Raw genomic sequence first — 144,179 nt, forward strand, 5'->3', positions numbered from 1 at the left:
AATTGTAAATATGTATGCACTCAACAAAGGAGCGCCTCAACATACAAAGCAAGTATTAACAGACTTGAAGGAAGAAACAGACAGCAATACAATAACAGCAGACGATTTCAATACCCCACTTTCAGCAGTGGATAGATCATCCAAACAGAAAATCAATCAGGAAACATGGGGCTTAAATGACAAATTAGACCAGATGGACTTAATAGACACCTACAGAACATTCCATCCAACACCAGAAGAATCTAAGTTCTTCTCAGGCACACATGAACATTCTTCACGAGAAGTCATACGTTAGGCCACAAAACAAGTCTTAATAAATTTAAGGAGACTGAAATCGTATCACCTTTTCCAACCACACTGATATGAATCTAGAAATCAATCACAAGAAAATAGGAAAACTCATAAATATGTGGAGATTAAACAACATGCTACAGAACAATCAATGGGTCAAAGAAGAAATCAAAAGAGAAATCAAAAAATACCTGGAGACAAGTGAAAATGGAAACAAAACATACTAAAACTTATGGGCAGCAAAAGCAGTTCTAAGAGGGAAGTTCACAGGTACAAGCCTACCTCAAAAAACATGAAAAATCTCAAATGAACAATCTGACTTCATTCCTCAATAAAGTAGAAAAAGAAGAACAAACTAAGCCCAAAGTCAGTAGAAGGAAGGACATAAAGATCAGAAAAGACATAAATGAAATAGTGACTAAAAGGACAACAAAAAAGATAATGAAACTAAGAGCTGGTTTTTTGAAAAGATTAACAAAACAGACAATCTGTCTTATGCCAACTTAATTCTTCAACCAGCCAGAAGAACCTAGAAGGGTAGAGGAAAATTTCTTCCTGCCCTACAGCACTTACACAAACCTAGATAGTATAGCCTACTACACGCCTAGGCTAATGGTACTATTTATAGCTTATGTGGTCCACTGTTGACTGAAACATCATTAGGTAGCACATGACTATAGAAATCCTAAGGAATCTATAAAAAAAATTTACTAGACTGTGAATTTAGCACATTCTTAGCCTCTAAATTCAACATACAAAAGTAATTTTATTTCCATATATAAGCGATAAATCATTGAAAGATGAAAATTTTAAAAGTATCATTTACAATAGTATCAAAATATTAAATATTCAGGGAAAAATTTTAAACAGATGTGCAAGCCTCTACACTGAAACTACAAAACAATGCTCAAAGAAATTAAAGATCTAAGGAAATAAATAGATTTATTATATTCATGGATTAGAAGACAGAATATTTTTAAGGTGTCGATTGTTCCCACATCAAGTTTTAGATTCAGTATAATCCCGATTAAAATCTTAAACTTTTTTGATAGAAATTGACATGCTTCGAGGACTTATAGTACCTGACTTCAAGACTGACTAAACAGCTTCACTAACCCAAGACAGTGTGGTATGAGTGTAAAGATGGATCAACATGTTAATTTAACAGGACATAGCATAGAAAAAGACCAACCTCTATATGATTAAGTCATCTTCTACAAAGTTGCCAAGGTAATTTAATGAGGAAACAATAGTTCTTTCAACAAATGGTACTAGACTAGACACTCATAGGGGTAAGAAAATGGTGACCCATACTTCACACCATAGTCAGAAATCAGATCAGACATAAATATAAAAATATATAATGTTTATCAGAAAAAACAGAATATTTTTGAAATCTTGATATTGAATCAAATATTTAAGGATAATAAAACATCAAGAATAAAAGAAAAAACTGATAAATTTGACTTTATCAAAATTTAAAGCATCTGTTCATCAGAAGACATCACTATGAAAAACAGTGAAATATGAAAATAAAAAAATATGGGCTAGGAGAAATATTCTCAATACATACATCTGACAAAAGACTTGCATCCGTAATATATAAAGAACTTCTATAACTATAGTTATTAGGGTAATGCAAATTAAAACCAAAATGAGACATCGCCACACACCCATTATAATGGTTAAAAAGGACAAACACTCCCAGTACCAATGTTTGCAGACAGGAGCTACCAGAACTCTTGTACTGTTGTATGTATGGCAGTCTTCCTTAGAAAGGGAGTGTGCACATGACAGAGACCAATATTATTCTGTCCATTATATTCTTCACCTGAAAAATGGAGACCATACACATTCCACCAGTTTCACTGGCTAATTATTAAGCAAGACAATCAAGAGATTCAAATGATTCCATTTCACCCATCAATAAGCCCTGCCAACTCTACTTCTAAGGTGTCCATCTTCTCTCCAGTGTCACTGACCACTATCCTAATTCAAGTGTTCATAACCCCTTATACTATTTCAAGAATCTCTCAATCTTTTTCTTAATGTCTCTTAATTTTGATGCCTATTGTAGAAATTGCAGACTGGCTTACCCCATTCCTCTTCCTAGGGAGGCAGAGAATCTTAAAAACTACATTTCTCTGACTCCCTTGGCAGCTAGAATCCTGTTTACAAGTAAGCAGAACTTGCAAGTTGGTTAATTAGGTTCTGCCAAGTAGATACACTCTCCCAAGATGTGGAAGGTGAAAGTGAGGTAGAGGCTATCTTCCTATCCCTTTTCCTGTTTCTGCTTACAAGGGAAAGTCACAGAAAGATGTTTTCTCGACAGTGTTGTTCCATTCCTCGTTCTCCAGACAACTGAGCAGCTGCAGTTATCTCTTTTTTTTTGAGGAAGATCAGCCCTAAGCTAACATCTGCTACCAATCCTCCTCTTTTTGCTGAGGAAGACTGGCCCTGAGCTAACATCCATGCCCATCTTCCTCTACTTTATATGTGGGATGCCTACCACAGCATGGTTTGCCAAGTGGTGCCATGTCCGCACCCGGGATCCGAACCAGCGAACTCCGGACCACCGAAGCAGAATGTGCGCACTTAACCACTGCGCCACCAGGGCAGCCCCTGCAGTAACTCTTGACTTCAGCTTTCTGCTCTCTGGATCAGAGGTACATGGATGTATTCTTTAACAAATAGCTTCAGTGAGACCTCAGCGTCAGCAGCAGCCTGAGTAGGTCTGCTCTAAATTGTTCTGGGAGTTTTTCTTGAAGGCCCAGAGGAGAAGCTACTAGCCTAGTCACTTTAAGCATCTAATTCCCTGTATTAAATCCTTTCCTGGTTAAAATACATAGAGTTTACTCCAGTTAGAGTTCAGAATGGAAATGTCTCTAGCTTCTATTTCTTAATATATCTTACATGTAATTAACACACTGATTTAGAAATTCCCATTCAGAAATTGTCCACAGCTCTCCCACTGCCTACTGAATAAAATCCAGATCTCTTGGCCTGAGGGTTAAAGTTTTGCAATTTACTAACAAAACCAATGCTCCATTTTAAACAAGTTTTGTTCCCCTAGTTTGGGAGGCTAGCCCGTATAGTGACAGAGAGATGAGAGCGACATTCAATTCCATGGTTTAGAGCAGTAAAATACCTTCCAATAATTGTTCTCACCTCACATCATCCTCTTATAAAGGGAAGCAGAGTGATGCAAACTATTACGCTCATAAATTCATGGTTGACAGCCTCATAAAAAGGGCAAAAATGTTCAAAAGCAAGTTACACAGGCAGCCTTGTTAAACTTGAGGGAAGAGAAGACTTTACATAAGTCTCAACTTGCTTCAATGTTTTAGGAAAGAATTTGGATCACAATCAAATAGCAGATATCAACTCCCACTAGTGCGACCAACCACAAAGCTTCAGTTATGGAATTAGGAAGAAGTCTAGAAGGAATATACTCCTAAGTAGAAGAGGGAAGGGGGTATGCCATCCAAAAGTGCTGTTGGGGAATGAACAATTGTGAGATTGTGGCCAAAGGCCAGGCCACCTCCTCCCCTGCCATCAGAAAGCTGGGCTAATCCACATCTCCTAAAGCCCCGGGCTGGAAATGGGGGCACAGTTCCCATTCATCTGACTAAGGAAGAAAGGGAGGTGGGCAAGTTAAACCTCCCCCTCTTTCTCCTAAAACATGTAAAGGCTTAGAAAAAAGAGACCCCATCAGGGCCAGGTGAAAAGGTACACAACCTACTCAAGCAGGGAACGTTGTGAACTGAAGTTGTTCACAGCAGAGCTAACAGCCTTATGAAAATTGTGCAGCACTGAAGGATCTATGCAAAGTAATGGGAAACATCTTCCATCTATTTAACAATACTTTCTATGCTAAATAGAACTTAAAAGGGAATTTTAAAAACTCATACCATCACTTCCTAGAAAGCAGAGACTTTCAGTGTTGTGGAGGGCAATGTTTTGTATATAATACATATTTAATAATGTTTCCTAAACAAAGAATTTGAAAGGATAATGATAGAAAGAAACAAAGAAGAAAAAGCTATAACATTTACAAACTATCTCCTGAAAAGAAAGTCTTCTGAGGGCTGGTCAAGGGTGCAAAGTATCTTTGCCAGATACTTAAATGTGGTGACTTCCCCTGATGGAATACGGAGGAACACTAAATCTTCTGTGAAGATCTAGCAATAGTACAAATTAATTTATGATAGAATTTTTCACGCTATGTTATCTCTAACAACCTAAAAAGGAAAGGTAAGCTTATTAGGGTGGCAGAACCTATGTGAGACCAGGAATCTTTCAGTCAGTATAAAAACCCTGTTCCACTTCCTAGGACATGATGCATTAGTCCTGAGAGTTGATAAAAAGACTTTACCATAAAATACCCAGCCAAAGTTCTCTATATTACAAGATTTGAAAAAAGACACTCATTTTTTCTTACCACTTACCTTTAAGGTAGAAAGAAGACAATCTTACCATTTCTACTTCACAGGTATGAAAACTAAGACTGTAAGAAGCTCAAAACAGAGGTATACTCAGCTCAGTAAGACCACCAAATAGGTCTTCCCATTCTAGTGAGATCTATCCGCAAGCTTGATGAAGTCTTCCATATTGGTTTCTGGTAGTAGAATAATATGTGGGTGACATCTTCACCACTGAGATCCATTTCATTTGGGTCACTTCAGCTCAGGGAAAATTACAGCATAATGGAAAACAAAAAAATTGTGTTCTGATATGCCTATGATCTTCCAAACTATTCAGTGAAAAAGAGGAAGGTGTAGAGACTGTATATGTTATAATTTTTGTAGGAAATTACCGAAAAATGATAAGCACAGAAATTTGAATAGGCATTCAAAACCTCTGGAAAGACTCATAAGAAATGAGTATCATGGATTTTTTCTGAGGAAGGGAACCAAATAACTAGAACAGTGGTGGAAGAGAGACTTTTTAATCTTTCACACTTTTGTACTTTTAGAATTTTGAACTGTGACTACATTAAGTATTCAATAAATAAAAACCACATTTAAAAATGAAAAAAATTACCATAAGGGATGAGATGACAAAGACTGAAAACAGAACAAACAATACTAATTGTTGCACACAAAAGAAGTGGAGTTTTGTGCATTTTATTTAACAAATTTAGCCCATAAAATATTTGTAACTTAAATCTTTTCTATACACTATATATGCATGTGTCCCAGAGGAAACCTGAATTAAATGCTTGATAGGAAATGTTTCTCCATGGCTTCTTTATACAATCCTCACTTATCTTCTCCTTTTTACATTAGGATTGTATCTGCAAAGAAAGCAATGAGGTTAGATGATATCTAGATAAACGATGGCATTTCTTTCAGTTTCAAAGCTAAAGGGTTTTCAAAACATAGTCACACTTTGGCAAATAGAATGAGAATGCTAATTTTATCCTTAGGATCAGATATTAAGCACTGATATTTTTACTTTCATTTATCCTTTTGATGTTGCTTGGTTGAATATTTGGTAAAAATAACATACCACCAACAGAGAAAATTCTGTAAAAGCATTAAAATAATTCATGAAAACAACAGTTTAGAAATAAATGTTTATATATTCAGTACAGCTTCAAACAGACCCGTCATCCCCCACTAAATTAAAGTATACCATTTTCACAGAACATAATGAACCTAAAATAGAATTCCTTTACAAAATTTTCTTCCATAGCAGTTAAACAAATGTAGCTGGGCAACCAGATATTCTCATTTGACTATGAAAAAGCAGCATAGTTTGTCAACATTTTCACCAATGATTCATATTGTCAATAATGAAATTAAAGAATCAAATTGGCTACAAAGCAGACTCTACTGTATTGTACTTCTTGGTTCTGCCTTTAAGTTTGGGAAAACGTTATTCTCCCCTAGCCAGTATCCACCTATAACACAGTATTTCATGAGAATTTGAAAGCTAATTATTATAAGGTTTGTTGGGCCTGCAGGAATGCTGAAAATACGTTAAATCACCCATTCTATATAATCACCCATTCCTATCTAACTCCTCTAAACCTCCCTCAAAAACTTTCTTCAAAACTTTAATCTGGCCTCTTGTTTTTATGCATATGCCAATTAAAACTAAACAAATGGTCTGCTATTTTACTTGTCTTAATTTAAAACCCATTCATTCATAATTCTACTCAGAGCTGAAAATCTCATAAATTTATCAACCAAACTCACCCAGCACAGGAAACTTCTTTTGCCTGAAAGCCACCATACAAATTTTAAGTATCCTGTGATACAGTACAACTGAATCAACCTCAAAGCCTGAAGTATATCCAGTAAAATCAATTAAGAAGTGCTCAAGTAGTAAAAAGAAAAACATACATTAAAAAACAAAACAAAACATTTTTTAAGTGAAGGACTGTCTATTTCTAGAGACAGAAGAAACAAATATTTAATTTCTATTTCCAATGATTAGAAATTGAATTTTATATAATCTCAAAGATTCATGAGAAAGGTGAAATTAAACTTTACCTGAAAAGATCATCAGCAAGAGACTCTTCTTTTGCATGCTGATTTTGCACCTGTCAAAATTAACATAATTTCAAATATTTGCTCAATGATGAATATATATATAGTTAATGAACTGCTATACTGGATGGTCACAATCATGCGTTCTTACCTCTACAACATCTCTCCTATTTAACAAATCCTCCATTTTTACCTCATGCCAAGGTTATTGTAAAAGTCTTCCAATTAAACAACTTTCTCCAGCCAATCTCTTCTCAAAGGCAACCAAAACATAATACTGCTAGCTTACTGAGTTTTTAAATATTTTTTCCAGCAGAACACTTTTACTAAATGAAATTTCAGTGTTTTGAGGTCATACCACTGATGCAGGGGCTGAGAGGGCAATATTTACTACACCTTCAACCAGAGCAGCCCTATAAGGTAAAGTGGCTCTCCTTCCCCAGAGTCCCAAGTCAGGGCTCAGAAGCCGCTCAATTACCTCACCCACAAAGTAATTTTAAACACAAACTCCCCAAACTCCTAGAGCACCTTCAAGAGTTTGGACCGGAAAAACCCTGTACTGGGTGTGTCTTCCTAAAGTCGAGCTACAATCTTATCACGTGCCATTCATAACCTTTCAATGACTTCTCCCATCTACCAGAAATACCCACAAACTCTTGAGTTTGACCCTTAAAATGGGAAAGGCTCTTCATAACCTTGCTCCACTCTACTTTCTCAATCACTTTTCACCCTCCTCTTCATGAACTCTGTATGCAGTTAAAACTAAATGACAAAAAAAAGAAAAAACAAAACAAAAAACCAGACTTGCCTCCTAATAAATGTCCTACTAAATGACCCTCTCAGCTTTTGTTCATGTTTCTCCCTCTGTCCAGAAGATTACCTCCTTTTTTTCCTCTTCCCACATCTGACCATCTTTCAAGGTGCATTCATTCAATAATTATTTAGTGCCCACTATGAATCAAAGAACATATTTTTCACCTCTTTAACAATGGCTTTTTGATACTCTTCATTTAAAAATAATGTCTGCTATGAAGAACTCCCACAAAACTTCAGCCACACAATTCCTAAATGCTTATCAATTTTTACCTTCTGTTATAAGTATTTATATCCTCACTAAAAGACCACAAGTTCTTTGAACACAGATACTGTTTATTTTTACTGTTAATAATTTACATTTGTGTATTTCCAGATACTATCTTAAAACTCTTTCTCAAAAAATCTCATTTAATCTTCATTTAACTTCATTACTACTATTACACTATCATCCCAATTTGGACCAATAAGGAAACAGAGACTTAGGTTAAGTAACTTGCAGAAGATCAAAAAGTCATCATATGAAAGAAGTGGAATTTGACAAGGTCTACCTAAGTAAGAGCACTAGCTCTTAACCAGGCTGTTACACTGCTTCTTAGTCTTTGGAAAGGGCATAGAAGAATGACATGCAGGGATTCAAACTTACAGACTAATTTTCTACTTATACAGTGAAATGTCAAAATGAAATTAAATCTTTTCTTTTCATATTTTCTAATAGGTATAAAAGAACACAAATGGGAAGATTCATGATTTTCATAAAGCAGTTGTCAAAAAAGCTGCTGTATCATTAATCTAATTATTCTTAAAGGCTTCCTGGCAGGGGATGCTAATTTGAAAGAAAAACCAGTGAGGAAAAACAAGCTTTATTGTATATATCTTAGTGAAAACATTAAGTAAAATAGTATTAAGAAATAGAAATCCTCACATTACTGGCATTTTTCAAGGATTTGGGAGAACTACACTTCACAGTCTTTCAAAATTCAAATCAGGTTGAATATAGTTAGAGAATTACTACGTTTAATGTACAGAATGAAAACATCCTAAATTCAAGGAAACTTCAGGAACTGATTCTGTAATACTAAGATTGGCCTGCAGCAGCAATAAACGGCTGAAAAAGAACAAAGGGCTGGGAATAAAGAAAAGCAGCTGGGGCAAGCCTAGGGAAATGAGGTGTCAAGACAGTAGGACATTTATATATAGAAGCTGAGCAATGCAAAGAAAGTTCACTCTATTATTTACTTTAAACAGCTGCCAAGATGAAAGCAAACAGCAAAGCTACTCTATGTATCAGAAGGGGGAAAAAGAAACTGGAACAGAACATGCAAAAGACAAAGAACTTGGTCTGCAAGAAATAATAACCCAAGAATAAAAAATAAATAAAATTAATAAGAACATGAAAGCAATAAAATAAGAAAAAAAGTCAGATGATAGAAAAACCACAATGAAATAAAAAGGGGAATGAATGCTAAGTAAACAAACTGAGACCTATAACACCATTCAGAATTAAATAAATTAGAAATAGCTAACACTGTTTCCACTACTATAAACGCTTTATAAATAGTATCTTATTTAATCCTCACAAAAAATCTGTGAAATAGAGATACTATTATTGTTCCCCTTCTGCACAGAAGGCAAGAGAGGTATAAAGAAGTCAAGTCGGGGATGGCCCTGTGGCCGTGTGGTTGGGTTTGCACGCTCTGCTTCGGCAACCCAGTATTTCACCCGTTTGAATCCTGGGCGCGGAAATGGCACCGCTCATGGGCCATGCTGAGGCAGCGTCCCGCGTACCACAACTAGAAGGACCCACAACTAAAATACATATACAGCTATGTACTGGGAGGCTTTGGGGAGAAAAAGGAAAAAAATAAAATCTTCAAAAAAAAAGAAAAAGAAGTTAAGTCATTTGCCCAAGGTCACATGGCTGATGAGGAATAGAACAGACACAACTGAAATTTAAATTTGTGCCATAGTGAAAGAGCTTAAGAAAACCACAATGAATGCAGAAGAAATGGATGCAGAGGGCAAAGGTGATCTAATAAAAGGATAGTTATGTCTTAAATGTAGAGAACCCAAACAAATATAAAATGTTTTGAAAGATGTAATAGAAAAGTTCCTTGAAATAAAAAGGAACTGCATCTGCAAATCAAAAATGCACACTGTATTCTAGGAAAAACGAAGGGAGAATGATCAACATGGAGATATATTCTAATTGTTATTGACTTTCAAGCATAAGAAGGAATAATGCAGGTATGGAAAGTCACCTAAAAAGGGGAAGAAAAAGAACTGTCATAAAGTTGGGGAGGGGATGTGGAGGAAATACAAATAATTTCCTCACTAGCCACAGCAGGGAGCCAACAAATATTGTCTAAAATCAAAATATACAGTTTGAAACAAATACTGATTCTAACCTGATAGTTTTTTTCATATATTTCCTCATTAGTCTTAGAAAGATCTCAGGAAATAAAGTATCTTGGAGAGAGGAAACATTTACACAAAGTCAGCAATGCTTCAGTTTTACTTCCTTCTATCAATCTCTCTTCTTCCCTTCCCACTCTGTCCCTGCTTCTCATTCCTCCTCAATAAAGAGATGTTTAGAGTATTATTCACTTAATGCTTAAATAGGCAATTTTTGGGCTTTGTGATTTTAAGTTATTCATTCTTGTGTGTACTACCATAATTCTTAATATTTTATAAATGTACATTCCAAAGAATTCTGCACCTATGCATCACTCATCAAGCCATGCTGTAGTGGCATCCCACATACAAAAAAATAGAGGAAGATTAGCATGGATGATAGCTCAGGGACAATCTTCCTCAAGAAAAAAGAGGAAGATTGGCAAGAGATGTTAGCTCAGGGCCAATCTTCCTCATCAAAAAATAAATAAAATAAATAACTTTTTTAAACAAATTGCTGAAGACTACATTAAACCCATAATAAAGCAAAATACAAACCATAAGAGGTTACCAAGTATCACAGCCAGCTTCGGCCCTGCCCTGTTGGTATCTGCAAACCATAAACACCTGGGCTCTGCTTTGATGTCTGTATGGGGGCTGAGTGATAGGAAAGAAACGCAAGATGGGGAATCTATTGACTCCAGCAGTAAAGTGTGAAAAAGAAATAAACTCTACAACACAAAAGGAGATAGCAAACAAACATGCCTGTCTTGACCCTGGCACACGGTGAAGGAAAGAAATAAAAAATCTCACTTAAGTTTATAATGACAAGCTGGACTTCACTCAGGCTTCTCACCCAAATATATATTAACTACCTGAGTGATCTAAAAAAATCACAAGCAGAGTAAAGTGGTCTCACATTGGTAGATCAAGACTGGCAGACACAGACTTATCTTTTCTGGAGGAAATAAACCTGAATTTAGGACACAAGGAATTCCTACAGATCAAGTTATACGGAAATGAGCAGTTCACATTTGAAGACCACAAAACATATACACTTGGAAACAAGGTACCATAAGAGAACCAGCAGAAACAGATCGACGAACGCTTTAGGTATTGGTAGCATTAGGCAAAGAATACAAAAGAGGAGCTTAAAAATATCAGCAGAGAACAAGATTTAGAAATGATTGAATCAGACTTCCAGAAAAAAAAAAAAATACAATAGGCTGAATGAAAACTCAATGGATGGATGGAACACCAACCCAACAGAGCTGAAGATAGAAGTACTAAACTAGAAGACAATCTGAAGAAATTACCAAAAACACAATCCAGAGAAACAAAGAGATGAAATACACAGAAGAAAAGGTAAGATACATAGAGAAGAAAGTGAGATTTAACTTACGTCATACTGGAGTTCAAAAAAGAGATACTGCCCTCAAGTAGCAAACAGCCCTACTTCAAACAGCCTGCTGAGATGACATGTCTGTAGCCCACCTTTGAGTTCCAATAGCACTGGATAATCAGGCAATACAAAGACTAAGAAGAAAACTTTCTAACCTTGGATGAGGCCTCTGATTCTCTCTCAATTCAATGGTCATGTGTTTCTGAATTCTTAACCGCCATGTAGTACTTCTTCTATAGCAAAAAGTTTCCCACTTTACTGAATTTTATTAAATTCTCCAGTTAAATAAAAAGTAAAGGGCTGAAAGAATTATGGATCAGGTGTATGGTCTTGTTACATAATATCCACCAGGACTCAAAACACCAAGGGACAAAGTAAAATAGAAGCACATTCTTGTAATTTTTCCTGTGAGTTCTCACTATAGCAGTGTATATGTAGCTGACACATGCAAATGATGAGTCCTTGGAAACCGCATAACAACATGGAGAGCTGTAAGCAGTTCCTATTTTTCCAAAACAGCAATGTTATAACTGAGGCTTGGGTTTCTGAGGCTTAAGGCAGTATATTAATTGTAGATATGATCAAAGAAATGGAAAACTATAAAATTGTAAAGCAATTTCAAATATCAAAATTATACTGCTAGTTCTAGGGTTTAAAACAATATGAATTGCTTATAGAAGTATTCTACTATAAAAAACATAGACATATTAGTACATGCTGACATAATATATATTTGATCAGAAACCAATGTTTACATTAAACATATAAATATGAGTGAAATGATTAAATGGTTGAGATTTTCCTTAAAATACTCCAGGAAGAGAAAAAGTTGGAAAAGGGAATAGATGAAGCAAGATGTGCAAAATGCTGATATTTGTTGAAGGTGTGTGCTTGGGGGTTTGTTTTACTATTCTCTTTATATATGTCTGAAAACTTTTCATAACAATAAGTTTAAGAATCTAAACTAAATATTATAAATAATTACTACTTAATAATTAATATTATTTAACAATTTCTCTTCCCTTCTTAAAACTTAAAAAGTCTCTGTGGGGAAAAATGAGACAGATCAGTAACAAGTGCCCAGAGAAGGAGCCAAGTTTCCCACAGTAAGCTGTTGTCAATTGCATAACTGACTTTAAAGCTCTTCCCCTGACCTTTGAGATGGTGCTCATGCATCATTAAACCAAAGTGTAAATATGTAACCACCGATTATGAAGTCAGACTCTAATCTTATACTACATACAAAAATTAACTCAAAAGAGATCAAAGATCTAAATGTAAGAGGTAAAATTATGAAATCCTTACAAGAAAACATAGGAGAAAAGCTTCCTGACATTAGATTTGGCAATGATTTCTTGGATATGACATCAAAAGCACAGGCAACAGAAAAAATAATTGGACTACATCAAAATTTAAAACTTCTGTGTATCAAAGTACATGATCAATAGAGTGAAAAGGCAACCCAGAGAATGGGAGAAAATATCTGCAAATCATATATCTGATAAGGAGTCAATATCCAGAATATATAAAGAAAGAAAAAAAGAGATACCAGAGGGGCTGGCCCCGTGGCTGAGTGGTTAAGTTCACATGCTTTGCTTTGGTGGCCCAGGTTTTCCCTGGTTCAGATCCTGGGTGCGGACAGGGCACACTCGTAAGGTCACGCTGAGGCAGCGTCCCACATGCCACAACTAGAAGGACCCACAACTAAATATACAACTAAGTACCAGGGGGTTTGGGAAGAAAAAATAAAACAAATAAAATCTTAAAAAAAAAAGAAAGAAAAAAAGAGATACTAGAGAAAACGGGGAAAAATATTCACGAAAATAATGAACGAGAAACTCTGAAATGAATGAGAACGGCTGAAACACAATTTTCAGATTTAGAAAGCCCAGTCCATTGACATAATATATAACTGATATATCTGTAATATCCTCCATATGACTGTATGACCATCCTTTTGTTATCCTTTAGTTTTGTTTTTTTAAAAGATTGGCACCTGAGCTAACATCTGTTGTCAGTCTTTTTTTTTTTTTCTTCTTTTCCCCAAAGCCCCATAGTACATAGTTGTATATTCTAGTTGTAGGTCCTTCTGGTTGTTCTATGTGGGATGCCACCTCAGCATGGCCCGAGTACTATGTCTGCACCCAGGATCCAAACCGTGAAACCCTGGGCTGCCGAAGCAGTGTGTGTGAACTTAAGCACTCAGGCACAGGGCCGGCCCCAGTTTTGTTTTGTTTTGTTTTTTTGGTGAGGAAGATTGGCCCTGAGCTAACTTCAGTGCCAGTCTTTCTCTATTTTCTATGTGGGATGCTGCCACAGCATGGCTTGATGAGTGGTGTGTAGGTCCATGCCTGGGATATGAAGCCATGAATCCCAAGCTGCCAAAGTGGAGTGTGTGAAGTGGCACTTCACACATAGTGGCATAATCACTATGCCACTGGGCTGGCCCTTCCTTCAGTTTTCTTTTAAATTTCTGTGGATTAAGTCTCTTTTTTCCCCTTTACATCAGGATGTAAACTTAATTAATTTGTTTAGGTCTCTTTTTTCTTAACTAACAAAATAAATTTAGAAGTCCCTTAAAGAAGTGTTACGGAAAGATATAAACTAATCTTAATGCTCTGTAACTCAACAATTTTCCTGAATGAATGACCTTAAGTTTAGTTTTAAGAAGAATGTGCTCTAAGGAAACCACAGGGACCAAAATGCAAACCAAAGAAGTTACCAGGCCTCACTTCCTACTAACCTCCATTTCCTGCCTTAACCATTCTTCTAATTCTGTACTCGTTCGAGCATGATGAGCTATTAGATCTGATCCTCCAATGATGTGTGGAAGTTTTCCTGCTCCAGGAAATGTGACCTGTTAAATAGTAAAAGCATTAAGGTTAAACGCACTAACAAATTAAGACAATCATTTTTTTAAAAGCTCATAAAAAAAGCAAAGATTGTAAATCACGTATAACCTAAGTGCCAATGATGTTTATATTCTATAAATGAAAATGAGAGACAGGTAATTGTGCTAGACGCATATATTTTTGCCTTTTACTACACCCAGATTTAGATACGTCTCTGGGATTTATCTATTAAGAAGATTTTAGGATTTTTAATTTGGAGTTTTAATTCAAAAATGGCCTTAGCTCATCATCTACCAATTAAAGCAACGCAAGGTGAACACGCACACACTACAATTTAAAGTATTATACTTTGTTCTAAAGATTTCAAAGTTTAAGCCCTTTCTAGTACCCATGAAAATTTAAGTCTTAAAAACTTTACAATTTATAGATCCCTAGCAAGAGATGTTAACAGTTTATACTTTTAATTGAAATTTTAATTGTTTACAAATAAAGGGGTGCTAATAAAAAGAAAATATGTGAAAATGCATATTAATCACATTGCTAATATTGTATTTACAGAGTAATAAATCCTTAATATTTATGTGACATATCTTTAAAATTTCAATATATGAAGTGGGAAGGGAATTTTAAATTAGTTTTCATCATCAAGTAGTATTTTAAAAGTACAAATAGAGTCATGTCATTGACTTGGGTATATAAAGAAAAAACTCAAGATAAATTCTTTCATTAGAGGCAATCCAGTTAAACATCTTTCCACACAAATTTTGGCTTGAATTTCTTTTAAAGTCTCAAAAAAAAATTCCTGAGGTAAGGATACTAATATTTTTAAGGGTTTTAAATTTTCCCAATCTACTCTCCAGAAGTTTGTACTACTTTATACCTCTTCACCATTCCTGGCCCTATAGTGAATATTACTGCCTTTGTCTTTGGTGACTTCATTAATTAAAAAAAAAGCTTTTTTTTTTAATTCAATGATCTTTTTTAAATTAAATGATTTTTTTAACCAAAAAAAGTATGTTTTTTGAATTTTGACTTAACAATGAGATTTTGTAACACAACAATGAACATGAAGAACCCAGGCAGTAAGCGTGCCCCTGTGCTATTCATGAGCCACAGCTGTGGGGTGGGAAAGAGTAAGTGGGTGCTATGTAAGTGGGAGATATTTCCATCTTTCCCTCTGAGTACAGGAGATTCTTACTGTTAAACAGAGTTTAGAACCCTTTAGACATTGTCATAGTAGGCAGAAAACTAATTTAACTGAGAAATGTTTAACAGTCGTTCACATTAGAGAGAAAAAACTGGAACACCTGACAGTGACAGCAGAATCACAGAGATCATGTTCTAGAGGAAAGCAGTCTTCCACAGAAATTACTTTTGAAAAAATTACTGAATTCTGATCAAATGAATAAGCAAGAGCTAGCAGTCAGTAGTAGGTATGGGGCAAGAAGCAAATATCCCAGAACAGACAACAAAAGAATACAGACTGGATCAAAAATATTCTTTTAACCATACTGATAAAATAAATATCTTATTAGTTCCTAAAGGAAGAGGAACTCAGGCCTGATGGTAATACTCAGTGTACGTTTATATTTTGTTTTATATATACATGTAATAATAAAATGTCTAGCTTTCATGATTGAATGTACTCATTTATTTTCAACAAATCTGTTATTTTTATGAAGTCCTGAGTTAAAGAACCCCTTCAGGGGCTGGTTGGGTGGCGCAGCGGTTAAGTGCACATGTTCCGCTTCGGTGGCCTGGGGTTTGCTGGTTCGGATCCTGGGTGCGGACATAGCACCACTTGGCATGCCATGCTGTGGTAGGTGTCCCACATATAAAGTAGAGGAGGATGGGCATGGATATTAGCTCAGGGCCAGTCTTCCTCAGCAAAAAGAGGAGGATTGGCAGGAGATGTTAGATCAGGGCTAATCTTCCTCAAAAAAAAAAACCGAAATAAAAGAACCCCTTTCTCATAGTCACAGATCAATACTAGAACTGGGAGAACCCTAACAATATAGCCAAAAGCCTGCTGCTTAAGGTGAGGAGAACCAGGTAAACAGCACCCTTTTGTTTTTTTCCCTTAAAGATTGGCACCTGAGCTAACAACTGTTGCCAATCTTTTTTTTTTTTTCCTGCTTTTTTCTCCCCAAATCCCCCCAGTATATAGTTGTATATTCTTCTTCAGTTGTGGGTCCTTCTAGTTGTGGCATGTGGGACGCTGCCTCACCGTGGCCTGATGAGCAGTGCCATGTCCACGCCCAGGATCCAAACGGGCGAAACCCTGGGGCACCGAAGCAGAGCGCACAAACAACCACTCAGCCACGGGGCTGGCTCCAAACAGCACCCTTTAAAGAATTCAGTCTTACTGAAGTTTTCTTCATTCTAGGTGTTCCATATATTAACTGCTAGTTCACGTCCTTCCTAGAGTCATTTTTTAAATTGTTTTAAGCACAAGAAATAGCATCAGTTTTCAACATGAACTGCTTTTATTACTATTATGCATTAACAGTATTTCTAAAAACATTTCAAACGCTGCTCTCTTGTGATACTTTAAAGGAATACATACCTTTTTGAATTTCTTGAAATTCTTTAGTTGACCATAATCATCATTTACTCTGGATGCATCTCTGGAGGTAGAGTTACTAACCACCAGTGATCTAAATTCAATCAGTAACACCTTCCTTGGAAGCATCTCACCATGATCCTGAAGCTCGTCATTGTTCTTAAACCAGGTTAAGATGGATAGGTAAGAAGAAATAAGAAGGAAAAGGAAAATTACTTGTCATTTAGGGGTCTATAGAAAGAAGCTCAAATACTTGAAAAAACAGCAGAAAAGGTTTATTTCTGGCACCTGAACTTTTCATCTGGAATTAAATCATATCTACTTCAAAACTAGAAAATTACTTACTCAAGTACTCTATAATTTTAGAAACGTTTACAATATATTTACCTATGACAGAAGGCTAATAACCACATAGTATTTTTAATTTGGTATCCTATTCTAACAAATACCATCTCAATAAACAATTTATCTTCTTGCATATAAAATCTCAGTGTTATCTGCTTTTCATTAAAACCATACAAGATTATTATACAATCCTTTCTACAAGTTTTCATCTACTATATTTAGGATTTCTTGGATTTTCAATAATTTATATTTTTTATTATTTTTGACACTTCTGGACACACTAGCTCATTAACTGAAAGCCACTTTTTAATTCCAGATGAACAGCTATTAAATCAGCCTGAAGATTCCTTCCTGTTGCTGGATAAGATTCAAGTCATTTATTATTAACCAACTAGTTAGTTAGATATCAACATTGTTACAGCTGCTCAAGGCTGACCATCTTAGTTTTTTAAACTGCTTTACTATATATTCATATAAAAGATGCTAATAGGACTAAGATGACAGTCAAGGAGAGAAGAAAAAAGGGAAAAGTCAAAAGAAAAGGTTTATTAACAAAATGTAATCAGGAACTCTAATAACAATAGCCTAATACTTTTGCATTGTGTTTTAGAGTATACAATATTTCACATTCATTACTCTATTTGACATAAACAACAACTCTGTTGAAAAACTATCAATCTGATTTTATAAACAAAAGACTTGAGGGGGCCGGCCCTGTGGCCGAGTGGTTAAGTTCGCACTCTCTGCTTCAGCGGCCCAGGGTTTCGCCAGTTCAAATCCTGGGCGTGGACATGGCACCACTCATGAAGCCATGCTGAGGCAGCGTGCCACATGACACAAACTAGAAGGACCCACAACTACAAATACATAACCATGTGCTGGGGGGTTTGGGGAGAAAAAGGAAAAATAAAATCTTTAACAAAAGACTTGAGGTTCATAAATGTGGAAATGCCTTGTTCAAGGTCACATATCTATGAAGTAGAGAGCAAGGAAATACACTCAGGCTTTTCTCCATACTCTTTTTGCCATACCACGGTTGTAATATGCTATCCATTTCCAGAGGACGCATTATTATGAAATAGACCAAAATTATAGAAAGGGAATTAATCCTAAGAATGTAAACTGACAGAAATTGATGAAGTGATGGTCCATAAGTCAAATCTTTATAATAGTTAAATAAAATAAATAAAAATTTCCTCACAAATAGTTCTTCTTTAGTTGACCAGAGTGATTCTTTCTTGAGTTCACATTTCTTCCCAGTTTCACTTTCTTGCTAAAGAAATAAAAAATAGAGTTCACAGGAGTTTAAAATGGTATCTTTCTGAAAACCATGAAATTCATGGTTTCTGAAATTCATGCTCTTGACCCAGGTAGTTGACTTTCAAGTCATCTTTCCCAGAGAAACTATGAGATAAGAATAGAAATATATGTAGGAAAAGACACTGTAGTATGAGTTACAAGAGCAAACAACTGGAAGCAATCTAAGTTCATATAGGTTATATACGTAAAGAATATTTAATTATTTGAGATAGGATCATAAGTGAATAAAAAATGGCTAAAAAATTGCATTAACACTTGATTCCAAGTTTGCAAGATAAGATTTAAAAAAGAAAATACCAAAATATTAACTATAGCTATCTCTAGCTGGTAGGAGTATCAACTGTCACTATGTTTTTATTTTCTGTATTTCTACAGGAGTATGTATTATTTTCACAGTCAAAAATAAAAAGAATCACTTTTAAAAGATTCTATCTAAATCTATATTTAGAATTGAATTTTAAATCCCCCTTAATTCAACAAGAAAGTTACTCTAATTGTCCAAGACATTCATCTGTAATAAACTGAAGACAGCCTTGTATACAATCATACTATCCTTCACATTCATATATGTAGACCATGTTCTAGACAAAATCCTATTACGAAGATGGCTTAAGTAAAAATTACAATCCCTTTGGATAGAACGGGGGGGGGGCATATCATTTTACATCAAATCTGCAGTGATTCAGTAATAAAAATTCAGAAAAATTTTAATAGGAAAGTTGGAAAGGGCAGAAAAAGAAACGTACTCTGTGCTTGCTTAGAGACTAAAGAGAATTAATGTTTTCATTTACCAGTATTAAGATTAAAAATTTATATTCCAAGCCTACCATGTGCCCTTTTACTGAGTACTTTCGTAGACATCACCAAGTGGAAGGCGCAATCAGAACATTTTACTCCCCACACCTTTTCCACATCCTGCTCTACTACCTCAAACTTGCTCATCCTCTTGAGCAAGTTTTTATTTCCTATCTCACAGAACCTACCCAGACACTCGGACTACAAGCTTGGGAAATATCCTATATTCTTTCCCCTCTCCTCATTTCTCATACTGAGTCAATCACCAAGGCCTGGAGATTCTACCACCTAAAGGCCTATCAAACGTTTCCTCTCTGACTGCATTTCATGTTAGCATGCCCAGTGCCTAGAATAACTAAATGAATAAATGAATTAGATTCTGAGAAAGCTAACAGAAAAAAGCAGGGTAGACCTGTGTTTCAAATTGCTATTCACTGTGCCAAAGTCTAATATGACATTTATTTTGTACTGTATTTTTATTTAGAATGTCATGAATTCTGAAACAGTAAAATAAGGACAAAGAAAACTATGCTACAGAATCAAGAGTAAAATAAAATAATTATATTCCCTGAGATCATTATATAGCAAGTATACCTTGGCTATTAAATGACAAGTGTTTTCAGGTTCACAAAGACTGTTTAATGTTTCCCGTATCACTGGTGTATGATGCTCACTTCTCATCTCTCCCAGTCTGGGATCTAATGAAATATAGCTTGGGTGACACGAGCCCTGGGAGAATGTGCGGTCAAAGTAGGTATTTAAGAAGATTAATTAGCAGCCATAGAGGACGGACCAAAGAATTCTGTGACTTAAACCATAACAATTTCCAGACTGTGAGCAATGGGCCAATATGGGATAGAATTTAAGGAAAAGAAAAAAAAGGGCTATAAAAAAAGATTAAAGTACTTAATAGGACAAGAAGACTAGGGAAAGAATTAAGAACATATCAGAAAAAATTAAAAATAAATACAGGAGGAAAGGGTACCACAAGGGAAATGCATATCCAAAGGTGTGGCCAAAATAACAGAGCCTAACTTTCTAAAGACTAAATGCTTATAATATTATGTAACCTGAATACAGATTCTGAAAGAGTCTGGAGCTAAAGTGACAATGTAAATTCATAATGCAAGTAGAATAAACCTATCTTTATAAAGAGATGTAAAGTTATTAAACTTAGGAAATCATCCCTTGGATTTCACCAAATGCCATATTAAACTAACTTACCTAACTCTTCACTATAGTGGAAATTGATGCAGAAGTGACTTCTAGGATATATAAACCACTTGGTCCAATTAATGTCTTCTGTAAAGTGTCAGCTAATATTAAATCTTTGGTAATAAAGACCCCTCTGTCTCTAAAGTTCTCAATCTGGCTAGAGGATACCTCAGTATCCATTCCCCTTCTTCCTCTTAAGTTCATTAAGGATAGCAATGTACCAAACTGAAAACATTTCCCAGAACCCTGTTGTAAGTTGAGGGGGAGGGATGGGAAGTGGCACAACCATGACTAAATTCCAGCCAATAACAAAAGTTATCAGGTGGGGTTTCTGAAAAAGCTCCTTAGAAAGTAGGGAGGAACTCACGTGGAAAGACCTTTACCCTGTTCTCTCTCCACCTTCTTCTTCCTCCCTGGAAAGTGGACATGATGGCTAGAGGTGCCATCTCATAGATTAGAAAGACAGACACCCAGGAAATTAATATTATGGAACTGCCAAGCAGCTTTGGTTACCTGCTTCTGGGTTTCTTTCATAAGAAAAAAATAACTCTATCATCTTTAAGCTACTGACTTTAGACTTTTTAAAGACAGCAAAAGGTATTCTTAATCAATAAAGGGAGAGAACTTTTTCTGGGAAGTAAACTGGATGTACTGAATCGGGATCTCTGGGGCTTTGGTCTGGGAATCCATATTTTTAAAAAGCTCGCCAAGTAATTCTGATGCAGCTGGTCCACAGAGGGCATTTAGGATTCACTTATAAGAAATAAGAAATGATTCTCTCCTTTTATATGAAAATGCCAATATATAGGCTAAATAGGACACACACTTTGTTTTTTCAGTAGTAGCTATAAATTTACATAGTGCCTGACACACACTAAGTTTTCATCAAATGCTTAATTGCTGTACCTTCCAATCACTTAATTCTTATCCTCTTACTCAGTCCTATCTTTATCCAGTAGCTGTTTACAGGAGGGGACAACCATAGACATGACTGAGAGTGGAGCTAACGGACCTATGTGGGAGATTAGAATATTAAATTTTGATTTCATGAGGTCAGTGTTCTCACCTAAAAAGCTAACTAGTCTACAAACAATATCCAACTTACTGATCTAAAAAATAGGAAATACTCTGAAGAATTTTCTTAGACCAAAGTGGGTAAGACAAATTATCAACATTCTACGAAAATAGGATAGGACATTAAAGATCAAAAGGAAAATAAAAATTTCTAGTGATATTATACATGTTTTATCCTAAAAAATTACTTAGTAGATATTTTGTTTTACTAACTTTATCTTTCTGTGCCTGTTTACTAAGGCATCTCCTACACTTACCGGCATGGCCAAATGTCTGATATAATAGTACAGCCTGGAAATCTATTAAAACAATCAGGAATAACAGTTTTATTTGTTGTCATTTATTATATACTGTCAAAGAATAACTGTATTTTTAACATTTACCTTATTGACCAACAAATTCCTATACTTAATACTGGGTGTTGAAGATAATTTTTTGGATGCTCATAGTGTCAATACAAATATCTAAAGTACTTTTTAACATTCTAAGTTTCTATTTGCAATACTTATTTAAAAAATGTTACTTACAGGTATTTTGTTACTTTCTGATATTGCTTCATCATTAAAAGTGCCATTTGTTTCTATATCAAATCTTGGCCTTTTTCTAATATCGATGGCTTCCTCTTGTTTGTGAACTTTCACTTTGATTTCCAACTCTGGTCTTGTGTTCTTGAATAACTGTTCTAATACTTCATCTTCTATGGCTAAATCATCAATTTCTTGTCTTTTTTCTGATCTTAGCTTTTCTGTAGAAAGAAATTTACTGGCAGAATTTTTCACAGTGGATTTTAAATCTGTATCTGTAAGTAAGTTATCTGTTTTTTCCCCTTCAGGCTCATTCTGAGACAGATGTTGCTCTCTATTTTTCCATATTGAGGGTGTAGCAGGTTGTGTTTGTTCTAAAAGAGAACAAGACATTTCTATTCTTGCTGATTTAGATGAAGAAATTTCTTGATTTTCTTCATCCCTTTCCCTTAGATTTAAAAAAAGAGAGAAGAAAACAAAAAAAGAAAATGAACATAGCTAAGTAATTTTTTGGTTTGGCAATATTCACTCCCTCCCCCATTTATTTCATAATATTCTTGATTTTATTAATTAACAACATCACTGGAAATCAAAAAATAGACATCTGAAAACAGTACATCATTCACATACACTCTGTTTTGATGCGACTGATCAACCCCACGGCTAAAACAATTTGGAGATGTGTATCTTCTTTGCTGAAGTAGCAGTAGCTGATAAAGCAATGTGGAGGAAAAGGTAGAAAAACATAAAAATACAAAGGACTTGTTGCCAGGAAACAATAGCTTACTCTATAATTGAGGGAACTTGTAGGCAGGGAAAAATTACCCTGGAAACAAAACCTGACAGGTTAATGAGAACTTGATTCAAGACAGTAAGTCAGAGTGGCTAAATCCAGAATATAGTACACACTATACACTGCAAGCAATATGTAAATAGTTGACTAAGAGTTTTCTATTCAACACTACATCATTCATTCACATAAGAGTGGTTAAGATTTGTCGATCTCAATGTCATGGCCCGGGGTTCATTTGCCAGTCTGGGAACCACACCACCCGTCTGTTGGTTGTCACATTGTGGCAGCTGCCATTGCTGTGATGTTGAAAGCCATGCCACCGGTATTTCAAATACCAGCAGGGTCACCCATGGCGGACTGGTTTCAGCAGAGCTTCCAAACTAAGGCTAAGAAGAAGGACCTCACCATCTACTTGCAAAAAAATTGGTCATGAGAACCCTGTGAATAGCAGTAGAACACTGATATAGCACTGGAAAGTGAGAGAATGGCACAAAAAGACTGGGCAGGGTTCTGCTCTCACAGTACACAGGGCCGTTAGGAGTCGGAATTGACTCACTGGCACTAAGAACAACAAGGCCCACAGAGGACATAAAAACTTGGGTCTCTGCTTTACAGGATTCATGTTGAACTGGAACAGTCAAAGTGATATTTTAATAAAGCTAATCTAATGTCAGGGTACTGGACAGACTGATCAAGAGGTTTCTGTAATAATTTAGGTGCTGAGAGTTTGAACCAGAGAGCTGGCAACACAAACAGAAGAAAAGGGAGGAATTTACAAGACACTGAAAACAAGAATCAACACTACTAGTTTGGGGAGGCAGAGGAGAAAGAGTCAAAGATCTTGACAAAGTGAACTACTAACAAAAACACAGATTCAGTGACAGGGGAGAAAAAGCTGTAGGCCTATTAGTCGGGAAAACAGCAGGAAACTCCTGTGGAAAAGTAGAAGTGAAACTTACAGGATGTTAGGGCCAAATATATTGATCATCTGCAATAAAATCATGAAACCATGAAAGTATAGTACAGAGTATATAAAAAGCAGGAGAAGGAAAAGGAGTCTTCCAAGGGGGTGAAGGGGAAAGTAAGAGAGGCAAAAGAATGAGGATGGGCCACCAACACAAAAACTGAGATGAGACTAGAAGAGGACAAAGGTTCAAGATTCAAGAGTTGAATGTTACCAAAAGGCTACTAGAGCTGGCAACTGTGTCAATGGTTACTTTCAAGGATGTCATGTCAAGATGAAATATTGCTGGTTAAGAACTATTTCATACAGAAATGGGAACAATAACAATAATCTCCTTTTTTGAGAAGTTTAACAGTGATTGTAAAAGACAAAAGGCAGTAGCTAACAGAAGAAACCAAGTCAAGGAAAGGTTTTAAAAAACAAAAGTCAGATAGAGCTTTTGAATACAGAAAAAAAGGACCTAGATGATATTAAAGGTGCTAGAAATTGAGAGAATAATTAATGGAGCATGGTCTTAAAAGAAGTGAGAGGTGACCAAGGGAAAAAGGTAGGTCAAAAGAACTAAGGTGTGCGAAAGCACTCCTTCAAGAGAAATGCAGCAAATGAAACAACAGAAGAAAAAAGATCAGGGAGAATCTAACTTATGTGCTTTCTAAGAGGGAATAGGTCAAAGGGCATACTTAAGCAGAATAAGACTACCATTCTACAATCATATAACAAATACTAATATTTTTCAGAGACACAGGGAAGTATTAGTAAAAATATACCTTTTCCTGGTAGATGGCTGAAAGTAGTTTTTGATGGAGTTAGTCTGCTGCTGCTGAGAAGCCCGATCTCTACTTTTATTTACACTCGGGAATTTCGTTGGTGAAAGCTGATAGTTAGGGATTTTCATCCTAACCAGAGTATTTGATACTGTATTATTATTATTAGAGCTTATCTTGGGGGGTTCCTTCACAGTGAATGTTTCTTGTGAAGGCCCTCTGAATTTTTGTTTCATTCTGGAGATTTTGATTTCTTTTGGCCTTTCACTCAAATCCATACTGGAGCAAAAGAACAGAAGGTAAACAGTCACATTTACAGCAATTTTTATCTAGAAACAAAGTCCTTTAAGTAGTACTAATGTAATACAGCTTTAGAACATAATTATCTTCAGACAATATTTCTGCGAGTATATTTTACTAACCCAAGAAAGTAGCTCCTTTGTCATCAAAGCTCCCTGAAGACAGATGATACCTTTTCTCTTCTTCATCCTCTACAGCACATATTGTCAGGCATGGTCTGCTATAAAAAACTGCCAGGGCCAGCCCTAGTGGCCTAGTGGTTTAAGTTCGGTTCCTGGGTGCCGGCCTACAGTACTCATCTATCAGTGGCCATGCTGTAGCAGCAGCTCACATACAAAATAGAGGAAGACCGGCAACAGATGTTAGCTCAGGGTGAATCTTCCTAAGCAAAAATAACAAAAACAAAAAAACCCTGCCAAATACACATGGAATACCAACCTAGTATCTTATGATAAATTAAACTAGGTGATAATCCTAGGTAATTTTTGCTTTAGGGGCCGGTCCTGTGGCCGAGTGGTTAAGTTCGCCTGCTCCGCTTCGGCGGCCCAGGGTTTCACCAGTTTGGATCCTGGGTGTGGACATGGCACCGCTCATCAAGCCATGCTGAGGCGGCATCCCACATGCTGCAACTAGAAGGATCCACAACTAAAAATATATACAACTATGTACTGGGGGGCTTTGGAGAGAAAAAGGAAAAATAAAATCTTAAAAAAAAAAAGTTTAGGGGCCGGCCCCGGGGCCGAGTGGTTAAGTTCGCATGCTCTGCTGTGGCAGCCCAGGGTTCGGATCTTGGGTGCGGACATGGCACTGCTCATTAGGCCACGTTGAGGCGGCGTCCCATATGCCACAACTATAAGGACCTGCAACTAGGATATACAACTATGTACCAAGGGGATTAGGGGAGAGAAAGCAGAAAAAAAAAGTTTAAATTATTGCCAGGCATAAAAATTATTAAAAGACGGAAAGTCAGAAAAAGAATAACCTATCATTCCAGCATCATATATAATGGGGTATTTAGATCACTTTAGATGAACTGATATGGTTATATTCCAGCCAGATGGCAGTCTCTAGAGTAGAACTCTAGATGACCAGAAAAATTCTTTAAACACAAACACACAGTTCTATTATGTATGGTTGAATATACACTGCCTCTGTTATTCTTATTTCACAATTTCAAAACATGAGTTTCTCTTAAAAAGTTCTACTTGGTCTTAATATAAAGCATGGTGTAGTAAAAATTTAAATATGGTCTAATACAGTGATATAATAAGTATCTTTCAATATGAACAGTTGACTATGGATTATTTAAAATAAAATATACTGTCTTAAATGAAAAATATCATAGAATATAAATGAACTAGCTTTGCTCTTCAAAAAAACTCCAAAAACCAAAAAAAAACCTTTTCAAATAGAGAACCACTAAAAAACTATCTTTATGAACAAATACGAATTATTTAGATAGCCAGACAGACACATATAAAGTATCTCCAAAATTGTAAGTAATGTTCTTTTTCTCTTTTTTTTGAGGAAGATTAGCCCTGAGCTAACTGCTGCCAATCCTCCTCTTTTTGCCGAGGAAGACTGGCCCTGAGCTAACATCCATGCCCATCTTCCTCTACTTTCTATGTGGGATGCCTACCACAGCATGGCGTGCCAAGCGTTGCCATGTCCACACCTGGGATCCAAACCAGTGAACCCAGGGCCGCCAAGAAGTGGAACATGTGAACTCAGCCACTGCACCACTGGGCCGACCCTGTAAGTAATGTTCAAATACAGGCAACATCATATAATGCAAACAAATTTATTTAAAACTTATTTTACCAGTCACAAATAAAGTAGTATAATTCTTTATAGTCTTCCCTGTACATTTGCAAGGAACAAAAAAAAATTATCATAAGACAAAGGTTGGTAAACTATGGACTGCAGACCATATCTGGCCTGCCACTTGCTTTTGTAAATTAAGTTTTATTGGAACACAGCCATACTCATTCACTTACATGTTGTCTAGGGCTGCTTTCATGCTACAATGGCAGAGATGAGGAGCTGTGACAGAAATCGACGGCCCACAAAGCCAAAAATATTTACTCTCTGGTCCTTTATAGAAAGTTTGCTGATCCCTGTCCTAAAATATTATTTTCCCTGGCATCCCACTCTCCCATGCTTATCTCCTAAGAGATGACCTGATAAGGCACTGACTTTATTTCTTGAATACACTATTAATTTATTGATAGAAAAATAACAATAGTTCATTAACAATGAAGTTGTACCATGTATCTGCTTGTTCTGATTCTGTGTCAGCTACATATGTTGTAGTATTCACTGGGGCGCTTGGCATCAGTTTTTCATTGACTGACAAGCCTTGAAAAAAGCTTGACCCTGGAGTCGTTGTCTTCAATCCTGAAAATCACACAAGTGAAAGAATCACAACTGCTAGACACGAGATGAACATTTGGTCACTTAAAATTGTTAGACTGCCATGCTGAGGGAATTAACTAGGCAATACAGCACACGGTTGTCTCCAGTCAGTAGAGCCAACAAATACTTAACAAAATCACCTATAGCAGCCTGTTGGCATCTGTGATGGGCTTATCTAAATCAAATCATTTTAAAGATACATCACATCCTTCGTGGTGAAGTATTATTAACTTAAATAAAAATAGAACCAACTTAAATTCTAATTCAAATTATGCTTTAAGTCAGCAGACCCAAAAATCACATTTCTTCCTCACAGAAAGTATAACTACCCTATCATCTACACAAATCAAAATCAATGTGAGTTTTATTTTTAGAAGGAACACAATATCTGAAAAGAAGACATAAACAGTTTTAGACAAATTTTGTGGCTACTCCAGAAAACCAGGATTATTTCATCATTTTATTTACTAGAACAGCGATTTAATTCAAGTGCAAGCAATTTAATTCAATTTAATTCTTCTGGCATACTTTTCTTCAACCTCCTGCACTGAATTAGGTGCCCCTCCTTTTAGCTCCCATCCCACCATTTACATCACTCCATAAACTTTTAACACACTATCACTAATTGCGTGACACGTGTTACGTTACTTAACTTCTCTTAGTTTCCTCATCTATAAAATGGGGATAAATATAATACTTTCCTCACAAGTTCTGAGGGAAAAATGAATTGATATAAAGATAGCACTTAGAAAAATGCTTGGAACACAGTAAGCACTATGCAAGTGTAGCGTTACCATTATCATCACTTTATACTACACTGGCTTACTTGTTAACTTTCCCTTATTAGACTTGGAATCTTCTTGACAAGAGGGACCAAGTCTTGCTCATTTCTATATCTTCAGTCCCTGAGCAATGTGTGGTATATAGTGGATAAAAATAAGTTAATGGAATTAAATTGTTAGCTGAAAATGTTAAAAGTTGACATTTCTCAAGTCTCTAAGCTAAATTATCAATCTGTTAGGCCCTCATGACATAGGATGTGTTTAATAAATGCTTATTACTGATTCTAAATTCAAGTATTTAAATGACTTCTGCCGTTTTCCTTACATGACCACCCCAGAAGCTCATTGGCATTTCCTTAAACACATATATCCCTAAAATTTATTTTGGCTTCCACAGAAGTTTGTAAAAGATGATAATTACAAAAGCTTACATAATCACTAAAAGAAACAATTTATAAATCAAATCTAACAACCCAGAAAAACTGAGGTTTGTCAACAATAAGATTATTTACAATGTTCTCCTAGCCAAAAATATCATGAGGGCAGAGATCTGCTCTGATCTGCTCACTTCTTTATTCCAAATGTTTAGAATAATTACAAGTATATAACAAATATTCAATAAATACTTGTGGAATAAATAAATGAATGAATATGAACAGAAAGGACAAAAGAAAGGAAAGGAAAAAGGGAAGGAAGGAGGCATGCATTCACTCTGCTCCCCCAAAACTGGTTGTGTTCTAAAATTTTTTTAAGTTGGATGTCTATGACTTAGAATCCACACATCTACCCATGAATATGTGCAAGAAGTAATACTACTCAAGACAGTGTAGATTTTTACCAATTCCTTATGATTTTGTTTCTTTATGAAATAATACAATAGAAAACGCACTGGTCTAGTAGTCAGAAAACCCAGATTTTAAGATTGGCTTGGCCATGAACTATCTATGGGACCTTAATGTTTCTCAGCCTTGAGATCTCCTACATTTTAATAGAAAGATAGATCAGATGATCTCTAAGCTCTTTCAGCCATAAATACACTTCCAACAGTGGATGATAAAATTTTGTTGCTCCACAGTGGCAAAAAGAATCTTGTGTACCAATGACTTAGTTCAATTAAGCAAAGAGTCATACTACAAACGAACACTGTGCTTGGTGCTGTGAGGGAATCCAAAATTATTAAGCGCTTATAATCAATCTATTGGCTGAAAGAGGCATGAAAACAACTGGTTATATTTCAAAGTAGGAAGAAACTCTAACTGGAATGCAAAAACAAAAAACAAAAACAAAAACAAAAATCAACCAATACTGGGGTATAGAAGACAGAATAATCCTGACTTGGAGGAAAGTTATGGGAGACAAAACAACAAAGAAAAACTTCATGAAAGAGGTGAGCATTTGCAGAGTGAGTCAGATTTTGAAGAGTAGTATTGGCATTCTAGGAACAGGGACCATGATGAGCAAGGTGAAGGAGTGCAGGAACTATACATAATAAGGCACATGTTAAAAAAAAGATGAGGATGGGAAGAGATAGGCTGTAGCTAACCAATTGATGGCTTGGAAGTTGAGACAAAGGGCTTAGGGGTTTATTCTATAGATAATGAGAGCTAGTAAAACCTTTTAAGAAAAGGGAAGGTGAGTCTAGAGGCAAAGTGAAATATTAACTGTAGAGATGAATATGGAGGCAGGACCATTACTCGGGGCAATTATAACAGCCCTCAGGAAAGAAAGACATGCAGGGTTCAAATAGGGCAGCGGCTGTGAGAGGGAAAATTTCAGGTCTACTAAGAATAAAAAATGACTGAATTGTGTACTCTGAGTGCCTGCTCCACATTTATAAAAGAGGACTCCTCTCTAGTTCAGTCTTTCCCTAGATATTCTAAGTCAGTGGTTCTTGGGGTTTGTATGAGAAACACGAGCTAAACATTAATCAAACCAAACCAAAAACACCCAAAAAACAAAACCCAGATGACTTGGCTGCACCCCAGAATATTCTGAACTACAGAGAACGTGAATTTGCCTTAAAAAATGTTTCTGAAGCATATATATATAGTTGAGAACTAGTTTTCTAAAACAGAAACAAAGGCCAATTCTCCCAAATTGGGGCTGAGACAAGGGGAGCTACTCTCTTAGACCCAACAATTCTGTTTTTTTAATACATTTTTTGTAATATTGTTAAAATCTGAAATTACTAATAGGTTTTTTTTTTTCTGTAACAGAAAAGAAATCCACTGTCAACAAAATAATATCTTTGGCACATGCCATTTCTAAAGGTTGTGCAGGTCTCTAACAGACAGCTTCTCCAAGAATATGGCTCTCCTTTGGTATCCACATTAAAGTAATTCTCTAAGAAAGGCTGAAGAGTTGGTCTTTAGCTTTTCACTTTAAGGACAAATTCTGGGAATGCTAGTCGTAAATTTTGGGGAAATATTCATTATATCACAATTCTACCAAAACAAGTTATTTGAACATGGTGGAAACTTCCCCATCACTTAAAACTGTATTTGAAGGTTACCTATGTACAGACAGAAACATACTTAGTGTACTCAGTGGGAAATGGAAGAGCTATCAGATGAATAAACATTCTTATGCAAATATTAAAATACTAACCTGTCAAATTTACGAGACATCAATCCTGTTACATCTGCTCCCATTACCTCTACACCATCACTTCCCAAAACTTAACACATCAAAATATGCACTGCAGTGTAATATCCTAACAGCTTTGACTTACGAGCCAATCTGAATCCAATTATTTGCTATGTGACCTTTGGCTAATCTTAACCTTTCTGTATGTTAGTTCCCTTATCTATAAAATGTACATGATATCATTTATCTTAAAAGGATTGTTTTGCAGATTAAATTTTGATGACATATGTAAAGTCTCTGCAAACTCAAGAAAGAGCAGTTATTATTAGCAATCATTATTACTAATGACCTACACATCTAATCAATTCCTGGTCATTAGGCTCTAAGGGCTTACTCCTTCCAAAATCTAGCTAAGCACTTACCTAATTTGTAAAACCTGTGTTGCAGAGTATAGCTAGTCAAGAGGTACACTGTCCAACTCCACAGATGCCATTCAGTAGGCCATAATGTGAATGATACCTGCTGGAGTGTATAACGACGTAGTGCTGTCCTAACTTGTATTTTTTAGCCGAAGTCCAATAACTGCTGACAACTAACTATAGATAGAAGCCAGGAGGCAAATAAATGTATACAAAGTATAGAATGGATACTCTGACAGCCAGGCAAAGAAGAGAAAAGTTACTGGAGAGAACAAATATAAAAATATCTAAGGTAAAAAAGAATAAATAAACCATCTTCACGATGGCAACATCAGCTTACTTTCAAGAAAAGTAGGGGAAAATAACAAGCGGGTAATAGTTGCTGCCTCTGAGTACAATGGCTTTTGTGATAGTCAACACTGAGATGACTATAATATGCATTCTTCATCTCAGTAAATGGCATCATCACCCAACCAGTTACTCATGCCAAAAAACTAGAAGTTGTTTCTAATTCTTCCACAGACAAGTTCTGCTGGGTCCAATTCCAAAATACATCCTGAATCTGTTTATTTTTCTGCATCTCCATCCACTATTACCACTCCGGTCTAAGACACCAGGCTCTCTCTCACCTGGACCTCCACAATAACTTTCTACTCATAGAAAGCTCACTTCCATTTTGGAACCCTGGAATCCATGCTCCAGGCAGATGCCATTGTGACCTGTTCCTTTCACTTGGAATTCTGCTACCCAGATCCTCCCATGGCTGCCTTTTCTTGTCATTCAGCATGCATGGGGTCAAATATTACATCCTCAGTGAGACCTTCTCTGAGCACCAATCTAAAATAGCCTGCTCCCAGTCACTATTGCATCACCCTGTTTTAGCTTTCTCTTAGTACTTGGCCCTAAGAGAACTTATAAGATGTGTGTGTTTGGTTGTTAACTGTCTGAATCCTGACCTTTAGAATAATAGGTATCTTGTGTACTTTGTCTCACTGTACCTTCAGCACTTAGAACAGTGCCTAGTACAAGGCAGCCACAAATATTTATCAAATAAATGAATGAATGAATGGACAAATAGATGAGTTTTAAAATATGGTGAAAATGGTTACCCCTGGCAAGTATCGAGCAATGTGCATACAGCCTATCATCAATTTACATAACAAATAAAGCTGCTAAAGAATCAATAAAATAATGCTTTAATTACCTGTACTGGGCTGGCCCTGAGGATCACAGTAATTCTCTGTAGTCATGAAAATAACTGCCAATCCAAGCTCTGCTTCAGGAATAGGTCTGAGACCCTGCCTATTAGAATAAAATAGTTTAAGTATGATAATGTATTAAAACTAACAACTTTTATTAAGATGATGTCAAAATGAATATATCTTTTTTTTTTCCTCTAAAGAGATACTGCCATTTTATGGTATGGAGAGAATTTCAAAAACAGAGTACTAGCTTACTCACTGGAGCAACATTACATTGAGCAAGTTCACCACCTTCTAGTAACTCAGGGATTTCATTTGTAAAATAAAGGTCTAGAGAAAAGGATACAGACCCTTCCAGTATTAAAAGTCTATAATTTTCAGAATAAGAAGAAAACACTAATACCCAAACGAAACAATAAAACAGATTTTTATAAGCAAATCTATGATTACTGGAATCCTAAGATAAAACTTAAGAGAAAGAAGAGGGGAGAAGGGGAAGGTGAGAAAAAAGTCCGAAGAACCGTATATAAGCTACATCTATACATGTGCTATAATTTTAAGTTTAGTAAATCAAATGATTTTACCAAATTTACACGTATTAAGGAATTTTATTAAAGGAATCTTATGGTGAACTTATGTCATTTTATAATGTGACTAATGACTTATCTTATAAAACAAAGATAATTAATACAATTTAATAATAACACAGTATAGAAACTACACCTCAAATTTTAAGAGCTAGAAAACTTAACGTTTATTATAAAGGTATCTTAACTGGTTGCAGTAGTCTAAAAGGTGTTTCAAATGCTTAACATTTGTTTTCTGTATGCATTGGGTTAACTTAAATAAAGCTCAACTATGTGCAATTATAATAATATTATGCTAAGAAAAGACTTGAAATATTACAACCAAGTGATCACATATACCTACTTAAAATTCACGCAACTCAAAATTGATATTGTATTACCCTACTGTTCTTGAAATTGTAATTATACTATGAAAATTAATTATAAAGATGAGCTATATAAAATAAAAACATTTTAAATACATATTTAATAATGTTATACAGACATTACATCATCTTAAATGGGGAAACATTGGGAGCATTCCTTCTAAAGTCAATAATGAGATGAATGTGGCTACTAACACCACTTCCATTCCACACTGCTCTAGAGCTCCCAGCTGGTACAAAACAAAGAAAGAGAGACAGAAAAAGAAAGAGAGGGGTATCAAAGGCATAGGATTAAAAAGGAGGATAGAGGGGGCCGACCCGGTGGCGCAGCAGTTAAGTGCGCACGTTCCGCTTCTGGGCGGCCCGGGGTTCGCCAGTTCGGATCCTGGGTGCGGACATGGCACTGCTTGGCAAAAGCCATGCTGTGGTAGGCGTCCCACATATAAAGTAGAGGAAGATGGGCACGGATGTTAGCTCAGGGCCAGTCTTCCTCAGCAAAAAGGGGAGGATTGGCAGTAGTTAGCTCAGGGCTAATCTTCCTTAAAATAAAAAAAGGAGATAGAAACATTATTTACAGATGATATGATTTATACAAAAAAAGACTACAGATAAATTAGAAATAAAAGGTAAGTCTAGGAAAGTGGCAGGATATAAGATTAATATTTAAATGTCAGCTAAATTTGTATATTATCAATAGTAAACCACTAGAAAATACAATTAAACAGACAATATCATATGTTTATATTATACCTATCAGAAGTACAATATCTACCAGAGAATATGTAGTAACCTAGGAATACGTCTAATAAAAGGTATTCAAGATCTCTACAGAGAAATTATAAATACTGTTAATTCTCTCCAAATTGATTTGTAGACTCAATGGAATTCCTAATCAAAATCCCAACAAGGTTTGTGAAAAGATGATTCTAAAATGTATATGGAAAAATAAAGAGCCAACAATAGCCAGGATGCGTCTGAAGAAGAGCAGAAAGAGATTTGTCCTATTAGATATAAGGACTTAAAGTTATAGTAATGAAGGAAGACAAAGTGGTAAATCTGGTGTTGGTACAAGGATAGACATATTGATCAATGTAACAGAATAAAGCCAAAAACATTCTTATGCATGTATGGAACTCTGGTATAAAACAGAATCAATTCTAGATAGACTAAAAACAAATTTCAAAAACAAACATTAAATACTAGTAAAAAGTTAGTAAAAAAATACAGGTGAATATCTTTTTGATTTGGGAACAGAAAAAGATTTCTTAAACAAAATACAAAAGCACTGACTGAAATAAAAGACTTAATATTTAGTCTACTAAAATTAAGTGTTTTCATTCAACACAGTAAAAAGTTACAAAGTGGTAACAGATTCCGCAATACATATAACTGACAAAAGGATTAACATCAAGGATATAAAAAGAATACTTAACAAATCAAAAAGAAGAACACACAAATATGCAATTACCATAGAATCCAGGAACTGTACTCTTGGGCATTTAACCCAGAGAAATAAAAACTTATGTTCACATAGAAACCTGTACATGAATGTTCACAGTAGCTTTATCTGTAACAAAAACTGGAAAAACGCAGACGTCCTTCAATAGGCAAATGACTCAACAAACTGTAGTACAGTCATACCATGGAATACTACTCAGCAATAAAAAAAGATGAACTATTGATACACACAACTTAGACGAATCTCCAAGGCATTATACTGAGTGAAAAAGACAATCCTAAAAGGTTATATGCTTATGATTTCATTTATATAACATTTTTTTTAAATGATAAAATTTTTAGAAATGGAGAACAAATTAGCGGTTGCCAGGGACAGGGAGTGGGAGGTGGGTGTGGTTATAAAATTACAACATGAGAGATCCTTGTGGTGATGGAACTGCTCTGTATCTTGACCACAGTGGTGAATACATGAACCTACACATGTGATAAAACTGTATAGAACTAAATATAAACACACACATGAGGATAACACATAAAACTGTAGAAATCTGTATCAAAAAAAAAGAATACAATTATCCCAATAGAAAATTGAGCAGGAGACATGAACAGCTATTTTACAAAAGAGGAAAAACGTTCAACAAATGTTTGAAGAAATGTTAAGCATCACTGGTGATCAAGGAAATACAAATCAAAATGACAAGATATGATTATATATCCATTCATTTGGCAAAAATGATAAAGTGCTGAAAATGATGTGCATCTAACTTGATCTCTCATATTAATGTGGGTGGGAGTATAAAATGGAAAACAGTTTGATACTACCTCCTAAAGTTGAGCATTCACATAACCTATGATCCAGCAGGTCTAACTCTGGTAATATACCCTAAATAAAATCCTGCACAAGTACCAACAGGAAACATACAAAAATAATCTTGCTAGCAGTGTTTACAATAATAAAAATCTGGAAACAAGATTTTTTTTCAATGGGGAGCGAACGAACAAAGTGTCATATATTCACACAATGAAACCATCAAAACAAACAAATTACAGCAACATGCAACAAAACAGATGAATTCATATTGGCAATATAACATTGAGAAAAATCTCCAAAGATTACATGTAGCATGATGACCATAATATAAAGTTAAATCAACTAAAAAGTACACACGCACACACACAAACACACACACGCATTTTAGGAATACATAAACAAGCAATAAAACTATATATAAAAGAAAGCAAGTAAATGATAAGCACAGGAATCAGGATGATAGTTATCCCATGTAGGGGGAAACTGGGCTAGGGGATACAATACAGTAAGGTAGGTTGTTTTTAAGGATCTAGCTTGTATTTTGGGGGGGCAGATTCTCAGACACATTACAAAATTAAAAAGAACTAATTACATAATTAGTGAACAAAATGAATGTGTGCTATTTACTATAGTTCAGGGATGTACTGACTTCTATCCTTCTTCAGAAGATATTTAATCTTAACCACTGACATCCTATACCCACTTCTGACATCTAATCAATACAGCACCAATCCCAGTGTTGCCCTGTTGTCTGAAATTCAATCAATAGCTGGTTTTACTGGCCACTTGCTTGATATAAACTGCACCTTCAATGGCCATCAAGGGCTTGGACTAAGTGGAGAGTTGTTATTTTAAGTGACAGTCTTTCCCAAACCGAAAAATTTTCCTCCCTCCAAAACCAAACTGTAACAGGGGCCAAAGACCACAGACCCAAATGTCCCCTCATGATCAAGGCACAGCCTCTGAGCAATCTCCCACTCTAGCTATTTTCTTACCTTGGGATCTCTGTATATGAAAGGCAGTGAGACGTAATGGTGAAGAGCACAGACTCTGGAACTACACTCCCTGGGTTCACATCCTGGCTCCCATGCTCACTCCCTGTGTTCTACTGAAACCCCCTTGTGCCCTATCTGCACAATGGCGATCTTAACAGTAAATAATACATAGGGTTGTGTGAGGATTAAATGTCTTTACATACGTAAAACTCTCAGAACAGGACCTACTATATGGTATTACATAAGTGTAGCTATTATTGCTGCTGTTCTGCCTGGCTCTCTGAAAAACTAGCCTTAGGTAAAATGTTGCCTCGAAGAGGCCTTTTCTATTTAGAATAAACTTCTCCCGTCTACCCTGTTATTCTGCTTCCTTTATACACATTTGTAATTATCTGTTTACCTTTCTTTATCTGTCTTTCCCTCTAGAAGTAAGCTCCAATAGTAGCAGGGACCATGGCTATCTTGTTTACCATTGTACTCCCAGTGCCTAAAACATACTAGAACCACAGTAAATTTTGGCTGTAGTAGTAAAATGGTTTTTGTTACACAGGGATTTTCTTTTCATAGCAGCTAATACATCTCCATTTAAGTAAAAGATACATGGGACAGATGACTGAAATTTTACTTTTTACTTCAGCAAAAAAGGAAAAAAGAAAAGGAAAAAAAAATCTCCCTGGTCAGAACTCCTGGGACAGGAAAAATGAATATTGTGGGGAGCTAGCTACGGACTTTTTCGGCATATAAATGCCCTAGGCCCTCACTTTTTGTTAGGTGAAAGAAATTTAGTCAAATGACTGCCAAGCTTGATATTTTTACAATACATTTTGGTTTCAACATTGCTAAGACTATTAACACCAACAAAGAGTCTGGGAAAAAATCCCTTGATTTAGCACTCTCACACTCTCCCTCTCCACTACAAATACTATTCTGAGATAGCTGATATTTTTTCCCACTTTCCCATAATGGCCTATATAAGATAGATAAAAAATTTTATATGCATTTTTAATGGCTAATAATCATCAAAAGACAAATACATTTCAGCTCTAGGCAGTTTCAGAAAAAATTTTACATTTGAGTTTTAACTTTCTCAACCGTTACATGTTCTACAGAAAAACAAATACTACTTTATTAATTTAGAGGTAAATTCTACAAATTCTATTAAAGTAACAAAAAAGCAGCAAAAAATAAATATTGAGGTAAAATTGTCATGAATAAAGATATTCTATTTCTAACATACTAAGTCATAATAAATTTTCAAGTACCAGACATTATAAAATCTTTATAATTCTTATATATACTTTTACATTGCTATGTGGAGTGCAACAACTTAGATATAAAATCACCTACTTGCTTATTTTTTTACTAACAAAGAATAATTCTATACCTTCGGAGCATATCCATAATTGAATGAATCCATTTTTTCTGAGAGTCAGGAATTAAGTTCTGTGAATCTGTTATTCCTACATCAACAACACAAGTTCCCGGAGCTGAAAAGAAACTATCTTCTTCTTCATTTTTTTCTGTTATCAACCTAGCATCTCCTCCTCCAAAAACAACTGCTGAACTTAATTTTTTATGCTAAAATGGAAAGAAAAAGAAATAAAATAGCCACAATTAATTTTTTCTTTTCTTTTTTTTTTGAGGAAGATCAGCCCTGAGCTAACATCCACTGCCAATCCTCCTCTTTTTTGCTGAGGAAGACTGGCCCTGAGCTAACCTCTGTGCCCATCTTCCTCTATTTTATGTGGGATGCCTGCCACAGCGTGGCTTGACAAGCAGTGTGTAGGTCTGCACCCAGGATCCGAACCAGCCACCAAATCCGAACGTGGCCCACCAAATTAGAATGTGCGAACTTAACTGCTGCACCACCAGGCCGGCCCCCACAATTAGTTTCTTGAGTACATTTTTTAAATTCTAAGAATCTGATCTGGGAAGCAACATAAAAGTAGAATTGGTTCTACTTCTTGAGAGGACAACCTGAGCCTCTACTCTGAGAAAATGCCTAGTTTACCAGGTATTTCTGCAGCCCTGGAATCATTACATTGTCTGCAGCTCCTCATCACACAGTATTCTAACTTTGGGCTTACTTGCATGATTTTTCCAACTACAACATAAACTTCTGGAATTCTCATTTCAGCACACAGGAGACAATCAACAGTTGTTTACTATCAGAACAAGTAAGGACTTAAACATTTTCTGTGCCCCCCCCACCCACTTACACATTTATATATACTTAAGTAATAGGCCAATTAACAGACATTAGAAATAACACAATCATATACTTGAACACTGGGCAGGTTCTGATGCCTGGGCAGTTTTTTATTCCACTTCACACTTCTCCACAAAATCCTGAAAGAAACTGCATTAACAACTATTGATAACAGTAATAATTTATCCTAGCTTATAATGTTTACTTTAGGAAAATTTAGCTTATAACATTACCTGCTTGGCATTTAGAAATACAAATGTTTTCCCTTTGAAGATTTGTTTTCTTTCCTGTCGTCCTGACAGATCAATATTTTTACTTCCAATAGCTGGTTCATCAATAGGTGGGTAAAAACTGTAAAAAAAAAATTAAGGTATATTCCAATTATATATTACTCTGCATGTATACTACTAGATTTCTAAATGGACCAGCTATCTAGACACTAAAGAGGCTTAATTTCCATAATACCATTAAACTATGTCAAAACTTCTTTTGTTTTTGTTTTTTTGTTTTGTTTTGTTTTGCTTTTGAGGAAGATTAGCCCTGAGCTAACGTGCTGCCAATTCTCCTCTTTTTGCTGAGGAGGACTGGCCCTGAGCTAACATCTGAGTGCCTCTTACTCTACTTTCTATGTGGGACGCCTACCACAGCATGGCTTGCCAAGCAGTGCCATGTCCATACCCGGGAACCGGCAAACCCTGGGCCGCTGAAGTGGAACGTGTACACTTAACTGCTGCGCCACTGGGCTGGCCCCAGGATAAATTTTTAATCTCTCTTCAAACACACTTCATCCTTTCTCCCTTTTAACAAAAAATCTCCCATATCTTACACTTCTTTTAGTGTAAAAGGCAACTAACACTCCACTTACATACAAATGGCTAGTTTACAAATTAGTCTACATACCAATGTAACAACACTAGATTACAGACCCAGTCTCAGACAAAAGTGGTATGTAAATGTTTAACACATACATATGACTGAGTAGATGTAAGATTCTTACTGCTTTCTACTGACACTAAAATATGATTTTTAAATTATCTACAGCTCTGCGTTATTCGCATGATCATTCTCAATTTTTCCACAGATGATAGTTTACTGTGTCCAGAGAGCAGTTAATTGTAGTTTAGTTCAATGAAGACTGAACATTTGTTATATCCTGAGCCAGGTTCCTAAAGAATTCCCTTAGCTCTCCTTAATGGCACTACAAGAGTTCCAGCTTTCACTTGTGTGATCCTTTAATGTTTGATTCCTCCACTAAGTGCCATGAAGGCAGAAAATGTAATGCTTTTCAGCTCATCATTATATCCTCAAGTCTATCTTGCCTGGTTCATGGTAGGCATTCAATAAATATTTGATAGTAAATAAATTGGTAGTATAAAATACAAATAAAAATTTCACCTAATGAATTAAAATTAGACAAAAAGTAGAAACATCTCTCAATTCCCTCAATATAGATTTTTTTTTTTTTTTTTAAAGATTTTATTTTTTCCTTTTTCTCCCCAAAGCCCCCCGGTACATAGTTGTGTATTCTTCGTTGTGTGTTCTTCTAGTTGTGGCATGTGGGATGCTGCCTCAGTGTGGTCTGATGAGCAGTGCCATGTCCGCGCCCAGGATTCGAACCAACGAAACACTGGGCCGCCTGCAGCGGAGCGCGCGAACTTAACCACTCGGCCACGGGGCCAGCCCCCCTCAATATAGATTTTGAATATTAAAATTCTGGGGTTGGAAAAATGTAGTTTGGTTTTCTTTGAGCCCCAATACTCAGTAAGACTGATCCTGAAAAAAAAAATACATTACTATATTAACAAGAATCTAACCAAATGTTAGAGCTGTGTATAGATACATTTACATATATATGATATAATAGATGATTGATAATACAGTGATAAATAATAAACTATGTTCTGGAACTTCATATACCTAGACAAGCCTTTTTCTTATTAACAATGTAAGCATGAGAACAAGAAAGACGAGACTAGTGACAAATGTGAAGAAAATACAATTAAAAATCAATTATTTCTGAAGCATTACATTCTAGAAGTTGCAAAGCATTTCTGAGGCTCTAGTGATTTGACAGCTAGTAAGAAAATTGGAAAACAGTAAATTAACTCAGCAACGACCTACATTGGAAGGACACTGTCTGAATACAAGGCTACCACAAATATAAAGTGATCTCCAATTTCTGTAATGAAAAAATTAAAACATCTTTTGGCACACTTACATAGAAACTTCAAGAGCTACAAATAAAATACTTATGTTTTATTATGCTATAACTGGTATATATTATTCACAAAATCTATAAAATATTAATATAGAAATAATCATTTTTTTCTATATATTTTACAGCTTTTAAAGTCTTTACATGATCTTCAATAAATTTCATCTAACCTTTACTTCTGTCCCAAGATTTTCCAAATACAGAATTTTTCTGAATTCATGTATAATTCTGGCCCTGAAAACTGTATTCAGAGACACAATATTTATTTGCCCAACATCTGGACAGCTGTTTATTTCATTAGTCCTGTAGGCATAATGTTCATGATTTCTAGTACTCACGATACTGCATTGTTTTGGTGATCTCTAAAAGGCTTGAATTATATTGATACCCACAACTTGCAAATGCGACGTTATATCTTCAGGAAAAAATTTCTACTATGTGCTAAATTTCTTTGCCTTGAATTTTAATTGATTACATAAGGTCAACTCTATAAGCTTCCTAAACTTTCATTTACTGTGACTGTTTCAGGGTAATGTGTCTTTTGGGTCTGAGATTTGAATACAAGCTACATAAGTTACCCTGTTCCTGTTTCATGGATGCTAGCTAATGACACAAGACTCCTGGGTCGGAGAAAAAGCAGCAAGCCAGTATGTTTAAAGCAGGTCTCCTCCCCAACCAAGTTCCAGGGGATTACAGAAAAGGTACATCCAGAGTTGTGTTCCAGGAGAGTTATACACAGTGAGTTGTGTTACACTGAACTTGGGAATCCACCAGTTTTATAACAAGCTATAAGCAGGCCTGCTCTTTGTCCTAGTCAGGGGAAGATTATTACCTCATCCCTCAAAGTTTCTCACGGCAAACATAACTCTGAGAAATGGCCTGGGTATAGGACGGTCAGGCCCTGCATACTTGGCATATCCCGCAAGTTTTGTATGAATGCAAAGACTCTCTCTCCCAACAATGTTTTCCAAAAAAAATGCTAGCTGTTTAAAATAAAGTAATTGAGAGAGCACTTTGTAAAAATTCAAATAAAAAGTAACTCCTTCTCTTTTCTAAGTGATCATTTCCTTATATTCAGACATGCGCAGTAGTTTAATGAACTTCCTTTATCAGAGTATAGATTATAAAAATTAAATACTCCTCTTAAACAGAATCTTCTAAAGATGACTTCATCCACATTGGTATTTTGGTGACAGTATAGGAAAATGAGATATCACAAACCATATCAGGCAATGAACCTTGAACTCCGTCTTACCTTATCTCTTGGTAACAGTGCAGACATGTAGACATAACTGCACTTAAAAGGACTAACTTTTTGTTAGGTAAAAACATTCTAGTATGCCTAATTTAAATTCAGGACTAGTGATAATGCTTTTACAGAACTAAAGGAAGAGGTAGTTATGTAATAAAACAGCCACCACAATTTATTTCATATGCTTTTTGTAACCCATCCTACTACTATTTAATATTTTAAATTTAATCCTTTTTCAATTTAGTAGTTGAGCACATAGTGAAATAAATCTTCAACAAGCATATCAAAATGGATCCCAATAGGTAGAGGAATCTATTAAGGCAAAAAACTACATATTTTAAAATAATATTAAAAATTTGGTTACAGCTGCCATCATCAAACATGGGCTAATGTAATTGTCTTTCCTGGTTAATACCGAATTAGGAGTTACTGAACAATCTTATAGTAGAGATGTTTTATTGCAGCTATCTAAGTTAATACAGTCACAAATTGAAGAAACAGAAAAAAATTATGCCAAACCTAAAGTCAAAAACAGATCTGGGTTAAACACACCTGAGAATCTCAACAATCAGTAGGAATCAATGACTAATTCTAAAAACTCCAAGACCACAAACCATACCATCAGAAGTAAAACCTATCAGACCCCTGCATTCCCAAATAATCTAGAATTAACAATGGTTTATCATCTGTAAACAGGGTCATTATTTATAGAATTTATCAACTCCCCTAGGGAAGTTTATAAATAGGCTTTAAGGGCAAATGTGATTCTCTTGAAAGATGACGCAAGTTGGTTGTACGTAATTGAAGTTTCTGGAGGAGAGACCAGTGCTTTCATGTTCTCACAGGGCTCTAGGACTCAAAAGGTTAAGATTAATCTATTTTAAAATCTGAGGATCTCTTTCCAGAGAGTCCAAAAACATTACATTATCTGTTAACCAGATTATAAAATACAATAAACTTCCCAAGTAAAAATTAAAAACAAAGAGAAATATCTGATTTTCAGTTACTTGTATGTGTATGTATTATCAGGTGTAAAAAGTCCCTTAGAAATCCTGTATTGGGCAAAACAGCTTGGAATACCTAGTAATATTTTAAAATTAGTGACAAAATACTTAACCTGCATAATATTTTAGATTTTTTAAACCTCCTCAAATATTCAAAGTTGTCCTACAGAGATAAGACGATATACATATATAGTCAATCCATTATGCCATATAAACTATAATCTACTGACATATATTTTAAGCAAGCATGCTCTTGTGCTAAGTTGACCAAAAACATCCACCATTTTATAGTTGCCAGCATTTTAACTTGCAATCTGGGAAAAAAAAATTTCAAACATCTTCCTCTTCAACTATACTTTACTACTTCAAACAACATTAATACAATATATACAGTAGATAGATCCTTTAGTCTGGTGGTTCACAAATTTAGCTGAATATCCAAAAAAATAAATAAAGCTATCATGAATCTTCACAGACACTGCAATTAGCAACATTTCTTTTAACAAGCACCTATTATGATGCCAGGCAATGTGCTCAGACTTTGTATATACTGTCACTTAAAATAACTAATACTTATATTAATACTAATAATGCTATATACTTAAATACTCAGCAGTACAGGTATTAGTCTCATTTTTCAAAGGAGGTAACTGACACTCAGAAGAAATAAGCTCCATTCCCAAGGCCACAGTGCTGTTAATATTCTGGCCTGGAACTACGTGGCTCCAGAATAGGGTTGCTGCCCCACACAATTCCAGGGGTCCCGTGTGCATGATGCTTGGCACTGGAACATGTGCTCTATTGATTATCCCTCTGTGCCATTTACTGTCCTTCAGTTTTTTTCTTTAAAGATTGGCACATATGTAACATTTGTTTCACTAAGATAAGAAACAACCAGCAAAGAATTTGGGGGACTTTTCTTCACATACTAACAAAAAGTCATTAATAAAAGTGAACTATAGCATTACATCCTGAAACAGTCATTAAAGAGGGAAGTAACCTAAATAAAATCAGTGCCATCACAATACATCACATATATTTTGTACGTCATATTTTATTATATTTAAAATACACAACATACCTTTCAATTTGTGGAGGCTGTTTCTTGGACTGAACTGCTTTAAGAAATTCAGTAAAGTATTCTGGCTTTACAATTGGACGTCCACAAATGAGTGCACATATTGTCTAAAAAGAAGAAAATGTGAATACACACATACTAGCTTCTTTTAAAGAAAAGTTTTAAGTTATACACTACAAAGGGGCTCTTATATCCTGTCTTTCCTCTCACCTCTTTAAATTTATAAGGTTGCCACAATCTATAAAATAGAAGTCAGTATTCAGTCACTGCTTAGTTTTAGTATACAAATCCCTATATAATCCTGAATATAAGAAGCCACTAATTACAATATTAATTTAAAAACTGCTTTGGGGAGACAGATAATACAACATAAAATATAAGTCAATTTTAAAGTGCATTCCAATTTTAAAAACATTAAAATGTTAAAAAGTGTTCTCTTAGAATTGAGGAACTACAACAACTGCCCTAGAGAAGACATGAGATAAACATGAAAGATAAGATGTTTTCAGCCTTTCAAATAGACTGTAAATACGGAAAAAGTCTCTTCAAGAAAGTAAATAAATGAATAACTGGGTTGGGTAAAAGCTCAAAATAAGTATATAAGGGGAGTGGTAAGAAACTTCAAATAGCAAGTGAATTAAGCTATAAGCCTCAAACAAGATATATCCATAAAATTTGAGAAAGATTAGAAAATACCACCACTGGCAATGAAAATAAAGATTCAGCATAATTCTAGGAAATAATCCAACTAAAAAATTAAGTATGCTTCTAATAACGGGGTACTACCTAAATATGAGCAAGCTTTTTAGAGTGTCTCTCAAGAATGGAATCTGAAAGACACCAACCTCGAATGTGAACAAAATAACTGACTTCTTGCATGAAGCAGTAATGTGCAATTCAACAACCGACTGAGTAAGCCCCAATGCATGTGATGCTGGGCAAAGGATACAACTAACTGCTCTACACCTCAGTTTCTTTTCCAGAAAATGAAAATTGAACTGAATGCTCTTTAAGTTCCCTTTTACTTCTAACACTCAATGATTTCAAAAACATAAAACTAACCTGTACTTTTGGAAAATTTACCAAAAAAATAATATGACAAGGTTTCCTTTTTTGGCACGATTTGTCAGAAATATTGAAAAAGGAGGACTGCTCTGCAGGCCTGTGATGGTCTATATCAGTACTCACTAATACACTGGGCCATTAGCATCCTAGTCACTGAGACAGGGTGTACTCTGGTGAATGGAGGCTAGTTTCCAGGTCTGTCACAGACTCGGTAAAACATCTCTCAAGACCATCTAACTGCCTTTGCTCTCATTTCACAGCCACCAAGCAAGGGCAAGATTACCTACTCCATTTCTCAAAGACCCTGATATCCTTAAGGGGACCACGATGGAGTCTACAGACAAATATTCTGAAAAGGTGCATCTCTACTGTAAACTAATAAATGGACATTTTGATTTATGACTCTAGTATCTGTGGGTTTATTAGGATAAATTAGTACTCAGGATGCAAATCACTGCTGAATTTATAAATCAATTTCATAAATTTGCAAAGATGAAAAGATCCTTGATCACAGATAACCCCTGCAAGATAAAAGCTTAACTTGAGGTTCAATCTGAGCAGTAAGCCTTTCTTTATGACGCCTTTTTAGCTATAATATAAATATTCTAATTAATTAAATTAGATATGAAAGGATTTCGTATCACCTAATAAAGGAATCTAAATATGTGCTGCTTTTCACTATAGATATCAACCCAAAACAACTCCACATATCTATAGTCAACCCACTTAAAAGGAGACACATCACCTCCCAATGCCATTCTTTAATTAGCTTTGGATATAACCAAATCTGATGAAGATGCAAAATCTGAAAACATACCAAACCATATTACTGTTTTAATGAATAGCCAGCATCTTCTAAAGATACATATCTACCAGCTGTTTATTGTGAAGATACGTTAAAGTAATATTAAACTACGATAACTTAAAAAGTCTTTGTGATTAGGGCTTTAAAGCAAATAAAAAAAACTAAATAAGAGAGCATGAAATCATGAGGGGATCTGGAGGAAGACAACTTGATAGAAGAGACTAGAGATGCTAACTTTGAAGACTGGCAGCTGATCTCAGTCACTTGGCTTTTAGCCTGAAGACAAACTATGCACTGTAATAAACTTCTTGGTGAAAGGATAACATAAATCATTTTCTTAAATGCTATATCAAAATCCAAAATATAATTTTATGTGCTTTTGCTTGTATCAGATAATAAACAGTTATCTGAAAAGCCATTCTAGACTAAATGGTATACAAAGGCATGGAGCTGGCATATATAAATCTACAAGATAGTTTTAAAGTAAATGAATTTAAAAATGTCTGTGTATACTAGGGTGAGTACACTTAACTTCACAGAACTTATGTTAACATAATAACAAGGCATTCAACCTACTTTAATGGTAACTTTAACTGATATCATGACAAGGTGAGTGCATTCTTCTGTCCAATTATTTACTGTAAGTCCTCCAAGTTGCAATACAGCTTGATTTAAAGCAGTTTTCCCAGCGACATCTAAACAAGAAGAGCATGCAACCAAAGGCTCATACTCTACTCTGTAAATGAGAATAAGTTACACAAAGTTATATTATCATAGTTATGGAGATGGCAACTTATAGAACTTTAAACTTTAAGTTCGCATCACATGCTGTTATTTTAATTAATATGTATTATTAAACTTTCTAACATGAAATTTTCACATTCTAGGTCTTGAGTTGAAATTAAGAAAAAGCAAGGATCAAAGCTAACATTATACTTTCACCTATGGTGAATCAAACAAACGTACCTCAAGGTTCTCGGGGGCCACTCAACTCAAACTCATTCACTCTCGTCACTATCTATGATTAACAAAATGCACTAACCACATGTGGTACAAAGTTCACTACTGCGCTAAGAAGAAACTAAATTACACTGTTTTCAATTCAAGATCCATAAATATCCTTGTCCTTGAGGATATGATTAATGCGAATAAAGCTGTCCATTTCTAATGCCAATTAAAAAAAACTCTTACCTGAATTTACTTTCAAACACTCCAAAAGTAATTCTATCCCTTGTCTTCAAAGTTAAGGAAAGGCCATTCTGCATTTTTTCCTCATTAACAAAGGTACCATACTTAGAATTATCTTTTATTGTCAATGTAGGGATTTCATCCGTTTGACTCTGAAAAAGAAAATCAGTAAATAATTGAAAGTCTTTTACCACTCAGCAAATACAATTCCCAGGAGACAAAGTTTCAAAAGAAAAGGCTGACAACTGTTTGAATAGGCAACAGATAGATGGCTAACCTCCCAACACAGCAGGTAATACAGTTATTGTTTTGGTTGCCTGCAGAGAACAATCACTCAACTAGCAATTAATGGAAAATTTCCTAACTCCAGGATCACTCCCCTTAGAACATACATTTTCCTTATTTTTTTAAGTCAGTGGAGATTTTCCTGACCCCTCAATTTCACACATTTGCTAATTCTTGCTTTTGTACAGTTTGTTTCATGTATAACATAACAGCTTCTCCTTAGGTTTTTTTTTTTAATTATCAAAATTACATAGTAAAAATTGGTCCAATGAGAAAAGGCTAGTATGTGTGACTTGCAGTAACAGCTTTGTTGTTTTTTAAGGAATTTCAACAGTGTTTTTCTGTACCTAAAAGAATAAGACACACAAAGCCTAAATATTACTCAAGAGATCCAGCATTTGCTGATCTGCAGTCTTTGCTTAAAATAATGGCTTTTCTTTCCTATTACCACCAGCACCATAATGAGCACAGCTACTTCTATATATTTGTATTACTTTTTCATCACCCAAAGTTGTGACCAAAACAAACCCAATGTCATTCAAAGAAGCTGTGAGGCATAAGCAACATCTGTTTTCCCTAATAAAACAAATCAATTCTCATTATGAAAACCTACCTTATACAGGAAATACCTGTGTTCAGAGGGCTACACAAACTCTTTAAAGCAGAAGTCGTGACAGTTTATTCTCTGCTCTATTCCCAGTCTTGCCACAGTGACTGACACACACAGTAAGCACTCAATAAATGTTTAAGTAAATAAATGTAAATATGCTCTGCTTCCTCTGAGTTTCTAAATCACTGAAACAAACAGTAAAATACTGGAAAAGAAACTTCAAATTTCAAAATAAATACATACCACTGGAACCACAACCAAAATTTAAGTATTTAATTGTGTTAACATTAAAAATAAACTTAACAGCTTTATGAAGTAAAAAGTCCTAGGAACTCCCCTTACAGATGCACCAAAGTAATCATTTGTGATTTCAACCCCCTTACAGTAAGCTAGTGACATAAAATTAGTAACATACCAGGTTGGTTACAGAAAAGTTAGCAGTTAACACAGCATGATTTCGACTGATTGACTGATCATCTTCAATTAGAATGCCACAGTTTTTCCTTCCAACAATGTACTCAACACCAGTCAAAAGTCTGTATGGTTCTAAGAGAATAAAAAAAAAAGTAAATTAGTAAATACACACATAAGTGTATATGTATACATGCATATATGATACAGATATGGCAAATATTTAAATATTTCTATTTTGCTATTTAAATGTTAATAATCAACTTTATGTAAATCAAACTTGTGTTTTCTAATAAAGCCTCAGTGAAGGATGCAAAAGATTATCTAAATAGATGGAAAATTCTACCATTTTTCTGAAGAGAAAACAATATTGAAAAGTGTTACTGCTCGCCCAAATTAACTTATAAACAATGCATTACCAAACAAAATCACAATACTACGTTTGAAATTGATAAATGGATTAGAAAACCCATCAGGAAAAATATAATGTAAAAACTGATCAAGAAAAACTTGAATATTACAGGAACTACCCCTACTAGACTGTAAAATATGCCATAAAGCTATTGTAACTAAAAACTATGGTATTGGATCAGGAGTAAACAACATAGATCGATGCAAGAAAAATTCAGACGACATTCAAGTGTATATTTGGGAAATTTTGTTTTTATGTTAAAGGTAGCATTTCAAATCAGTGGGAAAGGATTTTTAGTTAAAAAAAAGTTGGAAATCACAAACCGTTGGAGTAAAAGCATATATGTTCTAGACTTGTAGAGCTTAGTTTGGGTACACACGATTCCATTACAGGAGTGGTAGAACGATTAAGGGCAGATAAACTAGACAAGTTGGAAGGAGTCCAGGTAAGCTTTGACTAGGTTGGGATTATATTTTGTTAATCAGAGATTCTTAACTCACAGGGAACTGTTTCAAGTAAAAACTTTTGTATGGTTTACTTACTGTTTTTCTAGAGGAATGGGCCCAAAACTTCCATTAGATTCTGAAAAGAGTAGCACTGTCACTAGAGGCAGTCTTCTGCTACCACCCTACCGGAACTCTGAGAGCCAGCCACAGGCTACTACAACTGTTCTTTGAAAGGAACTGAATCCTGCTGGCCGACCAACAGTGTATGCTCTATTTCTGCATTGCTCCAAATACACGGTAACGCCTTGATCTTTGTCTTCACGGTATTATTTAGTATTTATAATATTGTAGTATTTATTTTCCTTACCATTCGTTTGGCCATCTTCGTCTCCCTTACACTGTCAGTCAATTCAGCCTCTACATAGACCTTTTTTCCAATTATAATGTAAACTTCCTGAGGGCAAGACCGAAACACAGGCTACCTCTGCTTATCCGTCTATCAACTAAATACGGACTCACACATACTAGGCAACCAAGTAACACGAGATAACCATTTCCACTGCTGGAAATGCAGAAAAGAAAAAAAATCTACTTTTTCAGTTGTGCTGATGACAAAATGGAAAAAGGCTCTGAAACATAACTGAAATTATGCTTTCCCGTGGTTGCCATTTCCCAAAGTCATTTCTGTGGTTCTTCACAAAAATAAACAATGAGCTCAAGACCTGTTGCCATCGTGCGGTCTAGCCTGTGATAACTTATTCCGGGTGTTTCCTCAAAAGCATAAAACACTAGAGGTCACAATAGGTACCCCGCCTCAGGCTCGCTTCGCCAGGCCATCTAGGCCGGGATCAGGGCCGGTCTCGCCGGTGGAGTGGGTCTCCACCACAGACAACATGGCGGCAGATAGAGGAGGGGCGGCGGCCTTCACTGAAGGGCCGGGCGCCTCACGCCTACACCACCCGCCAGGCCAACGCCTGGTTCGAAAGCTCTGCGCCGCTCGGAGGACCCCGCGGCCCCCACATCAAATGCGCGGCTTTCGTACTTCGCTCCCCGAGCCTCCCGGAGCGGGAACGAAGACGGCGCCGGAAGGCTGCGAGGGGAAGCAGAACGGACCGGAAGCATCGCTCGGCCAACCCTCTGCCCACCGCGGCTGTTCCCGGGGAAGCAGCCCCCGTACACCTCCCTTCAGCCCTTACCTCGGGCGGGGCCCGCGACGGGTACCAGTTTCCACATGGGTCCAGACCCTCAGGATCGAGGCCAACCTGCAGCCCTGAAACGGCAGCAAGTGACCAACGTGCGCGACCGCAGCGCCTGCGATCGGCGCGGGCTCCAGAACGTGCGCGCTCCCGGAAGCCGCGCCTGCCTAGAAAACCGAGGTATGGACGGGAAGGCGACGTGGGCACCTTGGTCGTCGCCTGGTGGTTAGGACCGGAATAGCGCAGTCTGCATTAACATATGGTGTATTAAATGGCTACGAAGGGGCCAGCCCGGTGCCCGAGTGGTTGGCTTCTCAGTGGACTTTGGCGGCCCGAGATTCGCCGGTTTGGGATCCTGGGCGCAGACCGAGCACCGCTCATCAAGCCATGTTGAGGCGGAGTCCCAAACAGCACATAACTAGAAGGATCTACTAGTTGAATACATACAACTATGTACTGGGGGGCTTTGGAGAGAAGAAGGTAAAACAAAACAAAAAGGCTATGACGTACTGATCTCATTTTAAGGTGTTCAATGGATACTGGATTATCTACTTTTTATGATTGTGAATGAAAATTATTTTAAAAATTAGCTCCAAAGCAACGTAAGGAAACTTTCTCCTTAAAGACGTCAACATAGTGACTAGTTATGTAATTCCACGCCTTTACAGTTTCTTAAATTGCAGTCATTCATATGTATGGATCCTAATGATGGGGATAATTATCATGAAGACAAGAATTTCACCCCAAGTCAACTCATTATTTTTACTCAAAGCTCAAATCAACTTCTCCTAACTAGTCTCTTTTTTTTTTTAAGATTTTTAATTTTTTTTTTCCCCAAAGCCCCCCAGTACGTAGTTGTGTTTTTTTTTTTTAAGCTGTGGGTCCTAGTTGTGGCATGTTGGACGCCGCGTCAGCGTGGCCTGATGAGCGGTGCCATGTCCAGGCCCAAAATTGGAGCGAAACCCTGGGCCAGGGAAGCGGAGCCCCCGAACTTAACCACTTGGCCACGGGGCGGCCCTAACTTGTCTGTTTCATAATGTTGCACTTTCACAATTAATTAATTAGTAGCTTAATACTGAGAGGGTTTCTCCTTCCTTTTCATTTCCGTTTGTACCAAACTGGTCCAAGCTCCTTTCTTAATATTCCAGTAACCTCCTAATCATTCACCGCCCACCTCCTGCAGTGACCCATTCTACATCCTGCATACTACAAACTATAAACACCCAGAACACAGTTCTGATCATGTAATTCGTTGTTTTCAAAAGCATTCTGTAATGAGAAGAAGGAAATGTGACTTTAAAAGTCTGGTTTACCAAGCTCTGTTATAAACATAGATGCAAAAATCCTAAACACAAAATTAGCAAGTTGAATCAGGCGGTATATAAAAAGGATAATTACGACTAAGTGGGGCTTATTTCAGAAATGGAAGGGTGGGTGTTTACTGAGGAAAGAAAATCAATGCAATTCACCAGAATAATGGGAAAGATGGAGGAAAATCATGCTCATTTTGGTAGTTGCAGAAAAAGCATTCAATAAAAATTAAGCATCCGTTCATCTATCCATTAATTCTCAGGAAAATAGGAATAGAGGGAACATCCTTGATCTGATAAAGGGCAGCTACAAAAAAATGCACTTTACATTATACTTAAGGTAGATTTTTGAGTGTTTCCCTTGATATCAGGAATGAAATAAGGACATATTTGCTCTTAGAATTTATTTTCAACATGGTATTCGGTGTTTAACCAATGCAATGAAGGAGGAAAAGAAAAGGCATATAGATTGAAAAGGAAGAAATAACACTGTCATTATTCACAATGACACAATTATGTACATTGAAAATCTAAAAGAATTTATCGGCAAACTATTTAAATTAATAAGTCAACTTAAATGGTGACCAAATACAATGTCTATATACAAAATTTAATTACCTTTATTCCAGAAAATAAATAGAAAATGACGTATATAAGATAATTATAATAGCACCAAAAGTCATCAAATATCTATTAAGAAATCTATCAAAAGATGTGATACAAAACATTATCGATTATAAAACATTATTGACAGATATTAAAATAAGTCCTAAATAAATGTAGGGATAATATACCATGTTCATGGATTAAGATGTCATTTTTCCCAAAATTGGTTCAATGCAATTTCAAGAAGGTTTTTTTTAAAGATTTTATTTTTCCTTTTTCTCCCCAAAGCCCCCAGGTACATAGTTGTATATTTTTAGTTGTGGGTCCTTCTAGTTGTGCTATGTGGGACACTGCCTCAGCGTGGCTTGATGAGTGGTGCCATGTCCGTGGCCAGGATCCAAACCAGTGAAACCCTGGGCCGCCACAGCAGAGTGCAGGAACTTAACCACTTGGCCACAGGGCCGGACCCTCAAGAATATTTTTTTTTTTTTAAAGCTTGGCACGTAGGCTAACAACTGTTGCCAATCTTCCTTTTTTTTTTTAAGGATTGGCACCTGGGCTAACAACTGTTGCCAATCTTTTTTTTTTTTCTGCTTTATTTCCCAACCCTGCCTCCCCATACATAGTTGTATATCTTAGTTGCAGGTCCTTCTAGTTGTGGGATGTGGGACGCTGCCTCAATGTGGCCTGACGAGCGGTACCGTGTCCGCACCCAGGATCCGAACCCTGGGCCGCCACAGCGGAGTGCGCAAACTTAACCACTCAGCAACGGAGCCGGCCCCCTCAAGAATATTTTTTGAGTGTAAGTTGATAAGCAGATTCTAAAATCTATGTGCAAATACAAAGACTGAGAATAGCCAAGGAAATTTTGAAGATGACCAAAGTTGGAGTACTTATAGTTACCCAATGTCAAGATGTATTATAAAGTTATTGTTACTAAGTCAGTGTTCTATTGGTGCAAGGATAGAAATTAGGCAAATGTGTCAAAATTGAGAGGCCTAAAAAAGATCTACACATATAAGATAATTTGATTTTCACAAGAGATACTACAGAGCAATGGAGGAAAGTTTTTTTTTTTTCAATAAATGATCCTGGGGACATTGGCGAAGGGGAGGAAGAAATTTTCTTGGTTTTTCTGGCTGGCCTAAGAATTAATTTGACAGGAGACAGATGAACAGAAGAAAATCAATGTTTAATAACATATATACATGGGAGAGACCCAGGAAAACTGCATAACTTGCCAAAATGCCTGAAGCCACCACCTTATATACCATCATCAGCTAAAGACAAAAAAGGATGTTGAGGTAGTGGCTTGGAACTTTAAAAAAGGAGAAAGGTGATGAAAAAGCAAATTTTTTTAAAAATTTTTTTATTGAGTTGATAGGTTAAAATCTTGTGAAATTTCAGCTGTACACTATTGTCTGTCAGTCATGTTGTAGGTGCAACCCTTCACCCCTTGTGCCCACCCCCCATGCCCCCTTTCCCCTGGTAGCCACTAATCTGTTCTCTTTGTCCACAGGTTTAAATTCCTAATATGAGTGTAGTCATACAGAGATTGTCCTTCTCTATCTGGCTTATTTCACTTAACATAATTCCCTCAAGGTCCATCCATGTTGTTGCAAATGGGACGATTTTGTTCTTTTTTATGGCTGAGTAGTATTCCATTTTATATATATACCACATCTTCTTTGTTGAATCATCTGTTGATGGGCACTTAGATTGCTTCCATGTCTTGGCTATTGTAAATAATGCTGCAATAAACATTGGGGTGCATAAGACTTTTGGAATTGCTGACTTCAAGCTCTCTGGATAGATACCCAGTAGTGGAATAGCTGGGTCATATGGTAGTTCTATTTTTAATTTTTTGAGGACTCTCCATACTGCTTTCCATAGTGGCTGCACCAGTTTGCATTCCCACCAGCAGTGCACGAGGGTTCCTTTTTCTCCACAACCTCTCCAACATTTGTTACTATTTGTTTTAGTTATTTTTGTCATTCTAATGGGTGTAAGGTGATATCTTGGTGTAGTTTAGATTTGCATTTCCCTGATGATCAGCGATGTTGAACATCTTTTGATGTGCCTATTGGCCATCTGTATATCTTCTTTGGAGAAATGTCTGTTCATATCTTCTGCCCGTTTTTTGATCGGGTTGTTTAATTTTTTGTTGTTGAATTGTGTGAGTTCTTGATATATTATAGATATTAAGCCTTTGTTGGATGTATGACTTGGAAATATTTTTTCCCTGTTAGTGGGTTGGTTGTTTGTTTCAATCCTGTTTTCATTTGCCTTGAAGAAGCTCTTTAGTCTGATGAAGTCCCATTTGTTTATACTTTCTATTGTTTCCCTTGTCTGAGAAGACATGGTGTCCAAAAAGATCCTTTTACGACTGATGTCAAAGAGTGTACTGCCTACATTTTATTCTAGAAGCCTTATGGTTTCAGGTCTCAGCTTTAGGTCTTTGATCCATTTTGAGTTTATTTTGGTGAATGGTGAAAAAGAATGGTCAATTTTCATTCTTTTACATGTGGCTTTCCAGTTTTCCCAGCACCATTTGTTGAAAAGACTTTCTTTTCTCCATTGTATGCCCTCATCTCCTTTGTTGTAGATAAGCTGTCCATAGATGTGTGGTTTTATTTCTGGGCTTTCAATTCTGTTCCATTGATCTGTGCACCTGTTTTTGTACCAGTACCATGCTGTTTTGATTACTGTAGCTTTGTAGTATGTTTTGAAGTCAGGGATTTTGATGCCTCCAGCTTTGTTCTTTTTTCTCAGGATTGCTTTAGCAATTCAGGGTCTTTGTTGCCCCATATGAATTTTAGGATTCTTTGTTCTATTTCTCTAAAGAATGTCATTGGGATTCTGATTGGAATAGCGTTGAATCTGTAGATTGCTTTAGGTAGAACGGACATTTTAACTATGTTTATTCTTCCAATCCATGTGGATGGAATGTCTTTCCATCTCTTTATGTAGTCATCCGTTTCTTTCAGAAAAGCCTTGTAATTTTCATTGTGTAGGTCTTTCACTTCCTTAGTTAAATTCACCCCGAGGTAGTTTATTCTTTTTGTAGCGATTGTGAATGGTATTGTGTTCTTGAGTTCTTTTTCTGTTAGTTCGTTGTTAGAGTATAGAAATGCTACTGATTTATGTAAATTGATTTTATACACTGCAACTTTGCTGTAGTTGTTGATTAGTTCTGAAAGTTTTCCAATGGATTCTTTGGGGTTTTCTATATATAAGATGATGTCGTCTGCAAACAGCGAGAGTTTCACTTCTTCCCCCCCATTTGGATTCCTTTTATTCCTTTTCCTTGACTGATTGCTCTGGCCAGGACCTCCATTACTATGTTAAATAAGAGTGGTGATAGAGGGCATCCTTGTCTTGGTCTGTTCTCAGGGGATGGCGCTCAGTTTTTGCCCATTGAGTATGATGTTGGCTGTGGGTTTGTCATGTATGGCCTTTATTATGTTGAGGTAGTTCCCTTCTATCCCCATTTTGTTCAGAGTTTTTATCATAAATGGCTGTTGGATCTTGTCAAATGCTTTCTCTGCATCTATTGAGATGATCATGTGGTTTTTATTCCTCAGTTTGTTGATGTGGTGTATCACATTGACTGATTTGCGGGTGTTGAACCATCCCTGTGTCCCTGGTATGAATCCCACTTGATCATGATGTATGATCCTTTTGATGAATTGCTGAATTTGGGTTGCCAAAATTTTGTTGAGAATTGTTGCATCTACGTTCATCAGCGATATTGGCCTTTAGATCTCCTTTTTTGTGCTGTCCTTCTCAGCTTTTGGTATCAGCGTGATGTTGGCCTCGTAGAATGTGTTAGGAAGTGTTCCATCCTCCCTAATTTTTTGGAATAGCTTGAAAAGGATAGGTATTAAATCCTCTCTGAAAGTTTGGCAGAATTCCCCAGGAAAGCCATCTGGTCCTGGGGTTTTATTCTTTGGGATGCTTTTGATGCCTGTTTCAATCTCTTTCCTTGTGATTGGTCTGTTCAGATTGTCTGCTTCTTCTTGAGTGAGCTTTGGGAGGTTGTGTGAATCCAAGAATTTATCCATTTCCTCCAGGTTATCCATTTTGCTGGCATATAGTTTTTCGTAGTGTTTTCTTATAACCCATTGTATTTCTGCAGAGTTTGTTGTTATTTCTCCTCTTTCATTTCTGATTTTGTTCATTTGAGCTTTCTCTCTTTTTTTCTTTGTAAGTCTGGCTAGGGGTTTGTCAATTTTATTTATCTTCTCAAAGAACCAGCTCTTTGTTTCATTGATCCTTTCTACTGCCTTTTTTTGATTCAATAGCATTTATTTCTGCTCTGATTTTTATTATTTCTCTCCTTCTGCTGACTTTGGTCTTTGTTTGTTCTTCTTTCTCTAATTCAGTTAGGTGTAGTTTATGATTGCTGATTTGGGATTTTTCTTGTTTTTTAAGATGTGCCTGAATTGTGATGAATTTTCCTCTTAATAGAGCTTTTCTGCATCCCATATGAGTTGGTATGGCATGTTATCATTTTCATTTGTCTCCAGGTATTTTTTTATTTCTTCTTTAATTTCCTCAATGATCCATTGCTTGTTCAATAGCGTATTGTTTAGTCTCCACATCCTTGTGCCTTTCTCAGCTTTTTTCTTGTTTAATTTCTAGCTTTATAGCATTATGATCGGAGAAGATGCTTATTATTATTTCAATTTTTTTAAATTTGTAGAGGCTTGCATTGTTTCCCAACATATGGTTTATCCTTGAGAATGTTCCATGCGCGCTTAAGAACGTGTATTCTGCTGTTTTTGAATGAAGTGTTCTATATATGTCTATTAAGTCCAACTGTTTTAGCTTTTCGTTTAGCTCCACTGTTTCTTTGTTGATTTTCTGTCTGGATGATCTGTCCATTGATGTGAGTGGCGTGTTGAGGTCCCCTACTATTATTGTGTTATTTTTGCTATCTTCTTTTAGGTTTGTTAATAGTTGCTTTATGAAGTTTGGTGCTCCTGTGTTAGGTGCATAGATATTTTTAAGCGTTATTTCTTCTTAATGAAGTGCCCCTTTGATCATTATATGTTGGCCGTCTATGTCTCTCTTTACCTGCCTTATCTTGAAGTCTGTTTTGTCTGATATAAGCATTGCGACACTCGCTTTCTTTGGTTTGCTGTTAGCTGGGAGTATTGTCTTCCATCCCTTCACTCTGAGCCTGTGTTTGTCCTTGGAGGTGAGGTGTGTTTCCTGGAGGCAACAAATTGTTGGATCTTGTTCTTTAATCCATTTTGCCCCTCTGTGTCTTTTTATTGGAGAGTTCAATCCCTTTACATTGAGGGTGAGTATTGATGCATGAGAGCTTAATGCTGTCATTCTCTTGCTGGTTTTCTGGTTTTCCTGTGTTTCCTTTGTTTCTCGTCCTGTGTGTTTTAGCCTACCCATTGACTTCTGCAATTTGTTATGCTGGGTTTCTTAGATTTTTCCTTTTTTATGTTTTGTGTCTCGGTTCTGTTTTTTAGCTTAGTGGCTACCCTGAAGTTTGTATTCAGAATCTCATGTATAACATAGTCCATTTTCTGGTGGTCTCTTACTTCCTTAGCCTAGCCTGTTTCAGTCCCTTTCCTCCTCCCCTCCTAAATTATTATTTTCATCTCTTATTCCAACTTGTGTTGTGAGTTCATGGTTAGAGTGATAAGATTGTCCTTGCTTTGGTGATTTCCTTCCCTTTAGCCTAATGCTATAGTTGAATATTTGCTATGCTATCAGATTCTATCTATTTGTCTCTCTACTCTCTGTTTTGTGATCCCTTACTCCGTTTTTTCTTTTTTCAGGTATGAGAGCCTTCTTGAGGATTTCTTGTAGTGGAGGTCATGTGACTACAAAGTCCCTTAGCTTTTGTTTGTCTGGAAAAGATTTAATTTCTCCCTCATATCTGAAGGATAGTTTTGCTGGATAGAGTATTCTTGGCTGAAGATTTTTATACTTTAAAGTTTTGAATATGTCACTCCAATCTCTCCTAGCTTGTAAGGTTTCTGAAGAGAAATCTGCTGAAAGTCTGATGCGCGTTCCTTCATAGGTTATTTTCTTCTGCCTTGCTCCCCTGAATATTCATTCTTTGTCCTTCATTTTTGCCATTTTTACTACTATGTGCCTTGCAGTAGGTCTTTTTACATTGACAAATGTAGGAGATCTGAAAGCTTCCTCCACACACATTTCTCTCTCAAGCCCTAAATTTGGGAAGTTCTCTTCTATTATTTCGTTGAGCACACTTACTGCTCCATTTTCCTTTTCCACGCCCTCAGGAATTCCGATGATTCTTAAGTTGCATTTTCTCATTGAGTCAGCTATTTCTCTGAGATTTTCTTCAGTTTTTTTAATTCTTAGTTCTCTTTCTTCCTCTGTCTGGAGCCATTCAGCCTGTCTATCTTCAATTATGCTAATTTGCTCCTCTGTGGTGTCTACCCGGGCATTCAGGGAATCCGTATTCTGTTTTATCTGATCCATTGTATTTTTCATCTCTAGTATTTCTAATTGATTCTTCTTTATAATTTCAATCTCTTTTGTGAAATAACTCCAGAAATCGTTGACTTGTTTCTCTATATTTCCCTTTACCTCATTGAATATTTTGAGGATAGCTATTTTGAACTGATCTTCACTTAGTTTACCCATTTGCATGCCCTCAGGACCTACTTCTGTATTTTTATTGTTTTCCTTGTGGACTGGAGCTTTTATAAACTGCTGGATGGTGGAGGAGCAGTTTTTGCGCATGATGCTATTATTCGGCTGCAGTTACAGCCTGTTGCCACTAGATGGGGGTCGAGAGCCTTGGTTCTGAGACCTCTGCCTTCAGCGGGGATGGCTGCTCACAGCGTGTGTTGGAGGAGGAGGGGCACTTTCACTCATGCTGACATGGATTGGATCAGCTCTCACTTCCTGGTCTCCCGAGGCCCTGGCTTGCTGGGGCTCCCCCACGAGAAAGCTTTCCCCCTTTAGAGGGTTTCCACTGCACCAGCGGTGGGAGTCCTGGATGATCCCCGGATGCGCGGCCCCTCCCCCGCTCCTTCCCTCACCCGCAGCAGCAATCCCAGTCTCTAGGGTTGAGAGTGAAGTTCTCTCCTACTCTGTTCCAGCTCCTCAAAGGGTGGCTCCAGCCTCTCCGCCTTGCGTCGTTTGGCCGCTGTCTGTCTCTGACGATTTCTGTTATTCGGATTTTTATTTTTGGTTGGAAAGCAGTTGCTCTTTTTAGTTGTAATTTGGAGGGGAGAGAGTCCCGGGTGAGCTCATGCCGCCATGTTGCTGACGTCACTCAAAAAAGCAAATTTTTGGTAAATAAATGTTTGCCATGCCCTAAAAAGACAATAGGATGTGGCGAGAACTCTGATGTCTAGGCCCTGCCAAGTCTCCCCTACCACACTTAGCCCATATTCTTTTTAGATATCTTTGGTGATAGCTCTGTTTCTGTTACAGGCCATTTATCTAAATTCTTTTAGGCAGTTAAGGGGGAGGTAACAAGAAAAACTTTCTGAGTCTTTTTCTCTTAAAAATAATCAGCCTAGCTTTTCCATTTTCTTCACTTCTTGCTGCTTGCTGTGCCAGCTATGCTGTCCTGTACCCCTTGCAGTCATGCCTCACAAAATCAAAGAGATCAAGGACTTTCTGCTCATGGCCCAGCAGAAGGATGCTAAGTCTGTCAATGTGAAGAAAAAATAAGGAGGGTGCTGGCCTCATGGGTGAGTGGTTAAGTTTGTGTGCTCCACTTTGGTGGCCCAGGGATCACAGGTGCAGATCCTGGGTGCTGACCTAGCATTTCTCATCAAGCCATGCTATGCGGCATCCCACATAAAATGGAGGAATATTGGCACAGATGTTAGCTCAGCAACAATCTTCCTCAAGCAAAAAGAGGGAGATTGGCAACAGATGTTAGCTCAGGACCAATCTCCCTCATCAAAAAAAAAAAGAAGATAAGGATAGTGTGAAGTTTAAAGTTCGATGCAGCAGATACCTTTATATCTTGGCCATCACAGACAAAGAGAAGGCAGAGAAACTGAAGCAATCCCTACCCCCAGGTTTGGCAGTAAAGGAGCTGAAATGAACCAGTTATGCTGATTTGAACTGTATTAAAATTTTTTTTAAAAATCAGCCTAAAATAATCCTCATTTTAAAGAGATACATTTTGGGGTGGCAAATTTGGTTTCCCTTCAGTGGTGAACACTATAGAAGAAATGAAGACTGACCTCATACCTCACAGACATAAAAATATATCAATTCCAGATGGATCATAGATCTAAATCTGAAGGTAAAATAGGTATTTTTAAAGAAAACGTGATCAAGAAATAGGGAGATCTTTCCTAAACAGGACACAAAAAAGTACACCCTAGACTCCAGAATCCTTAAATTTCACTGATTTGGTGGACCCTCAACAATTTTTAGGAATTTTTTTCTTCCTCTTCTGGAGTATACATGTCTCACCAAGGCCTCCAATAAACTTGTCACTTCTTGCTACTCCAATCTGATTAGCATAATTCCAGCTATGTAATAGACCAGTGTCATGTTCTGTGGGATGTCCAGATAATTCAAGTCTCTTAGGAATATATTATAATAGAGGGTAGGAGAGACAGTATAGCCCTGGGGAAAGACTATAAATATTTTGTGTTATTTTTTCCAACTGAACATGAACACTTTCTGATAAGGTTGAGAAAGAACACATTCATCATATCAACCAACTGAAACTGGTTACCTGAGGTTGTATTGATCTTCTCTTATAAAGATATCATATCTGGGACAGCAGCTCTAATTAGGCTTATTTCTTGGTTGAGTTGCAGGCATCTGTTGTTTATTCTCCAGGAACTGTTGGGCCTTTGTAGGGCAAAGTGGTGAATTAAGTGGAGATATGGTGGGACAAATATCTACCATTCCCCTATATTATTTTTTATTTACTATCTTGGCTGTGCAATTTAAGAGGCTCCCTGTTGGCCTTTCCCACTTCTATAGCTCTTACCCAAAGAACCAATGTGCGTGCTGTACTACCAAGTAGGTCCATTCCAATTACACATTTGAGAACTGGGGAAATACCACCAGATAGGTCCATGTGCTTAGTCAACCCACTGTATACTAGACCTGGGCAAACACTCCATTGATTATCTTCTCTAGCTAGGGGCCATAATAGTATTCTAGGTTCCTGGTTATTAATAATGATTTTATCCAACAATCCTGGAAATGTTTAGGCATTCCCTTTTCCTCAGTGTATGGTCTCCCAATGGAATGGCCATAGGTTCTTTGGGGAAGGACTGGGGGTGGGGTTGGCTCGGGGGAAGCCATTACCACACATTCTCCCTTCCTCCTGGTGCTCCTGCCTCTCCTTCAGTCCATGGGTTCTGGTTTGGTAAACTGGATTAAGTCAGGAAACTGGGTAAGATACTGTGACTTTTTATTGAGGCTGCTGCTCTCAGCCTTGTGTTATCCATTCTTGATTTATTTTCATTTTATAGACTCAGCATGCCCTTGCTGGCTAGCCTCTATCTTCCCCCATAAGGATGCCATACTCTATCAACTATCTTCAGAGGTCAGGATCTTTGGCTGCACTCCAGTCTTGCCACTCATTTGGATAGTTGTACCCTTCTGAAGGTTAAGTGCTGCCAGCTGGCCTCTATTGTATCAGAATTCTATTATCCCTGTTGCTATCTGTGAACCCAGTTCTGTAACAGCATCTTTTGTCATCAGCCATGACCTACAGGGGAGAGCCACCACTGAGCTTCTCAATGATCCTCGTACCCCTCTCACCAGAGAATTCTTAGTCACTTTGATAAATGGAGGACCTGAATCAGAATGCTGTCATCTAATAGAGTTTCCAGGCTTACATGGTATAGCCCCTCTAGCATGCCCAGTTCTCTGAGCCTTTTGCTCCCTGCATCCACTATCTGCCATGGCAATTCTGACATTTCTAATTCTATTAGTGTGGGCCACCACTTTCTTCAAGCTTCTAAGAGCCATTGTAGAAGCATTATAGTCATATTTCCAAGGGTCCTTACCAGGGTATTAAATTCTCTCTCCCTGGAGAGTGCTCCCAAATCAATAAACTCTCCCTTATCCAAATTCATTTTTCAACTGCTCCTTGTTCAGTATCTTCAGGATATAGTCCCATATGTTCCTTGTTCCTGCTGATACATGTTGGCTAGGTCCTGCAGCTTCTTCAGGGCAAAGTCGCTTCCTTCCCTTATCAGGCCAAGTCCTTTCCCAGCTGGGTTATGCTGTAACTGTGTCTTATTTATTGTCTGATTCCCAGAAGGGAATCAGAAAGGAAGAGAGATGGGGGCAGTGTCAGAGTTATAAAGGCAAATTTATCTGTGGCTTGGCCACAACACAGGTCTGATAATCAGAGCTCAGAAAACTTTAAAAGAGAGAGCACAATGCAGATGGAGTTAAGATTGGTAGCAAATTGGTCTGTTTCTGCTCCATGTTCACTGCTTCCTGTGGCTTGCTGGAATCTCCTCTCACCTCCTGATCTGTTGTAAGCAAACCCTCCTAGATCTTTAAAGTCTTCGTGAAAACTTCCCTCTACATCTTCCTTAAATGAAATGGCTCTAACCCTGAATCTCAGCTTCCCTTGACAGCTTCTAGATGCTCCAATACCTCCTACACTGATATCCAACATATTTATTGGCTAATAGTACTATTCCCCCCTAAACCTTCACTTCCATTTTAGACCATTACTCTTTCCTGCCTTCAAAATCTCTTCTAGGTCAGGATCTTTTTGTGTGACTACCCACCCTCTATACCTCCTCTTACTGTTACCTATTGCAGGTGTGTCCATATGACTTGCCTGTACTCAGTGAGGACATTGCTACCTATGTGAGAGTTTTTTTGCTCCATTTCAACTCCTGCCATCATTCTCAAGTAATTGTAAGACATAACTGTAAAACTCATTCTAGCCACTAAGCTCACATTTCTTTGACTTTCTCAACTTCAGGACTTTCATCTCTACTCCACACACATGACCTGTGATGGCCACACTTTAGGTCTTTGCATCACCAGAAGCTTTTCCACCTTTAATAATATCCTACTTTCTGATCGGAAATGCCTGGTCTTCTAGCTTTCTAATATGCTCATTCCCACTACACCTGCTGTTGAGCCTCATCCAGGTCTCAGCGACTTGATTCCTCCACTTTACCCAGGTTATCAGTCTCCTTCTATCCTCCTTCATTTCCAGCTGGACACCAGGATCTGTCGCTTGAACTACTTTTACTCTCAGCTCAGCTCTCGGTGCTAAGTAGCTCTCACAACTACTTTTACTCTGAGAGCTCTCAGCTCTATAGTCACTTGTCTAACAAACTCCCAACCATGAGTCATTCATAACAACCTTCCAGACTGAGGCTTCTGGATAAAATCTGCCTATCTTTCAAAATCTGGAGCCAATGCAAATTCATAAACTCTGATATCAGTTGAATTACAGAACATGATTCATTGGTTCCATTTCTTGCTTTTAAAAATGTCCATTCTCTATAACCTTGGAGAGCTATTCCATGCCTTTGCCAGTCTCCTCAAATCTGGTCATTTCCTTGTCTCTTTCTAAGAATATGGTATCACATCTTACTGAAGAAATTGATGCAAGGTTTACCTTACAATTTCTCTCCTACTCTGCTTTTATTCCCATCATAAGACAAACTTCTTTTCTTTTAAAAATATCAACCTGTACCTCATTCTTACCATCTTATCTCTGGTGTCAGGGTATGATTTGACCCTTCAGTTTGTCTTTAATCAATTTGTGCTTCACTTAATCCCATCCCCTCTCATTTACCCCAAGGTTTTGCTTTATCAGTTATCTCTTTCTCTTACATATCTTCAATTTCTCTCTTTGGTTCCTTCACCTTATCTTAAAACCATTTAAAAGATTATCTTGTCTTCCTCCCAAATTTCATTAATGTTGCCATTAATTTCTAACTAATGTTAAGCTAAAACATAGGTTTAATAGAGTTAGAATTTAATTGTCTCAAGAGCACACACAGGTAACAGTAAAGGTAACTCAGTCTCCTCTTATGTATTTGTTGTTAGTGCTGTTGAGTTGATTCTGACTCCTAGCAACCCTGTGTATAGCAGAGCAGAACCCTGCTTGGTCTTTTTGTGCCATCCTCTCATCTTCTGGTGCTATATCAGACAATGCACTGCTACTATTCATAAGGTTTTCATGGTCAATTCTTTTGGAGGTTGGTGGCCATGTCCTTCTTCCTAAGTCTGTCTAGTCTGGAAGCTCTGTTGAAACCTGTCCATCATGGGTGACCCTGCTGGTATTTAAAATACTGGTGGTTTAGCTTTCAGCATCAGAGCAACACACAGCCACCACAGTATGACAAATGACAGACCTTTTTATATATAAGTGGGCTTAAATAATAGCTACCTTGCATTATTATTGGTAGCATTAAATGAGATACTATACTATACATAGTAGGTGTTAAACAAATATTAGTTTCCTGTCCTTTCCTTCCTTTCTAGTTCCTTGAGGGTAGGCGCTATGTCTAAATTATTTTTGTGTCACTACTGTCAAGTCACTTTTATATCACTAATATTTATCATAGTGATGGATACATGACATAAGTGTTTGTTGAACTTAACACCTCGAACCTCTTTTGCATCTCTTTCTACCCTATACTTATGTTGGAGCTGTGGAGGTAGGTGGGGGATGGGGGAATGAGAAACATGTGGAGAACCAGTGTTGACTCAAGGTGTGTCTTCACATGGAAATATAACAATACATATAAGGTTAATCTGTGCATTATTAGAATCACTAATGGATTAAAACAGTGAATTGCTGGACTCAAATTGGCTGTTTGACCATAATTTATTTTTTTAAAATTGAAAGATAAAAGAATGTAAGTAAGACCCTGTACGGGAAGAATATTCCTCTGCCCTCTATGTTCTTCTGGCTGGCCTAAGAATTAAATTGACATGAGATAGAATAACAGGAGAAAATCAAACAAATTTAATAACAGGTGTACATGGTAGAAACCCAGGAAAACTGAGTAACTTGCCAAAATGGCTGAAGCCACCACCTTAAATACAATATTCAGCTAAATACAGAGGATGTTGGAGGTAGTAGTTTGGGACTTCTAAGGGAAGGAAGGCAATTTACATGGAGATGGAAAAGCAAATGTTTGGTAAACAAATGTTTGCTGGGCCATCTACAGACAATGAGAGAGAACTTTGATAAAAAATGGGCCTTGCTAGGTGCCTTCCTGTCTACCACACCTAGTTACCTATGGGGATAGCTTCTTTCTGGGACAGGCCTTCTATCTTAGACTCTGTTAGGCAGTTGGGGGAAGGTCAAAGTTTCTCTCCGAGTCTTTTGTTCTTGAAAATAATCAAGCCAGAGAGACACATTTTGGGGTGGCAAATTCTGATTCCCCATAGTCCCAAATTGCAAAGTGTAAGATTTGACTTTACAGAATAGGAACAAATAAGCCTATGTAATGGGATCATGGGTTAGCCTCCTTTCCAGAAGACATTCATGAAGCTAATTAATAATTGCAAAGCACTTTGAAAATCTGAAGCTTTAGAATCATCTAAAACGTGTAAATTAGATGAAGTAGTCAAACACCAGAGACACATAAGGGCTAATAAGCTAAAGAAAGATGTATCTATCAGTTATTTTATTTTAACAGCATTTAACAATGACCTTCTTAGTACCACACCAGATGGCCTATAATAATTCTGCAAAACCTAATTTATTTGTAAAATCACAGAGTTTTAGAACCACAAGTGATTTTAGAGGTAATTTACACCAACACCCCAATTTTAAGGATGAAGAATATAAAGCTGATAAAAGTATATATCCTCAGTAACAGAAAACCAATTGGTAGCAGTTGTGACAAGAACACAATAATCAGGTCTTCTGCTTCTCAGTCCATTTCTTTTTGGATCCCTTCAGCTGCAGCCTGGATCGAGTCCATGGAGCACTACTCTTGAGCCATCTCTGTGCTGTGCATCCCAGGGAGTGAATACTGGATCAAAAACCAGAGGGAGAAACATTATCAACTGTAGCTGCCTTTTCTCAGACTCAAACTTGTACCTTTAAGGATGTTACAGGTCACATGTCCAGGACCTCCCACCTAAAGTGAGCAGGATTTCCCCTTGCAGGTAGGCCTTCCTGCTATTCTTCAGTAATGAGAGGGAAACCAGTCAAAGCATTTCTCAGTAACTTTATTCCCTCTCCAAGACAGTACTAAGCCACCCTCTGGCCGTTTGTAGAAGAGGACTTTCTTTCCCCAGGAATCTGGGCCCAAGGCTGGTATAACTATATGGCTTTAGCGCTGGGCACTGAAGTCCTTGCTCACTGATGGGTTTGTTGCTCTTGGAGAAACATAATTAAAAACAAAATCTCTTGCCACTCCAGAAAGCCTCTCCACAAAGACAGAAGAGAAAGGAAACAGTTTTATTATTAAATAAGTATAAACCAGAATTATAGGCAATCTGCTAAGGAGATTGCAAAGACAGAAAGAAATCTCACCCTTTTATATGGCCAAGCAGATACAAACCATTCCATGTATATTCTCAAGATAAACAACAACTAGGGGGCCGGCCTGGTGGTGCAGTGGTTAAGTTCACACATTCTGGCTTCTGGGCTGCCCGGGGTTTGATGGTTCCGATCCCGGGTGCAGACATGGCACCGCTTGGCACGCCATGCTGTGGTAGGCGTCCCACATATAAAGTAGAGGAAGATGGGCACGGATGTTAGCTCAGGGCCAGGGCTTCCTCAGCAAAAAGAGGAGGACTGGCAGTAGTTAGCTCAGGGCTAATCTTCCTCAAAAAAAAAAAAAAAAAAAAACAACCACCAATAACTAGTCCTCAAGTAAGAGGATTTGACAGCACCATTTGTCACACATAATTTATCCTGAATTCACATGGTAATTGGAGTGATCAGGTGTGAGCTAATTGCCTTTATTCAAATGAAAAATAAATTTCTCACATCTTTATGACAGGAGGCAGTTTTGCAAGTGGGAGCCAGGTGGCCCTCTAAAGTTAGGCTCCCACCCACTCACAGAAACTAGGAGATGGGACGCTATCTTCCTTCAGGATTACAGTTTCCAAGAGATGGCCTCCAGTTCCTAGAGAAAGACATTCCTGGGTTATAAAACTGACAAGGGGTTTATTTAGCCTTAAAAAAATAATTTACATACACTTCAAAGAGAAAGACAAGTTTTCTAAAGTAAATGCTCTCAAAAAAGGGAGGGAGGGAGTCTCTTCTGTATTTTCAACAGGGAGAATTGTCTCATTTCTAATTCATATCCCTTACATTACCAAACCGAGTGGGATTGATGATCCTCTTCAACTTCTTCCCCTGGGACAGAAGCTGTGAGCCACAATTTCATAAAAACACAACTTTGTAAACTTATTTTGGACACTGCATGTTAGGTTTTTCTGAAACCCCTGACAAAAATATTAAACAGCACTAAGTGTAATTTCTAGACAACAATGTTTGAGCTAGCTAGGTATTTTGTAGTTTCCCCCCCCTCCCCTTTTTTTTTCTCCTTGGGGTAGTTTATCTTCTGGGTAATACCTTGTTGAAATTGTTGAATAGTTATAGCTTGTGTTTTCACGAGAAAAGAAAAAATCATCGCATAGTGATGTCAGGGGGTTACCCCTAACTCTGAGTTAACAACTGATCATTGTCTATGAGCATAATAGTGAGTGTTTACTGTCTGTTTTGTATGTACCAGGCTCTGTCCTAAGTGCTTTAAAATTATTATCTCATTCAAACCTCAGTAGAACCTTGTGAGATTGGTACTCTTAATATCTGCCCTTCACAGGTAAGGAAATCAGACAGAAAAAGTTCATAACTTGCTAAACATTATGCATCTAGTGAGACATGTAGCTGGGCCTGAATGTTGGCAGCTGGCTCCCAAGTCTACACCCCACTAGCAAAGAGTATAATACAATGGCTGAGAAATGGGGATAGTAATATTATCAACTGCATGAGTGCTTGTGAGGACTAGCGAAATGTGTACATAGGGTGCTGAACACAGTCTGACATACAGAAAAAAGTTGAGAGATATCAGCTTTCATGAATAATATGTCCTCAGGCATTGAAGTCAGACCTCATGGCTCTTGCCTCATTGAAATAACTCATTGCATTTGGAATGGCCTCTTTCTTTCATGCCCCCAATCTATTTCTTAGTAGCTCCTGTTAATGCCACAAGTTCTTTAATTTATATTTATGGTAGTGCCTTTAGAAGATGGCAACAGTCTCAGTGCTCATTCATTTATTCAACAAGTATTTGTTGAGAGTTCACTATGTACCAGGCATTTGCTAGACATGGGGGATAGAAGGATGGTAAATAAAAAAGACACTCCTCCCACCTCCCCTCTAATATAAATAAATGAGAGATGCAACTGTAATTGTAATAAGAGCTACAAAAGAGAAATACAGTGCTTTATGAAAATCTATACCATGGGGAGAGGTGGATTTTCCTAAAGCTAATTAACTTCAGGACCCCTCACTTGTACAACCCTTCCAAGGACCCAGGGACATTTATTTTTCAGTAAAATTTGGAAAAGTAAGATATCTTAACATTTGTGGTTAAAAGAACTATTTTCATTCTTACTTCTACTTGTCAAACCTCCTCTCATACTGGATGGTGTTGGAGTGACCACCAGCATTTTTGGGAATTGCTAAGAGGAAGTTGACTTGGGGATAGGTTTGACTTGGATTAACCAAGAAATATTTTGGGGTTTTTGTCTCTTCACTGTAGAGTTAAGTCAACAGTAGTTGTCCTGCTATAGGACTATCTTCCAGAAATATACTTTCTCAACACCCTGGGACATGTATGTACAAGGCCAGAGGTAGTATTGAGATATAGATGTGTCCTATGGTGCCCAGCCCTGGAAGTATATGGGGATTGAAGGAGATGCAAAGTTTAAAACGTTTGAAGTATATAGACGCAGAAGTTAGTATCAGTTGTGTAAAATTGTAAGCAGAGAATATGGTTTCATGGATGCATAGTCAAATGGAAGTTCTCTTCTGTCAGGAATATTTGACAATGCAGTATTTGCTATTATGACGCACCATACTTTTTTGTGTATGTGTGATGGGAATCACATACAACAGAATTTATCAGAAATTTTGTTTTTGCTGGATATAAATCTGTAGCAGTCCTACAAACAGCAAATCTGTGTACGTGTGAGGCCGTGTGATGTAGCACCTGAACTCTTTATGGATAATAAGCTCACAAAATCTTTGATATATGAGGAGGTGATCAAAGAGAATGCAGCTGAAAAATACCAGGGAAAAGTAAAAATGGCGATATCGTAAGCATTCAACTAAACATATTACCTTACTTTTCTGGATTGTGTGAAATTTATGGTATTGTGAATTTTTTGACAATTCTCTTTGTTATGATTTCTTCCTACGTTCTAAATACATATTCATTTTTGCACCTAATTTGGTATTCTTTTTCTTCTTAAAGAGGGCTCCCCAGAGTGTATAAGCTTCAGATACTGTTAAACTTGGATATATCTCTAGTAGGGAGACCTAAACTAGTTCAGAAGTGAAGGTAACTTTCTCTGAGAAAATGACATTGAAGCTCACTCCTGATGGTGGGGATTGGAGGCAGCACACTGAGGTGGTAGCGTATGTATGTGTGTGTATGTGGGATGGGAAGTGGGAGAGGGAGGGTGTTAGGAGCAGCCATTGTTGGGTGCAGGAGTCTGCCAGATGCAAGGGTTGAACCTGAGGTGGGATGGCAGAAGTCATGGTATGTTTTGGGGAACCTTTTTTTTTTTAAATTTATTATGAGCTTTTCTTTCTATGTCACATTCAAGACAGTTATAGTGGCTGTGAATTTTCAACCACATATTCAAGAGTAAAAGTAATATCACCTTATTTTATTTAAGTCCCATTTCTAGCCCCCATCTATCCATCCATGATTATGGGGGAAATTCAACCTTAGTCATCTTTAGAGCCCTGCCTCTCTCTTTCCCTCTCAGGATCATGAGAAGGGCCCCAGGTCTTACACAGCCATTTGGGGAGGCCTCTTTGGTTTTTAGTCCTCTGTAGTTATATTTTCTTCAGATGGCTTGTTCCTTTGAAATCCTACTTTCTGCTAAGGTTTACCAAGCTTGAGCACCAACAGTGAATCTGAGTGCCCAGCGTGTAGCCTGCCTAAATGTATTATATAGCTATTCCCCTCTGACTGGTGGTAGAGCATGGGTCTACCTAAAACGTTTGCAACCTCCTTTCCTCCCCATGTATAGCACAGAGGTTGTGGTAGGCGGAATTCTAAGATGATCCCTATGATCCTCACCACGTAGTATTCACACCTTGTGTAATCCCCTCCCCTTGTGTATGAATGGGACCTGCAACTTAATTCTAGCCAATAGAATATGGCAAAGGTGAAGGGATTTTGCAGATGTAATTAAGGTGCCAAAGCAGTCAATTTTTAGTTAATGAAAACGTTGTTAGGGCTGTTGATTTGACTCTGATTCCTAACAACTCTGTGTATAGCAGAGCAGAACCCTGCCTAGTCTTTTTTGCAGTGCTTGCTGCTATTCACAGGGTTTTCATGGCCAACATTTTGGAAGTGGGTGGCCAGCTTCTTCTTCCTAGTCTGTCTTAGTCTGGGAACTCTGCTGAAACCTATCTGCTATGGGTGACCCTTCTGGTATTTGAAAGACGGGTGGCATAGCTTTTGGTATCACAGCAGCATGCAGCCACCAGAGTATGACGACTAACAGATGGGTGGTGTGGCTTCCTGAGCAGAAAACTAACCCAGGCCATGGTGGTGACAATGCTAAATCTTAACCACTAGACCACCATAATTAAAAGGAGATTAAGATTATTCTGGGTGGGCGTCACTTAATCAGGTGATGTCCTTAAAAGAGAGACTGAGTGCTCCCTGAGGTGAGAGATTCTCCTTGCTGGCTTGATGAAATAAGCAGTCACATTGAAGAAGTCCACATGGAAAGGAATTGCAGGCAACCTCTAGAAGCTCCGAGTGGCCTCCAGCCAATAGCTAGCAGAGGCTGCAGCTCTCAGTCATATAAGCACAAAGAAATGAATTCTGCTGACAGCTTGGAAGCAGATTCTTCTCCACTTGAGCCTCAAAGTGAAAACACACCCCAGTGGACAACTTGATTGCAGTCTTGTGACAGCCTGAGCAGAGGACCTGGGTAAGCCATACCCAGATACTTGACCCATAGAAACTATGACATAATAAATGTGTATTGTTTTAAGACACTAATATTGTTACTTTGCTGTGGAAACAAGATGGATTTCCACCGAAATTTTGGTTTCGATGTCAAGACCAATGATGCCACCTACACACAAACACATACACCAAGAGAATACGAACTATTTATCGCTTTTTGAGAAGACAGAGCAGGCCTCCAAAGTTGGTCTGAAAATAGTTTGAGAGAGTAAGTATTACGGGCTTAATTGTGCCCCCTCCAAATTCATTTGTTGAAGTCCTAACCCCAGTATGTTAGAATTATTGCTCATACTTGTGGAAGCTGGAAGTCCGAGATCAGGGTGTCAGCATGATTGAGTTCTGGTGAGAGCTGTCCTCTGGGTTGCAGACTGCTGACGTAGTCAAAGGGATGAGCTAGCTCTCTGGGGTCTTTTCCACAAGGGCTCTAATCTCCATCATAAGGGCTCTACTCTCATGACCTAATGACCTCCCAAGGCCCTACCTCCTAATACCATCACCTTAGGGGTCAGGATTTCAACATGTGAATCTGGGGGGAACATAAATATTCAGTCTATAGTGATGTGGATCAAGGCTGCCCCAGGTAGAGAAGCCCAAGGTGTCCTGGCCTACATGCTGATCTATATGACCCAATACATATCTAAAGTTATACAACCACACAATAACCAGACCCCTCCTGCACTGATACCGTTCAATGACTTTTTACATCATCTTTCCTTTGTCTAATAAAAATAAGTCACGTACCCATGCCTTACAAATTTAGCTCTAACGCTCAACACATTGCAGCTTTTACTGCCCGTGGGTCCTGTCCCCATGCTGCAGCTCTTACTGCCCATGGGTCCTGTCCCTGTGGGGGACTGCAATTGGCCACACCAAGATATGTCTCTTTGGCATGAGGAATATTTTGTGCTGGTTACTTTTAAAAAACTGCAGACAGGAAAGAAACTCTGAAAAGTAGAATTTACTTACCCTTTGTTAACAGACATTTACAATTGTAAAGGAAATCTCCATTTGTAAAGGTGTCTGCCTCTCTGCACCAGGAAGAAGAGGGCATGACCTTATGTCTGGAAACTCTTAATCAATGAGGAAGGCAAGGACTTAAGTCTGCATAATAATCTTACTCCTGTTTACTGTACTTGTCTGGTAACCTCCCCCAACATCCTCCTTTGTCTTTAGCTGAAGATGATATTTAAGGTGCTGGCTTCTGCCATTTTGGCGAGTTGCTCAGTTTGCCTGAGCCTCTCCCGTGTGTACATGTTATAAAGCTTTGTTTAATTTTCTCCTGTTATTCTGTCTCATGTGAATTTAATTCGTTCTCTGGCCAGAAGAACCCAGAGCTGGTAGAGGAAATGTCTTCCTCCCCTACACCTGTGACTGCCAGGCAATGTTCTGAATGTCAGGGGCTGCTTTTTTCTTTCTCTCAGCACTTAAAAAATGGCAGGCGCTTAGTAAACTCTGTCACTCACTGTCAGCCTGAGTTTGGGGTTTCACACACATCCTCTTTTAATCTTCACAATAATCCTGGATTAGGTATGAATATTCACATTTTAGAAGTGAAGAAAGAAATGTGATCTGAGCTTATGCAGCGGGTCAAGAGGTACATTAAACTAAGATGGAGAATGATAAACTAAAGGTCAGCATTTGCTTTTAGTTTATGTATTATTAACCCCTTAAGAGAGAAAAAGCAAAAGCAGGACGCTTTTCTCGACAACACGGGGCGGTGTGTTCTGCAAAAAGTCAAAGCCCTCCCAAAGGTGCGGCTTTTGTTAGATTTCCGCCGCTTTGCATTAGGAAAAGTGAGGCTTTGTTTTCAATCCAAGATATTATTATTCTGATGATGTGTGATTCACCGCCACACCAAACACGAACTTAAACGTGCACTTAAGGAAAAGACACAAATTACTGTAAAAGGCATTAGCACTCCGTGGGCAGTGTGTATATGTCGCGTGTTTCTGCAATCTGCAAACGATTTTCTGGCGCAGGGGTTCGTTCACCCACATAAGGACGTCGAAACCGCCTTTCTCCGCTCTACAAAACACTGCCGGACGACAAAGGCAAAGAGAGCCAGAAAAAGCGTCGGAGAGGCAGAGCCCGGCAGCGCCCTTGGGCTCAGACCTGGGGTCACAGGGCGTGCGATGTTTCCGCCCAGCCCCGGGAGCTTTGTGACTTCTGGCCCGCCCCTTGCGCTCTGCGTGTTTCCGGGCCAAGTTCGGGATGCCAGACATGGCGCTGCCAGGGCGGGTGTTCTTTACTCGGGTCTTCGATCCTCGGCGGGTAAGGCGGCGCTGGAGCGGCCGAGGGCCTGGCTTGCCCACCGCGAACGCTCTGCCCGTGCCCGCCTTTGGGGCGGTGACGGGGGGCGCGCAGAGCAAAGACCAGGGTTCCCGGGGCGCGGGGAGGGAGGACAGGGATCCCGTGGAGATAGGAGAGAGGACAGGGGGTACTGGGGCGCAAGGAGAAAGGACAGAGAGACCCTGGCTGCAAGGAGAGAGGAGCCGGGTACCGGAGCGCAGGGCCACGCGGAGGAAGCAGGAGCCTGGGCACTGGGTTTAAGAAGGGGAATAGTGTGTGTGTGCGTGTGTGTAAAGTTTTACATTCCTGGAAGTTTCAAAGTTGTGTGTAAATAGGTAGAAAAAGAGAATACTGCCCTTTGAGGAGTGGGTGAGAGTGGGGCCTAAGGGAGCATTCGCCTTATCTGCAGTCCTTTTATTAATGAAAATTCAAATATTAACACGAACATATTCACATAAAAGAAAGAAAGAAAACCCAGCTGTTTAAACTCCCCTTCCTAGAAGTAATGCCAGTAGAGATCAATCTCAGGCTGATCCTCTTCTGTCTCCCCCCATACTGTTGTTTTGTTCTGTCAACATCTCTTCACTGGACCCATAATGGAAATAAAGTATGCAAGTGAAGACAACTGGAGAGGGGAAGAAAGAAAAGAAAAGTAAAAAGAAGCAATGATATCCAAGACAGCCCCTTCCTCCAAATAAATTAAAAAGTCTTAATAAATTGAACTAAACCAAAAAACACAATTTCCTTAGCCAGGTGGAAAAATTAATCTGCCAACTGTGAAAAAACTTTTTTCAGTTTGATAAGAATGGGCAGCCATGGTATTCTTTTTTGAAAAATACGGACAAAGTCCCAATGTGAACAGAAGGAAAGGGCATGGTGAGCCAAGTAAGAGAACTTGGTTTTAGAAAGTGAGGTTTGTTCAAGGCTAGTGTTTTGTTGATACTATTTTCTTTTCCTGTAAGGATTTAGGTTACAGGTCACTGTAAAAGAAGCCTATGTTTTCTGATCCCTTCTCAAGAACTTTCTCATTTGAATCCTACAACAGCTCTGTGAGGTAGAAAGTCTTCAGAAATTTTCTTTTTTAACACAAATCATTACGATTGTAGTAATAAGGTCACACAGATTGTATCCCAGCGCTTCTGACACCATTAGACAATACAGTTTGAGAGGGAGAAAATGAACTCATTTAAAAATTAATTGTAATCTGACAATTTTGGAATTTCTCTGCTTAAGAAAAATGGCAGTTTTGAGCATTGGAGTTTGGAGGCAAGAGATGCCCCAGTTAGAATGCTTTGTTGCCTTCCTGGCATATGCAGGCTTGGGTTTGAATTCCTTGGAGTAGAAAAGTCTTCCCATCTGTGAAGTGGGAGGTTGTTCCAGGGAACATCATGTTTTTGTGGGTAAATACAAGTTGTTACAATTAAAACCCCTAATTTGAATATTTTTGTTACCAAGAACCAAGGGAAATGTTTCATTTGTCATAATTCCTATTTATGAGTGCTGTATTACACTGTACTACTGTTAGCCAGTAGACCTTAATTCAACACAACAAACGTTTATTCAGAACTGGTTCTGTGCCTGGCCCTGGGGATGCAAATTTTAAAAAATAGGAACACTGTTCTCAAGTTCTCTCATTTCTTCTGGGAATGAGAGCTTTGTCCTGACCCCATGGGAGTAGGGGCGAGAGTGGAGGCAAGTGGTCAAACCCCAGTAATCCTCTCTCCAAATGATAGGCCATGGCAGCTTCAACTAGGGAATGGTGTGTATGCAGAGGGAAGTCAAGTGGTATTTAGGAGGTAAATTGAGAGGCCTTGGTGATTGGTTGGTGGTGGGGGGCCCATTGAAGATTGGGCCATGCTGAGAAGGTGATATGGCACCATCAAATTGTGAACAGGATAGTGTTATCATCAGATGAGACAAGATGGAGAGACCAGAAGTCCAAACAAAAGTGCTGAGCATCTGAACTAAGGGCGGTGTTGGAGCTGTTTAGGACTACAATCCACCGAACTTAGTAGTTTGGATTTGTGGTATGAGATGAAGCCCAAGTTTCTATCTTGGGCCTCTGAGCTAAGGGAAATGCCACTCTCTGAGAGAGGGCATTTATGAGGGGGGCAGGGGGAAGAGGACTCAAGTGATGTGTGTTGAGCATGTTAAATGGCCCCTGGAATTTCTAAACTGGTAAATAGATAATTTAATTAAGTTACAGAGATGGAGGTGAGACTGTGAGTTCTGTATGGGAGTGTTAGGGAAGGCATAGAACTCTCAGAGCTGGCTTTGAATGATGAATGTTGGGTGATGGGGGGGATCAATTTGTGTAAAGATAGGAAGGTAGGAGACAGTTTGTGTTTGGGGAACTCTGAGTATTTTGTTTTCCTGAGTGTAAATTTCAAGAAGAGAAAGCAGAGGAAGGTGAGGCTGGAGAGATGGACAGGAGCCAGGTCATGAGGATTTGGTGTGCTATGTGAAGCAAAGGAATCTGGACTTTATACAGCTGTCAGGAGCCATTGAAGGATCTTAAGGAGAGAAGTACTATGAGCAGGTTTGCAGTACTCTGGGGGGCAGCATCACGGATGGGTTGGGGTGAGGAGAGACTGGAGGCTGGAGACCAGATAAGAGATGACATAGCATAGGCCCTCAGTATTTGTGAATGACGGGAGATATGGGCCTTTGAAGTCAGGCAGTGGATAGAGGGGAACGATACCAGGGAGGTAAAATGCATGGGGCTTGGGGATAGAGGGGATATATTAGGTGAAGAGAAAGAGGATGTGAGTCACTAGAAGGAATCACATGGATGAATGGTGGCCTCAGAGCTCAGACAGGCATATGAAGAATTTCAAAATAAACTCCCTCCCAAAACTGTAAAGCTAACTTTGCAATATTAAAAAAATCTAGATCTCAGATTATTCCCCACAGGTCATTATAAAACACATCAAAAGAGGAGGGGAATTCTAAAGTTAGCCAAGGGTTTCATACAGCTGGTGTTAGAAGACATTCCCTTGATGTTTGGCAACTCTTAGTTTATATTTATTTATTTATTTACTGAGGAAGATTAGCTCTGAGCTAACATCTATGCCAATCTTCCTCCACTTTTTTTTAATATGTGGGTTGTCACCACAGCATGGCTGACGAGTGATGTAGGTCTGTGTCCAGGATCTAAAACAGCGAACCTGGACCACCGACGTGGAGCATGCCAAACTTGACCACTATGCCATGGAGCTGGCCCCCAGGCAACCCTTAGTTTTTAAAGAAAATCCCAGGTAGAAAATGATCAGCAATCTCAGCTGTCCTATGTTTTTCTCTCTTTAAGGTGATTACTCACTTTGAGATCAGAGATGGCTGGGTAAATATAAGTAAGTTAAGGGTAAAGAGACAACTGTTCTTTGATCCCTTCCAGTCTGGGGAAACTACCCCCACCGCATTCAATCACAAAAGCAGTGATAGAACTGTAGGCTCTCACAGTCCTTGAAATGATGTTGCCATTTGCCTTTAGCCCCAGTTTCTTCTCTCTGCTTCAAAATCATATTTCCAACTGCAGTTTAGATATCCCCACCTGAATATTCCATGGATAATCCAGGTATGGCATTTTTAATACAGCACTCCTTATCTTCATTTTTCCAACGTGGATCTTTTCATGTCAACCCAGTCATTTCAGTTACAGCATCACTCCACACACAGCTATTTAAACTAGAAAACTCAGTTATCTTCAGCTTTCCTCTTCTCACCTCTTCCAGTGGGTTGGCTTCTGAATTCAGGCCAACCTACATGTTAAATGCATGTGGAAAATGTTGTCTTATCTTGATTTCTGTTGTCCTCATTATTTCTCACCTAGGCTAATGCCTTCTGTCTGACTGCTGTCCATTTCCTTCTTCTAGTTCACAGTTAAATCTTACTCCTTCTAAAACACAAAAGCAATGCAAAAAGTAACAGAGATACTGAGGTGAAGGTAGGAGAGGTGGAAAAGGCTCTCTCAGCCAAATGGCCTTGATCTTTTCAGTAAAGTGAAAGACTTTTTCAGCTTTTAGTGAAATAGGTAAGGTGTGCTGAGGTTGGGCTTTGAGGCAAGAAGAAATCATTGGACCAGGCAATTTTAGGTCCATTTTCTGGGACCTTCCCACCTGCAGATAATCTTATTTGCTAACTTCCTGCCACGTCTAATACTGGTATCCCTGTCTATGACATCATCTTCTCCTGCCTGGCTTGCTACAAAAGCGTTATACCTAGTCTCCCTGCTTCCAGCCTTGCCTCCTACATTCCATGGCAGCCAGAATGATCCTCTAAAAACTTAAGGCAGATCATGCTAATCTTCTGCTCAAAACTTTGGAGATGTTTCCCACTGGACTCAGAGTAAAAGCCTAAGCCCACATAGTGGTGGACTCAGCCTGCATGATCCAGGCCCCTTAACCTCATTGACCTCACCTGCTGCCCCTCTTTCCCTCCCTTCTCCCTCTCCAGCAAAGCACTGGCCTTTTGACTCTTCCTCATTGTGCTAGGCACACTTCCTTCTCAGGGCCTTTGCTCTTGCTCTTCTTTCTGCCTGAGAGAAGTATGTGACTCATTCCCTCACCTCCTTTAGGACTTGGCTGAAATGTCACCTCATTGTCCTAGGCCTTATTTTTCCCCACAGGACATATTAGCTTTTAATATACTATATATTTCACTTAGTTTAGTTATCTCCCTCCCCCCAAAAGAGAATGTCTCTTAGGGTAGAATATTGTATCTGTTTTGCTGGCTGCTATATTGCCATTGCTTGGAACAGTGGCCGAGACATAGTAGATGCTCAGGAAAAACTTGCTAAAAATAATTGAGTTAACTCTATCCTAATCCTAATCCCTAGTTTACCTCTAATACTTTTTCATATAAGCAAATTCCCAAATCAAAACAAACCCTTTTCAAGAGCAGAGGTTTTATTTCTTGGTTTAAAAATACTGTTAGTTTTGTCTAACATGATAGGGATCAATAAGAGATGACTTGAATGAGAGGCAAGCAGGAGTGAAAATCTCAGAAAATTTCAGATTGTCTGCTAATTTATCTTTTTGATTTCATGTCCTTTTATTGTGTAGTAATGGGGAAGCATCTGTTTGGTCCACATCTAATTGCAAATCAGAACTTAATAAAAATGAGAAGTACACCCTATAGCACAGAACAACTACTTTTTCAAGGACTCATGTTCATTGCTATAAGATGTATCATTACTCAAAAGTGTAATTTCTGTCTTGCTTGTAATATCTTTTTTTATTACAATTTTAAATTACGAAAGTGTAATTTCTTGTCTATGCAGCAATTGCATAATTCAACCTAGCCACTGGAGCTTGGAGTCCAGCTAACTTTCTTTTATATTTGCTCAGCCTTACCTTCAAGTTGCTGTGGCAACAAGATCTGTGTTCTGCAGGAACTTAGAATATCAGTGGCCTCTCTGCCTTACCCTATTTAAGCGAAGGAGCAGGTGGAGGTGCTCGAGCAATCCACACAGGCACAGAGACTGAGCTTAACATAGCCTGCGGCAAGCCGTGGGAGTGGGTAGAGTTTGGGCACTCAGTTCTTTTAAAGTTTATAGGGTCGCTATTGGCATTAGTGGATGGGACAGTTCTTCATTCTGCAGGGCTGTCCTTTTCTGCACTGCAGCATCAAGTACCATGTCCGTCTAGCTATCACTGTCATCCTTTGAAAAATAAGATTGTCTGATCTTTACCAAGCTGAGATTTTTAGATGACAGTTAAGGCCCAGTTTGCAAAGCACTTATCATGTGAATTGGATTCGGGATAAATTTGATCTAAAAAAATATTCATTCTGACTTAAATCAACAGATACTTAAAACTCCAAAAAAATAGATATGGTAATATTTCATTGTCTTTGTAAATAGAGCTCACACTTAAGTGTGGAATATAGAAAACTTACACTTCAAATAAGGCATACATCCTTATGACACTGATTCTGTGCTACTTTTCTTCTTTCTGTAACTTTATACCCTTTGTATATTGTATGCTCACATGTCTGATTTGATTTTCTTAACTTTTTAATGAAAAATTAACTTAGGAACATGTCGAATATTCATCAGTACAAAAGTGTATGCAGTAGCAATTCAATAATTCCCTCTCCCAAGAGGTTACTGTTATGAATCATTTCTTGTGGATCCTTCCAACAATTTTTGTGCATGTATCACCATATGTATGATGATATCATCATTTGGGTATGTTACCTATGGCAATGCAGATAGTTTGTGTTCTAGTCTTTTCTATCACAAACATTGCTTTAGTAAATATGTTTGCATATTCTAAGCCCATTGCATTTCTGCGTCCCTAAAAATGAATTTTATGATAAGCTTGTCATAAGTTGTGTGAAAAGCCAGTTAGAATTTTGATCAGTATTGCATCAAATCTGTAGATCAATTTGGAGAATATTGACATCTTAACAAAATTAAGTTTTCCAATCCATGAACACAGGATGTCTTTCCATTTATTTAGGTCTTCTTTAATTTCTTAATGATGTTTTGTAGTTTTCAGTTTACAAGTCTTGCCCCTCTTTTATTAAATTTATTAGTATTTTATTTTTCATGTGATTGTATATAGAATTTTCATAAATTCCTTTTCATCTTAATACATATCTTCAAATATAGCTTCTCCTCACCCCTCAAATGAGTGAGTATATCTATTGGATAAATTCCTAAATGTGGAGTTGCTGGGTCACAGGATGTTCATAGTTATCATTTTGATAAATGTTGTCAAATTGGCCTCCAAAGATGTTGCCCCAATTCATGTCATCAGATTGTGAGTGACTTTAATAAGCCATTTCTCGTATTATGTATTATAAAATTTTGAACTTTCCCAATCTAGTGAGAGAAAAATGGTATCTCCCTTTGTTTATATGCTTACTAAGTAATAATCAATGTGGTTGGATGTATTTTCTTTATGTGGACTACCTCTTTAAACCCTTCGTCTAGTTTTTCTATTTGCAAATGACTTGTTATTACTCATATATCAATAGATTTGGATTTTCTTGAGTGTAAACTAATTTTTAAGATGCCATAAGTTAGTCATTGGAAATGACTATTTTAACTTGTTAAAACAATTGGCAAAGACCTGGATTTGTATCATGTATCTGCATAAAACTACATGTCTGCACCCATGCACTTTTGAATGGCATTGAAACCTGGCCAATCAGTGTTACATCCAATAAAACAAGTATTTACTGAATGCCTAATTAGTACCAGAAACCCTACTACAGTGATGAACGGGGACTATTCTGCCTTCCTGGATGCTCACAGTCTGGTGTGGAAGACTGCATCCTAATGGAGGGAGGGATTCATTTGGCCCATTTCTTTTGACAGAGGCACCTGTTAAAAATTGTCAAAAGATTTTGACACTTTTACTTGGTTTTGAAGCTTACTCTGCTAGGTTGAGAAAGTGAGTAATTCAGGCTGAAGAGAAAGCAGGAGCAAAGGCTGGAAGGTGAAAGTGCTTGGCAAGTTTCAAGAGTGCCGTGGGGTTGGTGAGCGCAGAGCGTATACCTACATGGTGGAACAGTTAGGAGGTGGGGCTGGGAAGGGAGGTTGAGGCCATACTGTCCAACAGCTTGAATGCCATGCTAGCGTTTAATTTTTGTGTTTTTCACTCTGGAGGACATCAGTGTTTTTCAGGAATGGGATTTTAATATGGAGGCCAAATCAATAGTAATGATGACAATGATGGTGAAATAGGTAAGCTAAAAGTTATTTACACATTAACTTGTTTGGTTCCACAACTTCTGTGTGAGGGTATGTTAGTATATGACTTCTGCAGATTTGAAACTGGATTTTCTTAATAATGTCCCTAGTATACTAAGCAATTATTTTTATAGAAATTTGTTTTACAGGAAACTTCAGAAAATTCTCCATGGTATAAAAAAACACCATTTTTTTCCCTCTTTTTTGTATTGATTTCTTGGATTTTATTTAAACTAGGAGTTACACACTCAAATTCCTCAGGTCCCTGAAGCCTGTGTAAATGTAAGAGGCCACCCAGTGAACAGGGCTCACTTTGCCTCTGTAAGTGGGGGCTGGGCAGAGCTCAGTCCTTCTCAATTGGGCATGAGCTGAGCCTTGCAGGAAGGTGGACCTAAGTGTGAGTAGAGCTCCTGATTTTTGTCTAAATATTGGGTCAAAATTTTTAAAACGTTGGGCAGGGCTAACAAAACATATTTGGCCTAAGATCACCAATGTGCTTCTATCTTAGATGTTTATTCTAGACATTTTAGACTAGCTGAAACACTTAAGTAATTTAGTTGTAAATCTCATTGATATACAGTCCTCATCCTGTAGGGAAGAGACAGTCAGAATTGCCATTTTGAGGATTAGAAGTACAAACATTTTACATTAGTTTAGATGCCAAAATTTAGGAATACATGAAGGAGGAAGATATTGTTTATATGATGTGAGAGAGTGATGAGTATGGAAGGGGAGGCAGGTGATAGGTGATCTTTTTTTCTGGGAGATTTCAGAACTTCTAATGCTAAAAATTAAATCTGTATTTCCAAAATTATAGGACTTTAGAGAGTTTTAAAAATTTTGGAAACTTTAAAGATTTCTGGAAAAATCAATCTTGATATGAAAGATGTTATTTCCATTTTCAAAAAACCCAACATATTTCTAGAAAAACCGCAGAGCAGGATTTGAAAATCTTTAAAAACCTATTTTGTATCTATTTTTTATGACTCACAAAGAAACAGCCAAAATGCTGTTTCAGGTTATTCAGGATCCTTCTTTGTAGAAATAGGAGTCTGAATACAGTATGATCCTGTGAGGTCTGTTTTTCTCTATAGATCTTAATGTTGAAATGAACAACTTGCTTTTAGGCAAACAGATGGTTTGAATTTAATATTCAAGAGCATATATGCTGTGAATTATCAGGTAATATGAATTGAAATAGCACATCAATTTCTTCACTTTTGGTTTGGGGGGTCATAAGATCAGTATTGATCAGATCAAATAAGATACAACAGGTGAGCCTGTGCTATGTAGATACCTGATACGTTATAGACATATTAGGAATCATTACCAAATATGATTAGTTCTACCTTTGTATTCTTCCCTCCACCAGTTAGTTGAGAAAATATTTTAAGATAAAGTTTTTATGCAAATATCTTGCTTCATTTATCTTTCATAAAGCACTACATCAAATTCCCGATACAAATCAACAGTAAGTAAAAATTCATCATAGAGCCTTTCAAAAATTAGAACACATTTTTTCATTATTACTGAGTAGTGACAAACTCACCAGGCTACTTGTGCAAATTTCCTAATTCATCATCTTAATATAATAGTTCTGGAGGCAGTGGCAGCTTTAAGTAGAACTGCCATTTATGTAGAGAAAGATTATTGTAGGTTGCTTCGATTATCAAGCCTTGGCAAAAGGATACAAAGCTAAAAGGAAATATAACAACTGGCACAGAACATAACTAGATTTGCAAATTTATCTTCACCATTTATTTTATACATGTTTTCAAATTTTGTCTCGCAATAACTTTTTCCTGATTATAAAATCAAATTATACTTACTGAGTAGAAGAATACCTAAAAAACCATCAAATAAACAGAAAGAATAAATAATCAAACATAATCCCATCACCTAGAAGTAATTAACTGTGAAGGTAATGGATAGCCAGCCCTGGTGGTCTAGTGGTTAAGATTCAGTGCTCTCACTCCCATGGCCTGGGTTTGTTTCTTGGTTCAGGGAACCAAACCACTCATCTGTCACTTATCATAGTGTGGTGGCTGCATGATGCTGACAGCTATGCCACTGGTATTTCAAATACTAACTGGGTCACCTATGGTGGACAGGTTTTAGCCGAGCTTCCAGACTAGACAGACTAGGAAGAAGGACCTGGCCACGCATTTATGAACAATCGGCCATGAAAACCCTATGAATAGTAGGGGAGCATTATCTCATAGGGCACCAGAAGGTGAGAGAATGGTGCAAAAAGACTGGGCAAGGTTCTGTTCTACTGTACACAGGGTTGCTAGGAGTTGGAATCAACTTGGTAATGGATGGACTTTGAAGTCACGCATCTTGGATTTTCGTTGTCTTTACTACTTATTGTTATTTGCCTTTAAAAGTTAGTTACTTGACCTTTCTGTGCTTCAGTTCCCTCATCTATAAAATGGGAGTAACTATTAATAGAGTTTACCTTACAAGATTCTTGTGAGATAATGCGTTAAAAGTCTTTAGTAGACCTTGGCACATGGTAAATACTGAATCTACTACTTACTGTTGTTATTTCCTTCTAGTCTTTTTTCTAAGCAATATTTTTATTTATACTTAAGAACATACTGTATATTTCTTTTTTCACTTACTGTCATATCATAAGCACTTTCTTGTGCAATTTCCACTTGATGAACATCCTTATTCTAAGTCATTGACCACATTTTTAATTATTTTCTTAGGATAAATTTCTAGATATCCCACATCAACTGATGGTGACCCGTTTAGCTTACAGGAATACTCCAGCAGGAAATGATAGATTCTGGAGTTTTAATCTTGTAACGATGACCTGATGGGGAATATCAGATACCTCACTGGTGTGATCATTAAGCTCATTAGGAGCTCAGTGAGTGGAGAGAGGCAATATACAAGGTGGTTAATAATCTTGGTTCTGCCACTTGGGCATATGTCTATTTAACTTCTCTGGGCCCCTCCTGTACGCTGGGGTAAAAGTAATACCTATTTCATGGGGTAGTGAAGACTAGTTAGTTTGATGTCTAATCCTGACACATGGTAAGCACTTAATGAACATTAGCTCTTTATTTGTTATTATGTTCAACACTTAAAGGTTTGTTTTCATAATTAAATGTGAGAGAATGGTAGTGATTTTCACAAGTAGTGTGAGAGTATAAGTTGTAAAGTATAAGATAGGACAATACAAATATTTTTTAGTTCAAAATGTTTTGATTTGCCCCCATTTTACATATAACAGAAATATTTTTTCTCTTCTAAATTTATTATCCACAAGACAACATGGGAAAGAGGCATTTGATTTAATAAACCCTGTAAAGAACATTTTATAATTTTCTTCAGTGATTCAAAGATGGAATGTTATTTTTATCCAAATTCTTGTTAAAAAACAAAAATACTTTATGTAACTTTTTAAAAAGGTAAATCTAAGCAAAACAGCTGCACATAATAATGCTAGTTTTTATAGAGTGCTTACTATGTGCTACACAATTTTCTGGGTATTTTACTTATATTAACGAATGTTAATATAATATAACATCCTATGAGGAAGGTTCTATTATTATCTCCAATTATAGAAGAAACTGAGGCAAAAAAGAGGTTAAATAACTCACTGAAAGTTATGCAATTAGGGAGAAAATTCTGTCCTATGTAGTGTAGCTCCAAAGCCCATCCTTTTAACCATTCCACTATGTTATTTAACGTTACAATAGAAAAAGAATAATAATTGATTAAATACAATACCAAATGTTTATGCAAATTTGTATTAATCCAAGAATTTCATTAACATTGAAGTTTTTAAAACTTTATCTCTTCTGTGGGAAAACATGTATACAGGTTTCAATGCATTTTTTTCTTTTAGTTTTTCAGTTATGGAACAAAAATATATCAAAACATTGAAGCTTTTCAGTCCAAATTCTTTCCGCCTCTTCAAAAAGCAATGCTACCACCAAATAGCTTTCAAGGAAAAGTGGCATTTATTACTGGGGGAGGTACTGGCCTTGGTAAAGGAATGACAACTCTTCTGTCCAGCCTTGGGGCTCGATGTGTGATAGCCAGCCGGTAAGTCAGTCTCAGCAAGTTGCTTGGTGAGATTCCATGCATGAAACAATTCTGTGCTGCCATATTGGAAACAGTGTTTGCCAGAGTTGTTTGATTTGCATCTTAATCTCCTATGAATATCCTTTAGAATATTTAAATAAATCTCCTTGGAAGTCAGTTACAGTTTGTGATGATAGAAATGATTGATTATGGAACTGATGATTTATACATTTTTTATACATTTTTCAAATTCAGTAATAGAATTTTTTTCTGTATATGAACATGAAGCTACATTGAGGCTGCTTTGTGTTCAGTGGTAGTGATTATAATTACTTCTTCAATAGATAACCTTGCACCAGGATAATGGATATAATCCTTCCATTTTCTATAAGATGGGGAGATATTTCAAAATATCTATTGTGATGAATGTAGGAAGAGTAAGACCATGTGGAAGAAATTTCTTTTTATTTAGGTACATTCTGGTGCTCTATAACTATGCAAGTCTAGAGTTTTAGAGACTCGTCAAAAAATCTACCTCTTCCTCCAGTTTTGAATAGTGTAAAATTTTTAGATAGGCCAAGTAGTAATCTGAATGACAAGTTACTGTGTAATTTACAGAGGGCCAAAGGAATTTCTTTCGATGTTTCCTTCAATGCAAATTGGCCAGAACATTTTTGTTTTTATGTTGTAATGTTTTTGAGTGATAACATATTATTTTCTTTGTAACACTACATAATTTACATGGTTTATTTTTTGTGTTTCTTTTAAGAGTATAAGATTCTGAATGCATATAAGTTGTCTAAACCCGTCAATTTGGTCTAAAGTCTACTAAAATAGATTTTATATATAACATAGATTTTATGTATAACATAAGCTTACATTATACCATGAATGTTTTTTCTTTCTAAATCAGGCTTGGGCAAGGAAACAGATAGAAATCATTGTAATTAAGCAAGTAATGTTAAATCTGTGAGTAGATATAAAGTAATTGGTTTAAAAGTAAATAATTCAATAAATTAGATGCTATATAAAAATTGATTGAATTTAACTTGTAGAAAATGAATTCATTCAAACTGACTTGCTTGTAGGTATAGCTTTCTTATTTTCTCAAAAATACATCTCTTTAAGCTATAGATTCTCTGTTTTTTAATTTATGGAATTAAAAAGAAAAAGTATAATATGAAGTTATTTCAGAACTCATGCAAAGTATCATGTATTTATTTCTAGAAAGATGGATGTTTTGAAAGTTACTGCAGATCAAATTTCTTCTCAAACTGGAAATAAGGTACATGAAAAACGGTTATTTAAATCAGATTTAGGAATTATAATGTGCATAAATAATTTACTCCTGTTTTTGGCTTAGGGAGTCTGAAAAAATGTAGGATTCTTTTTTCTTTCTGTTATTTTGTAGGTTCATGCAATTCAGTGTGATGTGAGGGATCCTGAGATGGTGCAAAACACTGTGTCGGAACTGATCAAAATCGCGGGACATCCTGATGTAAGTGTAATGGTGATGAGGCCAAAGTAAGAGGCATTTGACATTGATAACACCCAGCAAGATGCACTAAGGAAATAAAATATTGATGTGAGCAAGTGTGTTGAGATGCACCTATTTTCTATCCCTAGCTAAAAGCTAGCTCGGCTTAAAGCAGGGAACAGATTAGAACAGACTGCTATACCATTTCCTTTCAGGAATACTTACAAAGGCATTTACAGTCTTTTGAACAAATTTGATTTCACTTTATTTAATAAGATTATGAAATAAGAAGAGCATTTATCCAAGAGCACAATATCTAGTTTAAATGATTCATATTCTTTGCTTTTCCTAATAATTTTTGATTATCTCTATCAGTAGAGGAGACTAATACAAACAAGGAAACCTACAAGAAACTCCAGATTTCTCCTTTTAAGACTTGAGATATACATAGGTATTTTGCTGTTGTTTGGCTCACATATTGGAAAGAAGCCATTTCCTCCAGTAGTCTCAAAGAGAATATTTGTTATGTTAAAGATATTTTCAAACAGACCAATAATATTGAATCTGCTAACTAAGTGGAATCTTTATTGATAGTGATGAAACAGGTCTTCAACCAAGAGTTTCACTGGGTAAGTTAAGCCAAAATGACACCAGAAATTAAAGGCATTTTAATTGAGATTCCTTGAAATAAAGTGTAGTCACTTGGTAGATAAGCTTAATTTGTATTTATATTCTTTTTTTTTTCTTTGCTGAGGAAGAATTGTCTTGAACTAATGTCTGTTGCCAATCTTCCTCTTTTTGCCTAAGGAAGATTGTTGTTGAGCTAACGCCTGTGCCAGTCTTCCTCTATTTTGTGTGTGGGTTGCTGCCACAGCATGGCTGCCAATGAGTGTTGTAGGTCCGCGCCCAGGAACTGAACCTGGGCCACTGAAGCAGAATGTGCTGAACTTAACCAATAGGCTATGGAACCAACCCATATTTAGTCTTAATAATAGACTTTACCCTAATTTTGAGACAGGTATTAGGATTCTGAAATTTGGTAAATAGCATAGGAGATTTTCACAGGCTCAAAAAAAGTAAAACGAAACAAACTTTCATGGTATTGTTTCATAGCAAATTGTGAACTTTAGCTTTATTGTATTATTTGGATTCATAAGTTTCAGAAATAAAAGCCATTGAGGGAAAATGTTCTTCCTCATCTAAAAATTTTTATAACTTATCATATTCATTTATTAGATTGTGATAAACAATGCAGCAGGGAATTTTATTTCTCCCACCGAAAGACTCTCTCCTAATGCTTGGAAGACCATAACTGACATAGTTCTAAATGGTACAGCCTTTGTGACACTGGAAATTGGAAAACAACTAATTAAAGCACAGAAAGGTATGTTTACTTATTCTTCACATATTTATTGAGTCTCTGCTGTGCACAAGCTCTGTGTTAAGCCATGGGATACTTACAAAAGTTAATATATCTGCACTTGTACAACTCATAACTAATGGAGAAGAAAGATGCTTAAATAACTGCCATACGCTATGATGTGAGCTATAATGCATATATATTTCATGTGCATTGGAAATCCAGAGACTGGAATGACTAACTCTCCCTAGGGATGATTATCAGGTTGAGGAACAAGTTGCAGTTTGAGCTGAATTATCAAAGATCTACATCTGGACAAGGGAGAGGGAAAGTAAATGTGAATATCCATAGGAAGAGGCCTGGTGGAGGGGAAAAGCAGAAGGGTTTAAGGACTGATGAGAAATTTGATGCGGTTGGAGATAGGAGAGAAAGTGGTAGGAAATGATTATGAGGAGGTGGGTTGGGTGTAACGGGGAAAGTTCCCAGTACCATGATAGGAAATTTGGTTTTAATCCCTCAGTATTGGAAAGTTATTTCCTTATGGATTTCTCTTGAAGGTGTCTCGTGAAAAATGTGACTTGATTGGAAAGGTTACTGGCAAAAATGTAGGGGACGGAAAAGCTTAGGGAGACCATTCAGGAGGGTTTGATTTTTCTTTTGGCGTGTGGATGGATGACATCGGGGATAAACTGGGAGATGTTTAGAAGATAAGATCAACAGGATTTACTGATTAGATGAGAGTTTGTAGCTGGGGTGAATTGTTTAGGTGATGATGACATCAATGAGGTTGAAAATCTTGGAGGAAAAATAGATTTAGAGGGAAGTTACTAGGAGAATATTTTTGTTTAGTACAGTTCTATGAACAAACTTCTTTATAAAAGTTCATGAGATGTGGATAGTAAATATATGTCTACTGTATATATGTGTGTATATATATATATATATATATATGTGTAGAACTAGCACACATTTGTTCATTTAACACTTACTGATGACTTTTGTGTAGCAGGCCCTATGCTGCATGTCCAAATGACAGAGGTGGACAAGACTCTGTCCCTGAAAAAGTTGGGGTTGAGACCTGAAGGATGGCATCTTTTCTCAGAGAGTGTGGAGAGTATGCTGAGCAAGGACAAGAAGGAAGAGTCCTTGTGGTCTTTGAAGGATGTTCTTTGGGGCTTGAGAGGAAGAAAGAAGGCACAGGGCTGGCCAGCTTCCTTATTCTGGTTCAGAAGACTTTGCCTCATTAGACTCAGTTTCTTCTGTGCAGCATGGATAATTTTCAAACCAGTTTGAGGAATAAGTTAGGAACAGACAGAAGGATGGTAGAAAGGTACTAGCCCTTTTTGTGTGTGTGAGTGCTACTAACTTCCATCCTTTCTCTACGTACTCATTGAAACCCAGGTCACAGTTCCCAATACAGCAAAGTAGATATGAGTTAGGTTTGGAACTTGTGTAATTTTTTTGGTTTTGATTTTGTCTTTTTTCAGAAGGGATGGATGATTGGGAAGGAAGACAGAGAAGAGTGGACTGGCTCCTCTTTCTTCCCTTCCCTGTCCAAGGATCCTTCACCTCTGTCTCTTCTCCCTCCCTCTGTCTCCATCTGATTTTCTCTCTTCACATCTCCTCCTCATTTCTCTATTTCTTTCCCTCTCTGTCAACTCTTCACTTTTGTTTCTCTGTTTCTCTCATCATCTTGGTCTCTCTCATCACTATGTGTTTCTCTGCCTCCTTGTCTCTTGTAATTCTTCCCTTGCCCATCTCTGTTACTCTTGATTTCTGACTCTCCCTTCTTTTCTCATTATAGTCTTTCATTTTAACGTAGACTTTGATCTATTTTTATTCATCCCATTGGATTAAAATTCTCTGAGCTTCATTAAAAATATATTAGCTAAGACTTTTTAAAAGATGGAAGCCAGTTTTTATTCTTCCAAGATTCATGTCAGTTACTGATGCTGTGACTTGACAGAGTTTTAAGGACTTGTACCACTGAGCTGTGGAGAGTACAGTGCACAGGGTTTATTCTGGTATTGGAGTGACAGTGACAGTTAAGGAACCCAGGTGCGAATGATCTCCGAAGTGTGTCAGAGTGGGTAAATAGGTTCAGAGGGCAGGCAGTCTGTGGTAATCTGTGATCAGAAGTTATGTTAGGTGGTCTGGCATCTAGGAAGTCAGTCAAGGTAAGATATATGGGAAGTCAGACTAGAGAAATAAGGGCACCAGCAACTGGAAGACAGCTGCTGGCTTGCTGATGGCAGGAATTGGTGATGATGTACATTCAGAGAGGGGCTAGTAGATGACTGAGGAACAAGAGAACTGTGGCCTCAACAGGGGCAGAGAAGCTAGAATTAGAGGGACATTATTAAAGTATGTTCCTAACCAGCATTGATGCAAAATTAACAATTATGAACAAAGAAAAGATTTAGGAAACTCCTAAAGACATTAGCACAATGTGCTCTTATAGCCATAAAGGTCAGTAAATACATGGTTGATACTTATTGGAAGGATATTGAAAATATCAAGCTGAGATCCATTCATTACTAGGATGTCATGTATAAATGTAAAAATTAGTAAATAGTGTGGAAAAGAATACCTAATTTTATTACAGAACTGAAAGAACTTGCAATGAAGAAAGACTGAAACAGAGACTAATAGGGATTTGTTTTTCTCTTTAGCAGTATAGTCACAAAGGACATGGATAGGATAAATATTGAATTTTTCCATTAAACACTAGATCACTAGAAACAAGAGATAGCTCTTGAAACTCACATGAGGTGATTTTAGGACACATAAGAAGTATTATTGAAGTAGCATTAATATTACTTTATACCACTATAGTACTTTATAATTTACAAAGTTCTTTCATATACTAGTTATGGAAACAGAATGAAATCAAGATTATTATAAGCTGAAATGCACGTCAATTAAAGAAAAGAGTAAATCAATGCATAATATAACTCTAATGTATTAATTTGAGTTTCCTAAAATTGAGGTAAGATTTACATACAGTGAAATCCATGGATTTTATGTGAACATATTGATGTTTTGACTTTGAACTTAAACACTTAGGTAACCATTACCCCAGCCAAGACATAGAACGTTTCCACCACCCCCTAAAAGTTCCCTCGTGTCATCTTTCACTTAGTCCTCACTTATCTAAGTTTTTAACACATTTTTATTGGCTTGCTTATCTTTTTATTATTGATTTGTGTAATCTGGACTGAGTACCTTATCAGATATTAGTATGTATTTGGAATATGTGCTCCTAGTCTACGGCTTGTCTTTTCATTTCCTTAACAGTGTCTTTTGATGAGCATAAGAAACTAAACTTTGATGAATCTCTTTTCCAAATTGGCTCTACTATGTTGTGTTCCCAAAAGTAATTTATAAGTTGCAGTTGAGCTACATTCTTGCCAACACTGGCTTGGTTATATTTCATTTTAGCCGTCTAGGGTTGTGTAGTGGTTCCTCATTTGTAGTGTTAACTTACATTTCCCTAATGACTAATGAAGTTGAGCATCTTTTCATGTGTGTATTCATCATTTGTATATTTTCTTTGATAAAGTGCCTGTTCTCATCTTTTGTCCATTTTTTATTAGGTTGTTTGTCTTCTTGGTATTGAATTGAACAAGTTATTGTTATATATTCTGGATACAAATCCTTTATTAGATACATGTTTTGCAAATATGTTTTCCCAGTCTATAACTTGTCTTTTCATGTTCTTAACAATGTCTTTCTAAGAGGAAAGATTTTTAACTTTGATGTTGTTCAACTTATGAAATTTTTATTCTATCACTCTTGCTTTTTGAGTCCTATCTAAGAGATTGTTGTCTAACCCCAGGTCACAAGTAATTTCTCCATTGTTTTCTTCTGGAATTTTTATAGTTTTCGCCCTTACATTTAGGCCCATGATCCATTTTGAGTTAATATTTACACATGGTATGAGATAACATTTGAGGTTAAGTTTTTGCATACATCTATCCATTCTTTCCTCATTGAAGTACTTTGGTACTTTTGTCGAAAATCAATTGATGATATATATGTGAGTCAATTTCTGAGCTCTCTATTCTGTTCATTTGATTTATATGTCTGTCATTATTTTGATTACATGGGTTTATAATATATACACATGTTATATATGTTATATATATTAATTACTTTAGCTTACATTAACTTGACATCAGACAGTGTGAGTCCTCCAACTTTATTCTTCTTTTTCAAAATTGCTTTTACTATTCTATGTCTTTAGCATTTTCATATAAATTTTAAAATTAATTCAACAATTTTTACAAAAAAGTCTACTGGAATTTTGACCAGGATTGTGTTAAATTTATAGATTATTTTGGGGAGAGTTGACATTTTGACAATATCAAGTCTTTCAATCCATCAGCCTGGTGCATCTTTCCATTTGTTTAAATCTTCTTTAATTTCTGTCAGGAATGTTTTGCTGTTTTCAGTGTAGGTCTTATACAAATTTTGTTAAATTTCTGCCAAAGCATTTTATATTTTTGGTGCTATTTTTTCTAAATTTTATTTTCTAATTGTATGATTCTGTTATTTAGACATAGAATGGATTCAGTTTTGTATATTGACCTTTTTTCTGCAATCTTGCTAAACTCACTTATTAGTTCTTACAGCTTTTTTGGTAGATTCCTTAAGATTTTCTATATTGTTGATAATGTTTGTGAAAAAAAGACAATTTTTATATCTTCCTTTACACTCTTTATTTCCTTTTCTTGCCTTATTTTACTGTACAATACAGCATTGAATAGCCAGGGTGAAAGCACTGTTTGTTCCTGATACCAGGACACAAATCAAATACATTTCCTTCTGATATCAGCAGGAAAGCACTGAGTCACCATTAGTTATGAGGTTACTTGGAGGTTTTCATAAATGCCCTTTATCAGTTGAGGAAGTTCACTTCTATATCTAGTTTCCTGGCCGTTTTTTTCTTTTTTAAAAATCATAAATAGGTGTTAAATTTGTCAAGTCAAGTCTTCCTATATTTATTGAGATGGCCATTTTTTTTTTGTTTAGCCTGTTAATATGGTGAATTCCATTGATTAATTTTTAAATTTTTAAGCCAACATTGCATTCCTGGGTTAAACTCTGCTTGGATATCATATATTATCCTATTTGTATATTGATGGATTTGTTTTGCTAAAGTTTTTTTAAGATTCACTTTTTCAGCTTCCAGCTGTTACTTTACATTGAGTTTCTTAGACCATTCCAATGCTCGCTTAGTCCAGTGATCAGCCAAATACTTGAGGGAAATTTATATGCCAGTATTACTTCCTCCTTTCCCACTGCTGTGGCAGTCCTCAGCTCTGTTCTTTGCCAATAGGTGATGGGTTGGCTACAGTCCTGCCTTTAGAAATTGATATTAGGTTTAACCTAAATCCAAAAAAATACCTCTTGTGATGCTGGCAGAGATACATTAGAGAAGTGTTCCATACATTATGATACATTTCATAGTTGCCTGTTTTTCAAATCTTACATTGCTTAACATTTAAGTAAAAATATTGCTCACATATCCATTATTATCTTTTAAAAATATATTTGTTTGGATTCCATCTAAAGAAAATGATTTTTCTTAAGTCTTATTTTCTTTCTTTTACATGTATCAATTAACAAAATATTCAACAGCCTATCCAGATATTATACTTGATTTTGGACTAGCTTTGCTAATAAGTTCTTTAATTATTAAATAAAGATATGACCCAAAAGGTGCTAGAATACTGAGCAAGCAAAAAGTGAAACATTATTTATAGGAAATGCCCTAATTTTAACCAAGTTTTCTTCCTTTCTCTCTCCCACACTCCCTCACTCTTTTCCCCTCCCTCCTTTCTTTCCACATTTTTTTTTTTAGTGGTTTTTTTTTTTCTCTCTCTCTTTTTTTTTTATTAATGTTATGATAGATTACAACCTTGTTGAGATTTCAGTTGTACATTTTTGTTAGTCATGTTGTGGGTACACCACTTCCCCCTTTGTGCCCTCCCCCCACCCCCCCTTTTCCCTGGTAACCACCGATCAGATCTCCTTATCAATATACTAATTTCCACCTATGAGTGGAGTCATATAGAGTTCGTCTTTCTCTGACTGGCTTATTTCGCTTAACATAATACCCTCGAGGTCCATCCACGTTGTTGTGAATGGGCCAATTTTGTCTTTTTTTATGGCTGAGTAGTATTCCATTGTGTATATATACCACATCTTCTTTATCCAATCATCAGTTTCTGGGCATGTAGGTTGGTTCCACATCTTGGCTATTGTAAATAATGCTGCGATGAACATAGGGGTGCAACGGACTCTTGAGATTTCTGATTTCAGGTTCTTAGGATAGATACCCAGTAATGGGATGGCTGGGTCATAGGGTATTTCTATTTTTAACTTTTTGAGAAATCTCCATACTGTTTTCCATAGTGGCTGCACCAATTTGCATTCCCACCAACAGTGTATGAGGGTTCCTTTTTCTCCACAACCTCTCCAACATTTGTCGCTCTTGGTTTTGGATGTTTTTGCCAATCTAACGGGTGTAAGGTGATATCTTAGTGTAGTTTTGATTTGCATTTCCCTGATGATTAGCGATGATGAACATCTTTTCATGTGTCTATTGGCCATATTCATATCTTCTTTTGAGAAATGTCTGTTCATGTCCTCTGCCCATTTTTTGATCGGGTTGTGTGTTTTTTTGTTGTTGAGTTGTGTGAGTTCTTTGTATATTATGGAGATTAACCCTTTGTCGGATAAGTGGCTTGTAAATATTTTTTCCCAATTAGTGAGCTGTTTTTTTGTTTCAATCCTGTTTTCCCTTGCCGTGAAGAAGCTCTTTAGTCTGATGAAGTCCCATTTGTTTATTCTTTCTATTGTTTCCCTCAACTGAGGAGTTATAGTGTCCGAAAAGATTCTTTTGAAACTGATGTCAAAGAGTGTACTGCCTATATTCTCTTCCAAAAGACTTATTGTCTCAGGCCTAATCTTTAGGTCTTTGATCCATTTTGAGTTTATTTTGGTGTGTGGTGAAAAAGAATGGTCAATTTTCAATCTTTTGCATGTGGCTGTCCAGTTTTCCCAGCACCATTTGTTGAAGAGACTTTCTTTTCTCCATTGTAGGCCCTCTGCTCCTTTGTCGAAGATTAGCTGTCCATAGATGTGTGGTTTTATCTCTGGGCTTTCAATTCTGTTCCATTGATCTGTGGACCTGTTTTTGTACCAGTACCATGCTGTTTTGATCACTGTAGCTTTGTAGTATGTTTTGAAATCGGGGATTGTGATTCCGCCGGCTTTGTTTTTCTTGCTCAGGATTGCTTTAGCAATTCGCAGTCTTTTGTTGCCCCATATGAATTTTAGGATTGTTTGTTCAATTTCTGTGAAGAATGTTCTTGGGATTCTGATTGGGATAGCATTGAATCTGTAGATTGCTTTAGGTAGTATGGACATTTTAACTATGTTTATTCTTCCAATCCATGTGCATGGAATGTCTTTCCATCTCTTTATGTCATCATCAATTTCTTTCAAGAAAGTCTTGTAGTTTTCATTGTATAGATCCTTCACTTCCTTGGTTAAGTTTATCCCAAGGTATTTTATTCTTTTCGTTGCGATTGTGAATGGGATTGAGTTCTTGAGTTCTTTTTCTGTTAGTTCATTGTTAGTGTATAGAAATGCTACTGATTTATGCACGTTAATTTTATACCCTGCTACTTTGCTGTAGTTGTTGATTATTTCTAATAGTTTTTCTATGGATTCTTTGGGGTTTTCTATATATAAGATCATGTCGTCTGCAAACAGCGAGAGTTTTACTTCTTCGTTACCTATTTGGATTCCTTTTATTTCTTTTTCCTGCCGAATTGCTCTGGCCAGCACCTCCAGTACTATGTTGAATAGGAGTGGTGAAAGTGGGCACCCTTGTCTTGTTCCTGTCCTCAGAGGGATGGCTTTCAGTTTTTGTCCATTGAGTATGATGTTGGCTGTGGGTCTGTCATATATGGCCTTTATTATGTTGAGGTACTTTCCTTCTATACCCATTTTATTGAGGGTTTTTTATCATAAATGGGTGTTGGATCTTGTCGAATGCTTTCTCTGCATCTATTGAGATGATCATGTGGTTTTTGTTTTTCATTTTGTTGATGTAGTGTATCACGTTGATTGACTTGCGGATGTTGAACCATCCCTGTGTCCCTGGTATAAATCCCACTTGATCATGGTGTATAATCTTTTTGATGTATTGCTGTATTCGGTTTGCCAAAATTTTGTTGAGGATTTTTGCATCTATGTTCATCAGTGATATCGGCCTGTAGTTCTCCTTCTTTGTGTTGTCCTTGTCAGGTTTGGGGATCAGAGTGATGTTGGCTTCATAGAATGTGTTAGGGAGTACTCCATCTTTCTCAATTTTCTGGAACAGTTTGAGGAGAATAGGTATTAAGTCTTCTTTGAATGTTTGGTAGAATTCTCCAGAGAAGCCGTCTGGTCCTGGACTCTTATTTTTGGGGAGGTTTTTGATTACCGTTTCTATTTCCTTACTTGTGATTGGCCTATTCAGATTCTCCATTTCTTCCTGATTCAGTTTGGGGAGATTGTAGGAGTCTAGGAATTTGTCCATTTCTTCCAGGTTGTTCAATTTGTTGGCATATAGTTTTTCATAGTATTCTCTTATGATCTCTTGTATTTCATTGGTATCTGTTGTGATTTCTCCTCTGTCATTCCTAATTTTATTAATTTGCGATTTCTCTCTTCTTTTCTTGGTGAGTCTGGCTAGGGGTTTGTCAATTTTGTTAATTCTTTCGAAGAACCAACTCTTTGTTTCATTGATCCTTTCTATTGTCTTTTTTGTTTCAATATCGTTTATTTCTGCTCTTATTTTTATTATTTCCCTCCTTCTACTGACTCTGGGCTTTGTTTGTTCTTCTTTTTCTAGTTCTGTTAGGTGTCGTTTGAGGTTGCTTATGTGAGCTTTTTCTTGTTTAGTGAGGTGAGCCTGTATTGCGATGAATTTCCCTCTTAGGACTGCTTTTGCTGCATCCCAAATGATTTGGTATGTCGTGTTCTCATTTTCATTTGTCTCCAGATAAAATTTGATTTCTTCTTTAATTTCTTCAATGATCCATTGTTTGTTCAGAAGCGTGTTGTTTAGTCTCCACATTTTTGCACCTTTCTCTGCTTTTTTCTTGTAGTTGATTTCTAGTTTAATAGCATTATGATCAGAAAAGATGCTTGATATTATTTCAACTCTCTTGTATTTATTGATGTTTGCTTTGGTTCCCAAAATATGGTCAATCCTTGAGAATGTTCCATGTGCACTTGAGAAGAATGTGTAACCTGCTGTTTTTGGATGAAGTGTTCTATATATATCTATTAAGTCCATCTGGTCTAATTTTTCATTTAATTCTATTATTTCCTTGTTGATTTTCTGTCTGGATGTTCTGTCCATTGGTGTTAATGGTGTGTTGAGGTCCCCTACTATTATTGTATTGTTGTTGATGTCTTCTTTTAGTTCTATTAAGAGTTGCTTTACAAATTTTGGTGCTCCTGTGTTGGGTGCATATATATTTATAAGTGTTATGTCTTCTTGGTGGAGAGTCCCTTTTATCATTATATACTGTCCCTCTTTGTCTTTCTTTATCTGTTTTGCTTTGAAATCTACCTTGTCTGATATTAGTATAGCGACACCTGCTTTCTTTTGTTCATTATTAGCTTGGAGTATTGTTCTCCATCCCTTCACTCTGAGTCTGTGTTTGTCTTTGGGGCTGAGGTGTGTTTCCTGGAGGCAGCATATTGTTGGATCTTGTTCTTTGATCCATCCTGCCACTCTGTGTCTTTTGATTGGGGAGTTCAATCCATTTACATTTAGAGTGATTATTGAGATGTGGGGGCCTACCACTACCATTTTGTGTCTTGTTTTCCGGTTTTCTTCAATTTCCTTTGTTTCTCGTCCCATGGTTTAATCTGTTCTGATGAAGAGCTGCTACTCTCTGTTGTTGTCCTTCTACTTATCTCCTCTGCTCTTGGTTTTGTAGCCCCTTTCCTTTTTTGGATTTTTCAGGAATGAGGGTTTTCCTGAGGATTTCCTGAAGAGGAGGTTTTGTGGCAATGAACTCCCTTAATTTTTGTTTATCTGGGAAAGTTTTTATTTCTCCATCGTATTTGAAGGATATTTTCGCTGGGTAGAGAATTCTCGGCTGTAGATTTTTGTCCTTCAGATTTTTGAATATATCATTCCACTCTCTTCTAGCCTGTAAAGTTTCTGCTGAGAAATCTGCTGATAGCCTGATGGGGGTTCCTTTGTAGGTTAGTTTCTTTTGCCTGGCTGTCCTTAGTATTTTCTCCTTGTCGTTGACTTTTGCTAGCTTCACTACTATATGCCGTGGAGTTGGTCTTCTTGCATTGATAAAGTTTGGAGATCTATTGGCTTCTGTCACCTGAAGATCCATCTCTCTCACCAGATTTGGGAAGTTCTCAGCCATTATTTCTTTGAATAGGCTTTCTGCCCCTTTCTCCTTCTCTTCTCCCTCTGGTATACCTATAATCCTTACGTTGCATCTCCTAATTGTGTCTGATAATTCTCGGAGAGTTTCTTCATTTCTTTTTAGTCTTGCTTCTCTCTCCTCCTCTGCCTGCAGCAATTCTATATTGCCATCTTCCAAATTGCTAATTCTTTCCTCCATATTATTGGCCCTACTGTTCAGAGCATCTAGATTTTTCTTAATCTCCTCTATTGTGTTCTTCATTTCCAATATTTCTGTTTGGTTCTTCTTTATCGTATCAAACTCTTTTGTGACATAGCTCCTGAACTCGTTGAGTTGTCGGTCAGAATTCTCTCTTAACTCATTGAGTATTTTAATGATGGCTGTTTTGAAGTCATCATCATTTAGGTTATATATCTCATTTTCTTTGGGATTGTTTTCTGTGTATTTGTTATTTTCTTTCTGTTCTGGAGATTTAATGTATTTTTTCATATTGCTTGATGTTGTTGATTTGTGCCTCCGCATGGAGATAGAGTTTAGTTGCTCCTTTCACTTGTTTCAGCTGCTGCAGTGGGGGAGCAGCTGTTTATACTGCACCAACCAGGAACCCTGTCCGCAGTTGCTAACTGGGCCTGGGCCCCTCCTCATAGTCACAGTGGTCCTTTGGATTCCCTCCTCTGCCGTGGGGGCCGTCACAGGGGGGCTTCAGGCTGCTGGTGCCTACTGTTGCAGCCCACCTAGACGTGCTCCCTCCTTGGGGTCTGCAACGGTGTTATGGGCTTTTCCAGCGGCCAGGGGTGGGATCACTTATATTTGTCGCTCCGTTGCTGTCGGCACCCACAAAATCTCACTTGTCCACTATGGGTCGCAGGAGAGCTATTGGCATCTTCTACAGTCTGTGGTTAGTTCACCTAGCTATGCTGCTTTTGTCCTGGGGTCTTCCAGCCTTGTGGCTGCCGGCTGGGTGCTTTCTACTGGTGCTGTGCAGAGGCTTTCCCTGAGGCTGCTGTGAGCCTGTAGGGTTTCCCCCTAGGCTACGGAGCTGGGTCGCTGGAACTCCCCCCAGCCCCAGTCCTGTTCCCCAGGAACTCGGGGAGCCCTTTGCCCTGTCTTGGGGGGATAGCCAGAGATCCTGATTTCAGTGGTAGCTGGTCAGCTGCTACCCTGCCTAATATTCTCCTCTCCGGGACCCTCCCGGTATTGTGGATGCTGGGCGTGGCCCCTCCGCTAATAGCAGACAGAGAGTTTTGTCTGCTGCCCGGGCAGAACTCTGGATCTTCCCCTCTGGGGCGCAGAGCGGGCCTCTGGAGCTTCCCCCAGCCCCAGTCCTCTCCAAGATCTCCGGCAATCCCTAGCCCCACGGGGCGGGCAATGGCAGCTGGAGGTCACCCCGCCCTCTGGGATTCTCTCTGGGACTTTCCCGGAGCCGTGAATGCTGGGCGTTGCCCCTCCGCTAAAGGCAGACAGAGAGTTCTGTCTGCTGCCCGGGCAGAACTCTGGAGCTTCCCCTCCGGGGCGTGGAGTCGGCCTTTGGAGCTTCACCCAGCCCCAGTCTGCTCGGAGATCTCCGGCAATCCCTAGCCCCACCGTGCCGGCAGTGGCAGCCGGGAGACCTCCGTACCCTCAGCGACTCTCTCTGGGACCCTCCGGGCGCCGCGAACACCAGGCGGGATCTCCCCGCCAATGGCGGGGAGAGACTCTCCCCGCGGGCCCAGGTGTGCAACTCCAAAGTTTCCCTCTGCGTTTAGGAGTAATTGCGGGGGGTTTAGGTAGGGTTCTGGTCACCTGTTTCCACCGTCGCTCCTCTGTTGTGTGCTCGCTCCTGCCCTAGATGTGTGTTGATCTTCTGGGGGCGTCCGTTGGAAGAAAGCCACTTGTGGGTACTAGGCTGTTCGGTCGGGGTCGGAGAGTTTTCACCTATTTCCACATCCTCCTGGAGGAAAGTCCGTCCGCCTTCCGATGTATAGTCGCGTGGGTATCTCAGACGTCCTGAGATGCTGTCTGGATATCCTTTGTTAAGCGATAAGTGTCCAAATAATTGTAGACTCGAAGGGGGAGAGACAAAGAGGACTACTCACGGTGCCATCTTGGATCCCCTACCCTTTCCACATTTTTTTTAACACCTAACATTTGTTGGGTGCTTATTCTGTATCAGGTTTTGTTCTAAGAGCTAAAAATTTATTATCTCATTTAATAACTTACAATGACTCTGTAAGGTAAGTGCTATTTTATTCCCGTTTATAGTTGTGGATGGAAACTGAGGCACGGAGTTAGTCTTTTTTAATAGATGGGGTAGATGTTTTTAACTGTCACTTTTACAGATGAGAAACTATAGTTTATTAAATACCTAATAAGTGTTAACTATCACTATTTAACTTGATGTTTTACGTAATTTTTTTCATCGTTTTAAGTGGTCTAGTGGGAAAAAAGAAGGAACCATAGTTTAGTTTAAGTCGTGGTCACCTAGTGTGATACTTGGGTAATTGGTGAGTCATGGTATTTTTACCACTACTCAGCTTTCTCAGCTGTAAAACAGATTGGATAGTTAATTACTACTCCAATATTTAGTAAGAAAACAAGGTGTTAGATACAAAAGCTTCATGAAAAATATAAATTGCTTTACAAAGGTACATGTTCCAATGCATATGAATGAACATATGATACCCTGGATACTTTAAAGAATTTGGTGGAAATAATTTTCAGTGCTTCAGGGAATCTAAGAGCAGGGGATAGTCAGAAGCAGCCCAAGGAAGTTTGAACCATATGGGGCCTGTGTTGGGAAAAGGGAAAAAGTGAAAGGTTGATACTGAGCCAGGGCTCCATCTGTTCGCCACGAGATAAAAGGCCAAGCTGGCAGTGGTAGAGAAAGAACTTTAATAAGCTAGTGAATTGGAAGATGGTGGACTAATGTCCTAAAAAAAAAAAACCCCATCTTAAAGGGAACTGATTTGGAAATGACTTATATAAGGCAAACAGGGGTGAGGAGGGGGCTCAGGAGTGTCAGGTGATGGATGACCACAGAACATTTGGCGCTTCTCCATAGCACATCTGCTGAATGCAACATTCCTGAGGAATCTGAGAGAAAATCTCAGTTACTTCCTTAACTGGGACAGAAGGAACAGTTTGGGCAGAGGACATAAATTTTCTTCTAACAAGTTATTCTTTCTACCAGTTACAGATTAGCTTGCCTACATGCAGTTCTAAGGGTTTTTCCAAAGCACACTGTGAGAATAAAATGAGAGGGGAGCATGTGGCCTTGGGGGCTGAAGTTCTAAGAGTCCTCTGCACTGGGCTGACTGTGTTTCATATTTCTTCATGGGCCGCATGTGCAAATTTGCGGGGGTGGGATTCCTATATGTTGCGTGCGGTAGATCTTTAGTCTGTGATGTGTAAAGCTTATAGTCGGTCATTGTAGTTTCTCAATGCTCCTGCGAGATGTTTAGGCAGAAGGCTGTCAGCAAGCTACCGCCTTAGAAGCTGTCCTCCTGCTGTTCTGCAAGGCAAGCTGGGAACTTTGGTTACTTTGTTTCCCACATTAACCTTGTGTGTACAGGCACAGTTTCATCCTAATCCAGGGAAACTAACTCCTTCGTCCTCCATTTCACAGTCACTGTCTAGGCAGATTAATCATGTAAAATGAAGGAAAAAAAGAAAATAATTAAGAAATGCCTGCAGAGGGGATTGTGGATAGATGGGTGTCATTGGAAGTATGCCGAAAGTAATCTTACCAGGAGCCTCCTTGCTAGAGGAAGAAAAGAGTTAATATAAATAGTTTACCAACTAAAGAAAGATTTTAAAAAAGACAAGATCCTTTTGGTCAACAGATAGGGAAAACATTTGAAAGCTTTGGTAAAATACTTTATATTGTTCATGCAGCTGTTATAATAAATTATCCCAAAACTCAAGGTTTTTAATGCTCTTGCTGTCCTAGACTACATAATGTATGAACTGCAAACACAAAAATAAATTTTAAAACATTCTTATTTCTAATCCTTTCATATTGTACTTGGCGAGTTACTTTCCCTTCATCCTCCATCATCCAGTGTCCTCAGCCTGTCCAATCTCACTTCTTTCCATAACCACCCCTTCTTTGGCTGTTCTTTTACATATACTCTGACTAGAGTCATTTTTCCCTAAGCCACACAGAATCATCATGCCCAACTTTAGTTCCACACCTCAATGAAGGATGCCCTGTTCAGAGGCTATCATGCACACGGTAGCGTTTAAAAACAGGCTATTTGTTATTGTGCGGTGTTTGTAAGTCTCCTTTTCCCCCGTCCATCAAGATCAGAAATGCTTTTACCCATCAGGATGCATTACTTCTGCCCCACCTGCAAGCCCTTTCCACCCTTTCTCTGCTCCTCTCCCCACCAGTTCCTAACTTTTCACTAAGCACAAAAGTGATACTTTGTTTATAAAATGAAACGTTTTTGAGACCTACAAAAACAAGGTGAATTGAGGGCAAATTTAACACTTCAGTTGTGCCTGTCAGCTTTACTATTAGGGAGAAAAAGATGGCGATCAGTCTTTTGACAAAATCAGTTGTTATGGAAGACAATGTACCTTGTTTCAGGAAGGGTAGAGCAGGAATAGAATGAGGCTTTCTTATTTGTCAGTAGTGTGAGTACAAGTTATATGCGGTCTAGATTTTAAAGTATATAAGAACCATATGGGTACGATTCTGTGTATTGTGTCCAGTCCTTCCTTAGAACAGTGAGTGCATTTGAACAATGTTTAAAAACACATTTCTAGTCATCAGTTGGAATTTATTAGGGCAGCATTGGTTTCCTTTTAAAATCACTTCTTGCTAGAGTTGTCTTTCTAGTTTAATGGAACATTTCAACTTCATTTGTTAAAATTTCTTGTAGCAACCATGCACCTTACTTTGGTGTTTTGTGAAGATAATGTAAAGGTAACATGATTTGGAAATTTTGGAAAGGAATCTCTTTTTCTTTTAAATTACATAGTTGGAAATTTTTTGGAGAGGCAATTTTACATGACTGAAATTGGTTAAGAGTGGGCTCTAGAACCAACCTGCCTGGTTCCAATCCTGGTTATACTGCCAATAGTCATGTGAACTTGGGTAAGTTACCTGTCTGTGCCTCAGTCTCTTCTGTAAAGTGAGGATAGTAATAGAATCTCCATCCTAGGATTGCTGTGATGATTAAATGAGCTAGTGCCTTTAAAGTGTTAAGAACAATGCCAGGCCCAGACTAGTGCTCAGTAAGTGTTAGCTATTAAAGAAAATGTTAGGTTCCTCCATAATATTCTTTTTTTTTTTCCTGCTGAGGAAGATTTGCCCTGAGCTAACACGTGTACCAGTCTTCCTCTATTTTATATGTGGGTCACCACCACAGCATGGCTGCTGACAAGTGGTATAAGTCCGTGCCCGGGAATTGAACCTGGGCTGCTGAAATGGAACATGCCAAACTTAACCACTATGCCACGGGGCCAGCGCCCATAATATTCTTTTAAGAAGAGTTATTCTATTTTTTTAAGTTACATAATCCTCCTTTGACTAACTTGTTAGAGCATTGATGATTTTTAGATTTAAATTTAATCTGGGCTGTTATCAAAAAGTGGCTGAGAGACAGGGTCCTCTGTGCCCTCATCAAGAAGATAGAGAAGTGCAGTTTTTTTCTATGATTGTCAGTAAGATTAATTTCTGGCAGTAATAGTAGAAGAGTTAAAACTGCAAATAGGGGGCCACCCTGGTGGCACAGCAGTTAAGTTCGCACATTCCGATTTGGTGGCCCAGGGTTTGCCAGTTCGGATCCCAGGTGCAGACATGGCACCCCTTGTCAAGCCATGCTGTGGTAGGCATCCCACATATAAAGTAGAGGAAAATGGGCACAAATGTTAGCTCAGGGCCAGTCTTCCTCAGCTAAAAAAGGAGGATTGGCAGCAGTTAGCTCAGGGCTAATCGTCCTCAAAAAAAAGAAAAAAAAGAAAAAACTGCAAATAATAGCTCCAGGCATTACATTACACATAAGACAACAGTGAACTCCTTGTACCTCCTAAACACACAATCGAGCTGTCGTTTGCCCTGGTGAAATTACAGGTGCATCTTTCCAATGGCATTCACCCACAGTTTGTAACAGTATTAAAATTCCCTGTGTGTAAGAGTGAAAAAGCCATTTTTGTATTGAGAGTTTGCAGGGTGGACGTCTTGAGAGAATGTGGTGGCTAGGAGTTGAGTGATTAATTCATGTAGTAGTCTAGGCTGTAAATAAACAAGTTAGTCTGGGCGGGGGGTGGAAATTATAATCCTAAAGAATATGGGAGGTAAAGCACTCAGAATTTTGTAGTGAGATCTCAAAGAGCACATGCAGCATGAGCGTGGGAGAGAACTAGAAGGACAGAAACAAGAGTGAGGCACTGTATTCAGTGTTTTGGAATAATGACAAAGCTCAGGTTGTGGCTAAATTGGGGAGCAGTGAAGTCTATTGGAGATGAGATCATGCAGCTGTAAGATTTATGATCTTGTCTACCTGGATGGTGAAATCTACCAGGATGATGGCAGAAGTTGGGTTTGAGATGTGTATACAGATATTTTTGTACGTTTAAGGCCAGGAATCAGATTTCAATGAAAGTGGCAGAGTAGCTGGGAAGCCAAAGATAACATCAATTGAAGTTACAGATGGTGGTTAAAAAGCTGGATATTATCAGTTTCAAAATGGGGCTTTTTGTATGAGGGTAAAAGAGTAGTAGGTGGAATCAACAGCAACAGTTAATTAATAAGTAATCCTAGACTTTAATGACATTTTCTGGACACTCCCTATTTTCCTGTTTTGCAGATGGTAAATCTGGGGGCTAGAGGAGGGAAGTGGTCAAGGTCACACAGCTACATAGCTCGTAAATAGTAGAATCAATATTTAAGCCCAGGTGTCTTTACACTATTCCACCTTTCTTGGTCATTGAAACTAAAATTGTTTATTATTTTAATTTTCATAATTTGGGTTGAAACCACGTTTTAGAGCTTTTGAGTCTCCTTTTGAAATTGGAACATATTCTTACACATATTTTATCATTTGTAATAGACAGAGTGATTTTTAGTATTTCTTTGTTACTATTTTTTCCCATTTTGAAATAATGAAGCCTGAGCTAGCATAATACTTATTTCATCCATTGCTGCCTTTCTCCTTTACTTGACCTTACTAAGTAACAGATTCGTTTCTGTTGTCTGCACAGGGATGTTAGAAATTTGCTGTTTCCAAACCTCTTCTATAGGTTAAATAATTATTCTAATTTAAATAATTGGCCTTTCTACAAAAAGAAAAATATGCCTGTGGCTAACCCTGGGAATCTGAGAATTCTTTACTTTGAACTTTTAGCACCACTGTTCGTTTTTTGAAGTCCAGCTGTATTGTTTCACCATGCAGCAGTCACCCTTTTGGAACAGTATAATTTCAAATTTTTACCTCCTTTTTATACCTGGAGAGAATTAAAAGCAGCATATCTCATTCTAAACAGTGGGCTACCCACATCTTCTAGGCTGAGGAAGTAAAACCTAAAGGGAGACAGAGAAGACAATATCTTTCATTTTCAGTATCTGAATTATATAATAATGGCCTAACTCCTCTCCCTCGATAAACATTTCTGTTAAATCTGAATCAGAAGATAGAGCACTTTCTACTGGAGCTTTTGCTTTGTATTAGTAATTGGCACTTTTTAAAGTTGTTTTTATAATTTTGCTCTAGAAATGATGCAGTTAGCATCTGTTGACAGTGTGCTTTAATGGGGTACACTAATGTTCTACATCCCTCCTCTTTCACAGAGTGATTTTGGAAGCAACATAATTTTCAGTGACCTGAAAGGCTGAGTTTGATATATAAAAGGAGTTACCATAATGAGTAACATAACCAGTCGTATTTCTTGTATCCTCAAAATGGTACTTCTGCCCTCTCTTCTACCCCCTTGTCCATCTGAGTTTTGTTTCTGCTCTGGAAAATGGAGAAGGAAAGAGAAACTAAATACGTGAGGAGAAAAAAAAATTTATCTGACTCTTCTTCAGACTACTTTCATTGTAGTCCTTCAAACTTGTAGTCCTTTAAATTTCTTAAAGTATGTACTATTTTATAAAATACGTATTTTGATCCTTTTGCAAATATTAAATTTACAGTATTATCTTATTCAGTGTTACGGCTAAATAAGTAGTAGAAAAATCACTGATTTCTCAGGAGCTAAAGCTTGTTATTTTAAACTTTCATTCATTCATTCAATTTATTGAGAAACTACTACTGCTGATTGCACACATTTGGTGTCACTTTTTTGGATAGGTTTATATAGTCAATTATTTTCTAAAGAAAACAAGAAAAAATGTTATATGTTTATTGACACACTTACCATTTTGACATCCATCATTCCATCTAAGATCTGAGTTTCTATTTAGTATCGTTTTCATTTTGCCTGAAGAACTTTTCTTCAGTATTTCTTGTAGTGCAGGACTGCTGGCAGTGGATTCTTTCAGCTTTTGTTTGTCAGAAAATACCACCTCCATTTTTGAAGGATATTTCCACTGTGTACAGAATTCAGGGTTGACAGATTTTTTTTCTTTCAGCACCTTTAGATACCATTCCATTATTCTCTAGCTAACATTATTTCTGATGATCTCAATGAATATTTTTATCTTAGTTCCCTTATTTATATTATTTTCCCTCTGGTCACTATTAAGATTTTCTCTTTATCACTGGTGTTGAGTGATTGATTATTATATGTCTTGGTATGGTTTTCTTTGTATTTATCCTGCTTGGGATTTGTTTAGCTCCCTGGATCTATAGATTATAGTTTTTGCCAAATGTGGAAAATTTTCAGCCTTTATTTCTCCAAGTAATTTTTCTACCCCTTTCTTCTGGGACACCAATTATACATATGTTAGCATGCTAGATATTGTTCCACAACTCACTGAGGCTTTGTTCTTTTTCTTTTTTTCTCAACTTCCTTCTGCTTCTGTCCTTCATTTTGAATGGTTGATACTGCTATGTGTTTAAGAGCATGCATCGTTTCTTCGGCAACTAATCCCATTCATTTAATTTTTCATTTTAGGTATTGTATTTTTTAGCTTTAGAAATTCTGTTTGGTTCTACTTTTGTGTTTTTCATTTTTCTCATTATACTCATTTTCCTTGAAATTTTTAGGCATATTTATGCTGTCATTTTAAAGGTCTTTATCTGCTAATTCTATCTTCTTTGTCATTTCTGAGACTTTCTATTAACTGATCTTCCTCCTGGTTATCTTTCTGTGTCTTTTTTTTTTTTAAAGATTGGCACCTAGGCTAACAACTGTTGCCAATCTTCCTTTTTTTTTTTTTTTTAAGGATTGGCACCTGAGCTAACAACTGTTGCCAATCTTTTTTTTTTTTTCCCTGCTTTACTTCCCAAACCCCCTGGTACATAGTTGTATATCTTAGTTGCAGGTCCTTCTAGTTGTGGGATGTGGGACACCACCTCAGCGTGGCCTGACGAGCAGTGCCATGTCCGTGCCCAGGATCCAAACCCTGGGCCACTGCAGTGGAGCACATGAACTTAACCACTTGGCCACGGAGCCGGCCCCTTTCTGTGTCTTTTTATGTGTAGTAATTTTTGACTGCATGCTGTGAATGTCATGTTCTTGAGTGTGCGTGTGTGTGTGCACAGGCTTGTGTGTATTTTAATTTTCCTTTGAACTATGTTGAGTTTTGTTTTGGCAAACAGTTAGGTTACTTGTGGATCAACTCAATCATTTCAAAGTTCATTTTTAAACTTTATTTTGATGAGTCTATCCTTTACTTTGGGGTTAATTTAACCCTCCTACTAAGGCATGGCCTTTCTGAACTCTACACTTGAAAGCCCTGGATGTTCAACGAACCTGCTTAAAGTTCACTTATCTCCCAGCCCTATGTGAGCTCTGGGGATTGTTCAGCCTACAGCTCCCTGGCAGTGGTTCTTTGCCTGGCCTCATGGAATTCCACCCTAAACAGGTACAACTAGATATTTGGGCAAAGACTCAAGGAGAGACTATGCAGATCTGTGGAGCTCTATTTCTGTATACTTTACTCCTTGGGAGAACTTTCCTCACAAATTCCTCAGCCTCCCCAAACTCTGATCTCTTTCTACTCAGCTCAGTGAAAATGCCATATTTTGCTTGTACTCATCCTCCTTATGCCACAGTCTATATAGTATATGTGTATAGTATATAATGTATACTACAGTATGTAGTATGTGTATGTATATAGTACATAGTATATGGTACAGTATATAGTATACCTATAGTACCTTTGGGCAAAAATCTAGGGTAATCTTAGGGCTCATTTCATTTGTTTTCTTTCTCAGGGATCATTGTCTTTCCCTGTCTATTGTATAGTATTTGAAAATAGTTGTATTATATATTTTACACTTTTTTCTTGATGTTTACAGGAGGATGGCATGTCCATCACGGCTGGAAGCAGAAGTCCCTGCTAATTTAGTTTTGATTCTGACTTACTTTTAGTTAAGTGGGCACTTAGTTATTAGGGAGCCTGTCCAGCTGATTATGCAGGGTGTTATAGGGCCATGCCTCTGAGATTTGGGCTTTGATGTTGACTCACCTGGTATAGAATCCCAAGTAAGCACAGGCTGGGCCATCCTAAATGTCAGTAAGATTACTAGCAAGATGTAGCAATTTTATTAGATTACTCTCTGTTTAATTTAGGGCTACTGAAGTTTTAAAAAATGTTCACTTTTTGCTAAACTCTCTTGAATCAGATTCCATTCTTGTAAATCATGTTTTCCTGATGTGAATTGATTTAACCGTGTTGTTAATTACTATATCCTTTAAATTTTTAGGAGCAGCATTTCTTGCTATTACAACCATTTATGCTGAGACTGGGTCAGGTTTTGTAGTACCAAGTGCTTCTGCCAAAGCAGGAGTGGAAGCTATGAACAAGTGAGTATACTATGTTAATCTTGTCGCTAAAGATAAATAATGTACTTTGGTAACTCATGGAACTAAATTCCTGCATTCTGGTCTCTATCCAGAGAAAAGTAAAACAGATTAATTTGGATTAACCTGAAGACAGACATTCTATCTCCTGGATGTCTATAGCAGCACTGTCCAATAGAACTTTCTGCAATGGTGGAAATGTTCTATAAATCTGCGTTATCCAATAGCCACATGTGGCCAATGAACCCTTGAATTGTGGCTACTGTGAATGAGAAACTAAATTTTATTTAATTTTAAGTATTTTAAAATTAAAATTAAGTACCTGCATATGGCTAGTGGCTACCACATTAGATAGCACAGGACTACAGCTTTTTTTTTCCCTCCCATGTATCTTTACTAGTGCCACCCCTGACCTCTCTTTTTTTTTTTTTTTTTAAAGATTTTATTTTTTCCTTTTTCTCCCCAAAGCCCCCGGTACATAGTTGTATATTCTTCGTTGTGGGTTCTTCTAGTTGTGGTATGTGGGACGCTGCCTCAGCGTGGTTTGATGAGCAGTGCCATGTCTGCGCCCAGGATTCGAACCAACGAAACACTGGGCCGCCTGCAGCGGAGCGCGCGAACTTAACCACTCGGCCACGGGGCCAGCCCACCCCCCCCCCCCCGACCTCTCTTAAACACACTTTCATCCTTTTATTGTACCTACTCTGCAAGATTAATAGGACTAACATAGACCAGTGACCACTTGCCAGGTCCTGTGGCCTTTTCTCAGCAGCATATGATTGCTTTTTTGAACCTGTTCCCCATTGGCCTTTTCCACTGTCTTTGTTGTAATGTAGGTTCTCATCGTGGCTTACTGTAATAACCCTATAAAATGTTTTTCTGCTACCAGTGTCTTCCTTCTTTATTTTTTAATCAATTTTCCTACCAGAGTTATCTTTCTAAAAATATGTATCTGTTTATAATACTCCCTAGATAAAAAACCTTAGATCATTTTTTTGTTAACTCTTTGGAATAAAAACTGAAACTCAGTATCACATTCTAAATAGACTTATCCCTGGCCTTTGTTTATTCATTGATTTATTTGGTAAATATTCATTGTGTGCCTTTTATTGTGCTAGGTATCAGGGATAGAATAGTGGTAGAAGTAGGAGAGTCCTCATCCTCACCTGAGCTTGTATTCTTATATCATTACCCCTGTGCTTTAATTTCCACTAGACTGGTCCATATTTCCTTAAAGGTACCATGCATTTTCATATTTCTATGCCTGGATTATGCTCCTATTGGAAATTGCTGTGATAATTTTCCTACTTTCAAGGCTCTCATCATATCGCCTACTCTGGGATATTTTCTCCCATTTGTCTGGAACAGAATTAATTATCCTCTACTTTGTGTTCCCTTAAAACTTTGTTTACTCCAGTCTAGTGAGAAGACTAATACACTAATAAATAAATGCCATCCAGTGTTATGTAGTCTAAAATGAAGGTCATGTACAAATATATAGTAGGGGCACAGAGAAGGGCATGATAGACTGCTTTTTAACATATCATTAAAGCTATCTGACTTCCTCATAGAATGTGAGTTCTGTGAGGAAAGGGACCAAAGCTTATGTATCTTTCTATATTCATTGCTTAGCAGCATCTGGTCCATAGCTGGTGCTCACTGCTTTCTAAACTGCACAATTATTCTTTTTTTCCAGTAGTCTCAAAGTACTTTTTAACATTTAAATCAGTAATACACATTTGTTTGAGATAAAAAGACGTTACTTTTCTCAGAAGTTGAATCTTAGTCTGAATAGAGATAGTTACCTTTTTGAAGGTCAGATGGTATTGGAAATAAGAGGTTGGAACTTGACTGTTTTGGCACCAGTTGTCCAATATCAATATTTGTTTTGTTGGGACCTTTGAATCTTGTTAAAGGTTTCAATTTCATGTCCTTTAAGGACTGTGGTTTTGTGCTGCTTTTTAATTTTTTTTGTATTCTTGTGTAGTGTATTGCACATAGTAGATGCTCAATAAATGTGTACCTTCCTCTCCAGCCTGAGTCCCCATCGACTCTTGTCTCATACTTTATAGTACACCATTGTACCAGATGAGGCCTTGTAGGTCTCCAAATGCTGCATGTTGTTTGTGCCAGTGTCCTTTACTCATACTGGCCCATATGCCTGGGCTGTCTTCTTTCTCTATCCTACCTTCTATTATTTTCCGTCCTCTTTTCTTTCCCCTTGCCTCCCATAACAAAGCCCCAATCCTTCTTCAAATGTCAACTCAACTATCACCTGCTCAAGGAAGCCTTCCCTCTCACTCTCAGTAGTCTTAGGTACTTCTCCCTTTAAGCAGCTGTGACACACATTATGTAACTCCCAGTATAGTAGCTAGTTCATTATACAACTAAACTGACCTCTTGAGAGAGAGGGACTGCACTTGAGAGCAGGGACTACCTTTTTTTATTTGAGGGTAAACAACATTTATGGAGTGTTGGCGCCTAGGAAGTACACAATAAACATCTGTTGGTAGAAGAACAATAATGGCTAACATATATCTAGTATATTGTGTTTAGCATCTTAACATGCAGGGCAAGCCAGTGAGGTGGATTCCTTATCATGTTGCAATAGTTCTTCAGAATGTAAGCTGGTTTAACGAGAGCTAGCACTGGAACACATTTATCTGGTCACCTCTGAGCAGAGTTGGGATGGTTTTTCCTCTAGGTAGATTTCCTTAATAGATTGCTCGGTTTTTCACAGGATGCTATATACTCTGTTCAGCTTTGTAATTCTTGTAAGATATGAAGTTACTGCTTCCCTAGCAATTTGGAGTAGGTGCACTACAAGTACATGCCCAGGGTAGGTATTGTCATGAACTCTGCCAAAAGCATCACATAGAGAAGCAATTTTTAGTATGATTTGCCTGAAAGAGATGTAGGCCACCCATTTCTCTAAAATGCACCTGTGGATTAAGTCAGATTAACAGACTGCTTAGAGCACATGCCCCCTATCCTGTAGAATTGGTTTTACTGTATTGGCCTTTGAATTGATGCTGTCAGGCCAAATTAATGGATATCACATTAAACTTATCCCTTTGTATCTATTGAAAGGATACAGTATCTTAAGGACATTATTATATTAGATAATTTTCCTTTTATAAGTCGTCTTGGAAAAAATTTTTTTTGTCAGAAGCACTTGTGCTTCTTCAGAGAAATTAGCTTGCTTTTTCCTTGTGGGCGCTGCGAATTGTGTAAATGATTAGGCTTACCTTTTTTGCATGGTGTCATGGAAAGAGTAGATACAAATTTGTAAACTGCCTATTACAATTATATGGAATGTCACAATACATTTAGGTATTGGCTTCATTCCTGGCTCCTTTATATTTCCTTATCCTTGTTTCTTTTCCTTCCTTCCTTCCTCTTTCTCTCCTTCCCTCCATCTCTCTCTCTCTGCTCCTTCTGTTTCCCTCCTGGCCCTTTCCCTCTCCCTTTCCTCTGCCCCCTCTTCTTTATTTGCATCTTATGTATTCTTTTGAGTTACCATAAGTTGTTTTCTGAAACTAGATTAAGTATATACACACAAGTATACATACAAATATAAATTCTTAAAGTAAGTTTAGATAATAAAAGTTAGACCTATCTGTCAAGTAGGCTTCAAGTTTCCATGTCTGCCATTAGTGTCACATTTTCCTTCAGGGCATTTAGTAAGATTTTGTCAGGTTCCTATTTCCTCTCAAGCTCAGTTCAACAATTCTATTAAAACCTAGTTAAACATGGATGTGGTTAATGTTTGAACTCTCTATGTAATCATCTCTTACTCAATTAGACCACTTGTGATATTGCAAAATTGTAATCCCGTGCTCTGTAAATAAAGTTATATTGAGCTTCATAAATGCACAATTAAACTCCAGAAAATGTGGAGGAGGGGCATGAGTCTCTCACTTTTTTGTGCTAAGTAATGAAACCTACTCTGAAAATATGTATTGATATTGGACTTGCTTCTAAAATGTGAATAGTGGGTAGTATAGCATAGTGATTAAGGACCCTAAAATGTAGATGGAGGATAGTGTAGCAGAGTGATTAAGGGCACAAAGTCTGGAGGTAGACCACTTAAGGTTGACTCACTAGCCATATGACCCACAGCAAATAATTTAACCTCTCTGTGACTCAGTTTCCTTGTCTGTAACATGGGGGAATAATAATACTGCCTGCGTGTTGGGGTTGTAGTCTCTGGCATGGAGTAAGCATGCCGGTACTTTTGGTTATTATTATTTTTAACATATAGTGTAATATTTTAGCATCTATGTTTATTTTAATTTTTAGATCTCTTGCAGCTGAATGGGGTAAATATGGAATGCGATTCAATGTGATTCAACCGGGGCCTATAAAAACCAAAGTAAGTTTTAGTTTGCTTATTATCACATTGTGAATGATTAAAGAATGAAACAGTGATAGATATATTCTGATTGTTGTTTAGGACTTTCCAGGGATGCCTGAGTTTGGAGCATTTTATTTATCTGTTTAACCTATATTTACTGAGTGCCTACTGTATGCAGAAATACTGAGAAAGGTACAAAACATTTGTGACAAAGTGCTTGCCATCAAGGAGCTTATAGTCTAGCAGTAGGTATATGAGTTATACACAAATAACAGGCATATAGTTTTAAAGAGATCTAAAGAAAGTCAAAGTACAGAAACTCCCTAGCAAGCACTGATGGAACCAGAATCGGAACCGGTTGCTACCCTTTGTCTCTGCTACTTTATCCCTGCCCAGGGAGGGCTCACACGGAGTGAGTGCTTGCTCTGTCTCATACATGTGTCATTGAAGAAAACTGGCACCTAGACTTCCAGACACTAGTACAGAAAAATCCAATCGTTTTTATTAATCAGTGCTTGTATGTACTTTATCTTGGTCTGCTCTTTCGCATCATTAACAGAAGACAGAAATTATTTGGTAGATTTAGTTATGTTTTTTCTCTCTCTGGGATCTACTTGAATTAATATTCCTACATGCTTGTTTTCTTCCTTTCCTATTATTTTGAGGAAAAAGGAGAAGAGGAATTTCCTCTTATATATTTCCTACTTGAGTCATTTTTCTTTGTTTACTAAATCAAATGACAATAGCACCTCCACCTCCATCACAAATAAGCTTGTACATATTTCAGACTACTTTAATATTTAGTCAGGAGTCACTTAATGATAGGGATACATTCTGAGAAATGTGTCCTTAGGCAATTTTATTGTTGTATTTTGCGAACATCATAGAGTGTACTGAAGGGGAACAAAATTTGCCACTCTAAAATGTTTCTCTTTAACCTGAGGATTATTTTAGGCTGATTTTTTTTTTTTGGGGGGGGGGAGGAAGATTGGCCCTGAGCTAATATCTGTGCCAATCTTCCTCTATTTTGTATGTGGGACACTACCACAGCATGGCTGGATGAACCGTATGTATGTCCGCACCTGGGATCCAAACCCAAAAACCCTGGGCTAATAAAGCAGAACCCGCAAACCCAACCACTATGCCACTGGGCCAGCCCTTAGGCTGATTATTTTTATGAAAAAACAGACTTAGAAAGTTTTTCTTGTTACTTCCCCTTTACCTGCCTAAAAAATTCAAATAAAAAATATCTGTCTGAAGAAGTGAGCTATCACCTTAGCATAACATGAATTAGGTGGTAGATAGGGAGGAATCTAGAGAAGCCTGTTTGTCGGGCTCCCCTCTGTGTTCTTCTGTTTCTGTGTGACCAAACACTTGTTTTCCAAATGTTTGCTCCTTTTCACCTACCTGTGAATTGCCCTCCTTCCCTTTGAAGTCTCTGACTCTACCCACCCCCAACATCTTTTGTCTTCAGCTGAAGATGGTTTTTTTTTTTTTTTTATTAATGTTATGATAGATTACAACCTTGTTGAGATTTCAGTTGTACATTTTTGTTAGTCATGTTGTGGGTACACCACTTCCCCCTTTGTGCCCTCCCCCCACCCCCCCTTTTCCCTGGTAACCACCGATCAGATCTCCTTATCAATATACTAATTTCCACCTATGAGTGGAGTCATATAGAGTCCGTCTTTCTCTGACTGGCTTATTTCGCTTAACATAATACCCTCAAGGTCCATCCACGTTGTTGTGAATGGGCCAATTTTGTCTTTTTTTATGGCTGAGTAGTATTCCATTGTGTATATATACCACATCTTCTTTATCCAATCATCAGTTTCTGGGCATGTAGGTTGGTTCCACATCTTGGCTATTGTAAATAATGCTGCGATGAACATAGGGGTGCAACGGACTCTTGAGATTTCTGATTTCAGGTTCTTAGGATAGATACCCAGTAATGGGATGGCTGGGTCATAGGGTATTTCTATTTTTAACTTTTTGAGAAATCTCCATACTGTTTTCCATAGTGGCTGCACCAATTTGCATTCCCACCAACAGTGTATGAGGGTTCCTTTTTCTCCACAACCTCTCCAACATTTGTCGCTCTTGGTTTTGGATGTTTTTGCCAATCTAACGGGTGTAAGGTGATATCTTAGTGTAGTTTTGATTTGCATTTCCCTGATGATTAGCGATGATGAACATCTTTTCATGTGTCTATTGGCCATATTCATATCTTCTTTTGAGAAATGTCTGTTCATGTCCTCTGCCCATTTTTTGATCGGGTTGTGTGTTTTTTTGTTGTTGAGTTGTGTGAGTTCTTTGTATATTATGGAGATTAACCCTTTGTCGGATAAGTGGCTTGTAAATATTTTTTCCCAATTAGTGAGCTGTTTTTTTGTTTCAATCCTGTTTTCTCTTGCCGTGAAGAAGCTCTTTAGTCTGATGAAGTCCCATTTGTTTATTCTTTCTATTGTTTCCCTCAACTGAGGAGTTATAGTGTCCGAAAAGATTCTTTTGAAACTGATGTCAAAGAGTGTACTGCCTATGTTCTCATCCAAAAGACTTATTGTCTCAGGCCTAATCTTTAGGTCTTTGATCCATTTTGAGTTTATTTTGGTGTGTGGTGAAAAAGAATGGTCAATTTTCAATCTTTTGCATGTGGCTGTCCTGAAGATGGTTTTTAAGGTGAGGACTTCAGCTATTTTGGCAAGTAACTTGGTTTTCCTGGGTTTCTCCCATGTGTACATGTTATTAAACTTTTGTTTGTTTTTCTCCTGTTAATCTATCTCATGTCAATTTAATTCTTAGACCAGCCAGAAGAACCCAGAAGGTTAGAGGAAAATTTCCTCTTCCTGTGCAGTGCTTATGCAAACCTAGATGGTATAGCCTACTAGACACCTAGGCTATATAGTGCTAATCTTATGGGACAGCCGTAGACTATGCAGTCTGTCATTGACCAAAAAGTCATTGTACAGTGTGTGACTATAGATCTTCTGATTTCTCATACATTCCAACAATTTTGTGAGGTAGCCAAGACAGTATCCTCATTTTACAAATGAAGGAACTAAGGCAAAAAAGTTCCATTTTCTAGTGTTTTTTTAAAGCTCAGTATTAGGTAAAATGACCTGTTTTGAGCCAAAGTGAATGTGGAAGAATTTGGCAAAATTCTCTGTTGCTTACAAGGTCTAAGGTATGAACAGGCTGCCATAGTAACATTCTATTTTATGCAAATTTGTTTCTTAAATAGGAAAGAGGTTGCATTAAAAAAAATGCAACTTAACTATTTTCTTAATTTCTAAGGGTGCCTTTAGCCGTCTTGACCCAACTGGAGCATTTGAGAAAGACATGATCAACAGAATTCCCTGTGGTCGGCTAGGAACTGTGGAAGAACTTGCAAATCTTGCTGCTTTCCTTTGTAGTGATTATGCTTCTTGGATTAATGGAGCAGTAAGCATTGTTGTTTCCCTTGACTTTTGGGAGGTGGATTTGGGGGGGAGGCATATTGTGGAGCCAGTCCTGACAATATTGAATGTAAGTATGATTTAAAATATTTATTTAGCTGTAAATAATATAAAAATATTAATATATACTGTTTAGCTTATTAAATGTATTCATTGATAAATTAATTTTATTAAGTGCAAATTACTCTATTTAGACATGCCTTTAAGATGACCTTTAAGATTGGGTACAATTTGAAATTGTGAAGATGATGGAAAGAGGATTCTGAAGAGGGTGAATCAATTTAGGTTTAATCATCAGTTTTGTCTTTAAAATTTGGGCTTTGATTGAAAGTGCCAAGGAGGTATTCCATCCAGTTAGGATGGGAAAATGGTTAATAGTTCTGAAAGTTTTTAAAAGGAGTTAGTTTCAGAGTTTTTAATATTTTTTTCCAGGTCATTAGATTTGATGGTGGAGAGGAAGTACTTATTTCAGGGGAATTCAACAGTCTGAGTAAGGTAACGTGATTTTGTGTATATAATATAATATGAGCAGCTGGGATACTAAACTTTAAAAATATACAAGAACCATATTGAATTGACTTTTTCTTTTTGTGTCAGGTCACCAAGGAGCAGTGGGACACAATCGAAGGACTCATCAGGAAGACAAAAGGCTCATAAGACCACTCTGGCCCTTGTTTTGGTTACAGAAAAAGTCAAGGAATAGAAATGATACAAACTGTCTATAATCTTTCATGTATTTTCAAGTCTAATAAATTGTTAACCAACAGTCATTGGGTTTGTATTATGTGCCAGACCAGTAGAGGGTAGGCATTGTATATTCAAGGATAAATAAGATGGGATATTGTCCCTTCAAAAAATTTTAAAAAATAAGAGGGAAGTGAGTGAAGGTTTTGATAGAGGTAAAAAGTGCTTGGAAGTGCAGAGAAAGGAACAGATATTTGTAACCTGGAAAAATCAGGTGAAACTTAATGGTGGAAGTAGCATTTGACTTACATATTAAACGATGCCCATGGTGATGGGGCCGAAAAGAAAGTAAAGGATCTACAGTACATTTAATAGACTCTGCCTTCCTAGTATTTTTCCTTTTCATTATTTGTGAATTATCTTCTTTAGATAGCTCAATATAAATTCTAACAAATTTTACCAGGACTTACTTTGTAGCCAAGCATTTTATTTGGTATTGAGGATAAAACACCAATAATCTACAGCCTTTGCCCTCTTGAAACTCATTATCTAGCAGGGTAGACAGACCTATAAATAGTTATTTATGATACATTGTGATAAATATTATTCCAGCAGTGTTATACTGTAGAGGAAGAAGTAATCCATTCTGTCTCCAGAGTTTAGAGAAAGTGACACCTAGGAGATAGCATTCCATCTTAACTCTAAAAGAAGAACAGATTTCTCTGGGTAGAGAAGATAAACAAAGCTTCTAAAATATTTTTGTGTATAATTTTGTTTTATTTCATATTTGATTTGACTAATTTATCATCCTGAGAGGCAAATAATAAGAAAATTACAGTTTCAAGCCTACTAATTATGATTTTGAGCTTATATTTTAAAAAATGTTCTTTTTTGCTTTCATAGGAGACACTCATAACATGCTCACTAGACTGACTGTCCTCATTGCTCAGATTACCAAGAGAAGGGACCAACTTCCATCTTAACTTCCTCTGAATAAATTTGCAAAGGAATCCACTTTCCTATTTGAATTTTTGTGTTATAAGCCACATATGAAAATCCTTATTACTTTGGCAGTTAATTGTGTAGATAAATTACATTTAAATTGTGTACATAAATGGGTAATGTTATAGGATTAGAATAAGTGGCCTTGACATTGCTAATTCTAGTGGCTTTCCCTGGGCATTTTAGGATATTACACTTTTTCTTTACACTCTCTCAGTGCAGCTACCCAGTCTCCATTTTACCTTTAACGCTAAACCTTGTTTTCCTCTCCTCTCTCTGCATATTTCTTCTTTTTTAAATCATCAGTACCTCTTGTGATATAAGAAAAAAAAGTGCCTGTAGTTATAAATGACCTTGTATAAGTTTTAGCACTTCTTATTTTCTTCATGATAAAATTCAGGATTATAGTATCTGCTTCACAGGGTTGTTATGAGGATTAAGTGAGATGAAAGAATTAAAAATCTCATGTAAAATGTAAAACATACAAGTGAAAGATGGGGCTTTCCTGTCTTTTCATTTTTAAAACATGGTTATAGAAAACGTGAGACTACAAAAGAATAGAAAAAATAAAAAACTAACTTCCTAAAGAAAACTTCTGTTAGTATTTTGGGTTTTGATATATTTATTTTCAGCTTTTTGCTTTTTAATTTAATTTTTGTTTTTTATGAGAGGAATTTGTTTATATAATTTACATAGGAGAGAGTACAATTGTAGTCCCCCTCCAAAGCTCCCTCCTCATGGTAGCCATCTTCAGCTCTTTTAACTGTTCTTTTTCTTTGGGAATATACGCTCTTCTCCCCCACTAATTCTACCAATACAACCATATCCCAGTTTTCAGTTAAATTAATATTCAGTGTTTACTTTTTTATAACTTTATATTGTTTTTTCCCCAATGTTTTCGGAACCTCCCTCCTTTTATTTAACAGATGAGACTGTATTATAAATCAGATCTCGTTTTTTTCATAAGTATGACTTTTTGTATTTCATTATTTATGTGTATCATACTTTAATTCTTTGTTCTTGGAATTAGGTTATTTTTATTTTTCAGTGTTATATATAAAACTGTGACCAACATCTTTGTGCATAAAACATTTTCAGAATATGGAATTTTTCTCATGATGGATCCCTAGAAATAATACTATTAATCAAAGGTTATAAAGCTTTTAAAGACCCTTGATATACGTTTCCAAAATGTTATTCTTAAGATTTGTATGGGTTTAAAACCCCCTGAGCTGTGTATGATAGTGCCACTTTCAACAAATACCTACAAATATGGGTTATTCTCACTTTCAAACTACCAATTAAGTAAAAAAATGATAGCTCCTTCCAACATGTTTATTTAATTATTAGTGATATTGAGTACTTTTCTACACTTATGAATGTCTTGTTTGTCTTTTTACCTGTTGATATCTTAATGGGGTATTGTAAAAATTTTGATTTGAGTTTGTATACAAATTTTTCTCCTATTAATCATCTCTCAGAGTTTGCTTCATTATTATATGTTGTTACAAATGATAAATGAGGAAGCAAAGCTTGCAAGCGTGACAGAGAGGACCAGAAAAGAGAAATCATGGGAATATTAATTAAAGTTTCTTCCTGGGGCTGGCCCTGTGGCCTAGTGGTTAAGTTTGCGCTCTCCCCTGCATGCGGCCCAGTGTTTCGTTGGTTCGAATCCTGGGTGCGGACATGGCCCAGCTCATCAAACCAGGCTGAGGTAGTGTCCCACATGCCACAACTAGAAGGACCCACAACAAAGAATATACAACTATATACTGGGGGGCTTTGGGGAGAGGAAAAGAAAAAAAATAAAATCTTTAAAGTTTCTTCCTAAGAAAGAAATTTCTTAGGAAGTCTGAAAGAGAAACAAATGGTGATGGCTAATCACTACATTTTATGACATACCACCTTTGGGCTGTAACCATATCAATGTTTCACCTTAAGAATTATTACTTTGTCACTCTACTTGGTACCTTCTTTAAGAGTCCTGCTTCTAATGCACTAATGGAGGTGTTAATATTAAATCAAAGTGAGGATTATTGGTAACAGTATCACTCATCTTGCAATTAATAGATGAAAACACCTCTAGGAAATGTTTCAGGTATGGAGTAACAGCTATTGTTTCTTTATTGTTCTTGAGGAAAAACTAAAGCAGCAAGAATTTAAGTGACTTTGAATAATAGAATTTTACAGCTGGAAAAGTCTTAGAAGATACCTTTCTCAACCTCTTCATTTTATAATTGAGGGAACTTAAGCTCAAGTAAGTTATGACTTGCCCAAGGTCACACAATTAGTCAAGCTCATGTCTCCTACCCAACTGGACCAGCTTCTTGGCATCATAATGTAAATCAAGAGACAATAACAGGGTGTTTATGAGATACAATTTGATTGCAAAAGCCTTCAAGGGCAAAATGCCCGTTAATTTTTTGTTGTTGTTCTTGATCAATTTTATTATGTTGTTCATTGAACATAAGGTATTTATTAGACTTTCTTAAATTCATTTTTAACCTTAATCCCTTTAACCTTAATTTTCTTTAAAGAGCTTACATTTCTCAACTGCAAGGTAAAGTAATCCTTATGTTTGGAGACTGAATATATGGTGCTTTGTATAAAATCTCAACTACATACCCTGGCAGAGGAAATCTTGCCTGCTTTACCTCCTACACACTCCCTGGTCCCATACCAGGCTCTGCCACAGCAGCTTTCTTTCTGTTCCTTAGCATCATTCAACCTAGAGCTTTTGTACTAGCTGCTGCTTTGTCCTAGGAGCATACTTTTCCTGATCTTTATACAGCTGACTTCTTCCAAGAGGCTTCACCAAATCCCTGCTTTTGCACAATTAATGTTTTTAACTTTTTTTTTAGGAAGATTAGCCCTGAGCTAACTACTGGCAGTCCTCCTCGTTTTGCTGAGGAATACTGGCCCTGAGCTAATATCCATGCCCATCTTCCTCTGCTTTATGTGTGGGATGCCTACCACAGCATGGTATGCCAAGCGGTGCCACGTCTGCGCCTGGGATCCAAACCGGCAACCCCTGGGCTGCCGAGAAGTGAAACGTGCGCACTTAGCCGCTGCGCCACTGGGCTGGCCCCTGTTTTTAACTTTTTAATTGACATATGATTTCTCTAAAAGTACACAAGTCATGAATTATCACAGAATGAATATATTTGTGTAACTACTACCCAGATAAGAAACATCACCAGGAATCCAGCAGCTTTGCTTGTGTCCCCCATCATGACTTCCTTTCTATCCCTAAAACTAACTACTATCTTGACTTCTAACACCATAGCTAAGCAAGCTTTTGAAGTTTATATGAGTAGAAACACACAATATGTATTCTTGTGTTTCTGGAGTTTTTTTTTTATGTACCAATTTCTCCTGATTTCTAATAAAGTTGGTTACTTTTATTGTTTTTGGATATTTAGATATCCTTTATTTGTGAAATGCTGGTTCAACTTACACAATTTTCTATTGGGTTATATGTTTTTAAATTTATTTTTAGGAGTAATGTTTATATATTTTGCTTATGTACCTTTGTCAGTTATATGGGTTACAAATTGTTGGAGGAAGTCATTGAGAGGCTGTGACTGCCAGTTGACTTGCAAGCTGGTCCCAGCCTCACCCTATCCCTGGTCCTTGGAACGCACGTTCTGCCTGCCATTCCCACAGCCAGAGCCCTTTCAAGGATACAGCCTTGAGAGAGTAAGGTTCTATTGAGACTATCTGGACTAAATATGTGGCTGAACCCAGTTAAGGCCTGTATCTAAACTTTTAAGACTCTGGCAGACAGAACCAGAGATCTCATCTTGTGGCCGCCCAAGACAGTCCAGGTATGTTAAGTTCCCTTGCATATTAAAACTGCCACCTACCACTCTGGAGTGGCCCGCCTCTGTCTTTGGTTTCTCCTTGCCCTCTGTGTGTGGGGGCCAGTTTCAAATTTCACCTGCAGAACTCCTGAGTTTGGAGGCCAACACAAATATCTTCCCACAAACTCACATTTGATTTTTCACTCTCTTAAGAGTCTTTTGGGGAACAGATTCTTAATTTTAATAGAGTACAACTTTTCAATCTGTTTTTTCAATAATTGGCCGTTAAGAAATCTTTCCATGAATGAGGTATTGAAAATAGTCTCTTACGTTATCTGCACATCTTTCACATTTAGATTGACAGTATACCTGGAATGAATTCTGTTTGTGATATGAAGTAGATGTATAAACTATCTTACATTTACCTTTTCAGATTTATTTTCTACTCTTCACTCTGTTCTCTACTCCAGGAGGCTGGCCTCTCACTTATATGTAAGTGTGACAGTTATAAGAATTTCTTTCCCTGATAGTGCTCAGGAATTAAAGTCCACCATGACAGGCCAGGTGCTGGATTTGTGACCGTTATTACTGTTAGCATCCTGGGAAGTCCCCTCAGATCTACTCCTATCAGAATTGTTGTTGTTCTCTCTTTTTCCATGCCGTTATTGTAATAGTGCCAAACCTAGTTTTGGTGTATACTTTGTAATAAGCAGCTATTTTCCTACAGATGAAATATAGGGAAATTCTGTATATTTCTCCTATTCCTTTGGAGAAGATCTTTCATGAAATATTTTATTATGCCAGTTGGGTGAAAAACTAAACATTAGGATTTTTGGAGATTTGTTTGTAAATCTTAATGTCAGAGGTACCTCTTACTTCAGTGAGGCATCTAATAATTCACTGAGTCAGGCAGGTTTACCTTTATTTAAGTTTCTTAGGCCATAATAATTGCAGCATCCTACGTTCCCATTTGAATTGATCATGGGTTACATGTTCACTAACTGTTTGAGGAAGAGACAAAAATACCAGAGATTAGAGTTGTTTTCCTCTTTATTTAGTCTTAGCAGTTAAATTCAGCCTAAAGTCAGTGCTTCCATTTACACACTAGAAGCAAAGCCACTCTATCACTCACATCAATCACTTGATAAATTTTATTTTTTGGCAGATCTCTTTTCTGTTCATTCTTGGGAGAAAGAGATACTTCACTTTTTTTGTTGTTATTTCTATGACTTGAGAAAACCAGTGCTGAATTTATAGAATGGGGACATTCAAACTGACCCAGAACTATTAACTCTTTGGCAGTAATTTTATAAATTTCACACAGACACATCTCTCATAGCTCCCTGCTTCATAGTAAAAAACTCAGAAATCACCAACCATTGCATGTCAACTGTAACCAATATAGGATATTCTAGCTACAAATATATGAAACTATTACTTGGATATGGGTCAAATGAATATTTTAGAATCTCCCTTGCTAAATAAGATAAGTGATTACATTAGCATTTCTGTTCAGATATTATTTTTAACTCATTTGAAACTATTTGCAGATAGAAATAGAACTATTCTTAATGCTGATCTCAATGTGAAATATAGAATTCACAGAATACACAAAATTATCGATGATACAACATTCAACAATCAGGTTGCTATGACTTTTACATTAGAATTCAATTATGCAGTAAAAAATAGAATTGTTATAGCTAGAAAAAAATATTTTAAGAGGCAGCAGATACCCTTGGTGGAAATGAGCAGTTCTACATAGAAAGAAAATCCAAGAAGTATGCAAACTGGACACCAGGATACCGGGTATACATAATTTAATCAGAGATTATACAGAATATGACATAAAAACAGCAGTTTACTAGAATATAATCTGCAACACGTGAAAGCAATTTATAAAATGGGTTAAGGTCATACTCTAATAGTAGACTTGTTGGAAATACCAACATAGAATCAGACAGATGTGCTGCCTTTCCTGGTCATCAAATCAACTTGAACCGAGCAATTGGTATGGATTCAAGCATAGATGTGTTGCTGATTAATAAACTAAATCTTGTGTAGTGAGACTGTTAACTTCATAGAGCCACAATTAACTATTGATTGATATTTTGGTATTTTAGATGCAAAAGTACATTCCTCCTAAAAATTGGAAGTACAACTTAGAACTATTCTCCTATTCAGTGACAAATATGCATTTACACATCAGAAACTAGAATTTTAGAGACTAATCCTGGTAGAATTTTTAGGGAAATCTTGTCCAACCAAATTTATGATAACAAGAATATGTTAGGTTATTATTTTTTTTTAATTGAGTGTATTGTCTGGCCTAAGCTCAGACGTTCTCCTTTTCAGTTGTATGGTTACAAAAACTGTATATTACAAACAGTATAGAAACAAGCTGAAAAGAATGTGCCACATATCCTGGACAATTATCTATATGCAGTTAAATTTACAGATATAAAAGAAAAAACAGCCTACTCCCTTATAGTGCACAGTTATTTTTTAGATACAGTGTATCGCTAGTAAGTGGTCTTGTGATCAGCAACTCTAATTGTCCCCAGCACAGAGAATAAGAGCAAGATCCGTTCGGTACAGCTTCCCTCCATCCGATAAAGCCATTATGCTTTTCTTGTATGTTGGAATATTATTAATATCCAGATCCTGTATAGAACATAGATGGCATTGTAATTCAGTTAAATATGGAAATTAATTAACCACTGTCAAGTGATAAAAATGTAAGATGAAAACTGCTTGTTACATCAATCCCTAAAAAGATCTGGATTAAATTCTTATACAGATGTCAATAATCACAAGGTTGTTTTTAAAATCTGTTTATCACAGTTATACAGATTTAGTCCAGTACCAAATCAGGTTAAGAAATGAAATCTACTTCTGATCCTCTATATATTTTTTAAGTAGATTTCCAAAAACGGATGTGAGGTTGCTTCTGGATGGATCCATAAAGTCTACTTAAGAAGTAAATGGAATGGTAACTAAATTACCTGTTTATTCTTCTCACACAGATCCTTCAGCAAAGCATCCAGTTCATTTTCATCTATGTACCCATTGCCATCCTGAGGGAGGAGAAATGAAATAGTATACAACTAACTCCATCCACAATAATGGGGAATGTAGTAAAATGGAAATAGTTGGAATCCTCAGAAATGTCCCTACTGCATACTTGGCAGATATTCTAACCTCTTATGTCAGACCTTAAAAATTTTAACTGCTCTGAAGTTCCAAAATAGGTATGAATTGCCTCTCACTCAACACCCTACATTTGTAAAATACTTTGAACTTGTCACTTTCACATTTAATATTTCACTTTATGTTAATAATATCACCTCTTGTTGAACTAAGTAAGTAGTCACAAATATGTTCATATGAGTGAGGGCACTGAGGCCTGGGGAAGCTATGTGACTGCCCTGATGTCACACCAGGTGGTGGCAGAGCTGTCCTAGAACCCACAAGGACTGATCGGGTTAAGGAGTACAGAAATTACAAGATATGAAGAATGTTAACTAGTGACATCACAAACCACCTTTCCTCACACACATTGATGTTATCATCTACTGCATGGGGGGATTCTGCTGGTTATTTTCGTTCCACCCTGCAAAGTGGGTATTATTATCTCTTATTCCTCTTAAATGAGGAAATTGGAGTTCAGAGGAAATTGGTATCTATTTAAAGCCTCACAGCAGATAAAACTGTAGCATGGGATTTGAATCAAGATTTGCCTAATTTGGGACAAACCATAATACATTGCCTATGATAAGAATGAATTGGCTTAGTAATTTTAATAGCTCATGTTTCTTTTAATATGAAGCTTGAGTTCGAGGGTTTTTCCCCTTCGTGAGCATTTTCCAAATTCTTCTAAAGAATCGAATTATAGGTAAGAATGAACTTTTACCTGATCATATAACTCAAAAGCTTTATTGAACTCTTTCCCACACATTTTGACTCCCTAGATGATAGAGAAGAGAGCAAAGGTTAGAATGCTACTATTATATTTCATTGTATTTCTATCAGCAAATTTCCCACATTTTTTCAAGGAAACTTTTTTGGACTTTTCAAGGAAAATATTATTTATGGCGGAGAAAAAGAGATATACCTGAAATTTAAGAAGAAAATTCTCCTGCACTGGTAGTAACCTTGTGAGAGAGAAACATTATATTAATAGATTAGATTTCTTGACAAGGATCAGCTTACTATAATAATATTTACATAGTTCCTAAACTCACCTGGCCATCTCAGTTAATTCCAGCTTCCCATCATTATTTGAATCAAATAGTTTCAGCTGAAAGACAGAATGTCATTACTGTTGCCATCGAAGGATGACTTATTGCATGAAGGAGAAGAAAATTTGAAATAAAGCAGTTTGAATTATCAATTACTTATATAGACAGCAGAATTCTAGAAACTAGCTATTAAACTTTCAGTGAAAATTTTCAATTCTATGACTTGTGTCAATTGACAAAGTTTGTCAGAACAATATAGAATAGTCAAACAGAGGAATATTTATCTTAGCTAGACTTCTGGAATACTGTCATTTATTTTTCTTGCAAATATGTTTATATATGTGTACCAAGATGTGGAAGAGATGATGTCTGGTAGTATATAGCACATCCTGAAACTCTCCAAACAATGGTATGAAAATAAATATTTAATTTGTTTCCCATTTTTAGAGCATAAAAGAGTACAGACAGAAGCAATAGGCAGATAATATGAAAAAATACTTAGAGAATAGGATTTTTGAGTAATTTTCAACTGTTTTATTTTCCCTTGGATACTAGATAGTAAAGCTCCCTACCTCCCCATTGCTCTTACATACACATCATGCCCCAAGACACACCCAGATATGAACACACTCATACCTGTAACCAGGAAGCATTCACGTTTTGAGAAAGTAGCAGCTATATATGAAATATACCAAATATGTATACTAAATATGTGAAAAAGTAGCATTATTTTTGTTTTTAAAGAAAGGAATGTGATCAGGGTGATATGGATATAGGTTTAGTGAGGTCTCTGTAGTGAGAAAAGGGAGGGTATTCTACGGTTTGAGATGTTCTAGGAATCCTACAAAGGAGGCAGATTTTTTCAGGGTCTGATAATGACACAACATTTTGTAATTCATTATCCATAAGTCTAATATTGGCACACTGTCTACCAAGATGCTGGACATCAGATCACACAGTTTAGTGCCCATAGGGAAATATTTCCCCACATATATATTTAAATTTTAATTAGTTCTTGATTAATTTGCTTCCTGGATTTGAACTGGTTTATGACATTTAGTCAGATAGGCCAGGCCAATCCAACAGGCGGAAAACTCCCATCTGAGTGATTTTAAAAAGGCTGCTTCAGATTTCTACCTGGAAAGGAGTCTTTACTTTAAATAGACATCCCTTAAGATTGGCACAAAACAGAAAATTGCTAAATGTAGGTTATTGTCTGCTTCCCAAAAGTTATTCAGAGCTTAGATCTACCCACTGTGACACATTTTTAGGCTAATCCTATGATAAGTGAAAATGTAATGAGGAATTAAAGAGGACACTTTCTTAACATTGAAAAATTTTTTTGATTGTTTCAAAAGTAAAGATTAGTCCCACTTTATAATAAATACCACTGTATAGTGAATAGGGCAATAGTTAAGTTCTAGTGTTTTTATTTCCCACATAAAAGTAGGCTGACAGGCTGAAAGTAAACCTCAGTTACATTAAATATAATCAAACTCTTTATAAGATTATTTCTTAGGGTAACTAAAAAGTCTAACTCTTTTATCTAATAATTTTTTTAAGATGGACCTATGTTTTATGGATTATTTATTTAAATCCATGAGGTAAGAATTCACTGTACCTTTACAGTACTTAGAGCATACAAAAATATATATGCTGATCTGAATACTTTAAAGCTTCATCTGAATTTCAAAAATTAAACAACTAAATAATGTTGCTAAAATATTGGCCTGTGGCTTAATCAGTTTGGCAAAGACTTTTCCCTCATAGTTCTAATGCTGTAATGAGTCAAAATTAGCAAATTTTACCCACTTGAAATTAATTAACTTCATAGGCATTGTATTATTCTATCTAGAACTTCATAAATTTACTTGTTCATTAATTCCTGAAACATGAAGTACTTATGCATAAAGCAATTTCCTTGGCTCTATTATCAATATTCTACGATAGATCTTGGTTATTTCCCATAGCATCAGGCTCAGGCTATATTTGTATTTCCTCACCCAAAGCACTAAGGCAATATTCCAAAATAACAGAATCAAAAGAAAGAAGGAGGAAATACCCATTTTTAGTCACTCAATGAATAAGGTAGCTAGAAGTTCTCTTTAAATTCTAACAAAATCTATGATTTCCTAAGTCATGATAAAAGTTGATTCAAAACCTCTATAATAAATGAATTTTAGTGATATAATTTATATATCTATAATGTAACTTACATATGTATAAGTTGTATAATTTAATGATGTAATTATACTGGTTTTATAAGAAAAATAAGTGATCTTTTGACAAATAAAAATTACCTAGCTCCACAAGAAAGGAAGTACTCATACGCTGAGCCTTAAAGCCAATGCCTGCAGCACTCAGCCTTACAAGGTGTAAGCATCCTTAAGTATTCCACTTTTCAAGTGAAAAGATACCTATGTGCTGTGATGTCCACACCATGGTTTATTTATTTCATCCTGTGTAGCATTGGAAATTAGCAAGAACACAGTAATATTTCATAGGCCTTGGGCTATAATCTTGTCAAGATCAGTCTTACCATTAGGTCTGTATACTCAGCTAGTTTTGTATCATCAACCGTCTTGTTTGCTTTTTCCAGCAGGTCCTTTAGAAAGTTCTGGTAATCAAAGAACACTCAGATAAATTTTGTCAATAACATATAGTCTGCTTCCATTTCAACATGCCTTGAAACATAATATTCCGGGAATGCAAAGAAGTTTTGTTTTGAAGGTAGAACATGGTGAGGAGAGGAGCTTAGAGGGACACTAAACCATGTAGTTCTCTTGGCATTCCAGCAATGAAGCTGCCTTTGACAGCATCATCTGTTGTAGTCTGGGCTACACTGTGCTTTTATGATTTCAATTAAAGGAGTATCTGGATGGTGCACTGTGTAGAAATCTAAGTAAAAACTTGTAAAACCAGCCAGCGCAGTGGACACATTTCTATGTGACGATATCTTCACAAATACTGATGTAACTCTTCTGCAAGAAACACAAGGGCCCCTCGCTATATCTTCATGATATGTGATGAAAAATGATCAGTAAACCAGATAGAGATCTACCTCTCATTTCAAGTGCATTTTCTGCTCTCACAACTGTATTTCCACATCAGTTTATAGCCAGTATGAAGCTTGTCTCACAAGAGGGCCATCTGGTTAGCTTACAGGCTGGACGCAGTCAAAGCACCTTGGTTAGAATGCTTCAGCTGCCTGTTCAAACTAAAACAGTTGGCCATAGATGATGTTATCTAATCTTTGAAAGATCTGTGAATCATATTAAAATAGAGATTAATGTGGGAAGGATGAAAAAAGATGATTATTAATTTGACAATTGGAGTTAAAGAGTAAGTTTAATTTTTTTTAACGGAGAAATAAAAGCTTTACAAAAGCTTGCAATATAAATGACAGTAAGTGCTTAAGCATATAATCTCTTTCATTTTGTCTAGTACTGTTCATTTGCAATTCCTTTATTTTCTCAGAAAATGAATTAATATAATTACGGAAAACTGAGCAGATGCTGTGCTCAGACATTGTTCAAGGACTGGGTTTCTTTGGTTCTGCAGCAGTGTATCCCCCTCTCAATGGATTGGTTCTGCTGGGCTGGTTCTTTTCATGGAAAGCGACCTTTCTTCTTGGTTTGATGAATTTATTTTCACTTCAAACATTCTACTTCAAATCCAAAATGAAGCATGGAAAATTCGAAGTTATCTGTTGGGAGTGAATTTTATTTTTGAGCCTTATGAGGCTTTTGTCAGAGATTAATTGGGTTAAAAATCCTCATCAGAGACTAAAATGGTAGTCACAAAAATAGCTTGGGAGAAACCTCGGGACGCTGAGATTCAAAGTCATGTCTGAGAGCAAGCGATGTTTTACTCTATTATGGATCTTAAAATTAGCTTTCTTGAAAGATCCATCAAAAAAGAATGCCAACTTATCTTCAAAATTCCCCAATGAGGAAGACTTCTATTTAGAATCTCTTTCTGAGAATAAAGCTTAGAACAAAGAAGGTCAGTATTGGAAATGAGCTAAGCTTTTCATTATTAACTAGAAATGACTTTTAAAAGAATTTTTTTGGTCCAATAGAATAAAAACACAATAGCTTAACTGTCAACTTATGTCTCTAGGTTACTAAGCTGCAAGTTTGTGAAAGCCATTGTTTTCAGTGACTTTACATTAAAAATGTTTACATTTCCAAGAGGCTGCAGTTGAATATGTTTCAGTAATTTTGCAATGGTACAAATGTCCCAGTTCCATCTCTAAAACTGTGTGAGACTCAAACTATGTTGAAACATGACTAGGAACCCATGTTTAATATTCATTTCTCCTTACATAGCAGCAAAAGAGGTGGCTCTTGATGACTGAGGCTTAAAAGTATGTGGTGTTGTGGGGGGAAAAACCCATTATTAGCATTATCAGATAATCTAAGTCCAAATCTAGGTTCTTTCCCTAGGCAGCTGTATAGCCTTGAAAAATTATCTAATCGCTCTGAACTTCAGTTTCTCTATTTGTATAATGGGAATGATAATACTTGCCTTGCAAGTTTTCTGTGAGGATTAAATGTTAAAATACATTTCAAGCACTTAGTACAGTGCCTGCCACATAGTAGGTGCTCAATAAATATTAATTTGCTTGCCTAGTAGTAATGCTATATCCTGAAGATAGAGAAAATGGGGTCTTCCAGACTGAGAAGCCTTTGGGTTGATTTAAGGAAATGAGAAAAAGATGCTTCCACATTTCTGAAAGGCTGGTAAATTGAGTTCATGAATAGTATATAATTTATTTTGCCTTGTATTTCACAAAATCTTTCATGTGCAACATCTTACTTGAGCTTCATAATAAATCTGAGAGGAAGGCAGTATTACTTTCATTTAAAAGATTAAAAAAATCAGACAGCTATATAGAGATTTGTCCAGAGGTAAGACTTGATTTCAGGTCTCTTTGCCTTTTTCTTTAGTACATCCTCCATCTCCCCCACCAGCTCCTCTGTATATCTGTGGGATATGAATTGATAAATTCATTTTCAAAGTTGTGGTTTTTCAGAAGTTTGATTTTGTTAGGACTTTGTTGGTTTTTTTGTTATTGTTGAGAGGCAGCAGCTTGTGTGGAATGTCTAGGGGCCTTAGAGGCAGATGAATCTGGGTTTAAACATTGCAACCCTCCGTCTTACTTCTGTGTGACCTTCACTTAATTTCTCTTAACCTTTTTCCATAGTGGGGGATAATACTAATCTCATAGAACTCACACTAAGATTAAAGAAGATAATGTGTGTAAAGTACCTGGCATATAGTAGGTGTCCGATAATTATTTCTTTGTCTTTCTCTTGAAAGAGAAATCTATTTATATAGTTGTTTAATTTATAAAATAAAATGTCAAATTTCAATGAAATGGAGTGGCTTATTTGGCTTAGGATATCATTATAAACTATCATCTATCTCTATCTATCTATCTCTCTATCTGTCTACCCACTTTATATAACAATTTGTGTATACCACACAAAATGCTAATTTCTTGCATTGCTGAACAGAATTTCAAGAAGTACTTGAAGTCTGTTTTTTGATCTGGTACTTCATTTAACAATGATGGAAGAGTGGGTGAAAATGTGCCACAAGTTTTTATTTGCTTACCTTAAGCTCTTCAGTTTCGATGAAGCCACTGTGATCAGTATCATATTTTCTCCATGTCTGTAAGTAATTTTGGATAAGGAAAACCAAACACATTAAAAAAAAAGCCAATAATTTTCCTACTTATAATCAGCTTTCTGAAGATGTTACTCATGTCATTCAGTGACAGAGCTTTCTTATACCTTCATGAATTCCTCACAAGACTTCAGCTGCTGGCATCGGAAGAGCAGCAGGAAGTTCTCTTCTGTGGGTAATACATGAGCCAGCTGGAAAAGATTAAAAATGTAAGGAGCATTACAACATTACCTCTGGCATTACTTCCTGCTTAGTTTTTCTTGAACTCATTCATTAGAAGTTGTTTTATTGCCTAGAAAACTGGGAGGGAGAAAAACATTAGAATTGTTCCTACAAAGTGCCATCATGTTTTCCAATGCTTGGGTGCTCTTGAGCAAGTGGTTCTCTGGTCAGGGAGATGGTTGCAGCATGCATGCATAGGAGGCTCAGGCAGGACTGGTTTCACCATGTCTCATCTGCTGGACATAGAAGCAGATTCATCTTGGCATCTTGACTTGTCATCTGTTCTGTGCCACAGAGGAGTCTTGCTTCTCTCAGGATGCATAGAATGGCATACATTTCGTGTAGAAGGAAAGAAACTATGAGAAATATGAATGTAGGGGAAAGAAAGGAAGGGAAAACTTGCATTCCCAAGTCTGAGGAGAAATCCTACTAAGAGATGCAAGGGAAGATAACTGAAGGCAATTGTAAGGTAGTGGAAAGAGAGGGGTAAAAGACAATTCATGATGAACAGTGGAAACTGAATAGTAATAGGGAAAATCAGTTCTCAAGTTGATGGTTTCTGCTAAAAGAATGTCCACTGCTTGAATCCAAGACTTGGGTTTATTTTATGATCTCCTTTTCATGACCCTGTGACAATTCTCCTTAGATCTCATTTTGTAGCTTCAATTCTTCTTCTTCTTCTTTTTTTTTTTTGGAGGAAAAAGGGCTCCAGATGCCATTTTAAGATGAATATAATCTATCTATTGTGTGCAGGGAGGGAGGGAGCTGGATTGATGGCCCCACTGCAGGCGTGGGTTCTATTCCTGGCTCAGCTACTAATTAGCTGTGGTCCCCAGAACTCCCTCGGCCATTTCTGGAACTTACTGAAATGAGGAGTTGAAATAGAAACCAATGTCTCTTAAATGTATTGGGTGCAAAATGACTTTGAGAATCTGTTAGAATCACTACATCTTCACCATTAAAGAATGAACCTACGCATACTACATTTCATCTAATTTCCATAAGTTTATGAATCCCTTGAAGTGCAGGCATAGACCCTTATCCCTGGATTTGAGACCAAGAACCTGTGATCTAGATCAACCTTAATGTCAGCATAAGTTCCAAAAATTCTACCAAACTATAGGAAAGTCTCTCCCTATTTTTTTTTAAATTTCATCCTTTTAAGTCCATTAAAAAATTAAAAATGTAATATAAAATATATCATTCCACATTATAGGCAAGTAATTTCAGCTTGTTTATGCCTGCATAATATGTCCTTTAACTTATCTTGTTTTTAGTTCTTTCAAATAATGTCTCAAATTAGAACCATTCAGTTTGTAGGCACTACACATGGGGGTAAAACTAAGGGACAGGGCCGAACATCTTATTAGGATGTTTAGTATGACTCAGTCAGAAAACATTTTCTTGTTTATTTTGAAACAAAGGTCACTAGTGTGGTTGTGCATTAACATAAGCATTCATTTAGGAAGCAGAATGTAGCCAATGCCAACTTTTCCTGTATTTATTGGTACGTAACTCGTCAGATACTTTGTAACTTTTTGGTGGACCTCCCCCTAGACCATCCACTTCAGGAGGGCAGGGACTATTCTTGGTCTGCATTCCCTGAATGCCCAGTATGGCACTTAGTTTGTTATGTGCCTGACATAAATGCTTGGTGGATTGGTTGATAATTTTACTTCATTAGAAATACCTACTTAACATGATTTATAATATTTTTTTTACTATCTTCATCCCAACTTCATATATTGCTCGAATTTTAATAATTATTGTGTATTGTTTTGAACAAAAAATCATTCTTCTTAAAAGAATTATACTTCTCAAAATCCAGCAAATACATGAAAAACAGAAAAAAATAAAAGAATGAGCTATAAGCAATGACCAAATGTAAAATTATGGAAATTTTATCCATTTTTGTTTCAAATATTAAAGCTCATACAACTTACAGAAAGTTCAGAGTTCTCTAAAATGTCACATATAGAGATGGTAAAATTGCTCTTCATGCCTAGTGTAAATGTATATTTTTTCGCCCATGTCATTTTGGTCTTACTTGGTTTAATTATTTAAAAAAGTACAGATTATATCTACATGCAATATATTCAATCTTTTTTAATTTCACTAAACTGTTAATGTCAAACTGAATACAGCACCATCCTCTTTTGCAGACATTAGAAATGAGTCTTAAACATGTAAAAGATTATAATAAGACAAACCAGCCATTAAAAAGGAAGCAATGGATGTGCGTGGATAGGATGTGGTTATAGTGAACACAAAGAAATCATCTTTTTTTTTTTTTTTTGAGGAAGATTAGCCTTGAGCTAACTGCTGCCAATCCTCCTCCTTTTGCTGAGGAAGACTGGCGCTGAACTAACATCCATACCCATCTTCCTCTAGTTTATATGTGGGATGCCTACCACAGCATGGCTTTTGCCAAGCGGTCTCACATCTGCACCCGGGATCCCAACCGGCTTGGGCTGCTGAGAAGCAGAACGTGCAAACTTAACCGCTGTGCCACCCAGCCGGCCCCAGAAATCATCTTTTTTAAGGTGTGTTTCACAATGTGGTGGTCCTGTGTTTTCTGTTCATCTTTCTGTCAATGCATTGTGAATCAATATTCAAATTTCAGAGCTGGGCACAGTAACTCTCCAGCTGTAGCATCTAAGACCATGTCGACAAAGTGCCAGAGGTATTATATAGAAGGTGTTAAGTAGGGCTGCTTTGTTCTCGGATTGGCTAAGTCACTGCTGTCCATAGAAGTATCCGATCCTGCCTGCTCCAGGATTATTGGTGATTGCTTAGTTCTGGGGCTGCCTGCCTGCTCTTTTATGAACTCCCAAAACTTTGTTATATATTGGAGAAGAGAGTGAAGAATATCAAGGGAATGAGTGGAAGACTGATAGCTGTGGCCACAATGAGAATCCCTCAGAGCTTCATTTATGAGAACTGGTTGCCTGTCATGGAGAGTGGGGAAGCTAAAATTTCTTCCTGTTTGCCTGTCTCCTGTCCTAGTCTACATACATCTTGAGTATAGGGTCAGTGTCTTATTTACTGTTTCTTTGCCCAGCACCTGCAAAAATATCAGTAAATATTTTACCGAACCATTGAATGAAGGCAATTGACTATCTGTCTAGGGTCCTCATACGCTGCAAATAAGAAAATAAAATTCCTTTGGAGATCATTCAAATAACTTATTACTGTGCTGTGGATAGGAGTTGGGGTGATATTGTGATATTCCACCCAGAGCTCCCTTCAGGTGCTGTGAGTGTTGCTGTGGCATTAGCTGTCAAGCCCCTTTGGGAGATTACCTGGGCTGAAGAGAGCCGTGTTCCCAAGGAAGCTGCATGTTATGACTGATCCACATAGAGATATAAAGGCCCAGCCCTTTCACTCAAAACTTAGGACATCTCTGGAGGGTTGTCCCAGCTTCAGAGCTCACTGTAGGGTCAGCAGAAGCCTCTGTTGAGACGGTATCATAGCCCATCATCTCCCTCTGCGCAGTCTTGTTCTTTTCATTTCCCTTTGATAGGTATTCATCCCTAAAGCACTTCTTAATAAACCTTCTCATTGCTAATCTTCAACTCAGATCTGCTTCCTACAGAACTCAATCCATGACAAGAGTCTTATACATTTCTCTTCTATTTCTAGGCATAATATGGAGCCCTTGCTTTAAGTTTTGGAGTAGGTTGAGATCCCATGCTATGGCTCACATGGCTGTGATTCAGAACTGAACATGCACTGTAGGGAATTCATAGTCACTAATATTAAGAACCTTACAGGGATGCAGATAATTTTGACTTTGTTTTCCTGACAATTTCAAAGCAGGAGATAGAGTGGTAAAGCTAAGTACTAGGTGCAAGGAGAGCACACATGAAGGACAACTTTACTAGAAACATAAATGATGGAGCTAGATACTTCAAAGCGAACATGGGGTATAATTCCTCACTTAAGACAATCATGGTGCATGTTAACGTCTTTCATCACATATTAGCAAAGCATTCACGTTTTTCATTTGGGAACCAGGGAAATACTTTTCCTAGTCAATGAGAAGTGAGTACAGGAAATTTGGAAGGCAAATAATCTTCTCACAAACATATAAGGCTAGTTGAATTTAATAATTTGAATTTGACAAAATGTATAAGAAGTGGGAAAAAAGCTTGGCATTCAGAAGAATGAGGTAGATTTTCTGAAGAGTTATTTTTATTTCTAATAATAATAGCAAATATATTTATTTACAGTGTGTAAGGGTTGATCTATTTGTTTGAGATGTATTATTACGTTTGATGTTGATACTTATATATCACCACTGTTCACAGCCAGGGAAACAGAGGATCAGAGAAGATAAGTGGGCTGCTATCACATAGCTTATAGTTTGAGCTAGATTTGAAATCAGACAGTCTGATTTTCTTGATTTTGAGGCCCTGGTCCCTTACCTTCATCACCCTCCATTAAAATCTTCAATCAAAAAAGTTTTTCTAATAAATTATTTAAAAAATTATCCACCGCACAGTTTAAAATCAGATTTCATTGTCCCTTATTTCCCCAAGTTCTGAAGTGATGGAGTACTCTACCGTGAAAAATTACATTCACTATGGCTAAATTCACATGCTCATATCCCACATGGAAGGAAAGAGGGAAGTCTAGAGAAGTGCCTGTAGTAGTAGGATTAAAATTAGATCTATTTTTTTAGTGGATGTACTGACCTGAACAAATAGACACAAGACTGGAGAGGATGGTAGGTTCCCACACATTGCCCAAGGGATCAGGTGAAAAGCTTACAGATTTGACATCCAGCTAAGGGAAATATCTATACTTAATGTGAGCATCAGAGAAGAAACTTCTATTATCTGCTAAATCATTCAATCTTCCTCTTTAACGATTTTAATCTGCTTTCGCTGCAATAGAGCTATTAGTCTGACTACATTTAGAACATTTTTTGACTGTCATGGTATGTGTTAAATTATCTCAGAATTTCAGTGCTCCTGATTTGAGTCCATATTAACAATCTTTTTATTACTGAATTGTATTTGTGTGAATTTTAAAATCTATTTAAAGACATGAAATTAAAAAGTTCAGAAGAAAGCACATCTGTACATCATCCCTCTTTTTATGTTTCTAGTAGCAAAGGCATGTTGTTGGAAAGTTTCAGTCAACTTCATCAGGATAGAACTTTGAAAATCAACCACTGTATTTTTTGATCTTTGGAACAACATGTTTCAATTAGAGTAAAATCAATTTGGCCTGTTTTCACCAGGAAACCAGCCTACTGCATGAATATCATTTGGTTTACTCTGATTAGATTTTGATGGGCCTATGAGTACACCTATTAAGTGGGAAACACATATAGGAAAATCCAACCTGTGTTTTCTATGAACACCAAAGTTAGGGTGTACTTGATGTGAGGAGGTAGATAAGTACAAATTTTGGAAGGCATGGGATTTTTCCATTCCTTCATAGCTGTCTGGGATTTGTGTATTTGTGTCCCATGTTACATACAGGATTTCTTTGCAAGTGATATTATGTATCAAATTGGAAAACAGAAAGGATGAACTTCATTTATATAACTTCTAGTGACACTAGAGAGTACCTTATAAATTCAGGGACTCCCCACTCCTCCTTTGCCTATTTTCTACATGTAATCTGTAGCTTTCAATTTCTATAACATCTCTATACTTTGCGCATACCTGTTCAACCAGGCTAAACATACAGCCTTGCCATAAGTAATCAGCCAACTGAAATGTCAAAATATATTTTTTTAATGCAGAAAATGTACAGATTATTATTTTTAAAAAAAGGCAGAGTAGTTTAAAGGAACATGGGTGGGTTCTGGCTGTTCCACCATTCATTTCTTATTTTTTCTTTGACTTTAGGCAAATTCTATTGAAGCCTCAGGTTCTGCGACTATAAAAACAGATCTTCATTTTATATTTAAACATTTTATTTTGTTATGACGATCAAATGAGAGAATGTATTTGAAAACACTTCATAAATTATGTAATGTCGTACTAATGTAAATTGTTTTTCTTATTGTTATTGCTATAAAAGTTCCTCAATTCTTCATTTCAGCCTCCATTAACTTCTTCATCCTCTTCTGTTACCTATCTTTTCTCACACAGAAAACCTTTCTTTCCTATAACAGTTTCTTATCTCAAAGTTTTGGGAAAATTTCTTTCATGAAACCTCCAGGACAATGCGTCTGCTAGTGACCCTTAGCCTTTCATTCAAATATGACCTCAAATTATAATTCATAAATGATTATATGCTATCATATATAGTAAAACCGAGATCCAAAACAGATTCATCCCTTCTGTCTGTTTAAAAATGCAAAACCCATGTGGATTGGACTCTTTTTATACTAGTTTCATACTTTTCATACTACTATTCAACCTAAGATTGCTGAAGAAATTAAGTAAAATAAATAGCTCAGCACAGCGGAGTCCTTCAAGGTGAAATATGTTAAGTATAAGATGACAGTCTTTCTTCTACTGGAATTATGAAATATGCCAAATCCAAAATAGCCACATCTAAAATTTCACTGATTTCAGATTTTCCAACTGGTTTTGAGAAGATTTACTTTATCTCATTTATGTTTATTTAAAATTTACTTTTTTTATCCTTGATGATTTCATATCTTGACTAATTGGCCTCTATGTCAATCTGTAAGTCCCATTACTGTTAATTTATCTATTTATATAGTAATGAGTTACACATAGGCAAAGGGGAAAGTGAATACTCCAGGGAAATGTTTTAATTACAAAGATAATAATAGTATGTTCTTCCTTAACTCTATTTGTAGTAGCTATTTAAAAATAAATCTATTTCACATTGACATCACAAGTGTTGTATAAGATCAATTATTTGAAAACCAGGTTAGTTCTCTGAGTCAAAGTTAAATTATGACTAAATGTTGTTGACAGCCAGAATACTTCACAATCTAATACATTCAGAATATTGTATACAAAGAATGTAATTATGCTTGTGATTTTGCATATTTTACAATACAACCTTATTAATTTTTCTGCACAAAGCTGTGGACCAAATTTCTCTAATAGGTTGCAGAGATAAGGAAAGTAGTTGAGATACCAGAGCTTGGAAAAGTAGAAGTAAGAGAAACAATAGCTCTTTCACAAAGATGAGAATCCCAAAGAATTGATGCATAATTAGATTTTTGCTTCCTTCATTCATAGACAAAAGAAATGTTCTCAGTAGGAAAAGGCATTGTCAAAAGATAAGACTTGACACCTACAGTTTTAACTTTTAAAGGCCCAAAAGAAGTCTTTACTTATAACACATCATAAAATATTCTCTCACTTTTGCTGAGTTCTTATGTTTCTACTTGAGCCAACTGCCAAGCTAAAATAGAATTTCAGAAACGAGGATGCAGCTTTTTGCCATGATTTCATCATAGAGATTGCAAATATTTCATTTTATATTTTAACAGAAAAGTCTATACTGTTAAATGATAAGAAATATCAATGAACTCCATGTACTTGGCTGGAATTTTAATGAAGTGATTGTGGGTAGTGTAATGGCTTGGGTACCCATCCGGAAGTTGAGGACGTGAGCCTCTAACTGTACCTGTGCCAGCAAACAGCTGCATGACAAAAGGCAAATCATTTCACTTCTCCAGGTCTCAGCAGCATAATGTATTAAATTTAGGCTCTAGATTAGACAGACTCTTAGGTTTCTTTCATTTCTGAACAGTTTTGAATTTATATTTTTGAACAGAAGATAACATCTTCCTTAAGCAAAATAAGCCTCTCTGAATAGGTCTTGACATATTATGTTCTAGTTGGATATCACTACAAAAGGAAGATCATTTATTAAAACTACATCAGAAAAATGCATAAGTTACTTACCTCTACAATTCCTATTTTCCCATCATCTTTCTGCCCATACTGATCCACAAAAGTTTTCATCTCAGGTGATAACTCCTAAAATTACATAAAAGCAGATAATAATTTTGTAAAATAACAACTGAATTATGCTCGTGACGGTGTTAAAAACTTACTGCAAAGAAAAACCTGAATTGGAACCTTTTGGAATTATGGATAGTGATAAACTATGTATTCTCATGAAAATCAAAGACACAACTGGCACACAGTATTTACTGGTTTCAAATGAGAGTTATGATTATCATTTCTGAATCAATCACTATGATTTATCTTATCTTCTATTATTAGTTTTCAGAATATGCTATCCTTGGAAAATATAGTCAGAATTATTCAGTTCATAACCTTTAGTGAATTCAAATATAATGATCACTGTTAATATACCTTACCCATTGCTTGCTTCAGGAAAGATTCTTTTATATTGCTTCACTAATTGTCCCAAAATATTTTCTTTATCCTAACATGTTTTATCCATGGAAAGTAATAATATATGTTTTTAGTTTGGACAAGCAAAAAATGTGAATGTTGAAGAGCGACTCACTTTGTAAACAAAGAATGTTTCTAGCATGGAAGTAGTGTTTATTGGTTAAATATTAAAAAATTAAATATCAGAAAAATATGTGTCAGATAAAAAAATGTCTTGACCAATTTGTACTTTCATTAGAGGCAGACAATATTGATGACCTTATTTTAGGCCACGGGTTGTGTATGCTTTGCCTCCAAGAGTAACTTAGGGAGCAGTTTTCCACTATTTTACTGTTTCCATTTTTTCCAAGATAATGTTTCTCCCCCATGTATTTTAGTACAATAAGACATGTTTAAGAATGACAAAGTGAATGCTTTCATCTCATTTGATTTTTTATTTTTTTCAATCTGTTCTATTTTTTTTAATATAATCTCTTCACATGCTGACAGATTAGAGAGCTATGAACTGTAAACTAGTTATCTGAATATAGAACTAGTATTCAGGAAGTTGAATTTATACCCTGGGGTCTCCAACATTGTCCATTTAAAACGGCCCTGCTGCATTAACTGAAACCTATTTAAACTGGGTCAATCTTTACTCATGTACTAGTCTATGTCCTTGGGAAAGTAAATTAAGGTCTCAGTTTTATCATAACCAACAAGATGGTGGATTATCTATCACATGGTTTGCTCTAGGGATAGATGTATTTACCTTAATATAATTTAAGGGTTATATAGAGGCTGTATATCATTACCACTAGTGTTACAAAATCCTTTTTGAACCAAAGTAAATATCTTTAGTATCACTGAGGTAAAAAATAGTAATTAAGCAATTTAATTATAATGTAGTCTTTCAAATAAAACTCTTCTACTGTGGGTTAAGTGCAATTTGCACTTATTAAGTTTTATTACAGCAGCAATTGTAAGAAAATGAAAGAGTCCACCCCATGACAATAGTGGGAGGGTCAGTTGTTATGTTTTTTGCACATACCTTAAAATAAACAAAAAATGAAGCATTTGTTTTTAAATCTTAAAACCATATAATGCCATTAGTTTAACTAGCAGACAACATTTGGTTTGTGAGCTTTTTGGGTGACAATTATGTCAAAATCTATGTTTTCAACAGTGTAAAAACATAATGATAAGAATAACAATAACATAATAATGACAATAAATTAAGCTTTATAAAAATGAATGCAAATTCAAAGACTAAATACCATCTTTAGTGTAAAATGGTAGATCTGAAAATATATTGGGTTGTTATATTTCATTAACGTTATATTCACTTATAGTTAATATTAGTGAAATTTTTGAAATTTCACATTATTAATATGACATGCCAACAATGTTTTCATTAATGCAGTGAAATCTGTTGTCCTATGGCCAGAAATGCAGAGAAATCTGGTTTACAAGGTCAATTTTTATGTTCTAAAAGAAGAGATGAAATATGTAAAAGTAGGTTTACTACAATGGGGCCAGTAGTATAGTGAAATATTTGTCTAGTACATGAAGCTCTCAATCCAGATCTTGATGTAGATTTTAACTATCCAAAGTCTATATACATAAGCCAGAAAAATCTTCAATTATCGAGGTACTAAGCAACATGATATCCTGTACCTATGCTCAAGTTTGGTATTATTGAATCATAATCTAATAATTAGAACTTCAAATAGTCTAAAATTGGGGTGTAGGGAGTAGGAAAAAATAATTAAGCTCTAAAAATTTTAAAACTCTGACATGAAGTCATTGTTTACAAATAGGTACAAATATTAAAATGGAAAAAGGAAAATAAAAATCTGAAAAATGTACAGAGTTTCTAGATATTTGAATTTCTAAGATGAAAATAAATCTCAATATTAAAATTACTTCTAGAAAAATTAAAATATAATCATTTAGCTGCTGGAAGCATCTTCCAAGGTTTGAATTCTAAATTTTATGGTAAGTAAGATTCTTCCAATCAGATATGTTAAATATTTATTTTTGAATGAAGAAGAGAATTGTTTTTGTTTTATTAGTCAAAGATACATAGAGCTATAATGATAGTGTTACATGAATTTATTCACGTGTATAAGGTAGGAGGACGATGTGGAAAGAGACTATAAAATATTTTGTGTTTTTGATTCCATTTTGTTTATACTTTCAGATTTATATAATATTCAATCTGGGTAAAACAATTCCCAGAGCATTATCTGATTTTAAATCAATTTAGTCAATAGTTTTAGTAGTGATAGTTCTCTAATGTATTATAATACATTTTAGAGTCCTTTGAGATTCTTTTGAATATGTTGTACAGAACTGTATATGATACAATTTTTAACTTACACAGAATAAAAATGTGATTCTTGAGATATATAGCATTGATATAGA

At 36.9% G+C, this 144,179-nt stretch overlaps 3 protein-coding genes across 8 annotated transcripts in view; 1 reads left to right on the forward strand and 2 right to left on the reverse strand.

Annotated features, from left to right (window-relative positions):
- Positions 1-5,401: 5,401 nt before the first annotated feature.
- On the reverse strand, positions 5,402-50,843 carry NBN (nibrin). 5 transcript variants are annotated; one of them, XM_070631694.1, is made up of 17 exons: positions 50,703-50,843; positions 48,653-48,783; positions 47,346-47,494; positions 46,731-46,890; positions 44,288-44,391; positions 38,969-39,086; positions 37,911-38,104; positions 32,313-32,410; positions 27,174-27,303; positions 26,546-26,659; positions 24,610-24,885; positions 22,089-22,533; positions 18,359-18,430; positions 16,816-16,971; positions 14,141-14,254; positions 6,792-6,841; positions 5,402-5,587 (listed from the first exon to the last, which is right to left on the reverse strand). In XM_070631694.1, exons 1-17 carry the CDS (start codon positions 50,737-50,739, stop codon positions 5,557-5,559), a joined length of 2,379 nt encoding a protein of 792 aa, XP_070487795.1. In that variant the 5' UTR covers positions 50,740-50,843; the 3' UTR covers positions 5,402-5,556. The 5 variants fall into 5 exon arrangements, with proteins under 5 accessions (XP_070487795.1, XP_008537907.2, XP_070487796.1 ...); XM_008539685.2 differs by lacking the exon at positions 26,546-26,659; XM_070631695.1 differs by lacking the exon at positions 16,816-16,971.
- Positions 50,844-73,570: 22,727 nt separating this feature from the next.
- On the forward strand, positions 73,571-118,581 carry DECR1 (2,4-dienoyl-CoA reductase 1). 2 transcript variants are annotated; one of them, XM_070631698.1, is made up of 11 exons: positions 73,922-74,052; positions 81,694-81,763; positions 85,632-85,831; positions 87,038-87,095; positions 87,222-87,308; positions 88,524-88,671; positions 109,907-110,006; positions 114,306-114,378; positions 117,655-117,801; positions 118,248-118,310; positions 118,413-118,581. In XM_070631698.1, exons 3-11 carry the CDS (start codon positions 85,710-85,712, stop codon positions 118,470-118,472), a joined length of 858 nt encoding a protein of 285 aa, XP_070487799.1. In that variant the 5' UTR covers positions 73,922-74,052; positions 81,694-81,763; positions 85,632-85,709; the 3' UTR covers positions 118,473-118,581. The 2 variants fall into 2 exon arrangements, with proteins under 2 accessions (XP_070487798.1, XP_070487799.1); XM_070631697.1 differs by lacking the exon at positions 81,694-81,763 and having other exon boundaries at positions 73,571-74,052.
- Positions 118,582-124,336: 5,755 nt separating this feature from the next.
- The window catches only part of CALB1 (calbindin 1), a 21,875-nt gene continuing 2,032 nt past the window's right edge, over positions 124,337-144,179 (reverse strand). The window contains exons 3-11 of the mRNA XM_008538088.2: positions 141,315-141,389; positions 133,347-133,430; positions 133,168-133,224; positions 130,085-130,162; positions 127,549-127,604; positions 127,419-127,458; positions 127,218-127,271; positions 126,310-126,381; positions 124,337-125,968 (exon numbers count right to left, since the gene is read on the reverse strand). Of these exons, the coding sequence (XP_008536310.1) occupies positions 125,855-125,968; positions 126,310-126,381; positions 127,218-127,271; positions 127,419-127,458; positions 127,549-127,604; positions 130,085-130,162; positions 133,168-133,224; positions 133,347-133,430; positions 141,315-141,389 (630 nt within the window). The 3' untranslated portion in view covers positions 124,337-125,854. The remainder of the gene's footprint in view (positions 125,969-126,309; positions 126,382-127,217; positions 127,272-127,418; positions 127,459-127,548; positions 127,605-130,084; positions 130,163-133,167; positions 133,225-133,346; positions 133,431-141,314; positions 141,390-144,179) is intronic.

This window comes from Equus przewalskii, chromosome 8 (genome assembly GCF_037783145.1).
Source record: "Equus przewalskii isolate Varuska chromosome 8, EquPr2, whole genome shotgun sequence".
Classification (NCBI taxonomy): domain Eukaryota; kingdom Metazoa; phylum Chordata; class Mammalia; order Perissodactyla; family Equidae; genus Equus; species Equus przewalskii.

Coding starts and splice junctions, on each gene's coding strand:
- NBN (XM_070631694.1), bottom strand. CDS start 50,739: ATGTGGAAACTGGTACCCGTCGCGGGCCCCGCCCGAG. Junction 32,411..37,910: donor ATTATGGATATGCTCCGAAG/GTATAGAATTAT, acceptor TTATTCTAATAG/GCAGGGTCTCAGACCTATTC. Junction 14,255..16,815: donor ATTTCAAGAAATTCAAAAAG/GTATGTATTCCT, acceptor ACTATTTAACAG/GTCACATTTCCTGGAGCAGG.
- DECR1 (XM_070631697.1), top strand. CDS start 73,993: ATGCCAGACATGGCGCTGCCAGGGCGGGTGTTCTTTACTCGGGTCTTC. Junction 74,053..85,631: donor GGGTCTTCGATCCTCGGCGG/GTAAGGCGGCGC, acceptor TTTTTCTTTTAG/TTTTTCAGTTATGGAACAAA. Junction 117,802..118,247: donor CTTCTTGGATTAATGGAGCA/GTAAGCATTGTT, acceptor ATTTTTTTCCAG/GTCATTAGATTTGATGGTGG.